The 144179-nt window shown below is 39.5% G+C and overlaps 4 protein-coding genes across 16 annotated transcripts in view; 3 read left to right on the plus strand and 1 right to left on the minus strand.

Moving 5' to 3' along the window:
- The first annotated feature begins 11431 nt into the window (after positions 1–11431).
- SYTL2 (synaptotagmin like 2) lies at positions 11432–113725 on the plus strand. 9 transcript variants are annotated; one of them, XM_045557208.1, is made up of 20 exons: positions 11432–11581; positions 56751–57249; positions 65314–65465; positions 67314–67449; positions 74988–75069; positions 76462–76576; positions 78857–79660; positions 82789–86697; positions 89494–89595; positions 91606–91659; positions 92875–92922; positions 95939–96033; positions 99136–99255; positions 100575–100744; positions 101868–101970; positions 103929–104099; positions 108004–108082; positions 110113–110212; positions 111612–111817; positions 112657–113725. In XM_045557208.1, the coding sequence occupies exons 2-20, from the start codon at positions 57149–57151 to the stop codon at positions 112800–112802; spliced, it is 6693 nt and encodes a 2230-aa protein (XP_045413164.1). In that variant the 5' UTR covers positions 11432–11581; positions 56751–57148; the 3' UTR covers positions 112803–113725. The 9 variants fall into 9 exon arrangements, with proteins under 9 accessions (XP_045413164.1, XP_045413169.1, XP_045413166.1 ...); XM_045557213.1 differs by having other exon boundaries at positions 82789–82860; XM_045557210.1 differs by having other exon boundaries at positions 67395–67449.
- A 4817-nt stretch (positions 113726–118542) lies between these two features.
- On the plus strand, positions 118543–120042 carry CCDC89 (coiled-coil domain containing 89). Its single transcript, XM_045557217.1, has one exon. The coding sequence runs from the start codon at positions 118739–118741 to the stop codon at positions 119849–119851; it is 1113 nt and encodes a 370-aa protein (XP_045413173.1). The 5' UTR covers positions 118543–118738; the 3' UTR covers positions 119852–120042.
- A 13408-nt stretch (positions 120043–133450) lies between these two features.
- Positions 133451–138911, plus strand: CREBZF (CREB/ATF bZIP transcription factor). 5 transcript variants are annotated; one of them, XM_045557219.1, is made up of 4 exons: positions 133451–134729; positions 134941–135018; positions 136103–136171; positions 137955–138911. In XM_045557219.1, exons 1-2 carry the CDS (start codon positions 133675–133677, stop codon positions 134954–134956), a joined length of 1071 nt encoding a protein of 356 aa, XP_045413175.1. In that variant the 5' UTR covers positions 133451–133674; the 3' UTR covers positions 134957–135018; positions 136103–136171; positions 137955–138911. The 5 variants fall into 5 exon arrangements, with proteins under 5 accessions (XP_045413175.1, XP_045413176.1, XP_045413178.1 ...); XM_045557220.1 differs by lacking the exon at positions 137955–138911 and adding an exon at positions 135241–135355 and having other exon boundaries at positions 136103–137496; XM_045557222.1 differs by lacking the exon at positions 137955–138911 and having other exon boundaries at positions 133451–134843; positions 136103–137496.
- Positions 138912–141996: 3085 nt separating this feature from the next.
- TMEM126A (transmembrane protein 126A) overlaps positions 141997–144179 on the minus strand; it is a 9116-nt gene continuing 6933 nt past the window's right edge. Inside the window, exons 3-5 of the mRNA XM_045557223.1 lie at positions 143949–144142; positions 142833–142947; positions 141997–142237 (exon numbers count right to left, since the gene is read on the minus strand). Of these exons, the coding sequence (XP_045413179.1) occupies positions 142054–142237; positions 142833–142947; positions 143949–144142 (493 nt within the window). The 3' untranslated portion in view covers positions 141997–142053. The remainder of the gene's footprint in view (positions 142238–142832; positions 142948–143948; positions 144143–144179) is intronic.

Below are 144179 nucleotides of genomic sequence, written 5' to 3' on the forward strand. Positions count from 1 at the left end.
GACCCCAGCACGTCTCGCTCAGCAGACCACTGGACAAATTACACTATTAGGCTGTTTTAACCACATCATGAACAAGAGCTCTATAAGTCACTGAACCTCCTTTTGCGCTCACTCCCACTCAGACAAAATGTAAACATGTTCATGGTCCGCAGTGTGGTGGCGTGTGGTTTCCTTTAATTCAAAGTTAAAGTCCCCTTTAGGGTTTCCCATGGCTTCTTTGCAAGTCCCAGAATTGTTATTTGTTTACTCTTAACATGAAGGTGGCTGATGGAGCACCAGCCTGCCTAGCCACAGCATCCTGTAGTCAGAGCATCGATGACTGGGGACTTACATAGAGTTTACATGAATCTTGAAAACTTTTGAGTATTATTTGAGCTGGTGTCCTAAGAAGTAACCTGGAGTAAAATTTCAAAGCTTTGCATCAATATTGTCTTTTGGGGACTTCAGTCAGGTCTAAAACATTTTGTGGTCAAACTCTATGACCAAGAAAGTTGACTGTAAAATTTTGCAATTTCCAGGCATTTTTTTTTTTGTTGCAAATTCTTTTGAACCCAGTAACAAATGCTTAGTAGAATTGATAGCTTCGACCACAAGTTAAAAAAAAAAAAAAATAGAAAAACTAAAAAACCAAAACAAAACCCTAAAAAAAGGAAACTAAAAAGGAAAAATAAATTAGTACATTTTCAATGTTCTAAAAACTTATTAAAACATATAAAGGGTATTTTTACTTGCTCTCAAGTGCACATGCTATTTCTTGACTTAGAAAATTTTAAATAATCTTAATGTAGGAAGTGTCTGACTTTATAAGCTGACAGCTGCTAGCCTATTCAATTCTCTAATTTTATTGTTGGTGAATATCAGCAGACAATATGTGCTTGATACAATGGCTGTTGTCACAACTCAGATGACAATGTAAGACTCAGCACCCTTTCCAAACACTCAGCAATTATTCTTTCATTTTAGTAATATATATGCAGTGCCTACTGTGTGTCAGATAATTGCTCTAGGTTTTAAGCCTTAAAATGATGAAAAAGACAGACAATGTTTCTGTCTTCCTGGAGCTTATATTCTAGTGGAGGCTCTAATGTTTGTTAATTGAGTAAGTGAGTGAATGAAAGGGTGGTGAGAGGGAGGAGGCTAGGATTGCGCTGGATCATGGTCAAAGCATGACAGCGATATCATCATGGGTCCATAATAGTGCCTGAGGGCTTAGCCAGAGCCACAGGGAGGTCAGGTCCAGGTGTCTGAGCCAGTTTAGCAACCTTACCCATTTTCTCCACATGCATAGACCCTTAAGAAGGCTCTGTCTCCACATTCAAGTGGTTGGAGAGTTATTGCGATTTCACATTCATCCTTCCTTTTGCATCCTCTTGCTCCTTAATGTTGGCTCTGCTTATAGTCCTATTCCCTCTTGGCTGGTTCCTCTTCTCTGCCAGGCCAAGCTCCTTTGGGATTGATACTTCTTTGGCCTGGCTATGGTTTTTCCTCCTTGCCCTCATCCCCAGATACCCTCCTTGGGACTCCTTTTTTTTTTTTTTTTTTTTCAGAGACAGGGCCTTGCTCTGCTGCCCAGGCCAGAGTACAGTGGGGTTTTTTTGTTGTTGTTTGTTTTGTTTTTAACCAGAGTGCAGTGTTATGATCATGGCTCACTGCAACCTTGAACTCTTGGGCTCAAGCAATCCTTCTGCCTCAGCCTCCGGAGTAGCTGGGACTACAGGTGGAGTATTTGGGATAACTATTTTATTTTTTTGTAGAGATGGGGTTCTATGTTACCCAGGCTGGTCCAGAACTCTTGGCTGCAAGTGATTCTCCAGCCTTGGCCTCTGGGATTACAGGTGTAAAAGCACAGACTATGAGAGGGGACAGACTAGGGTGTGAATCCCAACCCTGCTACTTACTAGTTCTGTACTTTTGGAAAATCACTTCACCTCTCTGGTCCTTAGTCTCCTCATCTGTAAAATGGGGAGGGTAACACCCACCTTACAGGGATGTGGTAAGAATTCAATGAATTTGATATGACTTTGAGACCTCTTCAAAAAGAAGGCAGATAAACAAGTCTCTAAGCCTCTTCCAGGGCTTCCTGTAAGGCCTGAGGCATGAGGGGAGAGGGGATGGCCCGCAGCTCAACACTAGCATGGATGGCTCTAGTGCCAATGGCAGGGCCTATGGTGAACCTTCAGGTATGGCTGCTCAAGAGCAATAACACCCAGTGGGTGCGCTCCCCCCTGGTTCCTGGGGAGTGGTTGGGTACTGGCTCATTTATCTTTGCCACATGCTCATGTGTATACAGTCTTCTTGTGTTTGCATTGGCTCTACTGTGAGTGTATAACCTCTCTGGGTACTGAATCTACTTCCTTTAATCTCAAAAAATGTTGACCAAAAATTAAAAATACACATGTACATAGATTCTGTCCCTGAATCCATTCCACTTACCAAAGCTGGACTTAAACTTTCATTTGTCTACTTAGAAATCTTCAGTTGATCCTTATTTGTAACTGCTGGTCTTTCTAGGCCTTTTGTAATCTGATTTCCACGTATCTAGCCATTTAGCTTCCTTTGCTTCCTAACCTTCCCTTCCCTGTCCCACTCAATCCTGTGTCTGTCCATCGCAGCTTGCTCCTTCCCCTCCTCTGCCTTCACCTCCTGTTGTCCCTGTTTGTCCTCTTTTTAAAATCCTACTCTTTCTTCAGCTTGGCTCAAATCTCCCCTTTCCCTTTTTGACTCCTGGAATCCTTATTGAACTGCTTCTCTCCGAACTCCTGTGATACTTAATATTTTAGAATTTATAAGATGCTATTGGCTGAAGATGCACCATTATTTTACGTACCATCAGAAAAACCTTCTAGGCTGGGATGGTGGTTCATGCCTGTAGTCCCAGCACTTTGGGAGGCTGAGGCAGAAGGATCACTTGAGCCCAGGAGTTCAAGACCAGCCTGGGCAAACACAGTGAGACCCCATCTCTACAAAAAGTAAACAAAAATTAGCCAGGTATGGTGTCATATGCCTTTAGTCTCAGCTACTTGGAAGGATGAAGCAGGAGGATCCCTTGAGCCGAGGAGTTTAAGGCTGCAGTGAGCTCTGATTACACCACTGCAGTCCAGCCTTAGCAACAGAGCAAGACCCTTGTCTCAAAAAAGAAAAGGAAAAAAAGAAAAGAAAAAGAAAAAAGGAAAACTCTTCTAAATAAAATAGCAATCATAGAGTATAAAACAGAACCTTATTTCAGAAATGTTAAGCTGTAAAAAATGTGCATCTTAGAATCAATGAAATATGGTAATTATTTAGAGTGCATATTATTCATAATTATATAATGGACATTATCACTGTTTTGTAATTGCATGCTTAATTCTCCAGCTCTCCCACTAGAATGTATACTTTATGAGGACAGACTTCATATCTGGCTCATTCGTGGTTGTATCCCCACCTAGCACCCTGCCTGGTGCTTAATAAATGATTGACTAAGTGGACTTCTAAAGTGAATGAAAAGTTTCTTGAAGGCAGAGATTATGTATTGCACTCTTATATGTCTCCTACAGTATACTTATTTTTAAAATTGAGATATAACACTCATGTAGTAAAGTGCATAAATCTTACATATAGAGCCTGAAGTCTTTTTTTATATGTATACATCTGCTTTATCATCACTCAAATTAAGATTAAGAACATTTTTCTATGGTTCTTTTCCCAGGGCTGAGGAAATAGGAGATACCTGTCAATGTTTATCCATATTTATTAATTGATTAAATGGTCTTTAGCAACCCCTGAATACCTCAGTTTCAATTTACTACAGTTTTTTTCTAGTTTAATCATTCTTAAGCTCTAGCATGTGCAATAATCACCTGGAAGGCTTATAGAAACAGATTGCTTGACCTCACCCCCAGAGTTTCTGATTTAGAACATCTGTGGTAGAGCCGAATAATTAACTTTTCTAACAAAGTGATGCTGCTGCTGCTCCAGTGGAGTGGGGTGTGGGGGCTTCCCTCGCTTATTAAATGTCTCTCAAATCAGGTGCTCACTCCAAGCAGGGGTTCCTTACTTTTACTTTGCCATGGACAGTCTGGGAAGTTTGGTGAAACCCACGTACTGCTCAAAATAATGTTTCTAAATGACCTAAAATAAAATATCTAGGATGACAAAGAAAACCAATTGTATTAAAATTGATTATTCAAATTATTTAACAATTATAATATTTTATGGTATCTACAAGTCAACTGTAATGTGATATGAAAATTTGGGGATTTCTATTGGTGATAAAACCACATCCACTGATAATACTACTGTGTCTTGTTGCTTACATTTATAATTGAAGGAAATGCTAAATATCAAATATAGGTTAGAAAAAATAAAGAACCTAGGTTAGGAATTCTTTCCCTGCTGCAGTGTAAAATGAAATGATCTACCTTTGTATTTGGTGATGTTCCAAATAATTCAATTCAGTGTGGTTCAGTGTTATTAACTAAATATCTTCTATGCATAGACACTGCTGGATGCTGGACATTCAGAGGAAAATAAGACATTGTCCCTTACCCATGAAACTCCCATTTTGGTGAATGAAGGCTGAAATATAAACTGATGATTAAAGTGGAGTGTGACCACATACAGAAATAGAAGAATGCACAAAGCATAGAAGTAAAGAATGGAATGATTTATGCTGGAGCATGAAAGAGAGGGCTAAGATCTCAGCTAACTGTAACTCAAGTTGAATGAAAGTTGTGGTGGTAGACAGTCGCATTGGTGGTCCCTGTTGAAACATGCTTCCAGATATTCAGGCCCCCCACATTGATACTGAACATGGCCACCAAACCTGCTTTGGTCAAACGAACATTAGCAAGCATGACACAAACACTTGCACATTGGGCTTGACTTGTAATGCTTGGGATCCAGCCACCATGTGAAAAGCTTAGGCTAGACTACTTAATGAGGAGAGGCCACATGGAGGGAGGCCCAGGAGAAGGAGAGGCCATCGTTGGCGTTCCAGCTTCAGCTGAGCTCTCAGTTGAATGCAGCTGTATAAAAAAATTCCAAGTAGTAAGAGCAGTAGCAGAACCACTCAACCCACAGAAATGTGAGAAATAATAAATTATCATTTTAACCATTGTGTTTTGGAGTGGTTTGCTACACACCAATAGATAACTAAAACAGTTGTTTTTAATTTCTTTAATATTTTTCCTCTTCCATTTGGCTTTTAAAGATGCAGAGGGCAAAACACCGTAAAATAATCTGAAGCAGAGATTTTTCTGCCAGTAAGTAAGCACAATTTTCAGGGAAACTTCTAGTATTTCATATGTTTAAATCCTATAAGATCTATGACTAGAGAATTGATAAGATAATTATGACTCTGGTAAATTTAAATGCTGATCTTCAGAGAACGATTACCTTAAAATGATGAACTTCTTAAAATTTGGTATTTTGAGCTGGAAGAGATCTTGGAATCTATGCAGCCTAACCTCTTAATTTTAGAGATAAGGACACTGAGGCATGAGAGGTTAAATGACTTACCCATTTGTTGTTAGCAGGGTCCAGAAGAGAAGCCAAATATCCTGACTTCAAATTCTGTGTCTTTTAATAAGTAAGAAATAGTAATTTGTCAATTACTATTTCCATTATCTCATTTTATTCTCATAATGGGCTAAATGAATATTTTTATCCTTTCCAATTTTATAGATGAAAAAAATCTGAGATTGGGAGTTGAAGAGATATGCTTATTTTTACATAAAACCACACTAGATTCTGAGCCTTATAACACTTGGTCTAGGGTTTTTTTATTATATCATGTTGCCTGTGATGTTCATTATGGAAAGCAAGGAAATAAACTAATGTATTTTTGAAAGAGAATCAACACTAGACACTAATCTGGTTCATCTCTGAATTCTTCACAATGATATACCCTGTACATAATGGTCATTCAATAAATATTTATAATATGACATGAATACATGAATGAATGAATAATTGAATAAACAAGGCATGGAACAAAATTATGTTTCATCTGTACCTGTCACTCTATTCTTGAGAAGTATGGTTAATCAAGGTTCCTCTGTATTTGAAAAGGAACAGGGATTAAAAACCCTAGTCAGTAACAATGACAACACTTTATTATTGTGCTTTGAATTCTAAAGCAGAGTAACTAACACAGAGGTTAGCTCTTTTAATATGCCTCTCCTGTCCTTCATATAATAACTCAAAAGTCCCTCTCTGGACATGGCACAATGGTAGGAAGGAGGTGATGAAAGAACTTGCCACTGAGCCAATGGGAAACAGGTTACTGCTCCTTCTCTCAAGTGGGAAAACTGAGGTAGAGTTATCCAGTTGGCCTTAAGCAGCCCTGTCCAAAATAAATGTAATGTAAGCCACATATTTAATTGAAAATACTCCTGTAGCTACACTAAGAAGTAAAAAAAAAAAAAAAAAGATGAAATTAATTTTGAGAATATATTTAATTTAATTTGTTCAAAATATCATTTCAACATGTAATCAATGCAGAAATTATTGATGAGATAATTGTTTGTGTGTTTTACACTTACAGTATATCTCAGTCTAGAGTAGTAACATTTCTAATGATCAATAGCCACTTGAAGCTAGTTGCTACCATTTTGGACAGACAGCAAAGGGTGTGTAGCCTTGAGCAAATAACTTAACCTTCATATAAACCAGTTTCTCATCTGTAACCACTTAGTGCTACTCAGATGATTACATAAAATAATGGGTATAAAAGAATTTAGTCAAGTACCTGGCAGGTAGGAAGCACTCAAGTACCTGGCAGGTAGTGGCTATAATAATCTACCAGGATCCCACTTTATTACACAAACTTCAATCCCATTTCGGATTTTTAAAACAGGTTAGTAGGATTCCCTAAAGATCACTGCTTTCTCTTCTGCGGTAAGCATGGAGGGCTCTTAAGTAAGATGAATTTCAGAAAATAAATAAATAAAACAAAAAAGGTCATGAGTTCTGACATTATAACTAGCCTTCTTCTACCAGAGAGACTCTAATATTAATAAAACAAGATGGTCTTCTATGTTTTAAATTGTGGTAAAATATATATAACATAAAGTTTACCATTTTAACAATTTCTAAATGTACAGTCCTGTGGCATTAAGTACATTCACATTGTTCTGCAAACATCACCATCATTCATGGTCCCACACTGAAACTCTACGTCCATTAAACAATAACTACTTATTCCTCACTCCCCACCCCCGCCCTTGGTAACCACTATTCCACTTTCTGTCTCTTTATATTTGTCTGTTCTAGGTACCTCACATAAGTAAAGATATTCTATCTTTTGAAGTAATATTTGATTTTTCATTGACCATTAAAGAATATCTGTTCTAAGACACTGATAGAGTAAATCTGGAGGTTTCTAAAAAAGTTTAATGTTGGCATACACAAATGACAGGCACTGAAGTAATAAATAATTATGATTATACATACATATCTGAGAGAGGTGATCATTACAAAGGTTTTTCTTTGCTTTTTAAAGGAACTCTGTATGAAGGTACATAGACATGAATATAAATTAAGACACATGTCTGCATAAGACCATTGCTCATAAAGGTTATAAATAATGATGCCACTATCCTCAGTGAATATCAGAAATGTCTCTGGTATAGTAGATCCCTGGGTTCCAACCTTGACTTTGTCATTAGTTTGCCATTTGGCCTGGATTTAAGGGCCTGATCCTCTCAAGTCTGTGCTATCTTCCTCTGTAAAATGCAGATACTAATAGTAATAGCCACCCTTCCTAGATCATAGGGTTCAGTGAAGATCAAACAAGATAATCATAGTGAAAGGCCTTTGAAAGATACAAAGCCCTGTAGAAATGTAAGGCATTATTAAAGACTGTGGAGAGATTGCTAACACAATTTGATTCAAGGCCAAAGTTGAATCAAAAGTTGCTTTCAAAAGTTAAAAAGATATTTAGTATTTACAAATTATTTGAAAAACCAAATTCTTGCTTTGGTGACCTAGTACCATGACTAAATTGTGTTCTAAATGCTGTACATTTGATATCTGCTGCTATAAGTCATCTAACCACATTACCACACAAGATGTAATTATACAGCATTTTAGCAATATCTACAACTCTTGGTGGGTAAGAAGTTATAAATTCACATAGCTTAAACACAAAGTCATGTCTTTAAAAGGAAGGTTCTTTTACTTTTCCATGTGGCAAAAGTGCTGCTCTCTTTAACATGCCTACTATGGGAGACCTGCCTGCCAATGCAAATTAATAAGCATTTATTGAGTGCCATGGTGTACAAGTCATTTGGAGTAGAGATGGGATGGGAAGAGGGATGGAGGTGGTAAGAATACAAGAGAAAGAAGGGGTCTCTGAAGTGGGTGAGCTTTAAAACTAGTGGGGAGTAGCAGATCCTGTGAAAAGTAACTATGAAGACAGAATGAAATCAATGCCAAGGAAACATTCGAGGAATACGCCATGGGAGTTGGAGAGGTTGTAAGGCTTAATTTTTTCAATCGAGGAAGGCAGAATTGGGTGACATTTGTCCCAGGCCTTGATGCATGAGGATTCCTTGGGTCAGAAATAGAGGGGAGGCCATTTTAAGCCTGAAGGAACCACACCTAGCCTATCCCACCAGTTAATATTTACCTACTAACCAACTGATAAAACCAAACAACTTAGCAATGGGCCTGTGATTCTATAAGGTTACAGCTGGCTGGTGTTAGTGGTTAAATTCCAGATTCTCATTTAAAAGCACCAGACTTATGGCATTCCACCATTCCAACAGGGCAACTCAGACAGCAGTCATACACAGTCCTGCAAACAATACCTCATTTTATTTTAGTTCCATAGAACTGCAAGAATTTCATCCTTGCTCAGCCAGGAGTTCTGAATTTAAATAACCCATGCTCAACTAAAACACTCCTTCTCCTGCAGGTTTCTAAGCTCACTTCTGTTCCTGTCCCAGTTAATTTTCACAGATCCAACACCAACCTCTACATTTAGGTTTAGTTTTTTTATAGGATTACACTTCCCTCTTCCAAATACATTACTGTTAGATTACTCGTCCCTTTCCACAAAACTGTAATATGTTCTTATCTGTGGTTTTGATTTAAAAGAAGCCAAAAATTAAAAAAAACCCAGAAACTATATTAGCCCTCTTCTAACCATTATCACACTATTAGCTAACATTTATTGAGATCTTACCTTGGACCAGGCAATGTGCTATATGTGTTATGCATTATTGTCTTTGCATGGGGCAGGTAATATTACTATTTCTATGTTATAGAAGAAGAATGGTCACTAACAGAGCTTAAGTGACTTGTCAAAAGTCACCCAGCTAGTTCAGTGATAGAGCCAGGACATGCACCAAAGTCTGTACATTTAACCCTGGACTGCACTATCCCTACCCCTTGCCTTTCCCTTTAATATCAACATAGAATTCTGTGAAAGATAAATATTGCTTATATGCAAACTATTTTGAAGGGTGGCAATGTCCTATACATTAAATGGGACAGGCCACTGCTGACTTGATATGATCATGTTAACCACAGCTTATTCAGCACTTTCAATCTTCAGGGCATTGTGATAAACACGAACATTTTCCCATTGTAACCTTCACAGTAGGCTGCAGAGAGGAGTGTAATTATCGTTTCTTTAACAAATGAGCAAACTGAGGCACAGAGAGGTTGAGTAATCTAATAGGCCTAAGGTCCTATTAGAAATGATAAGGACAGTATTTGGATGTTGGCCATTCGACAGCAGAGCTCTGGCTTTTAGTTTCTGAACCATGCAAGATTTGGATGAGTTCAGGACCCCAACAACATCCTGCCTCAAAATTTCTCCCCCACCTGCCTGCCCCAAAGCCTGAAGTGAGAATCCTGAGACCCTCCCTAGCAGTTAGGCATTGTGTTTGTTACCAGGGGAGGAGTGACGCTGGGAATAGTGAGTGTTTAGTTCTTTCAAAGCTCTGTGCCAGGTGATGTACAGGCACCCAGATGTGAGCAAGACTCAAAGGCTGCCCTCCAGGGCTAGAGAAGGGCAGGAAGAAGATAACCAAGTCATGTGCAATCAACAATGAAAGTGAGCTAGCAAAAACATCTGAGGTCATGCCACGCCCCTGCTTCCAATCATTCACTAGTGGCCATCACCAACAGGCCATCACCTGCCTGCTTTCCTCAGCAAGGCAGGTACAGCTACTCCTCCAGCACCTGTCTACCCACCTCCTTAGCTTCATCTCTGCCTCACTGTCACACACCCTATGTGACAGCCATGACATATGACAGGCATCTTCATGTCTTCACCCAGTGTTCTCCCACCCCTCTGTCTGACCGGACTTGTAGCCCTTCTTTAAGACTTACCTTGGTCATATTCGTGTTTAAGATTTTATTGTCCACCTCCCCCAGTGTGTGTGACTTGACAACACTTTGTACACCTGTTAGAGCACTTACCCTAAATTGAAATTACTTATTGTCTCTTCAAAAGCAAGGTGAGTGGCTTATTTCTCTTTTGCACCCCGAGTGCTCACCCAGCACAGGGACACACTAGACTCTCAAAAGTTGAGTGAAAAGCAGAATAGACATCTTAACACAGTGCAAGGACTTTTAGGCCAGGTTAGCAGCTCTGCACCTGGCATTGAAAGAGGCCCTTGGGGATAAGCATTTGTAAATCTGGGAGAAGAAAGACTTTCGGAAGAACCAAAGGCAGACCTGGACCACTCTCAATCAGACGGACAACAGTAATCCAGGAGGTGATGAGGAAAAAGGCCTTAAGGTTCACCTCTTTCAGAAGTTTGCCTGCGCTGGCCCCGTCATGGTTAACCTTTTAAAATTGGCTATGACACAATGTTGTATTTATAGGTGTGCCTGCATCCCCACCAGCCAGGAGCGTACCAGTCCCCTTTGCACACCCACTGGGTGGCTGGGGCAGTACACACCGCGCTCACCATTTTTCCAGGTATTATCCTATTAGATACTTTTAAAGCATCACTTCATTTAATCCTCTCAGCAAACTTGTGAGGCATTCATTGCATTTTTTTTTTTTTTTTCTATTTCACACACAAGGAAACTGGTCCCGAGGATTAAAGCAACTTGCTCCCATCTCTGGTCTCGATACCATCCGCTCCCCTTTCCCCGCGCGGCTCTGTCCCCACACTGGGTGTGGGGGCTCTCGAGCTCCAGGGTCTTCTAACGCGCAGGGAGCAAAAAGTAACAGTGCTGCTTTATTTGCACAGAAAATGAGTTGTTTCAGGGCAAGGTACTCTTGAGAAAGAGCTGAGGATGCGGAGAGAAGAGGAGGGGGCGGAGGGCGAAAGAAGCGAAGGCGAGAGGGCTGGGGCGGGCGCGGGCGGGGCGGCCGGGGCGGGCGGGCGCCATTGGCCTGCGCTCCCGGGAACGGCCCCCGCGCGCCCGCCCGCCGCCCGCCGCCCGCCGCCCGCGGGGGGAGCCCGCACACGCCGCGCGGCGCTGACAGCGGCCGGGCAACACCTGGGCCGCCCGGCGAGCGAGCGAGCGAGCGGGGCAGAGTCGCCAGCGCCCGGCCTGGAAGGAGGGAACGCGCCGCGCCCGGCGCTGCCGGGTTGGGAACACCGGGCAGAGGGCTGGGGGGAGAGAAGACCAGGTAGGCGGCGAGATGCGCCCCCTGCCCGGCCGCGACTCAAAGGAGCGCACCTGGGTTCTAGTCCCGACTTTTTTGGCCACTCGCAGTGTCACTTCGGGCAACTTAATTTCTCTCTCTGAGTCTCTGTTTCCTCCTGTGTTAAATGAGGGAGTTGGCGTAGAATGATGTCATTTGAACGTATTGAGTTCTAAAACGTGAACTGCGTTTTGGCACCCAGCAAGCTCCCTTCCTCAGTTTCCCACCTGCTCAAGAGCCCCTTACGCTGCCCAGGCGGCCGAGTCTCCAGGAGGCTGGGATGCCCGGGTAGGCAGGGGCTGCGCTGGGCTGTCGCGCTTTCGGAGGCTTTCGAGGACTGGCCGGGGTGGGCTCGGGGCTGGCCGCTGGCAGGACCTGGCTGCAGAGTCCTGACTGCTCAGGTGCAGAAAGGTAAGGCGTTAGGACTTACTTACAGGTGGGGTGTTGGGAAGGGCGGGGAAGGGCTGTTGATTTCTCCTTTGAAAATAAGCGGAATGTTTTGTAATTCTCTTCTTACACCCAGACCTCGTCCCGCGGCGAGCTATAAATCACACTGGTGGGATTTACTTTTCAAAGTGGAAAACCGACTGCTTCAGCGTCTCTAAGACATTAGGGCTCCACCAACATGTAGGAAGTGGGTCTCTCTCTCTGTACCCTTCCTGCCGCCTCCTCTTCCCTTTCCTTTGTCCTCCCTTTATAAATCCCCTTTGACTTTGAGGGGCTCCACTTCCTGCCTTAATGAAAAGTCCTTATTTTCATTTAGTGCTGGTTTGTGACCAGCAGACTTCTGGGCTCTGGGTTGAGATGGAAGCCGAGATAAGAACACACTGTGAATCACACTGTCAGTCTGCTGACCCGCACAGCCTGCAGGGGTGTGCAGAGGAAGCCCAGCGGGGCTTCAGACAGACACCGGAAGATGGCATGGATGCAAACTGTTATCCAGGTTCCTGTCCCCTTCACGATAGTCATTCCCAGCTAGGATGGTGGCCCCTGCTGTCAGCTGGATGGAGCAGCCAGACAGAGTAGGGTGGTTGAAAGGAGCTGAGGACTTTGATGGGTTTCTGTGGAAGATCACCGGCAGTTCCCTCCTCTCACCTTCCCCACTTCCCTGTAGTTCTTCTGTCTCATCTCACCCCTAGTCTGGTATCCAGGTGAAATCAGATTCCGGGGCCCTTGATGAGCAGCCAGGAAGGAGAAGAGAAGGTGTGGGGAAGGTGGCAGGGCAATGTTGACTGTCTTATTGGGCAAGTACTATGGGCCAGGCAGTCATCTTTACATATAATAGGTCTGTCATTCTCACAAGCTGCTTGAGGGGTGGTATACTATGCCCCATTTCACAAATGAGAAACTGAGGATCAGAAAGATTATTTCCCGTGATCATATAACTAGTAAGTAGCATAGGTGAGATCCAAATTTAGTCCAGTTCTAAAACCTGTGTTCTTTTCACTTGCTTTGTGCACCTTGAGTAAGAGCAAGCTGGAATAAGAAGAGCAAAAACAACTAACGTTATTGCGCTCTCATTTGGTGTCAGACACTACGCAAAGCATCTTAGAGCTATTATGTCACTTATGGTGCAGGAGTTTTGGTTATTCTGGCAGGAATCTGACTGCCTTAGCCTCTTTCAGCAGCAGTCCTGTTCTAGAAGGCCTGCCTGATCCTGCCCAGCTGCTAGTGCGTGGGTGGGGCAGGGGCCCTGTTTGCTTTATCCTAGAGGTGGTGTGGGGTCTAATGAAAGATCGATTGTCCACATCTGATCCGTTAGACTTGACCGTTGGCTTGTGAATGATCCCACTGTCTCCTAAGAGGCCTTTTTTCAGACTTCACTCAATAAACATTTGTGGAATGAATGAATTAGCACCTTGTGCACAGTGGTCTGCTGCCCTGTGGAAATGTGAGGCTGCCCAGGGCCAGCACGGGCTTCACCATCCTCAAAACCCAGGATGTCAGGCCAGGTGGTTCTCCCCTGGGCACGGGAGGTAGGGTAAACTGTGCCCTGTAGGCTTCTAGAGTTCCCTGGCAATATGTTTGCTACCACCTGTTTCAAAAAGAAAATTTAAAGATATAGTAGATGAAGGAAAATTTAGCACTGTTTTTTCCAAAAGGAAAAGTGATTTGGTTTAATGTGGTTGTCACTCTCTCAAAAGGGGGGAGGGGGAGAATCAGATGATACTGTTTGCTGTAGTGTAGGGCTTCCTAAACTTCTCCAAAGACCCTCCAAGGGAAAGAAGACCAATAAGTGCTCCTGGGGTTCAGAGTATAATTCAAATTGGCCCCAGCAAGCTTGAAAATTGTTTTAAGGACTTATGCAGTTTTTTCATTTGATTTCATGATATGTGGACTTTGGCTTAACTATATAAAAAAGTTTTTTTCCTTAAAATATTTGGGTAAAATTGGTGTCCTGGCAGATTATTATATATTCTTGGGGGCTGGGAGTAGCCAGAGGGAGGAGCAGGGCCGAGGTTCTGTGGGAGCTGAGAATACTGTTTACATTTTCCATTTTCTGGTTCACAGTAATAGAGCTTTTCAACTGGCTGGGGAGACAACCCCTTTTCCCATTTTTCAGAATGAAGAATATGTTTTAAAATTAAAGCTATCCTTTATAATTTTCTTATTACCAAAACTATACATATTCATTGCAGAAAAAAGATATAATGCAGATTAGCATTTGTAATAATAAAATCAATACATCTATACTCAGAAATACCTCATGCAAAACTTGGGATATAGCCTTCCAGATCTTCTCTGCATCTATATGAGTAAATTAAAAAAAAACACACAAATGAATATACAGTCCTTTTTTTAAATAAACATCTCACTGGTAGACAGTTTTTTTTTCTTTTTTTTAGTAGACATCACCTCCAAAAGGTAGACAGTTTTTAAAAATTATTTACTTATTTATTTTTAGAGACAGAGTCTTGCTCTGATACCCCAGGATAGAGTGCAGTGGTGCCATCATAGCTCACTGTAATCTCAGACTCCTGGCACAAGTCTTCTTCCTGCCTCAGCCTCCCAATTAGCTGGGACTATGGGCATGCACCACCATGCCAGGCTAATTAAAAGAATTTTTTTTTTTGTAGAGATAAGGGTCTCACTATTGCCCAGGCTGGTCTTGAACTCTTGGCATCAAGTGATCCTCCTGCCTTGGCCTCCTAAAGCGCTAGGATTATAGGCATGAGCCACTGTGCTCCAGCTCTTACTTTTGATTAAATAATAGAGCTAAGAACTATCTCAAGGTGTTTTTAAAAGAATGTGGAGAATAAATTATGAATAATTAAAAGCATCATAAAGGTTAATCCTGTTTGTGAGCCCCAAAGCCAACCCCCCCCACTCCGTAATTTCCCTGTATTATTTAGTTTCCAGCAGAGAGGAGTACTGTTGCTAAAGTCACAGGGTCAAGCTGTGTTCCTTGCTAAATATCTCAAATATAACAACAAATGTAGTTCTTCAGTGTTGTTGTGCAAAATTTGAGTATAGCATTCAAAAGCTACTTTGCTCAGTGAGGAGGAGAGGGCCCTAGACAAGGTCATTGCTCTAGCATTGCATTTTATTACTTGTGTGGCCTTGGGCAAGACGGGTAGGTTCTCTGAGCCAGTTTCCTCCTCTGTAAATTGGGGATAATGAACCTACTCTAGCCTCCACTACCAGAGTCACTGCAAGGCTCCAGTGTCAGGCGTTATTGTTTGTTACTTGAATTGCATACAAGTGCATATGCTATTTAAAAAGTTTAAATGTAGAAAGATTCAAAAGCATTGTCAGTCTTTATAAAATGCTGGACTCCAACTCTTGGCTTAACATTAGTAGGACTTAATTATGATGTAAATGCTCTATCAGGACCTTACTGTAAGTTTTCTTTAAAAAATGTAGGATTTCTTGGTGGCTAGTATCTCGATCTTCATCACAATCCTGAATAGAAGAGAAAGAAGATAATCCCATTTTACAGAATAAAAGCAGACTTACCATCCAAGGGAGCTATTCATTTGCACAGGGAATCCCAGAGCTCCTGAGAGTGTCTCTAGTTGCCCCAGGCAAGGCAGAGGCGCGCTAGGAGGAAGCAATAAGAGCAACTGGAAAGGCAGTGTACCCAGCGTGGGTGTGGTGAGTGCCAGTGGCCACTGCTTCAAGGGCTGCTGTCAGGCATGCATCCTGCTCCTGGCAGCTCTGAGGAGATAAGGTGTCCTGCACTGGGAAGCTGGTGGCTTGGTGTCTGCATCTGCCACCAAAGACAATCTGTGTAATCTGGGTTTAGTCATATCCTCTCCCCAAGCCGTTATAGTTTCTTTATCTATAAAGTTAGAGAGTTGGACCAGATGAGGTTCCTTCCAGTTTTAAAAATCTGTTTCTGGGTTATTTTCCATTCATGTCTGCCCAGATAGAAATCTGGTAGAGAATTTCCACATCCAGGTCAATCGGGTGTCAGAAAATGGATTTATTAAAAGGATTTGTTCTGTAAAATTTGGATTCAGTCAGAAGGTTGCAGGTTCCCCACCCCTTGATGCCCCCTCATGATTTGTTAAGGGTCTCCCCAGCTGGAGGCCCTCATGCAGAACACATGATCCACAGATCATGGAGAGGAGAGTTGTTTTCACTCACTTATTTGTTACTATTAATCTAGAACCTCTTGAGATTGTTAGGAGGAGAGACTGCTTTCAGGCAAGTTTTGAGAAGGGGTGTTGACAGGAGTAGAATATAATGAAAGCAAGTTTTTTATGGTAATGAAGCCATGTGTTTCACTAAGGTCTCTAAGTACAGTATTTTTCCTTAGTGCCCTCTGGGCACTTGGCCCTGTGCTAGGACTTTTGCAGAATGTGGGAGAAGCATATGACCTCACTCTTGAGTGGCTCAGAACAGGAGCGGGGGGAGGGAGGGAGGGCAGGAGGAAGAGAGGATACAGAAGAAAGGACAGAGAGCGTGCACCTGTGGTTGGAATAGGTTGGAGATGAAAAGACCAATTTGGGGAAAGATTGAGTTCTCACGGGCTTAATTCTGCATGCACATAGCCTGGCACAGTTGCTGGCACTCAATGAGAACTTAGTAAGGTATTTTAAATTAATAAATGAACAAGTAAATGAATGAATCACTCTCCAGAAATGAAGTCTTTGCTGAAATGTGGTGCAGTGTCCTCAGATGTTTGCAGGTACTTAACAACCTACAAAAACACTTTTCTATGCATTATCACTTGTATTGATAATTGAGATAAAAGAAGGCCAAAATAAAAGCATTATCTAATGTCACACTTTCTAGATACTTTGTAGCTACTGATAGAAATAGATTTGGTTTATTATTCCTAGGTAAGTTGTCTTGTTTGTATAAATGCATCAAGAATTATTTGGGGGTGGGTGGGTGGATATAAGACCTAGCAAGCAATTCCACAAATTTGTATTCTGAGTTAGAGCGAGAAAGGCAGGCATTACTTGACTTCTGGGTGAATATATGGCTTTTTTCCCCCTTGCAAAAGCATTGTTTTACTGTAAGTCTTGACAGAACTGACGCCATCGCCATCAGCTTCTGATTAGACAGATGTGTTTTGTGCTGCCATTACTCACGGCCACAGGCGCCTGGGCTCTCCTGCCACTGGCTGAGTCATTTGATTAAAACACAGGGTTGTGAGGCTGAGGGCACGGGCTGGATCCCAGGCCATGCTAACTTGCTCAGTCAGATCTGTGCCCTGACGGCTCCTACCTCCTCCGCTGTTGATCTGTGTTGGGAGGAAGACTGAGCTGCACCATGTTAGATTCCTTAGGGCAGATTCTTCACCACTGTTGGTTTTAGACTAGTCATTTGAGTTTTAGAAGTAAAGGGTCTGGGTTTCAGTTTTATTTTTATTTCTTTTAAAGAATGTATTCCAGGATTGTTTTAGTTCTGCCATCTTGGGACGTGTTCAGGGTTGCATCCTGAGACCTTTGCCATCCCCACCTCTGTAACTATCATAGCATATGATTTCCTCGATGTGTCTGTAAATGGAAATGATCATACCTGTCTCACACAAGATAATACTTGAAAATGGGCTTGTTGCAAAACTTTAAAAATTTTTGTTATTTAGAGTTAGTAATAGTTAATGTTTAAGTATTTTAGGAAATATCTAGGGGTGACACTAGAATACAAAGTGATGAGTTAGCAGCTTAGTAGCCTATTTAAGAATCCACACTGCCCTGGAATGTAGTAACTGAAGTGTTGCCCTTAGGAAGTTAAGTATTAGTTCTATTTACATTAGGTAAATCACATCATTTATGGTCCTTAGGAAGAGAAAAGATGTTATCTTTCTTTTCCATTCCTTTTAAGGATGCTACAAATAATAAGAATGTGATCAACATAAAGTGTACTATCTAGTGAGTGGATACTGACACATAGGTGTCAGTCCCTTGCCAGGTCCTTGCTCATCTAATTGGCAGGACTACTTTCTAAAGTAGATGATAATTATCCATTTTACTGATAGAAAATGAAGCACAGAGAAGTTAAGTACCTTGCCCAAGGTCACACAGTAAATGGCAAAACAAACATTTGAACTCAGGTTACTTACTTGGACTCAAAACCCTGTGTTCTTTCCATTACCCACTACTGCCTCTTTTGGGGAAGTTCTTTAGAGGAAAGATGTTATGACCATGCTTACTGAATCCTGTGTCAAGACATACTGTTTGGTATGAGTCTCATAGCAGAATATAATATTTGAAACTGAAGACTTGGGCTATTTCTGTTACCATAGAGATAAATGATGGACTTGACATACTCTTCCAAGGAAAAGAAAACGAGTTCTCCCAGCACACTACAGCCTGAAGTGTAAGCTGCTTACCGCTGCAGTTACAAAGTAGCAATGCCTGGAACTAAAGCAACTTAAATATGACTCTGGAGAACTGCCAAGAAGACCCCACTTACATTTTTATCTGGGGGCATCACAACTTGATAAATGCGAGGGAATATACTGAAGAACTTGACTAAAAATGAAGTTGATCTTTATACTGTAGATGATATGGGGATTTATTAAAATTCAAGAATTTTTTATACTAGTTTCCATAGTCAGATCACTCATACATGACACTCTTTTATTCTGTTTTATAATGTGCACCCTTGAATCTTTTTGAAATAGCATCGTACCACCTTTCTGCAAATGTAATCACTGTGTTCTCACTAGAATCCTAGGGACACTTTGCCATCTGATGGTTAATAACATGATTTTGAGGTGCAATCATAGGTGGAAGGTCAGAAGCCAGAATTATGAAGCACAATGGCTGGCAAGGTGATAGGAGAGGAGTTATAGTAAAGTAGGTGTTTCTGGCTAGTGTCCACGGGCAAGTGTGAGTCTGGAAGCTCATGTTTCCCATAGAGGCCACTTTGTAGTGGAATGAACTTGGCTTTAGAGTCAGATAAGCTCAAGTGTAAACTTTGGACTCACTTACTACTTGTGTAATTGAGCATGTAACTTAAACTTTCTGAATCTCAGTTTCCTTTTCCGAAAAAATTGCATTCATAGAGTCACTGTGCCTTGCATAGAGTCACTGTTGAATAAATGTCAGTTTCCTTCTTTTCCTTTCCTTTTTCTTCTCTCCCCTTCCCTTCCTCTTGGCTTCTTCTCTTGGCTATTGAGGGTAATAATGGTAAAGTAATACTTAGAGTACAACATGGTAAATGCTCTAGTATAAACAATATAGCTTATGGTGAGATTGCCAAGAAAGCAACTGGGAAAGTAGGAAGTGACAAATGAGCTCGACCCATAGCTGAGTAGGAGTTTGCTAGGTTGAGAAGGGGTAAAGTGGAGAGGAAAGGTTGAAGGACATTTCACATGCAAAGGAATGGAGGCAGGAAGGGCATGGGACACTGAGGGAACAGGGAGAGACCACTGAGTTGGCACGTAGGGCAAATAAATTATGGCTGGAGGTGCTGCTAATGTGGTAAGCTGAAGACAAAAGGTGAAATCAGGCTAAAAACTTTATGATGGAGGCTGCAAGGAACTAATGGATATTTCTCAGTATTGTGAGTGAACCAACTAAATTTCTTTTTAGGGACAGTAACACTGCCCAGAGTATGGAAGATGGATTTGAGGTCGATTGGCATACATGTTTGAACTGGTGGGTACAGATGAGATAACATATTTTAAAGCTTTTTTGGTAAAAGGTAATGGTATTTGTAAAGATGGTACTCCTGTTTAATTCAAGACTTCTGCAGGAAGGTATACAATGTGTTGGAAAATGGTGACTCCATATACTAATTTATGGACTGTATTACAACTGGAGCCAAATTATTACAAAAAGATAAATTGTCTTGCTTTGGAGTTAAGCATATTTACCATTTTTTTCCATAACGGACCCATAAGGTGTGCTTTTGGCAAAATGATTGAGGCTTGAACCGAGAAAGAATGTTTAAGGCCTCTTTTTATATCTCCAGAATTGACTTTAAGATTCTAGGAATAGTTGACACCCAATGCATGCTGATTTTGGTTAGTGCTTTGTAGTAGCATGTGCTACTGTGGTTAGCAGTTTCTGAGTTTCCTGGGGGGAGGAGCAGGGAGACTGGGGTGGTAAAACTATTATCTATAGAAAATTGCAAGAAGCTGGGTGGCCCTTCTGCCCAAGCAGTCAGGACCAGACACAAGTACACACAAGTGTGTGTGTGTGTGTGTGTGTGTGTGTGTTTCTAGGCCTGTGTTTATGTTTTTCTGATAGTTGTGTGCTTTATCCAGACCAGAGGGAAAACCTGACATATTAATATTATCTGGGTTCCTTGGGGAGAGCCACTGGGGAGATTAGCCTTGGTTACTAGAGGTGCCTAAGTGTAAAGACGATCACCTGCTTCTCCATAGGAACCAAGGTGTGGCTGGGAGCCAAGGGTGTGGAGGAGGTACAGCTCCACCTGTCAGATTCTGTGGGGGACAGATGGGACCCTACTGTAGAGCTGAGCACAGGTGTTTGCTTGGTGTGTGAGGAAATGAGGAGGGGGTGGATATGTTTGGTTTTTCCCTTCTCTGGCAGACTTTCCCCAGGATCACTCTCTGAGCAGCCAGGAACTAAAAACAAGTCTTGGGCTGACGTTCAGTGCACAGGGAGCAAGATATATGTTTTAAAATCGTGGAGGCCTCCCACACTGGGCTTTTGGAATACTAGGTCTCTGAACCTGTACTCCTCCATGTGCCAAGCCCCAACTCCTTCTCGCTGTGTTAATCAAGTCTCGGACTAGTCCTGTGATGGTTTCTGGTTTGGTCTCTTTCCTTTGAGACCAAAGCACCAAGACTGATGAACTATGGGTGGGAATGGTCAGGTCCTTGAGGGTGTGTTTTTGTGTGCTTCACTAGCTGTAGGTGTGTTGACCAAGTGTGTAAGTTTAGTTTAATATTTAAGTATGGTATGATCGGTTGGTCTTTACTGAAAATTTGTTGCTATTCTTTTTAAACCATTATGAATCAGTGAACATTTGTTGATAAAAGGGGCAGCATGCTCTAGTGGGAAGAACATCAGATTGGAGATTAGTTAATTTATTCAACAAATGCTTACTGTTTACTATGTTTATTATGTGCCAGATATTGTTTTAGGCTCAGAGTTCAGTGGGGAAGATAGATGTCAATAATTACACAGTGTAATGTCAACAGTCAGATGTGAGCACAGAGGAGGGAAATCAAATGCCAAGGTAGGGCTTCCTGGAAGAGTGATACTTGAGAGGAGACATGGATTAATAGGAATCAGAAAGTCAAGAAAAATGGAAAATAGTGTGGTGGGCACAGTTTCATGTTCAAGGCAAGGCTGGCGGGTGCTGAGGCCAGAGAGATAGGCAATAGGCTGATCATGGACAGCGTTGTACATTTCATTAAGGAGACTGGATGTTTTTATTTTTTTAAAGATGGGGTCTTGCTGTGTCTCCCAGGCTGGAGTGCAGTGATACCATCCTAGCTCACTACAGCCTCAGGCTCCTGGGCCCAAGCCATCCTCCTGCCTCTGTCTCCTGCATAGCTGGGACTACAGGCATGTGCCAGCACTCCCGGCTATGGATGTTTTTTATGGACTTTTATTCCCCTTTGTCAAGCTCTTCCTGATCCTGTCACTTACTCTCAAATCCTGCCTGTCCTTAAAACTGCAGCGCTATGGTAATTATTCCCCAAATCTTCTGGCTCATTGCAGCAGGAATTTTTCTTTCCCTTCTCTAACTGGTTTAGTGTTTGGCTTATACCTCTTTTATGACCATCATCATGTACCACTGTGTGTTATCATTTTTTATATATTCATCTTATCTTCCCTGCTGGTCTGAAAGTTATTGGAGGGCAGAGACGGAAGGGACTTATTATTTCCTTAATGATCAAAGGCCATGACACAGTACAAGTGTGTTGAATGAATATATTTTGAAGCGCCGAGTTATGTTCACTGTCTTTTTAAGGATTTCAATACATAGATTGGCTATTCTCATATTCTTTAGTGGTCAATGGGCAGTTAATTAGATATCTGGGATTTTTATTTCCATGTGTACAGAAAAGAATTAACATAGCAGGCCTGAAACAGCTTATCCTTAGAAAGGCATGTTTGCAAATTTGGCCTTTTGCTGGTGGCTGGGAACTTGGATTTCAGGAGGGTTTCCACCAATCTAAATGTTAAGAGTAGCTCACTGTGCCTAAACTGTTTGTGCAAACAACATGGTTTATGCTGAACACCTGCTTTCCTTCTGGAAGTCTGGAATTTGGGTATGTGTCAGGTGGGAGATGCTTATGTGACCAGCCCCTAATAAAAACACTAGGCACTGAATCTCTAATGAACTCGGATTGGTAACATTTTGCACATGTTGTCACAACTTGTGTATCCTGTGTAACTACACTGGGAGAGGACTTTTGGAAGCTCCCACCTGGTTTTCCCCAGACTTCACCCCATGTACCTTTTTCCTTTGTTGATTTTGCTTCATATCTTCTCACTGTAATAAGTTATAGTTGTGAGTATGACTGTATGCTGTCTTGTTGGATCATCCTAGTGAATCATCACACTTGGGACTAGACTTGGGGATCCCTTCAACACACGATGATATGCCCCAAATGTAAAGCCAATCATTTTTTTTGGGGGGGGGCACTAAGACTTTGGAGATGTTACAGACTGAGAAGTTATTGGTCTTTACATAAGAGAGGGGCCCATTTCTTAAGACTATATCTATATGGGCACTTAAAGGTGGTACTTAAGAAAGTTACGTGGTTTTTTGTCATTCTACAAGCCAAATCAGATTTCACCTTTTGGAAATGAATGTCAGGCTTTGAAATTCCAAACTGAAAGTGTCAGAAGCTGTGATGATCCTTTTGTCTGAAAGAGGACTGGGAATGGGAGCGCTCACAGAAAAACTGAACTTGGGCTCAGTGGGTGTAAACTAAGGTGTGGTGGGAGATAGAAAAGTGTCCAGGTAGGCTAGGGCCAGCTGGGGAGAGCTATGTATAAATATAGACTTCTAATATTTTATTGTAGCACACAGGTTGTAGCTGACAAAAGGGACAATAATAAAAAAGATTAAAATTTTATAATGTAACATTTGTATAGAACTTTATGGTTTTTAAAACTTCCACATGTGATATCATTTAATGCTAAAATAACTCTATTAGGTAAGTAATATTATCAGTTCACAGATGAGGAAACTAAAATTCAGAAAAATTGAATAGCTTTCCCAGAGTAATATGGTCAGTTTGAGATGGAGCCAGAGCTTAAATTCAGCCCTTCTGATTTTAAATCTAGACCCAGTGAAACTTTAGGAACTGTAAAGTCTCCCAGCTTTCTGATATATTTAGGTTTTAGGTTTATTTTAAAGTATGTATTAGTCAAGCTTTGTACCTGACAGATATTATTACTGAGTAAGTGAAAAGAACTTAAGGCAAGTTGCCTACCCTCACTCTACATGCCATCCTATGTATAGATTACTTGTGCGGAGAGAAACAGTTATCGTTCTTTTTAGCAGCTGCATTGGGGATTGGGATAGAAAGAGACTGGAGCAGAGGAGCCAGGAAGATATGGGCTCCAGTTCCAGAGCTCATGGTGCTCTGCAGGACCAAGCTGAAGCCTTCTTTGTTGCCCACTATATAATCTGGGTGAGAAAGAGCTTATTGGAGAAGGTTTGGTTGCATTTTTCATAATATTTCAGGTACTGACAGAGCCCTAAAAATATTAGTTATCAGAATTAGGCTTTTAGAAAAATTAAGGGTAATATTTGCCTTGGTTTCCCTTTCATTATTCCTCTAAATCAAGGGAAGAGTTCCTTGGGACATTTTTCCTGCCTTAAAATGAGAGGTGGACAGGGCATTTACCACGTTGAGTTTCTACTGTGTGTGAGACAGCAGGTAGGCACTTAACATGAATCATTTCTTTAATCCTCACAAAGATCCTCAAATTTGAAGCTGTATAACATAGATAAGGAAAATGAGACTTAAAGAAGTTAAATATTTACCCAGGGTCACATAGCTATTAAGTGGTATCCCTGGAATTCAAGCTCAGGCTGGACTCCTAAGTCAGTGCTCTTTTCCTTCCCTGTGCTGCCTGAACACAATGATGCAACTTCATAAAATAATCATCATTACATCGGCTGTTTTTACAAGTGGCTACATCTTACCTGGGCCTCAGTCAATGTTATGGCCCTTCTATTGAGCAGTTTAAGCTTCTGGTGCCTAGCTGCAAGTTTTAGAGAGGATTTCCTTGGTGATGATAGCTTATGTGCATGCTCTGTGCTTGTGTGTTACCTCTCCCGGGTCCCATGGGACTCCCAGAGTTGGCAGCCTTCCCAGCTCTATTCACAGGGGGGGTAGATGTGAGGGAGGGGGCATTGATGGTCTGCCATCAGTTTGTTGATTTCAGAGCCACCTTGCCTGAAGTCATCCTTTCTGGCAGATACTTCAAAAACTCATCATCTGGGAATAATCTGCCTTATCAAATTTAAAAAGTAGGTGAGGATTTTCATATTATAGAACTATAAGAAAAAAATAGAAGTGGACAGTTTGGGGTACCCTCTATTATTCTTGTTGGTTTCATCCTGGGAGATATTTCTTATGTAATATTTGTTTTACATAAGCAGCACTTTGCAGTAAGGAAACAAGGCCTTGGCTTTAGAGAATGCAGAGAAACTGCTAACCACAAGCAAATAAATTCAGCACCTGGTATGGTGCTCAGCACAGTCTAGAGACACAATTAACATTGATTAATGAATGCAACTGAAACTGCTGGGTTTAAGTATCTGGCCCCTTCTGCCTAAAGAACAGAGCAGCTCAGGCCTCGGCTCCCGTTAGTGTGCTCTGGCTGTGGAAGAGAGGGTTCAGTCCTTTTAGATCAGATGGTGAACCTGAGGCCAGGCCACCATCATTTTAGAGAATGAAATACATCTTTTTCCTTGGTAGGATGTGATTTGATTTGGGATGCTGAGAAGAGATTTAGTGGTGGTAGAAGTGATGATAACAGCTAATACTTAACATTGTTCACTACCGACCCGTGATAGACTAAGTCATATACACAAATTCATATAATCGTCACACTACAATTTTAAGTAGATATTTTACCAGTGAGGAAGCTAACTAAGTAACCTGCCCATGGTCACACAGTAAGTGGTAGATGTAAATGTGGAGACCAAAGCGTAGCCACTTAACCTCTCCTTAGTGTTACTGTAAGGGAATAGGAACCCAGACATTTTAAAAGGCCATCTATATATTGGTTTTATTTATTAGAAGGAAAGTGCCAATGAATTGTTCCACTTTCCATGAATTCCTGGGGAAACTCCCAGAAATTCTGCTTTTCTTTTACTTCTATGTAAACCTCAACTAATTATTTAAACTTTTTTTTTTTCAGAAAGAAATAAGAATTCATGTTTGAGTCTTACTTCCTATATTCTCCACCAAAATAATGATTTTTTTCTCCCCTCAAATACCAGGCAAACAGTAGAAATCAAGCTCAAACAAGGAGAAAAGACTTTGTAAATGCAAGTTCCCTCATAGAGGGACCAGCTCATGAAGAGACAGGATGCCCATTTGGGAATTTGGATTCTTTTGAGTTCAGTGATATGAGAGTCTATTCTGTGACCTTGAGAAAGTGGGAAACTTTATTATTTGTTGTGTTATCCTTTAAAATTCAAATTTGCTCTTTGGAGTCATTGGAGGATGGGAATTGAGGAACTGTGAGTTCTTTTCTCTAATGAGTTACATAACATCGTTAAAGATGGCAAAGCATTAACTTCTAATTTTGACATGTTTGCAGTCAAATAGTTATTTTTAATTAAATATTTTGCAGGCTTCATGTTTGCATTGAGGAAGGGTACTAACTAAAACAATGTGGAAGTGCAATTGCTTGCCAAATTCCAACCACAGATTCTCTAACCTTTTTTGGGTAATAGGATTTTTCATTTGTGCGGAACTAAATAATGTGACAGCTGTGAGGCCTTAACTGTGGAAATGCCTATTTCTGTGTCTGTTGGAACAATTTCCGTGATAGGAAGTGTTGAGAGCATGCCATTGATTTTTAAGGACAGGTTTATAAAACATTGGTTATGAGATATATCAGTTTAAATTTCATGGGTGTTATCAAAATTTGAAGTGGCTGTAACTTTTTTCCATGCCTGTCTCTTTGACAAATTTTGTAATTCAAAGTCCCTGAAGAGGAAAAAGAAAACTGCTCATCTTTAAAACATAAAATTTTATAATAACAGTTCTCAAATTACTTTCTTCCTTGTGGGTATTTGTATTTGGAATAAAGGCGACATGACAAAAAGCTCTGAAATGAAGAATTTTGTGTAGGAGGTTGTTTATTAAGAATTTACTTCTATGATTTCTCTGATAAAATCATTCTTACTTTTTAATTTGTTGTTTCCAAACGGTACTTGTTGGAAGAAGAAAAATGTCTTCCTGGAGACTTCAAATTGACACATGTCATAGGAGCCCCATTCAGAGATGTCCATTAAATGGACTAGAAAGTTAAGCTACAGGTCAAGAGAGAAATGAACAGCCCTGACTTAGAACAGAGAAGACAAAGTGACATTTGGCTCTCATTTGCCTCCAATATGCTGAATAGTCTATTCTGAGACACCCTAGAAGGGTGGGTTTGAGAGAGGTCTGTTGGTAGAGCCCAGGGTCACCCCTAATTTGAAAATTACCCCCCACTAGAGGCTGGGTTGGTGTCATGGTTTCCCTGGTGATTTATGTCCTCGTCAATGACCTGGAGTGTAACCTCCTACAGAGCAACAAGCTTTCCCTGGAGCAGACTATACTCATCTAGCCTTTTTTGTCCGACTCTTACTGGGTGAATTTCCAAATTTGACACATAATAATAATATGTCCTATAGAATTAATCAATTATATATTGTGTGTAAGTTTGATCTCAGCACATCAAAGTTATTAATCCCTTTCTCTTGCAGCTTTTGTATTTCTATAGCCGCTGGTAGAATTCCCAGGGAACGAAGTTGGGAGTTATGGGTCTTTCTCAGTTACAAGAAGTTGAGAAAGTAAACAGCTATTTGCTGCGTATTCTTCCTTATGAGCTCAAAGTTTAGACACGTGACCCCCCACTCCCAACATCTTGCTAATCACATGACTCCAACTGGGACTTTGACTTAGGTTAGAGGAGAGGAAGTCAAGTGAGCACGCATAACAATCTTCAAGAATGTATTTGAAGAGCTGTTGCAGGCATGTTGGAAAACAGCTGTTTTCTATGTCCACAATGGACAGTGCAAAAGGGAACAGATGGCAGATTAGATGGTAATAACTTACATAAGGGACTGGTTGACATTTAGAATGGGAAAGATGTTTAGAAAGTCATCTATCCCAGTCTTCATTTCATGAATGAGAAAACTGAGGCAGAGGCAGGTTGAATAATAAGTCCAGGCTCACAAAGCTAGTAAGTAGCATAGCCAGTTACTGAATCATTGTCTTCAGAGTAGCAGTTTGGTGTTTTCCTGTAAGCCTCTACTCCCAACTTTTAATCACTGCAAAGGTTGTGACTAGATGCTTAAGTGCTCTACCCAGCAAAGCTGAGGGCTTTTCTGAGGGGAATTTTTTTTTTTTTTAAGTTAAAAGGCTAGATGGTCATCTCTAAATGAAATCTAGAGGTGCAAGTAAAGTGGAATGTTTTTCTGGAGGTCTCTGTGAGCCAGAATATTTACTGAGAGTTCTTTTTTTGGAAGACACACGTTTGTTCACATGAACATTTCTTCTGCCACACTTCATCTCTTCACACTAACGTGGGTTCCAGGTCCTTTGGTTCTCTCTTCTGTGAAACTGTGATCTGAGGGAAGCTGCCAGCACTATAGGGCATATCCCAGTTACCCCCATAGGCAAGCAAGAATCCTCAAACTTATTCTTTTTCTCTAACATGTATGAGCCCAGGATGACAGGAAATTCCTGGATGGCTGTCCTTGAAATGCAGATGAATTTAGAATGGTACTTAATAAATAATTATTGAACAGATGAATTGTGGTTCTCCTCACTTCTCCCCCTGTAATCATAAAGCTGGAAGGAACCTAAATAAAAATTCAGCTCAATCTCTGTATTTTAGGGGGTGATGCAAGTGAAGTCTAGAAATGTTCGATGACTGCTGAAAGTCATACAGCCAGCTGGTCAGGGGCTGTGCTGTGGCTAGGCACATGTCATTCTGTCTCTTGATATTATATTAGATTGAACCAAGTGAAATTGGCACCTCTGTAGGTCAAAACAGTTGTATATAGGTTGAGCATCCCTAATCCAAAATGCTTCAAAATTAAAATTTTTTTAGCCCTGACATGACACCTTTGTTTTCTGATGGTTCAATGTAAAAACTTTGTTTTATGCACAAAATTATTGAAAATATTATATAAAAATTACCTCAGGCTGTATGTATAAAGTATATGTGAAACATAAATGAATTTCATATTTAGACTTGGGTCCCATTCTCCCAATATCTCATTATATGTGTATATGTACACAAATATTGCAAAATCTGAAACACTTCTGATCCCAAACATTTCAGATAAGGGGTACTTAACCTGTATTAGCAATTTTACAATAGTTCAATCTAATATGTTTTGAAGGATCTATACAGTATACATTCTTCAGTAATAGCAATGATTACCTTTTTTTTCCTCTCTAAACCAAGTGGGCTTATAATGGTGTAGCTTTGTGTAGAACATCAGTTCTGAATCAGCTGATCCTGGGTTTACATCCCTTAGTTTTTCTAAGCTGAAGTTTCCTTATCTATAAAATAAGAATAATAATGTGCACCACTATAAGATTAAATGAGATGATTCTTTGAAGGGTGTTAGTATAGTGCCTGGCACATAGTAAGTACTTAATAAGCATATGCTATTGTTAATTACAATAATAAGAGAATAAAACTTATAAGGCTTTAAAAATGTAAAATGTATAATTCTGCTAGAAAGCACATCCATCTTCTTGAGATTTGCAAAATATGCCTTTATAGTCTAATATGGACATATCTTCGTATTCTTTGTATTTTATATTCTTCTGCTTGTTATAGGGAATGTGCTTGGAATGACATTCTATTTGAGACCTTTTATTTGCCACCTGTGGTGCTGTGTGCCACACAAGATCATTATGATAGAAGTAAAGCAAACAAATGTGAGTGTGCAGAATTAGACCACAAGCTCCATAAAGGGAGGGGCCCTGCTGTGTCTCAGTCATGGATGATTCCTCCTCAGTTTTAAGCAGAGGCCAGGTGTGCAGTTAGGACTCAAAATGCAATTGACTGACCAACTGACTGAGATAAGTATATTCTTTGAAAACTGGACCCTGAAACCAGATCCAGTGATTGCCTATCCCTGCTTCGTGGGTCAGCAAATATCTCCACTGCCTGGGCTCATAGACACCCATGTGTAAAGTATTTCTCAGAGAACTCCTCATGACCCAGTGACACATCAAGAGCAAATATATTTTCAGACAGCTGCACACTTGGGGGAAAATTACCACCCTTGGGTAAGAATGGACTGAGGCACTCCCAGCCCTGAGAAGGAAGCAGCAGATTTACCCTGAAAACAAATAGCTTCCCTAGCAGAGAAAATAAACAGAGGGCCCCCTCTTCCTCCTTTCAGTTTTTTTCAGGCTACTGTTCTTAGAGGTCAGTAGGCTTCCTTACTCTAGTGTCTGTGTTGCCTATGGACAGAACCACTGCGCGAAACCATGGGGGAGGAGAGCAAGCCCAAGACAAGCCATCTTCTGAGGTGACCTGGGGACAGAGGGACTTGCAGTACACTATCCTAACAGCTACCCATAAATCCCCTTACCATCTGCCACTTGAACTTACCTCTTCCCATTTATTTCATCCTCTGTCTACATTTACTTTGACCTCGTTGCTTTGTCATTGTAAATGTAAGCAAACTTTGATCTTTAGGTGAGGATGCTAAGTGAATAAAACAGTGGTTATTTATGGAAAAGACATAAACTTACTAAGAATTGGCTGCCATTTTGAGCTATGAAGTGAGCATTAGTGCCTGGAAGTATACGTGGAAAGGTGGACATGTTTATTGAAAATCTAGTGAATTTGGCATCAAGTGAGGCCTTTTATGAGCACCATGTGTTCTTCACATAGCAACCTTGTAAAAATATTATCCCCCATTTTACAGTGGGAAGTCTGAGGTTCAGAGAAAGTAACTGGCAAGAACGCACAATAATTATGGAAGCTCTCTAAAGCTATGCATGCACTTGCTGCTACAGCAGGCTCAGGTGGAGATCTGATCTTTAACCTCTCTGCAGACCCACCACCTCCTGCCTCCCCTACCCTCATCCTTAACCCCTGGCAACCACTAATCTGTTCTTCATTTCTATAATTTTGCCATTTCAAGAATGTCATATAAATGGTACCATGCAGTATGTAATCTTTGGGAACTGGTTTTTTTACATTCAGCACAATTCCCTTGACATTCATCCAAGTTGTTGTATATATCAATAGTTTGTTCCTTTTTATTGCTTAATAGTGTCCCATGGTATGAATGTATCAGAGCTTGTTTAACCATTCACCTGTTTTAGAGCATTGAGGTTATTTCTAATTTTTGGCTGTTATAAATAAAGCTGGTATGAATAAGATTTTTAAATAGTATTTGTGTAACATAGTCAAGTCTAGATTTAGGCTGAATGTGACGTAGGAGTCACTCCTTCGTTGGGGATATTTCATTCTTTCATTTAGTACTCATTCAACAAGTATTTTTTGAGCTAGGCATTGTGCCACTTCCATTCTACTGAAAAATAGGTGCATGAAAATTTCCTTTGTTGACTTGGGCTTCAGTGACCTACAGCTCTCACTAGCTCTCAATATGTAATTTCTCTGGAGAAAAACAAACTATAAGTCCGGGCCATAGGCCTCATTTAAGTTCCCTGTAGACACTGCTTAACCTCAAGAATTAAAATTTGGGAGATTTACCTTTTTAATTTTCCTGGACCTATTCACACTTTCTATAAATTTTCATGATGATTAAAATTCTCATTAAAAATTCTAAATATTAGTCCTTTGAATTATTTTAGAAACAGAAATGGAAAAAGTTTCTGCAAAAATTGTTTCAAGATCTGCTTTTCTAATAAGGATTTTGACTTTTAGGAAGATAGTCAACAGTTGCCAGATAATGGTTAAGGGAAAAGGCAAAATCCCACTTTCCCTTCTGTTTTTTGTCTCTGAAGGGAGTTCATTTCTGGCTGCCCTTGAACAAGCTGTGGTGTTTTCTTGAGCCTGTCCTGAAACTCTGTCCTATCCACTCTGGTATTTAGTTAAATGTCTTTTCCAGTTAGTTTTGTTTATAATTACAAAAAACTTTATCCTCAGGTGAGACTGAATTCCACAGAGTAGACCTCATTGGTGTTTTGCCCTCCAGCTTTTAGGGGGGCACTCAAGTCCTTTTCATTTCAGCAACCATACATGGTTGTGATTTCAATGTGGACGGATGTGGAGTTTCTCTTGGCTTAAATTGCCCTTTTCTCACCTCCCACTTCTTCCCTTCCTACCTTGGAGCCTCTTCTGATTGGTTCAAATTAGCAGTAATACCCAAATAAGATGATACCGCATTAATTACATGCAAATGCTGATGATGCGTTGCAACAGGCAGCCACCTGCTGTGGTGTGGGTAACTAGTGATTCCCAAGACTGATAGAAACTAGTTTATAAATCTGGATGGTAGGAACATTTTTTTCCTTTATGAGCTCTGTGGAGTTGTGGAAAGAAATTAAAAACTAAGATTCAAGATGATGTATTTTTTGTATGATTCTTTTCATGTGTGTGTGTGAATGTTATGGGCTTGCAATTTTCTATGCTTCTAATGGGCATAAATTTAATAAAATGAACATGTAATACAGTTAAGCCCCATGATGATATCATTTATTTCCCCTGTATCTCAGCCTAAATAGTAGTAGCAATCTGAAAGCCATTATTTTAGGGAATAATATAATTATGGATCCTGCATTTGAAGTGAAAAAGCATTGCAGCCTTACTAGCTCTCTTTGCTCTCCTTTGGTGTTTTCTTCTACATTTTTTTCTTCTTATATCCAAGGTGAAAAAAATCAGTGAAGCAGAGAATATCATATCTTTAGGTAATATTTTTTTTCCCTTTATATATGTTAATTATTCTTTATTTGCAAGATATTAATGGGGGTTCACCACACTCTTTTTCCTTCTTGGCGGCTTTGGCTTCCTAGTGGGAGAATAAGGTAGAAGGAATCTGGAGTGTTAGTGGTTCACAGCCCTGAAAACTCCATTTTCAGACCATTGCATTGCACCAGTTCTACCATTAAACTTTTGCAAAGCATAGTCTCATTTATCTCAGTTCATTGAATGCCTTTCCTGGGGAAATGCTTCTTGTCTCCTCTGACTGAGACTCTTGTCAAAGGTGAGTTTTCCCGGTTTTAAGAAAGATGAATTTCCAGTTATCTTATGAAGGTTGATTTTAGGACACTGACTGGGGCCATGCTAGGAAGACTGCCATGAGGCATGTGGCACGTGGCTGTTGTGGCCGAGTAGTGCCCGTCAGAAAGCTGGAGGCCTCCTGGGGCCTCCACTCCTCTGGCTGTCTGGGGAAATCCAATCTGAGGAAATCTGTGGGCAGAACTTGAGCCAGAGATCAGAAAATGAGCCAAGCCAGAGAATACGTGGGGGTCAGAGAGAAAGGGGCAAGAAGAGCCAAAGACCAGGCCATCTGCAGGATGGCTCTGTGTTTTGTGACACTTCTGCCCAAGAGGGCAGCGAGGGGTGGAGGCCCCGAGGGGCGGACACTGGAGCAGTTAACTAAGTAACTAGCCCTCTCTAAGCCTGTTTCTTTATCTAGAATCTTACCTTATGTTGTGTACATTAACTCAATGTAAGGTGTTTAGTACAGCGCCTGGCATATACTAAGTGCTATGTAAGCCTTTGATAGTCTTATTATTGGTAACTAATATTAACTAATTTTGCCTAGTTTGCTATTTATCGTCAAGGATATAGGAAGAACCAAAGTGTGTTTTTCCTATTCTCTGCTCGCCACAACACAGGATGCTTCTGTGACCCCAGATGTGTGGGGGTTTCCCCCACCATACCAAGCAATCAATTCTGCAGTGAACACCAGCTGGGTGTCCTCTAATTCAGTTCAATTCTGACACTATGTACCTGGAGATACAGTCAGATCCCAAAGGCTAAGGGCTCAGTCCCACAAGTCCGCTCCCACTTCAGGCACCAATTGCAAGTACCAGGTTGTCACCTATACTTCTGACTGATCAGCTGTAAATTGGAGTTCCTGTTACCCCCTCCTCAGGTTCCACTAATTTGGTAGAGGGGCTCACAGAACTCAGAGAAAAACTTTACTTATATTTACCAGTTTATTATAAAGGGTACTACAAAGGATACAGATGAACAGCCAGATGGAATAGACGAACAGAAGGAGGTAGAGAGAAGGGGCTTGTAGTTTCCATGCCCTCTCCAGGTGCACCACCATCCAGGAACCTCCATGTGTTCAGTTGTCTGGAAGGTGTTTGAACCCAGTCCTTTTTGGTTTTTTATGCAGGCTTCATTATGCGAACATCATTGATTAAATTATTGGCCATTGGTGATCTGTGTAACCATTGGGCCCCTCTTCTCTCCCCAGAGGTTGGGAGCTGGGACTGAAAAGTCCCAACCAACCCTCTAATCATGCCTTGGTCTTTCCTGTGACCACCCCCCATCCGGAAGCTACCTAGGGGCTGCCAGCCACCAGTCATCTCATTAGCATACAAAAGGCACTCTTATCACTCCAGAGATTCTGAGGGTTTTAGGAGCTTTGTGCTAGGAAATGGGGACAAAGACCAAATATATATTAATATTTCACAGTATAGCAGAGGGACATTAAATTTGGTTGAAAGTTATCACATTCTTTAGAGGAGCCTAAGCACTACTGAAAGAATGACTATGTTAACTTGCTGCGGAAAACTTTGAGATGATTTTACTCGGACTTCGAAATGAAATGAGAGGTATACTCATAAGTTATGGGACCATGGTTCATTGTAGCCAAATTCTGCTGTGGCCTGAATTGTTCTCTTTCACCAGGCTGAGTCAGAACATTTTATTGATAGAAGGGGTCTATGAGGGAGATCATCTTTTTCAGTGCCCTTGTTTCATAAATGAAGAGATAGAAGCTTCAGGTTAAGTGACTTGCCCAGCATCCCATAGCAAGGGAATGACTGAGCTGGAAGCAAAATTGACCTTGCCTAATCACTGGACAGTGTTCTTTCTCCAAAACACACCAGTTGTCTTCAGTCATGGTGTAAGATGTACCTAATGAGTCTTTCTCACAAGTATGTCCTTAGGAAATATTTATTAATTAACCTTTGATGATTAAAAATTTATAAAATGTCTGTTTTTCTTCTTCCTCTGGAGTCAAAGTTATGAAATAAGATTGTTTTACCTAAATATTTCCGCTTTTCCATTATAGCTTGACCTTTTCTTTTAAGATCTACCTCCATTACGAAAAAAGATTTTATGAGTATTACCTGACCAATATGTTTGTAGTTTTTGAAATGAAAGGTTTTCAAATTCCATTATGTCAGTTTATAGATAGTAACATATCTATAATATATACACATATACAAATATCTGTATATGACTATAATAATTAAGAGGACATATAGAGGTGAAGTTACTCCACTTCTCTGAGCCCAGTTTCTCTTCTGTAAAATGGGAATGATAATGGCACTTTCCTTTTTTTTTTTTTTTTTTTTTATTTCAGCTCATCATGGGGGTACATAAGTTCAGGTTATATACATTGTCCATGTCCCGCCCATCCCCCTGAGTCAGAGCCTCAAGCGTGTCCATTCTCCAGACAGTGCACCTGGCACTCACCATGTAGTCATACCTCCATCCCCTCCCCCCACCCACCTCCCCGAGTCAGCACCTTCAAGCATGACCATTCCCCAGAGGGTGTGCAATGCACTCATCATGTAGGCATACACTCATCCCCTCCCCCCACCCCCTATCTCAGTCTGATATCCAATTGGTATCCTTCCCCGATGTGCATTTAGGTGATGATCAGGGAAACCAGTTTTCTGGTGAGTACATGTGATGCTTGGTTTTCCATTCTTTGGATACTTCACTTAATATAATGGGTTCCAGCTCTCTCCAGGAGAACCAAAGAGATGTCGTATCATCGTTATTTCTTATAGCTGAGTAGTACTCCATGGTATACATATACCACAGTTTACTAATCCATTCGTGGATTGATGGGCACTTGGGTTGTTTCCACATCTTTGCAATTGTGAATTGTGCTGCTATAAACATTCGGGTACAGGTGTCTTTGTTAAAGAATGACTTTTGTTCTTCTGGGTATATGCCCAATAATGGGATTGCTGGATCAAATGGTAGGTCTACTTGAATCTGTTTAAGGTATCTCCATATTGCTTTCCATAGGGGTTGCACTAGTTTGCATTCCCACCAGCAGTGTATGAGTGTTCCTGTCTCTCCGCATCCACGCCAGCATGTGTTGTTTTGGGATTTTTTGATAAAGGCCATTCTCACTGGAGCTAAGTGGTATCTCATTGTGGTTTTGATTTGCATTTCCCTGATGATTAGGGATGTTGAGCATTTTTTCATACGTTTTTTAGCCATTCTCATATCTTCTTTTGAAAAATTTCTATTCATGTCATTTGCCCATTTTTTGATAGGATTGTTTGATTTTTTCTTGCTGATTTTCCTGAGTTCTAAATAGATTCTTGTTATCAGTCTTTTATCTGATGTGTAGTATGTGAAAATTTTTTCCCATTCTGTAGGCTGTTTATTTTCGTGACTGTTTCTTTGGCTGTGCAGAAGCTTTTTTAATTTAATCAGGTCCCATTCATTTATTTTTGTTGTTGCTGTGATTGCCTTAGGGGTTTTCTTCATAAATTCTTTGCCTAGACCAATGTCTGTAAGAGTCTTTCCTACATTTTCTTCTAGAATTCTAATCGTTTCCCATTTAAGGTTTAAATCTGTTATCCACCGTGATTTGATTTTTGTGAGAGGTGAAATCTGTGGGTCCTGTTTCAGTCTTCTACATGTGGCTATCCAGTTTTCCCAGCACCATTTATTGAATAGGGATTCTTGTCCCCAGAGTATGTTTTTGTCCATTTTGTCAAAGATTAGATGGCTATATGAGGATGGTTTTATATTTGGGTTTTCTGTTCTGTTCCACTGGTCTGTGTCCCTGCCCTTGTGCCAATACCAAGCAGTTTTAAGAACCACAGCTTTGTAGTATAGTTTGAAGTCTGGCAAATCAATACCTCCCATTTTGTTTTTATTGCTTAAAATTGCTTTTGCTATACGGGGTCTTCTCTGATTCCATACAAAGTGTATAATTATTTTTTCTAAATCTGTGAAAAATGATGTTGGTAATTTAATAGGAATTGCATTGAATCTATAGATTACTTTGGGTAGTATAGACAGTTTAACAATGTTAATTCTTCCAATCCATGAGCATGGTATGGATTTCCACCTATTTACGTGTTCTGCAATTTCCTTCCTTAGTGTTTCATAGTTCTCTTTATAGAGGTCCTTTACCTCTTTAGTTAAATATATTCCTAGATATTTTATTTTCTTTGTTGCTATTTTGAAAGGTATTGAGTCCTTAATTTGGTTCTCCGATTGAATGTTATTGGCATATATGAATGCTTCTGATTTGTGTGTATTGATTTTGTAACCTGAGACTTTACTGAATTCATTAATCAATTCCAGGAGTCTCTTGGTTGAGTCCTTGGGGTTTTCCAGATACAACATCATATCATCAGCGAAGAGTGAGAGTTTGATCTCTTCTGTCCCTATTTGGACACCCTTGATTCTGCTCTCTTGGATAATGGCACTTTCCTTACAGTGTTGGACTGAGGATTTGGTGAGATAGCTTGTGTGTTCCAGCATGGTGGATCTTCATAGAAACAGTAGCAACAGCAATAACTTTACATATAATCCTGCTACCCCCTACGAATAAACAACTACGTTTAAACCAAAATAAGCCTTGTTAGAACATTCTTCCATGGGGGAGAGTTGCCTGATTTAACTCACTACTTGGGCACTAGGATCCTGGTTTTATAGTCATTTGGCAACCACTCAGCCCAGGTTTCTCTATATAATAATAGGATGAGGAGTTCTCAGGATTTTGTAAATTGGTTGTAAATGACTCAGAACTAAATGTAATAGTGTTTACATGTATAGTTGTATATACTACTTATAGTATAGTATATGCATATCGGCAGGGTGCAGTGGCTCATGCCTGTAAGCCTAGCACTCTGGGAGGCTGAGGCAGGAGGATTGCCTAAGCTCAGGAGTTTGAGACCAGCCAGAGCAAGAATGAGACCCCAATCTCTACTAAAAATAGAAAAAAAAATTAGCCGGGCAACTAAAAATAGAAAAATTACCTGGGCATGGTGGTGTGTACCTGTAGTCCCTACTACTTGGGAAGTTGAGGCAGGAGGATCACTTGAGCCCAGGAGTTTGAGGTGGTTGTGAGCTAAGCTGATGCCACAGCACTCCAACCCTGGGCAATAGAGAGAGACTCTGTCTCAAAAAAAAAAAAAAAGAAAGAACAAAAAAATAGTATATGCATATAGATTCTGTTCTATATTTTAGATAGTGCGCGTGCACGCATGAGTATGCATGTGTCTATACTGTTCCTCCTCGCTAAACTTAAACGTTATTAGGCATTTGTTCAAACCTAAGTCTTCATTGGTGGATGTCTACAGAAGGTGTTGCTGCCTTCTGATGAGCTGCTCAAGATGCCAGAATGTTTGAAAAGATGCTGGGTTCTGCTTTCCAACTTGGGAGTTCTGTTTTTCTTTGGTCATTGCATTTGCTCTGCAATTAATACTGGGTACTGATGTGATGGAAGAGAAGGTTTAAATTCCCTTTGGTAGAAAGTATCACTTTTGGCTTCAGATCCAAACTCCAAAAGCACTTCCTGGGTAACACCGTCAAATAGTCCTTGCCTCTACCCTATCCCTGCTGCTTGCAAGTTGCTTGGGAGATGGGGGTGAGGGAAAATTGTTTAATCTTATCATTATCCCATATTGTGTGATTTATATTTGTAAATTTTTTTTTTTTTTTGAGACAGTCTTGCTCTGTTGCCTGGACTAGAGTGCCGTGGTGTCAGCCTAGCTCACAGCAACCTCAAACTCCTGGGCTTAAACAATCCTTCTACCTCAGCCTCCTGAGTAGCTGGGACTACAGGCATGCACCACCGTGCCCAGCTAATTTTTTCTATATATATATTTTTTAGTTGGCCAGATAATTTCTTTCTATTTTTAGTAGAGACGGGGTCTCACTCTTGCTCAGGCTGGTCTCGAACTTCTGACCTCGAGCCATCCTCCTGCCTTGGCCTCCCAGAGTGCTAGGATTACAGGCATGAGCCACCGCGCTCAGCCTCCTAGAAATTTTTTTAAAGCATGAAACAAAGTTTATTGAGAAAGGACAAGATAGGTTTGCAGAGCAAGAGCAAGACAGGTTTACAGAGTAACAGCAAAATACGTTTGCCACAGAATCTGTAATGCCTGTGTCGTAACAAAAGGACCTAAACCTGTAAATTTTATCTCAGAACACTTGATGAAATAGGTATTGTTTGAACTGTTACCTGATGAAATAAAATTGGACTCAGAATTCTGGAGGGTTGACTAAAATCTCACTAGTAAGAAGTAAGACCTGTAATTCTGCTAATAATAAACCTTGGGTTTCCTATCATGTAAGTTTTATGAAAAACAGGTCTGTGGTTTAACTTAATTTTCACTCCTCTTTGTGTCTGAAGGCTCCCTTCTTAAGGATCTCCACCTGATTCCACAGTCTCCCAATTCCTGTTTTTTTTTTTTCTTTGTGGCTTAAATCCCATTCTGTTTAGTATGTAGAGCCTGGGCCTGTTTCAAGAAGCCCTTCTGTAATTCTGATGCTCTGTCATCACCTTGAAGTCTTTCCCAGCATTCACCTCCTCTCCCTCCATCCCTCAGAAGCAGGTCCAGGTTGCTCATTAATTACATTCTTGAGCCTTTTTAGCAATGAATGCAGCCTGGAAAGGCAGGTTTGCTGTACAAGCATGTGATTAGTCACACTCACAGAGAGGAATACCTTGACTAGAAGGCCGCTTAGCTCAGATAGTTTCAGTAATGGCCAAGAATGCCAAGGTCAGGGGTTTTCACCTTAGCTCAGTGGTAGAGATCACGTACCCTTAACCCCATGTGAGCCCTCTCACTGATACCCACTGTAAGTGCCAAGGAAAAAGGAAGGCTGGGGGCCACCCATCTCTGCTCCTGGAAAAAAATAATCAGAGCACATACATGCTGATTACTGATGGTGGCTAAAGAATGTCCACTTCTTAAATGAAAGACAATGCACTTTTGTGTATGTATAAATATAGACATCCTTTTGTTTTTCTATGCTCCACCCTCCTCAAAGTAATACTATACTGTCTTCTGCATTGTATTCATGGCATGTGATCTGTTTAACACTTTCCCCTGTCCAGAGCTCAGCTCGTGTCTCACTTCTTCCTAGTTTTTGCCCTGATCTCTTTACTTCCTCTCTAATCACACAGCTGACACTTAAATACACCCCATTGTCTTAGTCCATTTTGTGTTACTATAAAGGAATTACTGAGGCTGGGTAACTTATAAAGAAAAAAGGTGTATTTGGCTCATGATTCTGATGACTGGAATGTTCAAGACTGGGCATCTGCATTCGGTGAGGGCCTCAGGCTGCTTCCATTCATGGTGGAAGGCAGATGCAGAGCTGGCTGTGCGGAGATTACATGGCAAGAGAGGAAGCAAGGTGGGGGGCGCCTGGCTCTTTTTAACAACCAGCTCTGGAGGGAACTAATAGAGTGAGAACTCACTCACTCCCTGAGGGAAGGAATCAATCTATTCATGAGGGATCTACCCTCATGACCCAAATACCTCCCATTAGATGCCACCTCCAACATTGGGAATTGAAGTTCATGAGGTTTGGAGGAGACAAATGTCCAAACCATAGCAGCCGTCCTCTTTAGTGCTTCTCCTCCTTTGCAAATGTGTCCTCTTCCCACCTCTGTTACTTAACACCTGTGTGACCTTGGATAAGCCACTTGACTTTGCTGAACCTAAGTTTTCATATCTGTAAAAGGGAGATTATGATGATACTTATTCCTACCTGCTCTGCCTACCTACCTCGTAAGGTTGTTGTGAAGAGTACAGTGTAAACCCTTAATGTTGTACAAATGGAAGCTCTTGTTGCTGTGAGCCAAAATCTTAACAGGAACCAGGTCTTACTAAATAGTTATATCCATTGTGCCCAGCCTATTCCCAAACAGAGGATACTCTTAGGAAGGAAGGAAGGACAGAAAGAATGCAAGGAAGACTTTTATCAGTCTTTATGTCCTATTTTCCTAATTATCCTCCTTCACTGTACCTATGTCTTATGAAAAATATTTAGTTTCTAAAAAGGGATTTTGCAATGGGCAGCAGGATGACATTTTTCTCTGATAGTCTGCCTCTACATCTCTTTCTCCCTCAGCTAGTTTGGTGGTGGCCTTCATTTTGTCATTCGAGTTTATGCCCATGAGGAAAAAAGCAACTGTAAGGTACCAGAGAGATCAGAGTCCAAATGCCTCATTTTACAGGCAAGGTCACCCAGAGAGGTGAGTGAAACCAAGGGTTTCAATTACTAGTGGCAGAGCAAGGACCAAAACCCAGATCTTCAACTGCTCCTCTAGGCAGGGCACAGGCTGACCCTGACTAATGAAGTGTCAATGATCATTTGTGTTTGACTTTAGAGGCATTTTAAAGTTGACTAATATCATAAAGCTCTTTGCCAGATCAGTGCAAGAATTTTTGTTGTTCCTGGGATTTAGGAAAAATAGATTTGCTGATGCTGCAAAGTCATTCTTCCTGCCTGCTCTCCACATGTTAAGAATTTATTTATATATGCTGCTAAACTGGGATCACATAAAGAATAAAAATCCTTTTGTAGCTGGTTGCATTACACGTCAAGTTTAACAACATTCTGTCTTGCAAAGCTCAGTATTTTGGGTGTGCAGGGGTTTGTGGGAGACCCCAGCTCCTCTTTGTATCTTAGAGTTCCTTCACAGGGTGCTGTGTACCTGGCCCTTTCTTCCACTTTTACTGCTGCTCTTCCTAGTGTGGGGGACAGAACTTTAATCTAGGTAGACCTGGGTTCAAATTCTGATTCTGTTGCTTAGAAACAATATGGGTTTAGGCGAGTCTCTTTAACCTCCATGAACCTCAGTTTCCTCATCTGTAAATTGCAGATGGTAGTGCCTACTTTGTTGGTTTGCCTTATGGTGTAGAGATAATGTGTGTGAAGATGGAAAAAGGTACTGGAGGAAGATTAAATGTCTGTTTCTTGTCTAACTCTTTGATCAAGTTGAAATACTACCAATTAATTGCATTAATTTAGTTTTTCATCTTCTATAATACATGTGCATATCTTTTAATGTTATTAGTAGTTAATAAGGCACTCTGATTTTCTGTACAAGATCACATACTTTTTTTTTTTTTTTTTTTTTTTTTTTTACCATAAATTCAACCAAATGGTATCTTTCTCGCTGCTTTTCATTTGATTTCCCAGGGCTTGGTCGAGAATTTTCAGAAAGCTTAGTGTATAATTTATCCCTTTTGGAGATTTTCCTTTCTCTTGGTAAAAGAACAAAAACCACCAAGTTGGACATCATTTCTAACTTTGAATTGCCATTTTAAGAACTGTGGTTCAGTTGGTTTAAAGAGATATTTCTCAGGGACAAATGTATATTTTTCATCTCTATAAAGATTATGTCATAAATCTGAACAGCTATATATTTGCCTAATAAGGCAAAGGCTTGGAGATAATTTTCTTTCTCATTTTTTGAATAGAGACAACATTTCTTGAAATAAATAAATAAATTTCCAGTCTTTTTGAATAACACTATAAAATGAATGTGGTGCTTTGGTGGAATTTGGTATGATATCACCAAACATTGAATGGCAGGCACAGGTCCGGTGCTGGGAGGACACAGGAGATAGATGTGGTATCTCTATCCTTAAGGAGAGCTCAGGCTGGTAAAGGAGACAGATAAGTAAACAGACAATTGCTAGATAATGCAGAGTCCTGTGAGACTCTAACCCCACTTGTGAGAAAGGGGCTAGACTCATCTTCCCAAAGAAGGTGACACCCGGACTGTGTCTCAAAATATGGCTAGGAGTTTAAGCAGCTGGGGAAGGGTCTAGCAGATGGAGGGAGCTCCATGTCCCAAAGGCACAGAGGTGTGAGAGGTGAGTTTACGAACTTCAAGGTACTGTATAGGGTGAAATAGAGAGGAATTCAGGTTGCAGATCTGGAGGGGCTAATATAGCACTGAGGGGGTTGACTTTTACCCTGAAGGCAGTGAGAAGCCATTGCCTGTATCTCCTGGGGAGTCCTACCCTGAGAGAAGACTTTAGAGCTCAGCCAAGCACTTTATGTGGAAACTGAGGCCAAGGAAGGGGAGATGAGCTACTCGTGGCCACACAGGGAATTAGTGGCTGATACCCTATGTCTTTATACAGTGGGGAGTAGGGTGGGGAGGGGAGAGATCCTTCATAAGGAAGTTTCAGTGTTGACCTTTTGAAGGCAGATTCTCATAGGAACATTTGGCCAAGGATTTATCATGGGGACTGCATGGTTTGGGCTAATTGACCCCTGCATGCCTTTTTGCATATTATTTCCTTTAAAGGAAAGGCCATCACTAGCTAGAAATGCTTTTTGGCTATTTTTAGGCCATGTGGTAGGGGGAATTAGTGGAATTCCTAAGGTTAGCTCCAGCTGTTTTTCTCCAAATGATCAGCTGAATGTTTTATGAAATTTATTCATTAGGGCTTTTATCTTTCTGTGAAGCATTGTACTGAGTCCGAGTCAGGCTGGCATGGGAAATAAATAAGGGTACTGGAGTTTGGAGAAACTGGGGCTGGGATGGTTGCTGCTTGTTTTGATACTTAATATTAATGTTAAATGCAGTTTTAGATATGACTGGTCATTCTCCTACCTTCTCAGACATAGCGAAGGTCCTTCTGGAGTATGACAACTACCTTGAAGAATGATTAGATTTTGAAGGTTCAGAGACTTCTTGTATCTAAAGAGTCTAGCATGATACCTGGGCAGAGGTGATGCTAACTAATTATATGGTAGTTACCCTACCATGTAATGGCATCTTTTACTCAGGAATATCACCTCCTAGGACTTTATACATATCAAGTCAGATATTCCTTAAGACTCTTTCAAGGGGAGCATGCCTGTGGTTATTTGGCATCTACAAGTAGAAAACTACTCCCCGTTGTGTCTCAGGAATTATATGGTGGCAGGTGAAGTGAAAGCATTCTTCATTTCTTCTGGAGTGCCCTGTGAATGCTTCCTCTTATCCAAACTTCTGGGTGTCTGCTTGGAGATAGTGCTGTGTTAGAAGGTGAATGGATAAAAATCATTGTATAATGTAGTACACTTTACAAAATATCTTCCTATACATGGACTCATTGGTTCCTTGTAGTGACTACTCACTGGTAGGCAGTGGTTAGTTCCAAGTTTAGAGATGAGCAAACTGACTCCTAGGTAAGTGCTACGTTCATGGTCACTGAATTAGTAAGTGGGTGACCAGATTTCAAACCAGATCTTGTGACTTTCAATCTTATGTTCTTTCTCTTTCATGGAACTGCCAACTAGATGGAGGAAAAAAAAGGCCAAGTTTCTCCTATAGCATAAAAGTGGTTTAAAGAATGCCTTTAAAGGAAGCTAATTCTGTTGCATACACAACCGAGGAATGAAGGAGGATCCACAGCATAGAATAAAGGTGAACTTTGCCCCCTCAGCTCTGGAACAATAGTTGTCTGAGCCAGAACTCAATGACATTAAAATAACAATGTATAACTTATGCTAATGAAAATAATACTTGTTTGTTACTTTATTACTGTGAGTTGGGATACATAGTAGTTAAGAGGCATTAACCAAAGAGAGTGGGTCTTGCGAAGTTTCCATCTTAAGAATTCTGTCTAGCGCTGATGATCAGAGAGAGATCCAGTGTGCTTCTCCCCTGCTCTCTGAGATGTCTAAAGATGAACCATCCTTAGTCTACACAGGGCAGGAAGCCTAAAGAGATGCTCCCAACACTTCAGTAACTTATTTAGTATTTAAAAGGATTTTTTTTCTGGCTAAGTGAGATGGCTCATGCCTGTAATCCTAGCACTCTGGGAGGCCAAGGCGGGAAGATCCCTTGAGGTCAGGAGTTTGAGACCAGCCTGAGCAAGAGTGAGACCCTGTCTCTACTAAAAATAGAAAAAATTAGCTGGGTGTGGTGGCACACACCTGTAGTCCCAGCTACTTGGAAGGCTGAGGCAGGAGGATCGCTTGAGCCCAGGAGTTCAAAGTTGCTGTGAGCTAGGCTGATGCTACAGCACTCTACCCAGGGTGACAGAGTGAGACTCTGTCTCAAAAAAAAAAAAAAAAAAAAGTTTTTTGGTTTTTTTTTTTCACTACTATGTGGCTAAAAAATAAAGTGGACATTTCCTTTTTCTTTAAGGGGAATCCTTCCCTTAAAGAGTCTAGAAGTGGGAATTTAATGTATATATAAGTTACAGTAATATTAATGTATTAATTATTGTATAGTTACTGTGTTAGGTACCTATATATAAGCTTTCATCTTCTCAACAACCTAGTAAGATATGTATGGTGCTCTTTTACAGATGAGAAGCCTGAGGCTCAGAAAAGTTAAGTAACTTATACAAGGGTCACATTGTATCCAAGTCTATGTGACTTTAGAGACTGGGCTCTTTCCTACTTCAGATGAGAGATGTACAGGTAAGTGTTATGAGAGCTCAGTGAAAGAGGTAATACTGTAAGCTTGTGGTAGTGGTATTTGTTGAGGGCAAATGGGCTGCAGGAGCTTCACAGAAGAGGGGTCATTTAAGCCAGGACTTGAGTGATAGGTAAGGTTTCATGTGTGCAAATATAAGGGGAAGACTTTCCATGTGGAGAGAACAGCATGAACAAATGTCTGGTGATGATACTGTAGAGGTGAAATATGAGGGGTGGTTTGGCTGTAGTCCAAGGGAAAGGAAGGGGCCCGTGGGAAAGAAGATTGGATAGGGAGCTTGGATGAGAAGGATGTCAGTACTAGGGTAAGGAATTTGGACTTACTCTGCCCTCAGAGAAGTGCCAGGGAGGGTTTTTAAGTCAAGGTATGGCATAATCAAAGTGATACTTTGGAATACAAATCTGGCTGGATTGTATATGGTAGACAGAAGGGAGAGAGACCCAGGAATGAAAGAAGCCATATTCAGAGACAATTACAATCCCCTACATGACTCATAGAAAAGAAGAGAGAGTGGAATTGGAGTGAGAGTGCAGAGGTTCAGTCAATTGAACCTGGCAATGATTGGCTTATAGGGTGGGGAGAACAAAGCATCAAAGGTACCACCTCAGAGTTACTTATGGTTGTAGTTAGTCTCCTGGGTTCCAAGAAGCAAGAAGGGGATTCAGAGATCAATAAGAAACTTTATCTGTCCTCAGACTGTGTAATAGTTTCCTATTACTGCTGTAACAAATTTAGTGGCTTAAAACAACACAAATTTATTATCTTATAGTTCTAGAAATGAGAAGTCTGAAATGGATCTTACAGGCTGGACATCAAGGGGTCAGCAGAGCTGAGTTCTTTCTAAAGGCTCTAGAGAAGAGTCTGTTTCCTTGCCTTTTCCAGCTACTTGAGGCTGCCTGCATTCTTCGTCTTTAAGACACATCACTCCAACATTTTCATCCTCACATTTCCTCTCTCTTTATGATTGTCCTGCTTCCTTCTTATAAGGACCCTTGTGATTTCATTGGATAGGATTACATCCTATCTTTATAATCTAGGATAATCTCCCATCACCAGATCCTTAACTTAATGACATCTACAAAGTTGTTTTTTTTTTAAACCATGTAAAGTAACACATCCACAGGTCCAAGGATTAGGATGTAAACATCTTTGGAGGACCATTATTTTGCTTATCACAGAATTAACAAATACATTTATGAAAGATAATTTGTCAAACTTTTTTTTGTACCACCCTGATAACCTTCCTTGGCTTTGCTCTATTCTGTTGAATTGCCTTGCTTGTCCCTCTTAATCCCCTTTAATCCCCTTTTTCTCTCCATTTATCTATAAATGAGGCACCTGCTATGTGCCAGGCACCCTGCTAGATGCTAGAGACACAGGCTGTCAAAGCCTCTTTGCCCACTACTGGAGGAAGCAGAATTAGAGGAAGGCTGTTAATGCAGAACCCGAGACCAAGACATCAGACCTGTGGCTTTTGATTTTCTGAAGCTGGGGTGCAAGGCTAAGATGGGAAGATTTAAGAGAATTCTTGGTAACTTAAGAATGAGATCCTCCTACCTGACCTCTGTACTACCAATCCCCCATCTCAAATTTAGAAGATTTTTTATCTTCTCAGAGGCCTCTGCAGTGTGCGTGGGAGTATGTGTGCTTTCAAAAACTAAGAATTTGACTCCTCCTTAAAACGATGTCAGAGGTTCAAGGATAGGAGACAGCCTAGTGAGGTAAATAGGAGAGGCAGCAGCAGCAATACTCCAATTTCAAGGAGGTGTGGAAAGGTGATTGAGTTAATGAAATGTTGGAGATTTATTGCCAACAGGTATTTATGGAGCACTTACTATGTCCTAGACTGTTTCACTTAACCAGCCTAACGTCATCCTCACAGTAACCCTATAAGGCAGATTTGCTGCCCACATGGTACAGATGAGGAAACAAACCAGAGCCCTTAGGGGAACTGCCAAAGAGCACAGAAAAGATAAATCCCCTTTCAATTATCTTTTGACTCCAAAACCAGAGTGTTCTACTACATCACAGCAACCTTGTATGTCAGAGGTATAGAAAATGGATGCGGTAGACATTACTAACCTGTATCAGGTTCAAAACAAGTGTCTCGTTAGAGGATGGAGAGGATCAAGGAAAATCTTGCTCACAATAGGAACTTGATGTACCTTTGGGGCAATTGATGGCCTGACCAGAGGTATTTGAGCAGGGCTAGGATTAGGGTGGGGCAGGCGAGGTGCCTAGTGCACAAAATCTTTGGAAATGAGGTCATGCAAGTGCTGATGCTATACTTGTGGCACCCTGCGAGCCAGTGTCTCCTTAAATTATGTGCCCCAGGTGCCTCACTCTTAAGGAGGCACCCCCTTTCAGGGGTTGCAGATGCAGGGTGCTGAGCTTACATGACCTTGCCTCCTTATATTTTGTGCTCTGGGTACATTGCTTGCTTTACCCCTGGGTCCTGGATTTGAGCAGGGGCCAGGGTTGAGGGGGAGAGGAAAAGTTAGTTCAGTGATCTTAATTCTGGCTGCACATTATAATCACTGGGCCCCTTTAAAAAAAATCCTAGATGGGGTCTCACCCCAGACCAGTTAAATCAGAATCACTGGGGAGAGGAGAGGATGAAGAGACCTGGGCATTGGTATTTTTTTTAAAAAGCTTTTCAGGTAATGCTAATGTACAGCCAGTTTGGAGAACTCCCAGGTTAGTGCACTGGGGAGAGTCCTTCACCCTCAGGCTGGGTAGGAATGTACATGGTTGTTCCAAAAGTGAGGATTTCTGTAGTTCTTTTAAAGTCTGAGATGGTGATGGCTACAGTTCAGTTAACTTTACAATTCTGGATTTAATTCCAGCCTAGTTAATAAATCAGCTTGTTCCTCCACTCCCTTCCTTTGAATCTGAAACCTAGAAAATAATTAAATCTAGAATTCATCAGTAATTCCTGCTGTTATCAGTGTGCTGATTTCAAGGTTGCTGGGAAATGCAGCCCAAAGTATTTATTAGCCCATTCACCAATCCTTATTATATTGAAATTGTATGTGTCCTGGAAGATAAAGGAGATCTCCCCTGGGTGTCCTACCTCTAACATTAGGCAGTTGTGTGAACTTGAGCAATTGGACTAATCCATCTCTGTCTCAGATTCCTCATCCACACAAAGAACTAGTCATGACTCTATGATTCGGCTGTTATTTCATTTCTTGTGTTTGCTCTTGTCATAGCTGAAAAACAATTGATATACAGATGAATGTGTTTAACTTCGACTAAGTGCTGTGCTCTTTAGCCAGTCATCAGCCATTTCTGACCTATTGGGAATCCTTTATAACTGTGATTCCCAAAGTTGGCCAAATATCCACATCATGTGGGAACATTTCAGAAAATGCAGATTACTGGACGTCAGCCCTGAAGACTTTGGTTCAGTAGGTCTTGAGCAATGTCTGGGAATCTGCTGCTGATCAGCCAGATTTTGAATACTGCTGTTTTACTGAAGCAATCCTGAATATAATTGAAATGTTAGCAGTGCCAACTGAGATGTCACTGTAGAGTGTGCAGCTGACAGAGATTGTATTTCCTCAAGGAAGGCTTCCCTGGCCCCTCAAGACTACATTTGCTCCACCCTCAGTTAAAAGTTTTAGAGCCCTCTGCTCTACTGCTTTGTAGGACTTCTTGGGCTTGTTGCATGTCTGTCCTCCTCTGCAGAACGTGAACTCTCTGAGGGCAGGGCCTGCATACCCTCTCAGAACTTTGGGGGCATGCAACTTACCCTGTTCTAGGCATGAGATCTGGGTTTGTGGTGGATGCTGCCATTCCAAGGAGAGAGAAAGTTTCTCTCTGGCATTTGGAACTTAGGCAAAACTCCTAGTGCTTCCCAAGCTATATAATCAATAAGAGCCCATGAATGTGGTGGCTTTTATAGCAGCTCCATGCAATGGCAGATGAGCCCTGTCCTACCGTATCTTTTTTTCTTTTTCTTTTGCAACAGAATCTCACTTTGTTGCCTGGGCTAGAGTGCCGTGGCATCAGCTTAGCTCACAGCAACCCTTCTGCCTCAGCCTCCTGAGTAGCTGGGACTACAGGCATGCGCCACCATGCCTGGCTAATATTTTCTATATAGTTTTAGTTGTCCAGCTAATTTCTTTCTATTTTTTTTTGGTAGAGATAGGGTCTCGCTCTTGCTCAGGCTGGTCTCGAACTCTTGAGCTCAAATGATCCTCCCGCCTTGGCCTCCCAGAGTGCTAGGATTACAGGAGCGAGCCACCTCTCCCGGCTGCTACTGTATCTTAAAAGCTCTTTCTTGATATGTTGCCAAAGTTAAGTCATCCCTTTTGTAGACTGCCATCTCTTTTCTAGAGGTGAATTTTCAGCCCAGGTGTGAAGTTTTAAATGAACTTTCAGCTGCCCATTTCCCTAGCTCCTTTCTTTCTTCACTGTTTTTGTCTCTTGGAATCCTGATATATCAAAAACATACAGATTAAAGTGTTGGTTCTAGCATGTTTATCAAGAGTGAAAGACATGAAAAATTCAGGTTCAAATTTCTTCCCTTGACATTTCAGGCTTCTTGGGGTCAGACCCCAGTCACTTTCCCCATTTATACCCTGCACTCCAGTTACCAGTCTTCCTTTGAACTTCTTATGGTTTCACAGCCCAGTGCTCTTGCCCACCTCCTTCTCCAACTCAGCCTTCAAGGCTCACCTCATTTTATCTCCTTCGAATCCCTGCAGCCTACCTGACACTCAGTTTGTGCCTCCTTTATTGCCAGTTGACATAGTACTTGTATGAGGGTTAGTTGTGTGTGATGCTGTCTCCTCACATGGCCCATTATCTTGCCCTTGGTTGGGGCTTAGTCAAAATGTTTGATTTTTATGAGTACCATAAGTTTAAACTTGAGGCCAAGGAATTGTGGAAGGTGAACTTTTCCAGAAACCCAGAGACATTATCCTTGGGTTTGAATATGAGATTAAGGGGTAGGGAAAATTGTCACACATAAGTAGTATTTCTTACCCTCATCCCCCCTCATTCTTAGTTTGAGACCACCAAGCCAGTTTCCTAAAGACATAAGCTGTCTGCTATGTCAGCTTCAACCTGCAGAAAATGAATAAAGCAGAAAAATGGCTTCCACCTTTACAATAATCCTCACAAAAATGAAGGCTTTGTATCTTGAGTTACCTGTCAATTTTGAATTTTCAGTTCTTCCTCTATAAAAAAGAAAACAGAAATCTATTACTGGATAACTAACTTATTCTTTCTTATTCCATCTATATTCTTTAATTTGTTCACTTCTTCATAGGTTCATTTAATATTTTTGGAGGAGGCTACCTTGAGCCACTCACAAGACAATTATTTCCTTTCAAGAAGCCCAATTTAGGCAACACATTAGGTCAAGCAATTTACATGTTTTTTTTAATAGAGTGCTGAAAGTCCTGAGACACAGAAACAAGAAAATATTCATGTAGCATTGTTCTCAACACTGAGTGGGCAAAGTTTGCTTTTCATATAAATACATTTCTATGTATGCATATAACAAAAGATTATGATTGAGTTTAAATTTATGAAGTAGGGTATTTTAGTAATAGTTTCTGGTTCCAAGGATCTATACCATTCTAAGAAGCTAGTGGGCACGTATAAACACCTGCATGTTGACACAGGTGCCTTTTCCCCTCTGTCCCATGCTAGTCTTCTTTTCCATGTCTATCCATAAAACAAACCCAAATGTCCTCCTAGTTTTCCAGTTCCTAACAATTTATGCAGAGAAGATCATGCCATGCTTTGAGAACCATTGCATGTTGCCCATGGGAAATGACAATAAAGAAAGTAGAATTTAGGGAACTTGGGTTCTAGTCTCATTTTTGCCCCTACTCAGCTGTGTGGTCTCTCTGAGAAGTCAAGGGAGAGATGATGCAGTGAAAGAGTAAAAATAGTCGCTTTAGAATCTTAAGCCTTGGGTTCAAATCATGTTCTGGTTGAGCGACCTTAGGCAAGTTATTTAACTTCTTGAGCCCCAATTTTCTCATCTACACTATGTGGAGAATACCTACCTTCCTGGTGGTCAGAGTGATTAAGCACATACGGGTAAAGCACTTAGCACCACCCGTTCATTTTTCAGTCCAGAGAAAAATGATCAAGATCATGGGAGGCTTAGAAAACATCATGTGAGGAACAGTTGAGGGAAGGAGGAAGTTTATCTTCCCCTCAACAGAGATGACTTGGAGGAAGCATGAGATCTGTCTTCCTTGTAAGTTGTTATGTGAAAGGGAGAGTACATTACCTGTGATTTCGAAGGGCAGGGTGAAATGGCGCCAACAGGTGGGTCTAGGGGGCAAGTCCAACCATAGTGCAAAGTTGAGCCTGAGAAGTGAAGCAGCATGGCAGAACAGTTAGCAGCTTTGGGCATCGGTGCCCTGGCAGTGTGGTCTGATGACCCCCAGTCTGTATACTGGGTGGAGATCTTTCTGCTGGGAGGGAGGTAAACAAAGGTTCTCTGATTGTCACACTCAACTTGCTCCATCCTTGACTTCTGAACCATATGTGGATCATTCCATTCATCCTCCAATGCTACTATGATCTAGGGTGTTTATAAAGCATTTATTTTTATGCATGATGGTTTTTGTAAGCGTTACTATTGCGGATGGGCCTTTTCATCAACCAGGACTTTTGTTGTCCAGCATCATTCTCCCCAACTCAAGTATATTTGTTACTGCCTGCCTTCTGCTGCCCAGATTTTTCTTTCAAACCTTCATTCTTGATGTCTTCGGACTGTCAGAACAGTTTGCTTCTCTTCTGAAATCCTCATCATGTGAGAGTCACTACTTATGTAAGTTTTCTCCCCACCTTGGGGTCAGTAGGCTTTGGCAAAACAATAGTTCTCTGGGAAAGGAGAAGATGCTCTCTGGGCCCCTCCTTGCAGCAGAGCCTACTGGGAAAGAAATCCTTTTGTTAACTAGGCTTTGACCTGGGTTTGGTCAGGCAAGATGATTAGGAGTAGGGCTGCAAGCCCAGTTCTTTTTGCTGCCATCAAAGGCAAGCACCAACTGTTTGGGGACTTGGTTTCTCTCTCCAGCTTAACTTTTGGACAATTGACAAGAAAAAGAGCATTGGCATTTATAGATGTGGCATAGCAGGGCCAACACATGGAAAATATGAATTAAGCACACTCTATAGACATTTGGAGCCCTCAAATTTCCCTTTGGTGCTGCTGTCCTACTGCTGCTCATTATTCTTATTTGTTCTCTACAGCGTCCTCCATTCTCACCAGAGCCACACAGTTGTCTTCATGAGGAAGAGAATATATTCATTCATCATACTCATGAGATAACAGAGACTTAGAGAAGTCATGTGACTTATTCAGACCTTATTGAAGGTGATGTGAAAGACGGAGCTGGAAGCCAATGAGAGACATGGACCTGGTTTTTCAATTATGGGCCCTAGAGCCAGGTTCATGTTTAGGGGGAAGGGGAAATGCAACCCCCTTCCACCTCTGTTTGTTTATTTATGTATTTATTTCCATGATTCTTGAGTGCTTAGTATGTGCAAGGCACAGTGGCAGGTACTGGGAATACAAAGCACTCAGAGAGCCAGGACTTTCTCAGAAACTGGTGTGGAACAAACATGAGTAAATAGGGATTTGAGACAGTGATGAGTACTGAGACTGAGGAAGTCAGGTGCTAATGGAGCACGCAGGAGGGGTACCTAACCTGGCCTGGAGGTGTCAGGGGAGACTTTTATGCAGTAAGTGACCTAAAACTTCAAGTCTAAGAGGTATTAACCTGGGAAAGGGTGTTCTAAGAGGAAGGGGAAGGAGCAGCATATGCAAAAGCCTAAAAGCAGAAAGTACTAGAAAAGTTCAGAATGGCTGGAACCTAAGGAAAAGAGGTTAGAGAGGAAAGCAGGTCCTAGTTCATGGAGAGTCCTACAGGCTATGCTAAGAATTTTGACCTTTAGCCAATGGTAGGGGGGCGGGAGTTGGTGAAGGGTTTTGCACCTAGGAATGTGGCTTGGTCAGATCAGAGTTTTGAAGAAATCACCTGCAGCATGTGGAGGTTGGGGGTGGGGGGCTGAACGCAGAGCAAACTTTTTGCTTTCTCCAGGAATGGCTCCTTTCGTGAACACATCAGTAATTCCTGGGAATTATCGGTATATTCTCTCCTACCCTCCCTCTTGGAGATTACTGTGTAGCTCTGGTGAGAATATGAGATTCTGTGGGACAAAATTCATTCCTCACAGTTTATGCTTCAGCAGAGAATGAGGGTTCACAGGCAGGCAAGAGTTTTGTTCTCCCTCACTGGTTTGAGGAATCTGCATGGCAGGAAAAATTAAATAAGATGTCAGCATCAGGTTGGCTTATTCTGGCCAATGGCAAATGCCAGTCCCGCCACACATAAGTTTGGTGGCAAACAGCTGCCTGCGCCTCACTCTCCTCATTTGAAAAACACAGATAATAAAACCTACCTTAGAGTGTCTTTGTGAAGTTTCTATCAATATGTATGAGATGATATAGCAAAGTCCAGGCATGTAGGAGGTACACAGTATCTATTCCCTTCTCTTTTTGTCTGTCCTTCCTTAACACTGCTCTATCTCAGAGAAGAAGCCAGAAATCTTCCAGTCCTTACAAAGCCAACAGAGTCTGGCCCATTTCCTTTCTGACCTCCTGTCTTCCTGTTTTTCTGGGGTACTCTGGTGTACCAGCACTGGCCTCCTTGTTCTTGAATATGCCAGACAACTCCCACCTCAGGACCGTCACATATCTACATGGCTTATTTCTTCATCTCTGTCACGTTTGTGTTCAGATGTCACCTTCTCGATGAGACCTACCCTAACCACTCTGCTTAAAACTCCAACTCCCTCCACATTATTCCCCTCCTCCCTCCCCTACTTTGTTTTCTTCCATAGCTCTTATCACCTCCTAACATGTTATATAATTTAATCATTTAGTATTTAAAAAATGTATTTTATTTTTTATTGTTTAGTTTGATCATTATCTTCTCCCACTGGCATGCAAGCTCCACAAAGAGAGGTAGTTTCCCTGTCTCATTCATTGCTGCATTTCCAGTGTTTAGAATAGTGCTAGGCTCTCAGTCAGTCTTTGTCAAATGAATGAATGAAGCATTGCTAGACATCATCTGGGATATTGGGAGTTGGACTGCAGAGTCTTGGTGCCCTCTGAGGGTTCCCCTGCAAGCTGGTTGGGTACTCCTGGCTCAATTAGAAGGAAAGGCTTCCAGACCTTCATTCTTTTGTCTGTGAAGTGAGAATACTGCCCTCTGCCTAACAGCCTATTTTTAGGGAGAACTTTTAACCCTTAGAAGTTTTTACATAGAAGCTCTGGTTAGCTTGTAATTCTACTTGAAGGTGTGAAAACCAACATTTCCTCCTTCAGCAACCCCGCCAGTTACCACTGCTGGACAACTTAAGTTGTTTTCTTCTTTGTTTTCTTCCTGTCCCTCACTCCTTGAGCTCAGAAACAATCTCCCATTAAACCAGATGGCAGTGTAAGACCTCTTTGGGAACACGGGCCCCAGAATGAGGCTTAAATCCATTTTTCTGCCAGTCTTTGAGATCTAAGGAAGTTACTGGTAATAAAACAAAGGGAAGAATTGAGATAGGCATCTCCTGGTGATGCTGTATATTTGCATTAGGTCCATTCATTCATTTACTCATTTATTCACATTCAGAGACTCACAGTCAAGTTAGAGAGACTGACAGCAGACAATTACAGCAGCAGAGGGGTGTTATAGAGGAGAAAGCTTTCATATCAGTCAAGTTCCTGCTGAGGAAGTGTATAACAACCCTCAAACCTCAGTGGTTCCAACAACCAAATATTTATTTCTTGCTTTCCTATCTATAGGTCAGCTGGGGTGCCCTGCTTCAGGTGGGTCAAGTTCAGGTCTGTCCTTGTGTCTCTGTTTCTGGGACCCAGATTGCAGAGGCAGTGGATAACTGGGACCAGCTCTTCTCATGGCACATGGCAGGAACACGAGAAGCAAAGTCAAACCACACAGGCACATTTACAGCCTATGCTTGCATTACGTTTGCTGACATTTCGTTGGCCAAAGCAAGTCACAGGCCAAGCCCAACATCAGGAGGGTAGGGATGAATACTCTGTTTACTTCAGGGGGAACATGGTAGTATGTTCTGTTACAGGGAGAAAGTAAAGAATTAGGAACAATTGGGAACAATTGCAGCTTTAACTCTGGCCAGGGAAGTTAGGGAAAGCTTCATGTAGGTGGTAACTTTGATCTGTATTGAAGGATGAGGAGTTTTCAGGATAAATAAGTAGTAATGTATCCACATTTAAAAAAGAAAATGGGCCAGCACAGTGGCTCACGCCTGTAATCCTAGCACTCTGGGAGGCCGAGGCAGGCGGATGGTTTGAGCTCAGGCTGAGCAAGAGCGAGACCCCGTCTCTACTAAAAATAGAAAGAAATCATATGGACAGCTAAAAATATATATAGAAAAATGAGCTGGGCATGGAGGAGCATGCCTGTAGTCCCAGCTACTCGGGAGGCTGATGTAGTAGGATTGCTTGAGCCCAGGAGTTTGAGGTTGCTGTGAGCTAAGCTGACACCACGGCACTCTAGCACAGGTGACAGAGCGAGACTCTGTCTCAAAAAAAAAAAAGAAAACGAAATAACATCTTAGTATATATTTTAGTAGTCACTATGAGCAATATGCAAACAGCTACAGGAAATTAAAACAAAGGTCATCAGTTACCTGTTAATGAAGTTCAAACTTCATGGGGACATCAGAAAGAGACATAACACAAAAAAGAAATATATAAGTAAGTATGGTCTTATTCAGCTGGGTGGGACAAAAGTGTGAACCCAGAAAGGAAGATAGAATATATTTTTAGTAGCTATTTTTTGTACAGGATGCAAGAGATGTGCTATTTTATATTCACCATTTCATTTAATCCTTATAATTTGTGAGGGACATCCTAATGTCAAATTAGTACAAATGAGAAAACTGAGCCTCAGAGTGGTGGGTAACTTGCCTAATGGCTTAGAGACAGCAAGTGGTAGATAAAACACTTCCCAGTAGTATTACTTTGCAAGGAATTTATTCATAAAATTTGCTCACTAGTGTACACACTCTATTCTTAAATGGGGCTGCTTTAAAATTTACCAAACACATGGCTTTTAGTATCTACTGCATGTGCAGCACCACACTTATTAAAAGTGCCCCAACCATGAGTAGATAATCTCTGAAGTCCCATCTGGCTGTGGCATTCTTCACGTCTCAGCCCCTTCCCATTACATATGTGTTGAAGATGCTTCAAAGAAAATAGAATTCTTGCCCATGGTGCTACTCAAAATGCTTGCTTTGGATGGTGGAGTGTTTTGAAATTCTGCCTTTTCCTTTCCTCCAGTTTATATACACATACAAGTAAGTGTTCTTTCCCCTCAGAAATGAAGGGAGACAGGCTTGGTAGGTTCCTCCAGACCCAGCAAAAGTGAGCAGTGGGACTGGATGAAAAATAATAATTGCCATTATTCTGCAAACTACTTCTATCTGATACTAGTTCTCCTGTTATTATGGTGCAATATATAGCACAGAGGAATGGTCTTACTTGTGAAGAGGTAAGCATTTAAAATTTCTAGTGTCTAGCCCATAATTACTTGACAACTAGAATGGTATCTCCCTGGTCTTACTAACCTTTAGCATGACTTTTTAGCCCAGTGTCTCAGGAGTTTGCAGAGAGAGAACCAGTTCCTTTTTGTAATCATCCTTTTTTTCAGGTGAATCGTTAAACATTGACAGGCATTTTTGTGTGCTCTCCATCTTGGCAATCTGGAATTGGGTTGAAGCACGTTGCATGAACCATTTACCATTTGCTCAGGAAGCCGGCTGAACTGGTTTCCCTGATCTCAAAGACCATCTCACACGGTCATTTAAAAATCTCACACGGTCATTGAAAAATGCTTGTAGGACCTGCCTCTCACCGTGTGGTGTTTGCTGTCTCATGATTCCCCAGGTGAGTGATGCTCTGATGCTGCCGCTTCTCATCAAGTTGACGACAAGGGCAGAGGGAGAATAAACTGAGTCTAAGACTGATCCAGAGAGGGAGCGTGCTGGTAATGCCACAGGAGGAACAAGAGACCTGTCTGATGAGGAATACAGCGTCCTTCTGAGAGCCTCTTCTCAATATCATCCCACGGACCACTACTTCCTCATGGCAAAGGGCACTTAAGATTCTGCTATCGGTTACCCAAAACTTTTGCTGAGCCAAAATAATAAGACTTTTGCTGCAGAACTGAACACGATATTATGTCAGTTCATTTTTGCATCTTTTAATCTTCCTGGTTGCAGTCTTAGTTGTTTAGCCCTGAAAATTTTAAGCCACATTTGTTATTTTTGCATGCCCTTTTCAAAATGATCGACTTAAGCTTCCTGACTGAGGAGGAACAAGAGACCATCATGAAGGTTTTGCAGCGGGATGCTGTCCTGAAGAGGGTTGAAGAGGAGAGAGTCAGGTAAGGCACCAGCGAAGTCCTTGGGCTTGAGGGAAGGAAGAGACAGTTCGTAAGAAAAGGGATGCTTTGTTTTTTCAACCATAAGTGGTAGTTCTGACATGGAGCCTAAAGTTATGGGTTTCAATTTTAGATTTACTTCCTGGACAGAACTTTTTCCTCCTTGGTATCTTAATTTATCCCCTTGAACTCCTGCCAGAAATGGGGTCTTGATTAAAAACCTAACTAAATTCCTTTAACTTATTAAACACTGAGTTAAAAATGAAATATATACAAACCCATACATCTACATTCTTGCATGTGTGCATTTATCTCCACTTTTTTTTTACTGAGTCATGAACCAAATTAGAATTTCTTTTAATTTCTGAAATTTTTAAAAGAAAATAAATTGAGAAGTAGCTCACATTTCTGCATTGTTTCATACATGTTGGAATTGGTTTTAATAGCAAAATTAAAAGTACTCTCTGAGCCAATTTTGCATTTGATTTGAGTCCCATAAAGAGGATTGGCAATTGACACACTATCCTTGTTGGGTGGAGCCCAAATGCTCCATGTCAACATTCCTACCACTTTTTCACCTTTGTGGTAGAAAAAGCACTGGACCAGGATCCTGCAAAACTGGGCTTAGTCCAGGCCCTGCCATTTACTGCCTGTGTAATCTTGGGCTTTGAAGGCAATGAAAGTCTTCCTGAATGTAAGTTAGTAGTGTTAATTTTATGATTTCCACCCCAGGAGTTATCCCAAGGAGGCATAAGCCATATTCTTACTTCCTGGAACACAGGGCCATAAATAATGGATTTATTTGTGCCATTTCCTGTATTTTGACCCTAATTGAACATGGATGCTTTATTTAAAAAAAAAATGCTGAACTTCATTTCAAGCACTACAGAATGTCTGATTATGGCTACCAATAATACCTTGTATATAGGCAATGTTTAACAAGTTGCAAAGGGCTTAACGTGCCCATAATTTCTTATGAAATAAGAAATATGTACAATTGGGGGGGGCAGAGTGGGATATAATTACCCCATTTGATGTGTGTGGAAGTTGACTTTGAGACAAGTCAGGTCACTTGTCCAAGATCACACAACCAGTAGGTGTCAGAAATGAGAATCAAATCCCTGTCTTCAGGTCCTCGTTCACTAACTCCACCTCCTCTCCCTGAGAAAACAATAGCAGACAGGCCCTTCTGGGACCCGGCAATGGAGAAGGGGTCGGCTGCTGTGGTGTGAGGTAGGACACTGAGCTGGGATGATGACAAGGGATGCCTGTAGGTGGTGGGGATCATGCTCTTCCCCACAAGTCACTTGCAGGGCTCCATGCACCTCGGTGGGGCTCTGCTGCCCCTTCTCGCAAGTGATGTGCCTTGAGCAGTTCCCCAGGAGGGGTGGAGGACTGACACTACCTCAGCCATCAGAGCCTCTTGGTAGCATTGCTCCTTTACTCACTCACAGTTTATAAAGCCCTTTCATGAATGTTATCCTCTTAAGTTCCTCACAGCAACCCTGAGACTTGGCAAGGTAGGGACTGTTACACCCATTTAGGAATGGGCGAGGGGGCAGCGTACAGAAAATACTGATTCTTCCAGAATAATGGGAAGTGGGAATTCCTTTATCTTCTCCAAAGGCAAGATAGAGGGACATGGAAAGAAAGCAGTAGAACTGGGAGTACCGAGTCCCTCTTTCTACCTCAGGATGTGGGCCTGTGCGTACCGGAGAGGTGTGAGTACCTTTTATTTCTCTGCTCACTGAAGAGTTACTTTTGCCCTGCAGTTCTAGCCCTCTTGCTAGTCAGGTTACAAGGAGAAAGCCTCCCTTCATCCCTCCCTCCCTCCTCTCTATATTTTCTTGGCCCCTGGGATTTCACGCTGTTGAGTCTTCCCTGTCGTCTGTGATTCTGTCTGAGTAAAGTGAAGGTGTTTCTTGGGCACTTGTATTGGTTCTTGAAAATATCCTCAGAAATGCAAAGTTCTGCCTGGACCTGGGCCTTGTAAGAGGTGTGAGTGGGTACGCTCGGGCACCAGCCCATCTACAGCTGCAGCAAAAATGCCACGAGTCCCTTCATAGTGTTGGTTTTGCAGATTCTCCTGTCTGCTGTTTCTGAGGGTGCCCCAGCAGCTGCCAATGGAGCTGCCCCTGTTTTTTTGCTTTTATGAATAAATGATAAGAGGAAGGCTTGGGGTGGTGAAAAATCCAGTGTAGTCAAGCCAATCTATTAATACCACCACTTTTTCTGGAGGACTTTCTAATTAGGCACCAAACACCTCATGTGGACTTGTCCATGGGCAGTTCCAGGACCGAGGGCTGAGGAGGCGTGATTGTGTGCATAGATGGGCTTGAGACCCGTGGCTTGTGGATGCTGAAAGAAGCCCAACCCATCTCCTGCTCCACATAAGAAGAGTCTTGCTCTGACCCCCTCTTCCCTTTAGGTCTGAAGGGACTTGTGGGGATAGTTCTGAGACTGTTCCCTCCTGGGAGAGTGGAACCAGAAGTGGGTCTCTGGTCTTTGAATATGCTATTCTGTGGCCTTTTGCTTATCGGCCCCTTCACCATCCCTCAGCTGTTTGTCTTTGGTCTTCCATCAGAGTTACAGCCTGACAGCTCTAGGAAAGAGATTTTTTTGGTTCGTATCAGTCATTTTACAGATATAACTCTCCTATAGCTATGAGGGCATCACTAATGGGTTATAGCACTGCTGCACACAAGACTAGACACTGCTTTAGAATCTTTTTAATGTGGCATTCAAATGAAAATCTGTTTGCCATTCTCGATATGTCCAGTGCTTCGAATTCTTCACATCCAAGCCCAAGACACTTGGGAGGTGATTTAGTTTATATATTGTTCCCTCCCATCCTGATTTCATGGATGAGAAAAATGAGTGTCATATAGGAGAAGCATCCAGTTCCTAAATCACTCAAACTGTTAATGGTAGAACATGGACTTGAACTCAAGGGAATATCCACTGTGCTGTTTCTGGGGTATAGTTGGGAAGATGACAGTTCCAGGTCACTGCTGCCACCACAACTGTCCTTTATACTGCCTCTCTGTCTGCAGCCACAAATGCTGGACCCAGTTATTACCATGTATCTCTACCCAGCTTGCTTCCCTAACTCCCAGGCAGAGACATTTCACAGGCCAGCAGGGAAGCAGACATCAGGGTGGATTCTTTTTCTCTCTCCCACCCCTGCCCTCTGTCTTTCTCTGTATCTCCCCTGCCCCCGCCCTGTCTTCCCCCTCCTTTAAGGAAACACCACCATACATACACATATGTAATTTTAGTCTTTTATGGTTTGAAAATGACACACTCAGGAGTTGGCATTTCCTGTGCTTTGCGTCACACTGCCAGCAGGAAATTGCCGTGCAAGTCTGTCTGTGCACCACCACCAGCACCACGTCCCCCACTCCCATATGCACACAACCACATCCATGGTGACGGTCATTTTTGTAGTAGATACCATCTCAACCGCCACTACTCTTATGATTCTCAGCTGCCTCCTTAAGACTGGTTTCTTTTAAATGAAGGCAGTTGTCATTGAGGAACTGATTTCCAGGACCTCTCTTGGTGTTTTCTGTCAAAACAAAGGGGGAAAGGAACCAATGTTTGTCAAGGAACTGCATTGTGCATGGCACTGCATATACATTTTTCCATTTCATCCTCAGAAGAGGGTAGCTGAACCCACTCAAAAAATGGGGAAATGGGGTTGAAGAGGGACATGCCCTGCAGGATTGGAGCCTTGCTGACCCAACTTCAAGGCCTGTGCACTTTCCACACACCGTGCTGACTCTCAGCAGTTTGTGGGAATCTATGAGGCACACGTTTCTTCCATTGTAAGGAACGTTTGTACTTTACTTTGTTTTTGCATGTGTTGGTTTTCAGATTCTCCATCAGAGATTGAGTTCTTTGGTAGAAAGAGTGAAGTGTGACAGCTGTCTGAGACACTGAATCATGTCTGGCTCTCTGAGGCAGGTTGCGGTAGCGGAAAGAGTTTGGCTGAGAGACTGGCTGGCTTCGGGTTCTAGCTCTGTGTGACCCTGGGCAAGCCTCTTCATTTCCCTGGGCCTCCATCATTTCATCTAGAAAGTGAGACTGTAACTATCTAAGATCCCTCTCAGCTCTCACATTCAAAACAAACATCTAAGAGTACCTCCAAATCACACAATCTAAACTTATTGCCCAGAATATACTGAGGGACTAAAAAAAAACAAAGAAACGCTGGAGAATGGACCAATCAACCCCTCTGGCCAGCCTGTTGATTCTTGCTAGCCAGAGTTGACTGGATATTATCAACCAGGTCCTGCTTATGATGTTAGGCCTTTGCCTGATCATGTTGAGTAGCTGGAAGCTGAGGTATGCATGTGTGAGCACAAAAAGGGATAGGCTGAGGGGAAGGTGTTGAAGCCAGCCTGGAGGGCCCACTGCTCTTCTGGCTTTCCTCTGTAAGTGCTCACACTCCCTCTGCACCAAAAGGAGTTGACATTGCAGGGCTGTAGATTGAATTTTTTTATGTACAATTCTGAGCTCATGCCCGGTATGTAATAGGGAATGAATGAATGAGTGAAAAATAACGAGACAGGGTTTAGGTATGACCTTTAACATACAGAGGAGGCAAAATGACCATCTTTTGCAATGGACTAAGTTCTTTATACATCATGGTGAGATTGTAAGGATTATATGATATGATGCATGTTAAGTGCCAAGTGTGTGGTTCAGTGCAAAACAGATACCATGTAAGTGTTAGCAGAAGCAATGAAGGAACGGATGGGAGAATGACCAGGACATTCTGCCTGGAAGGCAGGCAGGACAGTGTCCTCTCTGGGCTGAGTGCTTTTCTTCCACCTGGGCTCCTGCCCACCAGCCCCCTGATGCTAATTGAGCATCTTCTCTGTGCTCCGCGCTCTACTAAATACAATGCGCATGTGTGGAGAGGATGATAAAGGATAAAAAGTGTCAGTCCCAAGAAATTTAGCTTTTCCCTACTTCAACTAGATGGTACAGTGATTACAGAATCAAATGCTAATTTGGTGGGTGTAATTAGAGTTCAGGAAAAATGAGAGATTAACATAGTCTGATAGAAGAGGAGATTTCAATGGCACAAGTAGATAGTGGAATTTTTAAAATGGTCTACATCTTTACAAACTTGGACTTGGATGTCACATATACAGATTTATCTAAAAAACAATACAAGTGACTAGGATAGAAAAAGAAGTTGATTATTAAACCTAGTGGTGATTGTCATGTTAGGAAATATGTAAGTAGCATTTATTAAATTTGAAAGAATATTCGTTTTCTTTTGCGACTTTAAAACAAATGAGCCGGAAACCTTTTCCTTACTGTAATAGCTACTGGCCTTTTTAGGGGGTCATGTGTTTCAGTGAATCTGACATACAGCCTGTGCTCATTGTGCGTTGATCGGGGGCTTGCAGAAAGTCATTTTGGCAGGAACAGATCAAGAGTTGCACAAGAAGCCCTACAAAGTGCCTTTTAGTTGAACAACAAAAATAATCTCATGAAGAAAATCTGGGAGTTGTTATGCTATGAGGGTTTGTAGTCCTCTTCAACAAGAATGCTGACTGACACCATATTTCATGGTGTTTTTTCCTGTCCTGATGAGAGATGAGCATGTCCTGCCTCGTCAGAAGACACTACCATTGGGATGGGGTGCGGTTCACTTAACCTCAGCAGTGACAGGAACTTCTTTTATCTCTTGACTGACTCAGACTAGGGTGGCTGCTGAGCATTTATTTGTTCATTGATTTATTCACTCAACAAACAGTTCTTGGGTATCAGTTCTGTGCCAGGCTTGCTGCTGGGTGCTGGTGTTACAAAGGTGACTAAGATGTAGTCCTTGCCTTCAAGGAGTTTGCAGAGCCTACAGATTAGTGGGTGAAACAGATGTGCAAATAGATCATTGGAACGTGGTGTGGTGAGTACTGAAGTGGAGGTGCTGTGGGAGCATGGAAAAGGGCAGACTAACTCTGCCCTCGTGAGTCAGGGAAGGCTTCACTGGCAAGGTGAGGCTTGGGCTGGATTTGAAGAATGAGGGCCAATGTGTTGGACAGAGAAGTGAGGGAAAGATACCCTGAGAGGCTTTACATTTATTGGCTTCTTACCAAGATCCAGGCACTGTTAAGTACTTTCAGGTAAACATCTCAATTAATCATCTCAGAAGTCCTCCAGGGTAGGTCTTATGTTCCCCTATCATTGCAAACGAGGAGACTAAAGCTTATAGGAGTTCAGTAACCTGTTCAGAGTCACATCTAGAAAGAATCAGAACTGAGACTTGGACATAATTTTGGCAGCTTCCAAAGCCTGGAGCCTTTTTGCCATACCTTCCTGCCTCTAATAGCAACAGAGGTCATAAAAGAGCAGTTTGGAGAACAGTGAGGAGCCAAGTGGGCTGGCAAGTGGGGGATAGGAGTACGTGCTGGAAAAGGAACCTGAAAATGTAACCTGAATCCAGGTCATCAGGGGCTTCATGTGATAGTCCTCCACTCCGCAAGCACTGAATAAATACCCGCTATTTTCCAGACACTAAGCAAAGAGGTATTACATGAAGGCCTGCCCCCAGGAGCTCACTATCTGACCAGGGAGAGGTGGAAGGACTCTCCCTTCTGGAATTGACTCACACTTGGTCTTTTTGGGAGGAGAAAGCAAAAGCTCTACCAGCAGCCCAGCAGGGATTATTTGCTCTGTAGAACGCCTTAGGCAGTGAGAAACTGTAAGAAGTGATGAAACCATGAAGTGATGACACTGTCCCTGTCAGGATTTGGAGATGGGCTGTCCTGACAATGCGTGGCCAAGCATTGTGATTGGACATGTTTGGGATAGGGTCACTTCTTCCTAGGTAATTGGGAGAAGAGAGGAAGTTCTAGCACAGTTTACTCTGGGTGGAAGGACTCTCTCTGGGCACAAGTGGGAGAGAGGAGACATCCTTGCTAGACCTGGGATAACTGCCCCCACTCCCAGGTATGCCTTTGTGCAACCCTCACACATAGCCCTGCTACCACCTTGGCCCATTCACATTCTCTGCCTAAAACACTTAGATTTGCTACTTTAGGAAGTGTGCACATTAGCTTGAATGACAATTATGAAACCCTCTTGGATTTATGTAGCACATTATCTTCCAAGAGTTCAAAGTTTCCTTAAGACTTTTATTCCACTTTATTTCCACTAAGTACATCTCTATGAGTAAGAAAAGATAGATTTTTGTGATTTTCATTTTATTGCGATGGATGGAGAGATGCAGACTTAGCAATTAGAACAATATTTTTCCAGGCAGTATAAATTAGGAAAGTTTCAGGAGGGCAGTACTGCATTCTGTTTGTCTTTAGGTTTTAGCTTTTCAGTGAGCATAAATGATAATGGAACTCTTAAAAGCAGAATGCACAAATGGAACTTGCTGCACAACTGTCTGCTCAGATTTGATCTCCCTGATTCCAGCCTGCTTTTTCTGTGTTCATTTCCGTAACATTAAGTGCCAGCGACATCATGCCCCTCCACCCACAGCCTTCCAGGGAAGTTTCTCATAAACCCATCTCACCAAAATGGAAAGGACTGAGAAGCTGATAACTACCCCCCAGTTATTCCTGGAGTGTTTATTAAGCACCAGGCATGAGCAGAGGGCTGTTTACAGGCCTTAGCTTATTTAGTCCTCATGGCAACCCCAATGAGGTAGATTTCCATTATTAACCCCCTTTTACAGATGAGGAAACCAAGGCCTAGGGCACCTTACTATATTATCCTTCACTGGGGTATTTACATTTAAACAGTAGACACAGAAGACTATAGCCAAAAAGTGAGTCTGCTTTTGAGAAATTTCAGGTGTCATTTGGGGATCATAGATTAAACCTTTGATTTGAAAAACAAAAATGTTGTCCTTAGCTTCTCTGACTCTTCAGCTAAAGGAGAACATACATTTGTTAGTCATCTGGAAGGTTTGTGGGATCATCTAAAATATCAAAAGCTTCATTTTGGCTGTCTGTTTACGAATTTCTTGGTGCATTTTCACAATGAGCTCATTTATTTACTGTGGGTTCTCAGTGAAGTAAAGCGCTTTTCCTTTTGTAGACATTTGCCTGAAAAAATTAAGGATGACCAGCAGCTGAAGAATATGAGTGGCCAATGGTTTTATGAAGCCAAGGCAAAAAGGCACAAAGACAAAATCCATGGTGCAGATATCATCAGAGCATCTATGAGGAAGAAGAGGCTCCAGGTAGCAGGTGAGTTGGTTTGGCTAGCATACTTACAGCCAGCATTTGTTGGGAAGGAGGAGTTGGGAGAAGGGAAGGGTGTCAGAATCATCACTGAAATCTGCTGAGGGAAATCACTTGGAGGTATGCTTTTCATAACGTGTGGCCCTCTACTTAAAATCTTCTTGCGCTAGATTCAGATAGATGGGGGAAGGGCCAAATGACTGGGTGTGATATAGAGGAACATAGGAAGCCTTTTAGGTGCATGTAGAATTGTAGTAGCATAGGTAATTGTGTTTATAAAGGATTTACCACCTTTTCTTTGGCTTTTAACTCTGAAGATTCAAAACCTTCTGAGTAAGGTAAAGGTTTAGACAAAAAGAGATCAACCTTCCCGTTCGATGATCTTGACATCTGGTCAACCTTTCTTTAATCAACCTAGTATATTATTTAAGGGACTGTAAAGGTAATATTTTGAGGGCTTGTTTAGAGTTCTGTTAGTTCAATAAATATGTACTATATGCCTTCTCTTTAATTAATTCCGGATTAGTCAGTGTAAACCTCTGTCTAGGTCTGGCTTATGCTCAATGAGGAAAATAGCTATCACTCTTTGAGCATCTAATATATGTTAGGCATTTAATTTCTATTATTTCTAATTGTAGCAGCAATATTGTAAGGTAGGCATTATTTTTCCCCATTCTGTATATGGGGTATATCTTAACACTGATGAAAGTATTCTTGGCACTTACTGGCTGTGTGGACTTAGGCAAGTTTCTTGATCTCTTTGCTCCTCAATTTCCAAATCTGTAAACTTGGACGATAGCTCCAACCTCATAGGATAATGCATGCAAGGAACTCAGCATAGTGCCTGATAGTCATCATTCAGTTGATGCTAATTTTCAGAGAAGTTCAGGTAAAGAAAGAGCCCTGGGCTGGGCACAGTGGCTCACACCTGTAATCCTAGCACTTTGGGAGGCCGAAGCGGGTGGATCGTTTGAACTCAGGAGTTCAAGACCGGCCTGAGCAAGAGCCAGACCCCGTCTCTACTAAAAAAAATAGAAAGAAATTAGTTGGATAACTAAAAATATGTAGAAAAAATTAGCCAGGCATGGTGGTGCATGCCTGTAGTCCCAGCTACTCAGGAGGCTGAGGCTGAGGATTGCTTGAGCCCAGGAGTTTGAAGTTGCTGTGAGCTAGGCTGACACCATGGCACTCTAGCCTGGGCATCAGAGTGAGACTCTGTCTCCAAAAAAAAAAAAAAAAGTCCTGGATGTTCAGTGGCAAAAGAGGTTATTTCCTGGAGCACAGAGATTTTATGGAGGCTCAGACATATGAGCTGGGATTGAGGAATATTTAGAATTTGGATGTGTAGAAACTGGGATGTGGAGGAGGAAACAGTGGAGAGGGACATTCTAGGCTAGAATCATTTGTTCCCCTTTGTGTCTTAGAGCCAAGCATTGTGTTGGGCCTGTTGTAGCTGTTCACTAAATGCTTGGTAATGATGTTGCTTCTGTTCCACTGAGGACTCCCTGCTCTGAGCATCCCCTGGCCATGCACATTTGGTCCTGACCCCAATTCAAGTCAGATTAGCCTAGAGGCAGTATGAATTTTGCTTTAGTGGTCTCTGGAGTCACCTGCACATTTAAAGGGATGCCTGAACTCTCAGGAGACTCTGCTTGTGGGGAGCTAAGATCATGGGAATCTACTGACTGCTCTCACAGATGTAATCTAATCCCAGGTACTTAGACTCAGTGATTGCCTTGGCACTAGGAAGGCCTGAGGTTCAGGTTCAAGCCTTCAGTGATAAGAGCCAATGAGAGAGTTGTGGGTCATAGAGGTGAGAGATAACACTCCTGTCTTTATCATTTCCTGTTTCAGCTGAGCAGAGTAAGGACAGAGCAAATGGGGCAAAGGAAAGCTGGGTGAATAATATCAACAAAGATGCTTTCCTTCCCTCAGAGCTAGCTGGCGTTGTGGAAGAGCCAGAAGAAGATGCAGCACCAACAAGCCTGAGGTAAGATAGAGCTTGAGGGGAGAGCTGCTGCATGTGGGTCTCATGGCTTGGTGTGCTGTACAGGCAAAATGGCGGGCTATGAGTACAAATGCCAGACTGGCATTATGGGCATGGGGAATGGGGCAGTGTATGAGGGAATTCTGGGCCCTGTTGGGGACAAATCCTGAGTAGTACTCTTCCCCAGCTCCTAGAATTTCTAATAAATCTGAATCTGAAATAAAATTAAAATGTTAAGTGTTAAATAGTGATTTCTTCTGGCACCAGAAATAGTGTTTTTTTTTTTTATTTGTACTGAGAATTTCTCCTTAGAGTAGAATGAAGAGGTTCTCTAAAATGAATATAGGAGAATAAATCATTTCAGGGAAGCAATGCATTATCATTGCATTGTAAAAGCCTGGTACAATGGAAGAAGCTCAAGCACAGGAACCAGACAGACATGAAATCAAATTCTAAATCTGCCATTTGTTAGCCATTTGACTGTGTCTGAATTATTTAACCTTTCTATGTTCTTAACAATAGCTAAGAATGATAGTGTATAGCCAAAAGGCTATGATGAGAATGAGTGATAATATATGTAGAATATCTGGCACATTGCACATACTCAATTAATGCCTCTTCAAGATATAGATTTTCCTCAATATTTCAGTCTTAATTTTTTTGGTGTTTTCCATCCATGTTATTATCTGACCAATCAAAATGTACCTTTGTATATCCTTCCTAAGAAATAGCCAGTTGTGGGGTGACATTGCCACACACCTTTTAGACCATAATGATTTGCTTTTAGGTATTTAAGGATCTTCCCATTGGTGTCTGTCCCTTGATGGTATAGTTGTTACCCTTTGGTGGGAGGGGCAGTTAGTTGCATTTTATCTCTAGCTCCTCAGTGATGATAGTTTCATTCAGAGCCTCCAACGGGATGAGATCGATGAATTTGCTGGTGGGACAGTCACTGAGTCAGGGCAAGGCCGAGGCACGTGGGGAACAGGAATATTTCCAGTGTAGTTTATAGGTGAAGGGGAGGGTGTATCATATAGGTTCCAGTAGGGATTTCAAAGTCAAATATGAGTAAAGTTATGTCTCATGGATAATGGAATACTAACTCTATTAATACATCCATTATCCATTTCCCAGTTGGAGAGGGGATCATTTTGTTTCCCCTGAATTGTAGGCTGTACTGTTTCCACTCTGGAACTATTTGTAATGTTCTTTATATCTGTAGAGGCCACATTGGCTAGAGGTTAAAACACCTCAACAGTAGTTACTAATCGATACTGTGACCTTGTAGTGGTATTGACTTAACTTCTTGGGCCTTTATTTCTTCAGCTTTAAAATGGGAATAATAATAGTTTGCTAGCAGAATTATTGAGCACTTAATTGGCTAGTGAATATAAAATTCTTAAGACAGTCCATAGCATATAGAATGGAACCATGGGCTCTTGTATACCCACAGATATTTTAGGAAGCCTAGGAAAGGGTGTGAGGAATACCTTACTTCCTTCCCCTTGGTTATTCCCTACTCACCAGCTGCCTACTGTGGTCCCCAACCCCCCCGGGCTGTGGCTAAGTACTGGTCTGTGGCCTGTTAGGAAATGAGCCGCGTCTCACTGCCTGAGCTCCACACCACCTCTCCCCAACCCACGACACTCCACCCCGCCACCCTTGGTCCATGGAAAAATTGTCTTCCATGAAACCAGTCCCTGGTACCAAAAAGGTTGAGGACCACTGTAGGATGAAGGCCTTTCTTCCATAAAGAAAGATGAGACCTCAAGTATTAGAAACCCTAGGAGAAAGAACACAGAGATTGAGATTCACCACCAAGGGAATGAGAGCAGCTCTTAAGAGCTGGGATGATGGGGACTAGGGAGTGTCATGGCACTGACCAGCAGAGGGGAGTGGGAAAAGGTGCTACAGAATGGGAAAGGAGAAGGTTTGTCGGGGACAAATAGCTCATTGCCCACTTTTATCTGGGTCAGACTTCCCATTCTTCTTCTAGTAACTCATCTCAAAGGACCTGAGAAACAGAGGTACCGCTGCCCTCATAGCCAGACTTATTTTCCTCATGACCCCATGGGGCTGGTGGGTATCCTCTCACTCTTCCTCTATTTGAGGCTCATAACATAACATTCATGATTCGCATCTCCACTGTTTTCTACGTTCCTTGTGTGAGTGACCCCAGACACGTCTTCCTGGTCTCATCTGTAAATCAGAACAGAATTGCCTCACCAGGATGTTGTGAGATTAAATAAAAGAGTTCTGGGAATCACTTGGCACGTCTCAGGAAAAAAGAAAATTGTCCATTTCCAGCTGGCATTGTAATTATTATTTCACGGATGAAGTATGGTCGAGAAGGCAGGAATAAAGATATTAGATGTACCCAGCAGGCTTTGCTCATTGAAGGCCAACCCTATAATACATGGCATGGATACTAATCATGCAGAACTGTAGGAGGAGCTATTTTTCACTTCCTTCTTTCCATGTCAGAAACTACTACTTTACTTGGTATCAGGTTCCTGCAGTGTTTCTCACCTATACTTTAACCTTTGTAAACTGGGTGTGTTAAGTGTATTTTGGGGCCTGTACTTTTAGACTAAGTGAACTTCAAAAGAATGACTCAATACCTGTCAATATTTTCTTAGCCAGCAGTCAGAGAGTATGAGGCAACAGTGACTAATTATAGTTTCTGAAGAAATTTTTCTAGTAAGTTCTGCAGCAAGAATCTTCTTTCTATTGTGGGCACAATTCTGTGGGGTCCTACCCATGAAGAATTAAAACGCTATGGGTACCCAGCATGTAGTCAAGCACTGTAAGCCACCTGCATTCTTTCTGGACTCACCTTTGTTTGCACCTGTAGCACAAGGAAGTAGAGAAAGGTTTACGAGCAGAGGAGCAGAAAAATAAGGTTTCCTCTGCAGTGGCAAAGGGAAAATTCTGAATGGTCACAGTTCTAATTCTGGTTATCAACTTTGAGGTGGGCAGTGTGAGAGAAGCATTCAAGTTGGGGAACTAGAAGGCATGGAGGTAGGAGGGGGCTCGGTTGCTGTAGAGGTTTGTATGTCCATTAATCAAAAACATCTCTAGAGAATGTCTCCAAAATGAGTTCAGGGAGAACAAGAAAAAAACCTTCACTGTGATATTTTATTCCATGGCATTGGCAGTTTTTCCTCTGGGCATTTACCTATGAAATGGCAAGAAAATAATGAGTTTCCTTGCAAGCAAAACTGTGCATCCCCATCTAACTTCGTTTTTGGTAGAATTAAAACACTATTTTTTAAGTCAGTGTTGTGAACCAAAAATGCTAGTCTTTGAGCTTCATTGCCTGTGCTTTAGTGATACTTCTGACACCAGTCTCCCTCCGTCTTACCCTCTGTGGAATATCAAACAATCCATTTAAACGAGATCTTTAACTCTGGAATAGTTTTTTCCCACTCATTTCTTTTTCCTGGAAGGCTTTTGTATATATCCATCTTCCTCTTCCAGAAGGATTAACTACTTGCCTTTACCTCCAGTAATGAGGTCAGTGTAAGGTAACTAGCTTACTCTCAAAGGCAGGGTAGAGATGAGCTGATCTACAGGACAATGCATTTTATATTTTTTTCTAGGATTGATAGCAAAATCAGTAATGTGTATATTTAATTTCTTGAAGACCTGGCCTACAAAATCATTTATATTGAGCTCTTAAAAGAATCCTTCTTAAGCCAATAAGATCTTGGATTTATTCAAATCGGTTGTAGCAGAAATAGTTTCACTGTGACATCAAAATGCCTCATGCTTGGATGGGAATATTCATGTTCAACAAATCTGTAGCATGAACTGTGGCAGCGCTGGAGGACTATGCATGCCCCCAATTAATATTTTACTTAAAAAAATACTGACTTGAAGGGCTTGGCATACCATATTTTCTAATTTGCTTCCCTCCATCCCGGAGGCATTTCTTCATTTGTTTATTTGTTCAGGCTTCACTGAGTGCCAACACGTGCCAACACATGCCAGCGCGGTGCTGGGTGCCGGGGATGAGACACAGCATGAGCCCCCAAGGAACTCACAGTCCAAAGGGAGAGATCAAAACAGCAAAAAACATGTAAAAAACAGCACTTGCAGAATTTGTTTCTGGTTGTATAAACTGTTAATATTTAAGCTAAAAATATACCACAGAAGAAGGTATATCTGCTGTTATTTTTAACTGTTTTAGAGAGAATGGCTGGTAAAGGTTCAAAAATTTTTCAGATTTACTGCATGTGCGTGGGAGCACTTTATGGCTGGATATAGAAGGCAGATGGGTGTCCAGCTGCCTAGTGGTGTGATTTTAAGAGTGCTGTAAAGTTCTACCTCTTCCCCCAGTGGCACTTCCACAGTAGCTAACATTATTTATTCTTTTTAGTTAAGGCTTCAAAGACTTGTATTAAAATGCAGACTTTTTTTAGGAGGGGAACCCTAATGCCAAAATCATAGTCTCACATTTTAATAATCTTCTTAATAAAGTAAACTAATTTTTTCTAAATGCTGCTTCTAATATCACAGGTCTATTTTGAAGAGTGCCCGAGGGAAGAAAGTTACAGAGTGCAGGATTTGGAATTTGGCTTGCTTCACAGTTTAAAAATCTCATCATGTGGAATGTATTGAGATCTTTGATATTCAGGACACAGTCTGCTACCCTCTGAAAGGAATTCTAAGAAACAAAAGACACAGTATCTGGCTATAAAGAGACCATATTCTCTTAGGAAAAATAATGCATCTATATATGAAGATCTGACCACATGACAATAAATAGTGCCAGGCAGGGAGCAAATTCCTAATCCAAAGTACCAGTAAAATGTGCTGTACTAATTGAGACAAGGGAGATTCACTCCTAGCCAGGCTGATAAAGGAAGGGAGATTTGGACTGGACTTGAAGATGACAGGGAAAATTAGGACAAAGAGAGCAGAGAAAACACAGGGAGGGGCTGGGGGATAGTTGAATAGAAATGGCAGTCAGGTGAGTTTCTGGGACTGTAAGTAGATTGACCACTTGGCAGGAATGGTCAACAGAAAGGAGGACTCGGAAGGTATATTGGGGCAGATAGTGGATGGTCTCAAGTGCCTTGCCAAGGAGTTCAGACTTCATTCCATGAGCCTCGAGGATCCAGGCAATGGTAATGAACAGAACAGGGACATGATCAAAATTGTGTTTTGGACCATTTGGACTAGCTTAGTGGTAGAACGCCAAATGGATTAGTAGAGTGGAACTTAGGAGTCAGGAGGCCAGATGTGAAGCTAATACAGTTGGCAGAAATAAAGGAGGTATCAGTAGAGGTGGAAAAGAAGAGACAGCTGTGTGAGTCACTAGGAAGGAAAAATCACCCAGACTTGCCTCTGGTCCTCTTGCCACAAACCCTGTTTTAATAGTGCAAGAAATCGGAGACAGTATAGCCTAGCCATTATCATAATTGTCTTTGGAGTCAGACATATCTGGGTTCAAATCCCCAGCTCTTTCACTAATTTTGTGACCTTGATCAGGTTACTTAACCTCTTTAAGCCTCAGTTTTCTCACATGTAAGATGGGGAGAATGAAGTACCTCACAGAGATGTTGCAAGGACCAGTTGAGAATAAGATGGTTGCCTTACTGATGATTGCCCAATAAAAGACAGGTGAGCAAAACATTGTAGTATTCCTTGAGAGAAGCAGAGCTACTAGGAAGTAGCTGTATTTTTGGACAAAGTTTGAGGCATAAGACTCTTGTTCTCATTTTTTCCTATTAAACAGATTGTGAACTGTAGCTAACCAAGTATCACACCCTTATCCCATTTTCCCCCATCCCGACTACAGTGTAACCCAACGAATACTGTGTGTTTCTGGCATTTTAGTGCCTGACCATGTGTTCTGACTGCTTTGTTTCTTCCTCTCTTTTGCTTGTTGAATAGCAGAAACAAAGACATTTTGTTTAATACCTAAATAATCTACCTCATTGTAGTTTGGAAAACAACATGGATTTAAAAAAAAAAAACCCAGCCTCCTGTCTGCTGCTGCCTCTCCTGGCACTGGCTCAGTTGGCCTTTATTTAGTCATGTACCAGGCACTGTGCAAGGCACTGCAGGGGATATAAAGATGATCAAGATACTCTTGAGGGATCTCCCAGTTTACTGTGAGAAATGAGAAGTGTATATACAGAAGGAGATTGAATAGTAGACACGAAACACATAGCTGGATAGAGTTCTGTGAGGGAGAGACTGACGTCATCTCTAGGAAAGAGGAACAACATATTGTGCAATATGGACAGTTGAGGCTGGGGTCCTGGAAGCACAGGAACTGGAATTCCAGGGAGCAGAGGGAGAAGAATGCAGAGACTTTGCTTATCCTTTGGACTTGGTAAGTGGGAAGGGAGAAGGAAGAAGATGGTAGGAGAAGATGGGTGATCAATGGACAACCATCAGCAGTTGGCTCAGGTCCTTTGATTATGTGACTGCTTTATTTACTCAAGGAAGACCATACAAAACACTCTGAGAAAATGACCATAGTATCTGCTGTAAGGATGTTTTTCCTCATATCACCCAATGGCTTCTTAAAATGACACTCAAAAGAAATTGCTTTCTAGTTCTGAGCTATGGGTCATTTTTATTGTATAGTATAGACACTGAATTCTATCAGCGACCAGGTTTCTTTTTTTTTTTTTTTACCTTTGCTGCAGATAACTTGACTCAAGTTTGTGCACACCTATTTGCAAGAATAGAGGACTCCTATCATGTGTCTATTAGCCTTAATTCTGGCTCCATTATAATTTCCTATTCTGTTCCCCCCTACCCGTCCCTTTTTCCCCATTTTCTTGCCTCCATGTGATCAAACTATATTTTTATATACATCTGCCTCATCTGCTGTAATTCCTTTCTGGAACAGTGAGGAGGGTAATGAAGGAATGGCTTCCTCAAGAGTTCAGGCTTTTCCTGGAACTAACTTTGTACAGAAATAGCAATTGAAGTACAGAGGTGAGGTAAGGAAATGAAACTGCAGGAACATCTAGCCCATGATTTTAGTGACAATAATCTTGGCAAGGTTCTATGGCACTGGGGCAAATTGCTCCACATCCCAGGGCTTTGGTTCCTTTGCTGTGTGAGGAAAAGCCAGCTCTTCCTCAGATACTTTCTAAGCTCTTAACTCTGTGATGCTGCTAAGAACTGGCGGTGTTTAATAGGGTACAGTGGTTTCAGCCAATAGTGACTTCACCATCTACACCTGAGGCAAGGCCACTGGAGCAGAAAGTCTGAACAGGTTGTTCCCTACCCCGCTTCCAGGGCCTCCATGACCCTCTTTTGTCCTTCTTACTCAATAGCAGAGGGAGAAGATGTTCAGGAGGGGGTCTGCTCAACTCGCCTGTCTCCATTCACTCTTACCTTACTCCACCCTGGGGCTGTCCTGTTCCCGGGACAGGGAATCCTCCTTTAGAGAATCTTCATGCCTTTAAGCCAGCTTCGTCCTCCAGCCTGCCTTAAGAACTTTCAGCATCAGAGGCATGATTTATGCTTCCTCAAAGGGTGATGTTTTATTCTCTGAATTGTTTCTTTTGCAGTTCCAGTGTGGTAAACCCAGCTTCCACTGTGATTGATATGTCCCAGGAAAACACAAGGAAACCAGCTGTGTCTCCGGCTAAGGTAGATTGAGCCCAGACTTTAAAAATCTCATTTTTGGCAAGAATGCTATTTTTCTCATTTTATCAAAAGCACCACGAAATAAAGAGAACTTTTTAGTACTCTTTTTGTTATAAAATATCAATAATTTTTAGTATTTTTCTTGTGGTAGGAAAAGTTGATGAATACCATATTAATCCATTGCTGAAGACCCAGATTTCTTGCCTAAGGCAGTGGTCCCCAACATTTTTGGCACCAGGGACCGGTTTCATGGAAGACAATTTTTCCATGGAGCGGGGCGGGGGATGGTTTCGGGATGATTCAAGTGCATTACATTTATTGTGCAGTCAAACCCCTCTGCTAATGATAATCTGTATTTGCAACCTCTCCCCAGCACCACCGCCTCAGCTCCACCTCAGATCATCAGGCATTAGATTCTCCTAAGGAGTGCGCAACCTAGATCCCTCACACACACAGTTTACAGTAGGGTTCTGCGCTCCTATGAGAATCTAATGCTGCCGCTGATCTGACAGGAGGCAGAGCTCAGGCAGTGATGTGAATGATGGGGAGCAGCTGTAAATGCAGATGAAGCTTCCCTCCCTCACCACTCACCTCCTACTGTGCGGCCCAGTTCCTAACAGGTCACAGAGGAAGGTACCAGTCCCGCAGCCTGGGAAGCCTGAGGGTTGGGGACTGCAGCCCTAGAGAGTAAAACGTCTGAAACTATATGGTACTGCTTCTTGTAAGCGTATGGAATGTGGCTTGTTAGTTCCATGTCAGTCCTTATTCCTACTCATAGCTTCCTGAATCTCTGTTAGAGGTCTGCTTCTGGAATGGAATTGCCAATTTATGAAAGTATAGACAGTAAACATTGGTATTCAGTCTTATATTAATTAAAAATCCCTATTAATTGATACTCTTTTTGTCATTAGAATTGATGAGCATAATTATGACAATGAGGCACTTCAAGATACCTAAAGTGTCTTCCAAATCCTTAGGAAAGGTCAATTACAATTGTATTCAATGCAGGTGTAATCTAGCACAATGAGAGTCTGGTGTGGTAGAAAAAGCACTGGTGGGAATATAACCAGATGAGAGACCCAAGTTTGCCTTGACCTTGACCAAGTCTTTGTTCTATCCAGAGAGCCAAGTTTTCTTACCTATAAAATGGAATTTTGATTTAAATGCTTGTTTCTGACCTAACTTTTTAGGACTCTGGCTTTAAGTATATTTTTACAATTTTTTTTTTGTATGGCATATGTGATAATTCTGTGCTAACCAGATTAATCAGGACCACTATTTTTCAAACATGCCAGAGTTTACTGGATCAAACTATCAAAATTGGAGATAATAAACATTTGCTAACACTGAATTGCTACATGATATTTAAGTTTAATAAACAATATTTTTCCCCAGCAAAGGAAGAATCCATTTAATAGCTCCAAGTTGCCAGAAGATCACTCATCGCAACAAACCAAAAATGAACAGTCAAAAAATGGAAGAGCTGGTTTATTTCATACTTCAAAAGAGGGTAAATATTATTTTTATGGACTAGATAGTTTTATCTTTGTTATCTGTGGACTAAGGGAAATTCTCAGAGTTCCTTTCACTAAAATAACTTCCAAGAGAAAGTGAAAAGTTGTGAAGACTTTCTTATTCTACTATGCCCATTGGTTTCTTCCTTGAGAAAGAGAAAGCATAAATTTTAGAAACTGGAAGTTCATGCATTCTAATCTTGGAGCTGCTGCTTGTCATGTGACCTCCATGCCTTGGGTTCCCTCATCAGTGAAATGAGAAATTCATTTGCCAGAAGCATTCGGTGTTTCACTTAACAGTATTAATTGGATACCTACCATGTACCCACACATTTCTGTTCAAAATTAAAAGAGGTTGCCTCAAGAAGAAAAGGTCTCTTGACAATGTTATGATCCTCTAATCTGTAATTATCAGCCCAGTTGCCCAGAAGCATTTGATCAGGTTTGTGGCTTAATTGACATAAGTCTGTCTTTATGGAATTTTATCATTCTTACATACTGTTAAGAGGAAATACTAGACAGTTCAATCTCTTCAAAAGCAACCATAAGAAGATTCCACAAACATTAAAAAGATTGGTCAAGGGGTAGAAAATTAACAATTGAACAGTGGAGCTAGGGCTCTCAGTTGCCTGTTTTTTTTTTTGTTTGTTTTTGTTTTTTTTTTTTTTGAGACAGAGTCTCACTTTGTTGCCCGGGCTAGAGTGAGTGCCGTGGCGTCAGCCTAGCTCACAGCAACCTCAAACTCCTGGGCTTAAGCGATCCTACTGCCTCAGCCTCCCGAGTAGCTGGGACTACAGGCATGTGCCACCATGCCCGGCTAATTTTTTCTATATATATTTTTAGTTGTCCAGATAATTTCTTTCCATTTTTAGTAGAGACGGGGTCTCGCTCAGGCGGGTCTCGAACTCTTGACCTCGAGCGATCCACCCGCTTCGACCTCCCAGAGGGCTAGGATTACAGGCGTGAGCCACCACGCCCGGCCAGTTGCCTGTTTTAATAGTATATTTTCCACTGGGTGCATTTTATGTTACATAAAATATTTTGTAGAAAAAAAATCACTGGAACATGTTACCTGTTTGTTTTTAACTTTTTGAAAAAAACAAATTTTTGTTTTAGGTATTGGGATTTTATTTTTTAAAAATTGAGTTCTCTTTTCTGATTTCCATACATGAATTTTTTAAGCAACTTCTATGTTTTTTTTAAGCCTCCTTTGAGCAATTTTCTTTTCTTTTTTAAAAAACTTTCTGTATTGAGTGTAAAATATCTCAAAGTATGTAAAGCACAGTAATCTTAAATGTACTGTGCAATGAAGTTCATGCATGAATTTTTTAATAGACATTTTTAGAGCAGTTTTAGGTTCACAGCAATATTGAGCAAAAGATACAGTCATTTCCCATATCTGCCCTATCCCCACACAGGCTCAGCCTCCCCCGTTACCAGCAACATGCACCAGAGTGGTATGTTTGTTACAATTGGACTGCATTGAGATATCATTATCACCCAAACTCCATAGTTTACATCAGGGTTCACTCTTGGTATTGCACCCTCTATACATAATACTCAAATGTATAATGGCATGTGTCCTATAGGTCCACCCTTGTAGTATTGTATGGAGTAGTTTCACTGCCCTAAAAATCTTCTCTGCTCCAATACATGATTTTTTTTTTATTTTTCCTGGCCCTTGATTTATTTTTTAGCATTTTTTATTTTTAATTCTTATGGGTACATAATAGTTGTATATATTTATAGGGTACATGTGATGTTTTGATACAGGCATACAATGTGTGTTAATCAAATCAGGGTAACTGAAGTTCAATCATTTATCGTTTCTTTGTATTGAGAACATTCCAATTCCACTCTTTTAGTTATTTTAAAGTATACTATAACTTATTGTTGACTGTAGTCACTTTGTTGTGCTATCAAATATTGTTCATTCTATCTAACTATCTAACTATATTTTTGTACTCACTAACCATCCCCAATTTATCCCCTGTTCCCTGCTACCCTTCCCAGCCTTGGGTAACCATCATTCTACTCTCTGTCTACATGGGATCAATTGTTTTAATATTTAGCCCTCACATATGGGTGAGAACACAATGCATGAATTTTTAAAGGCTTTTCACATTAGGTCTGCACTTATGCTACCTAGTTTACTGTCCTTAGTATGCTCAATACTTTTACTAACTATAGGTTAAATTTATGATAGGTATTTTAAGTTGCAGCATTATTCTCCATATGATATATGTATATGTCACCTAATGTGTTTTAATTTTCAGGTGAATTGTCAGAGTCAAAAGGAAAGTCACCTATCCTAGATATTTCAACTCAAACATTAGAGAAGTCAAAGCAGACTTTGCCAGGCCCTCCAAATGGATCTGAAATCAAGGCTCCAATCCCCAAAGCCAGGAAAATGATCTACAAATCAAATGATTTAAACCAACAGGATAGTCAATCTTTTCCTAGACAGAGGACAGACTCCCTGAGCACAAGAGGGGCTCCCAAAGGGATCCTCAAGCGCAACTCCAGTTCCAGTAGCACAGACTCAGAAACTCTTCTTTGTTTTAATCACAACTTAGAACCCAAAAGCAAAATTGTGTCGCCCGGCCTAACCATCCATGAGAGAATTTCTGAAAAGGAGCATTCTTTAGAAGATGACTCTTCCTCAAACTCACTGGAGCAATTAAAGCATGTGAGATTCTCTGCAGTGAGGGATGAACTTCCACAGAGTCCTGGGCTAGTCCATGGCCGGGAAGTAGGAGAATTTAGTGTTTTAGAATCTGATAGGTTGAAGAATGGAACAGAAGATGCAGGGGACATAGATGAGTTTCAGAGTGATCCTAAGTCTTCCCAGTACAGAAAACCTTTGCCTTTTCATCAGTCAGCCTCAAGCCCAAATGTGTCAAAAGATGAAACACATCAGCCAGTGACTTCAGGTTCTTTTCCAATTAATGGACTCCATTCTCATTCAGAAATTGCAACTGCAAGACCACAGTCCATTGAGAATTCACCCACCATCAGTGAACACAAAGATAAATCAGGATTAACAAGGCTTGAATCAGAATTGCCCAAAAGCCCTGCTGGTAAGAAAGTTGTTACTACCAGGTTATAAAAACTGACCAAGTGTTCTTGGAATGACCAGGCCAGCCAGCCCTGTAGAAACCTGTTTTTTTGCCTTTTAGGCATTCCAGCTAGAATTCAGACAGATGTCCCTGGGAAATGCTTAAACCTCTTAATAGGTTTGGAGGTTTTCCTCGATCATCAATAAGGAAAAGAAACAGGATAGCACAGTTTCTGGACCATTATGCTTTACCCTAAAAAACAAACAAACAAAAAAAACCTCCATATCAATTATTTAAACAAATGGTATTGTTTTTTAGTTAAATTAAGGTATACATAGAGTAAGAATTAAAGAAATGCTAATATCTTTGTACAGAGTAAATATATTACTACTGATCTAATGCAAATTTATTAATTACCATTTTACCAAACTTTGGTTTCTCTTGTAATCTCAAGACAATGTTCACTTTCTTAGCCTCAAAGGATGGGAACTAGACTTTAGTACTTATTATGAAAAAGCCTCAGACTTTGGCCTGCCCAGAGCCTCCAGCCATTTGTTTTTAGATTTTCAAAGCTCCAAAGGAACTTTTTCCTTTAAGTGGTGTGAACTGAGAGGCAATGAACGACTACTTTTTCCTGCTAACTACCCTTGTCTTGGAGGCCTCACCACTCTCAGGGAATGCCTCAAACTACTTTCTGATACCTTTAGGATTATGAAGTAATCATAATGCCCCATAATCATAATTTCTTAGATTTTAAAAAACAGAAGCAATGGGAAAAATTATGCTGTATACTCTCTCTCATCTTCAGTAAACCTGCGTTCAACTCTGTGATGATTTCTTTACAGTTAAGAAAATTTACAACAGCAACAGTCAAGTCTCTAACTCTCCTGCTCTCCTTTTCCCTTATTAGTCAGTATTAGGTTAACTCTGAGTCACTTTTGCTCAGCCCTGCAGCTTTTTCCATTTTACAGTCAATCCATTTCTTAAAAGACACTTAAAATCATTTGAACTTGACAACTTTTTTAAAAAAAAAATTAAAAATTGGCGAATGTTTTCCTAAAAAATAACAGAACTCATATTAAAGGAAATTATTGTTTGACCAAATGTTAACAAATAATTGCATGATGTTTACCTGGATGTTTATTCAAAAGACACCAAAAATTTCTTTGATAATATTTACCTTTATTATAACAGATAGAAAAATTTGGTAAGCCTTTGTTGTTTTGGAAACTGTACCTGTTTTCTCACAGATTGCCTGTGTAATTTTGGATTTATTTATTTGTGCTTTCTGATTTTTAAATCCCAACTGACCATTAAATTTGGGAGCAAAACATCAGCTAAACCCATTTTGATTGACTGGTAGCCTATCTAGTCTCACAGAGTGCTTATAAATAAAACATTGCTTACTTGGTAATGCCATGCTTTTTCCCCTTTTTGCTCATCACAAAAATATATACAAGTAATACTGGAGCATAAAAAGAAAACCAGGACCAAAAAATAGTAAGCGTGTGAATCATAAGGGTTTGACTTGAACTTCAGGGCAGTCAATGTCTCATTATCATACCAGAAAAAAAAAAATCCTCAGAGGAAACAAACCATTCCTGGCACAGAATTTTTAAAACAACTGTTCTTATTTTTAAACCAGTAACTTTAACTGTAAAATATTCAAGAAGCAGAAATGCACACAGAATTTTTAAAAATCTTGTCTGTGATGCCATCACCCAGCACTAACTATAGCTAACATTTAGTTGGAGTTCCAATTCTTAGGCATGAGTGTAATTTGTAAATTGTGTTTGTACTGCCCCAACTTCTTTTTTCACTAACAGTTTATCACAAACATTTTTTTCATCACCGTTAAATAGTCTATAAACAGACTAAGAATTCTTAAAGGTCTCTCAGAGGAAAGTCATACTTATTGACATATATTTAGTAATACAATATATACTTAAGAAACGAAACCAATATCTACTATGTGCCAATTATTGTACAAACTCTTTGTTGTTTTCATACTTAGCCAGAGTTGATGATTAAAATCAAAGATAGAGATGTATTAACTGGCATGTCCTCTAGTGCATTTGAAATGTGGCTAACTTCCTAAAAATTTAGCTCACACAATTTTTAGGATCATCCCTTTACATATATAGCATTTTAGGAAAAGTAGAAATACTAAAACATCTGAGCCTTAAGTAAAGGGTCTTAACTAAATGCCTAATGAGTCGTAAGGAAATGCCCGAGTTCCCTGATCCAAATGTACTGTGTGCACTGTGATTAAGGCTCAGAAAAGACTCTCTCTGCTTTCTTGATAGCTTAGAAAAAATTTAAATATCCTTCTGTAGCTTCCCAGCCATCAGTAAGTCCAAATCAGCGAACAGGTAGAGATCACATTCTCCATCAATCTTCATCTTAGTTTATTTAGTTTATAGAAATAATTTCTAACTTACAAATGGCAGAAAAGAAATGGGGCATAGTGGAAGGGTCTGTTGAGATCATGATTCTTAAAACTTCAGTGTGCAAAATGATTACTAGGATAGCTGTTAGTAAAGATTCCTAGGCCCCATCTTCAGAGAGTCTGGCTTAGTATGTCAGGAGTAAGGCCCAGGAATGCAAATATCCTCATTGTCCCATTCAAATGTTGTGGAAGGAATTCCCTGTTTCGTCTTACTTGAAAGTTGTTTTTCTAACTCCTGAAATCACTTAAGTCTGTGCTCCTCAAACTTGGGTATAAACCCCATCGAGGGTTCACGACATTATGCCAGGGGATGGGTGAAGTCATAAAATCAGTATGGTGTACCTTCCTGGAGTGTCAGTTTTGTGCAAAGATTTGAGAGTAGGAGAAAATTAATATTTAAAATGTAACATGGAGCAGAATGCAAAATTCACATGAATTTTTAAAATAAACAAGGGACTTTGAGGAAATTTCCCAATTAGGTCTATACCCCATACTACATTTACCTTCCATTACTGTCATAGGGCAGCTTTGGTAGGACACCTTAATTGAGACAATTATAACCCCTGAAAAATGCTGGTACAATTAGTGGTATAAAAAGTGCAAATAAAAAGTGCCTTTTTAAAAAGATGTTGTGAATGATTGAATAATAGTTCCTTAAACATGCTTTTTTCTTATTTAGCAAAGCATTTCTATATTGCAGGTGAACTGTCTCATTGTGTTGAGCCTGAGCCATTTCAGGTGCCAGGTCGCAGTTCTAGAGACCATCAGCAAGGTAAGCCCCCTCCTCTCCCGGCTCTAAAAGCTAAGACATTCTCACGCTCTGGTCCACATGCCACTGAGATAAGGAAGACAACTGATGATTCCATATCTAAAGTCCTAGACTGGTTTAACCGAAGTTCTCATTTAGATGACAATGAGCTATCCCTCCAACATCTGCAAGGAATAGAGCCTGAAGAAAAAATGGGCTCAAAATCACAGGTTGCTATTGCCTTGGTGACAGATAACAACAGTCTAAAAGGAAATGGCCCAAAGGCCCTACCATCTACCAAAGTTGAATTGAAGCCAATGAGATCTGACTCAGCATCTCAGGTAGAAGGAGATACACTGCTTTCTGGAAATGGCCAAGATAATGATGTGGATATCAAATCCAAACCTATGAATTTGTCCCAACAAAGCACCCCAAAAGAAGGCCTTGGTATACTGCAACCAGGTGAAAGCTATGGTATTCCAAGTCAAAGGAGTGAAAATACGGACTATAGCCAAGACTCAAAAAGCTTAGGAAATGGGGTACCTACTCCAGCCAATAACTATTCCTTCAGTGTTCTCAAGGGATCTGATGCAGAAGACCAAGTTCCATGCAACACTAAGAATATTGGCAGCTCTGGTGAAGAAGAACCCAAGCTTCATGTTCATGAAAAAAATAGAGGAGACTCAGAAGTGAATTTTGACTCTTCAACAATTTTCAAAGAACCAAATTTGAAAGACAACATGAAAGCAGAGAGAAAGAGCAAAGGAGGAAATACTCACATCCTGATGGCTTCCTTAGAGCCAGAGAATATTGAGTTACCACCTGGGGTTGCCAACAATGGATCTCCTTGGAAGAAGCCTGAGGTCCAGCTGCAACAAGAAGCTGGTGAGGTTCCCAAGAATCAAGGGCAAAGAGAGAAATACAAAAGAGTGAGTGAGAGAATAGCCTTTTGGGAAGGAGAGAAAACTACTAAGTTAACTCATAAAGAACCCATATCTTCAGGCATCCAGGAACAACCTTCTGCTAAAGCATGTCAGCCTGTGAAGTCACAGAGTATGGCCACAGACAGCTTATCTACAGGCCAGAGTGAATATAACTGGGTCACTGCCAAACAAGTGGTCCTAGATGGGGATGATCAAGCACCCCCACTCTCCAGTTTTGATTCCTCAAATAAACCTAAAGACACCAGGCCCCAAATATCAGGTCCATCCAAAAACCCTCCTTCAGCTGACCAATCAAGTAAAGTGTCTCTGTTTCAGAATAAGACAAATGAGCCCATAAAAAGAAGGCCAGTGGCAGACAGTTTGCATTCTAGAAGAGACATTACTTTACCAGCATTGCAACATCCCTCAAATGTTGGAAATGAAATACACAATCCTTTGGAGAAAGACAGACCTTTAGTTGGTGAATCAAATACCAACTTTAGAGTTATGTCTCTAAAAGAAAGAATGGATGGATCCAATGCAGAACAGATCTATAATCACTCTCAGTTTGAGAATTTGAGAAAGTTTTGGGACTTAGAAGCTAATCCAAACAGTAAGAATAGTGGTGTGAAGAATACTACCACAACAAGTCAAAAAAATTCTGTGCCTTTTAAGAGCCAGAAACACAAAGAATTCAGTGACATTAAATTATCAGGAAAAAATACCGATGAGGTAGAGGCACTTATAAGCCAACAAAAAGTTACAGCAAGAGAGGAAATGGAGAAATTAAACTTAAAGTCCATGCTCCAGGTGCTACCAGATGAAACCACATTTCCATTGAGACCACCCAGAGACTCCACTCATCAGTTGCCAGGCAATGAGTCATCAATGGAAAATGTGGAAAAGAATACGGAATGGCTTGTTACTCCAGTGTTCGAGGAAGAAAAGCATTACTCAGGCCCAGAGATTCAAGAATCCATAGTGAAAACAAGCGTTTTGTCTAAAGACTACAAAGACACTTTTAATGCCAGCTTACAGAAGCTACTTTCAGAAGCTTCATCACCAGCAATTCAACCTTCTGGTGGAAAAGTTCATGGAAAACTCGTGCTCACACCAAGTGTTTCTGAAAATAGGACATGGCCTCAACAGACAGATTTTGCTGATACTGAGGAAGAAGCCAAAGGACCCAAGAAGGTCACCGATGAGCATGGAGACAAAGCAGTAGCTCCTCCAAAGGTTAAACAGAACACTTTCAGTGCTAGTCTGAAGGAAGCAACTGGAACATCACCCTCTCCTTTGCAAACTGAGTTGGAACCCATTACCACTAGAACCAACTCTGAGCCTGAAGAGGGTAGATTTTTTGAAAAAGGGGTAGAACAGAGTCACAACACTTTAGCAGATCAGGGAGAGATCGTAGCTACTTCTCCAGAGGGAGATACAACTTTGGGAAATATAGGTCTCCCTCAGAAAGCTGAAAGTGGTGAGTGCCAGCTAACCACGGAGAACTTGCTTCAGATGGCTGCAGAAGATTCTCACCCATTGGATCAGCCTTCTCATCTTTACAGAAAGGGTTCTTTTGGGGATATGGCCAACTCTCCCCAAGATATGTTTTTGTCCCAGGATGCTCATCTTGTTCCCCATGATAGGGCACTGCCTTCTCAAAGGGAAATTTCAGAGACTATAGAGAAAGTTATTCTTCCACCCAAACCTACATTGAATGATATAAATGCTGCATTACAGAAGCTACATAGAGAAGCTTGGTTGAGTTACCCAGCTAGGAGGGAAGTCGGTCCTGGAGAAGGGAAACCAGAATTTCCTGAAGGAGCACAGGCAACAGGTAGCCCCACAAATCCTCTGGAAGTGATCCCACCATGGGTTACAATGGACGCCATAGTTCCACACAGGAAGGATTTTTATTCCTTCAGTGTAGTTCCTGATAAAACTCATGAAGTTGGATCTTATTTAGGTGCCCAAATGTCTCCATCAGAACAGACTCTTAGCTCGTCTGGTTTCGCTGTTGTGCAGTATGGCAAAGAGCTACCTCAGGAAGTGGCAGAAATTGTGAGGGCAACAGTTATTCAACCCAAATCGGAGTTCCTCGAATTCAATGCTGCCTTAGAAAAACTGCTGAAGGAAACAATTGAAACCTCCACCTCAAAATATGAAAGCGATACAGGGACTCTTTCTCCATCAAAGTTAATAGGTATTACAGAGGAGCCCAGGAAAGCTGCTTATGAATTCCATCCTGAGGAAATAAAAGAAACAGTAGAAAAGACTGAGGGTCCATCAATAACTGAGAGTGCTTTTGATATTGGTTTTGAGAAACTTCTTAAAGAAATATCTGAAGCTCCTCCTTATCGGTTCCAGGTGTCAGTGAAGGAAGAAACTCCTGAGAAAGAACCCTCACAGTCAGAGCAGGCCAGGTTCTTGGGGGAAGTGCCCCATTTTTACTGGGCAGACTCAGCGGCTTCTGAAATGAAAGTTAAAAGTAATGGTTTGGAATCTCAAGTCAACCAATGTCATAAAGTATTGAGAGGAGATGAAACTGTGACTGATTTATCAGTGGATGTTTGTGGTTCTCAAAGTAGGGTTGAGATCTCTGGAAGTCCACTACTTTATGTGGATCATGACATAGAGACCATTAAAACTATAAAACCCCCAGAGGACAGGGACAGTAAAAATGAGGTTGCAGGGAGACAAGGGGCTTTGCAGGAACCTGGCTTTGAAGAGGCTCCTGAAGCAATTAGTCTGTCCAGAAATAGGCAACCCGTTCCTCACCTGACGAACAAAGAAAATCCTACAAAAACAAGTAAAATTGAATTGATTCTGGCATCACCATATAAGAGACAAGTGAAAGAGGAAGAAAAAGGTTTCTCTAACTCTGATTTTTCAGATGAAAACACCAGTTCTAACATGGAAAGCTGGAGAAATACTTCCAGTGAGCATTTTAAAATTTTTAACTCATGATTCATGAGTGTGCTTTATGGAATGCTGATGTAAAGGATGATATTAATTTAGTTGAGATAAATTTAATATTCCCAAATGGTGCTAAATTCTCCCTTCAGTTCTCTTGGACCTTTCTTCATAAAAAATATTTATATTCTTGAATCAAATGAGTTACATAGAAACAGCATTACTGCAAAGCTGTTTCATAGTCTGACTTCTCATTAATCTACCTATAGAATTTTTAGGTTTCAGAAATATTTTTAAATTAACTTTTTGAGTTTCGGAACCACCTTTAAAACATTTAAGCCAGTTTTTCTCCTGGAAGTAATTAGAGTTTCTTGGTTAATTGGCAGTACTCACAGAAGACTCTAGTAAGATTTGTGATAAGCAAGTGCCACAAATGGGCACAAATTTCCCATTTAGGAGCAATATTGTACCAGAGTGGTAGCTAAATACCGGGGACAAAGTATAAGGCTGGAAACGTCCTTCTCTCAGATTCTTGTGCTGTGATGTTTTTGTTGCCACTCTCTCCCTCTCATTTTCAATTATCTCCAGCATCTTCCTGTTTTAGAGTATGACTTTGGTCAGATGACTTCACCTGATTCCACCTAAAGACATTGCCTGGCCTGCTGCATTTCTTTGGTTTCAGCCTTGGCTAAGTCGATGAAGATCTTAATCAATCTCCACATTCATCTAAGTGGACTTGGGGGTGCTGGTTTCAGCCAGGCTGTAAAACATAGGACTTGTTTCAGTTCGCTATTCAATCAAACATGGGCATTTTAGCAGAGAAACCTCAGAGCAGATAGGAATGAGAAGTTACCTGGTTAGAATGGTGAAATGGTAGAGGATGTTTTCTGGCTGGGACATTTTAACCAAAGTTGCACAACTGGTATTGATCACCTTTCTTGTAGTTTAATAGAATTTGTCATTTTCTAGCTCCCTTCAGTGTCAATGAAAATAGATAAGCTTTTCTGAGTGGCTTACTTGAGAGGTTTGGGTTCCTCTGTAAGTAGCTGTAGGGTCTCTTCTTGAACACTGACCAAAGAATCCACTTTTAATCCTGTATACTCAACTTGAAGACTCTTTAACATTGCTGATAAAAATTGGAAATTGAAATACTAGTCTCTGAAACCAGATGTATACAAAAATAAAGCCAGCATGTAAAACTTGCTGTGGTAGATTCTTACTAAACTGCCCCGTGAGTTACTAGGGTAAACCAACCCACAGGAGGAGGAGGGCTTGCAAATTTGCACGCACTTTAGGGACTATCACCTAATGTGAACAGCCATGCTAATAGTATACCAGCATAACTGATTGAACATAAAAAAGCCTATCTAAAAAAGAATAATGTTAAATAATCATATAGATTTAACTTGATTACCTCTGTGAAGAAAAAAATTTTAAATAAAAGATAATCACCTAGACAGAGCCCAAAGAAGATATTTTAAAATTATAAGACTATGGAGAGGTATAAAATGGTCCAGTTGTGGTTTTATATACTTTAATCTAAATTATTATTTTACAACAAACTGTAGTGAGGATAGGGTAGAGTTGGAAAAGAACCTAACTACAAGGGTACCATAATCTTGGGGAGCAACCTAACACATTTGACTTGTGGCTGATATTTTAACCAACCAATACCCCAATTTACTCCTTTAGGAGAAAACAAAAAGAGGTTCCATGGTCAAACACTTTTGGAAATGCAGGGAGACTATGCTCATTATTAGCATATTAAAGTCTTTGAGAAGGTCTGCAGTAAGAAACCTTTTAAATTTGAACAAAGAACATCCCAAATCTGATTCATTTTAGAATCCATTTGCTGTGGAATGCATATTAACATTGGGCAGAACTGGTATGCATTTCAGAAAATTGTTGTCTAGAGAAGTGTTTCTTATTAATACATTTATTGATTCATTAATTGAATCATTCATTGATTCAGCAAATATTTTTGAATTGCTCATTGCCAGCCCCCGTTGTAAGCACTGAGAACACAACAGTGATAAATGTCAGTACTCAGGCCTGAGTTTATCCATGAAAGGGTTGTCAAAATGGAAAAATTAAGAACTGTCTAGAGTTTTTTGTCTTTTTTTTTGTAAAGTTAGATGTGTTAAAGAACTGTTCTTATTCTGAGGTTATGTCCTTTTTCTTTCTTTTGGTTCTAAAATGCCTTTCCTTTTATAAAATAAAGGCGTTAGTAAATGATACCCCCTTGCCCCGCACCAAACACACGATCTTTAAAATGTCTTACTAAAATAAAAAGTTGACTATCTCATGTTATTTCCCAACATTTCATTGGAAATTTTACTAGATCATGAAACCCGGAAAGCCCAGTTATACCACTCATCTGTGTACCCAATTATACACATATGTTAAACATCTGAATCCTGTCTTCCATGGTTTTCAATGAGGTTTTTTTTTTTTTTTATTTTAATATGCTTCTAAAACCATTTCATGGCTGTCTTCAAAAGCTAGAATGTTAAGTGGGAAGATTCAAAGTCTGGCACAAAACAAATGTGCCTAAAATAGAGGTGTAGACAACTAAGATCATATTGCTATTAATGTGGTAATCTTATTTCTATATTGTTTATGTTTACAAATATTAGTTTTAAAAGGGCATATTAATAGTGGTGCAATATTTTTCTGTGAAGTAAGTGCTTCTTAGAGTAAATAAAAATCGGAAGGCTTATGGCACAGTATCTCCTTTCAACCTACCATTTCAATGTCCATTTGCTAGAGGGTTTTTTTCTTTTTGTATCGTGCAGTGTTCATCGATTTTGTCTTATAACAGGTTCAGAAGAAGAACCCAGTCCTGTTTTGAAAACTCTGGAAAGGAGTGCTGCTAGGAAAATGCCTTCCAAAAGTCTAGAAGACATTTCATCAGATTCATCAAGTGAGAATAAAGTTTGCTCCACTGTTCATGCCCCGTCTAAGTTTAAAAATGCGTATGTGCTCTCCTGTGGCCTCGCTGCATGCTATTGTGCATTGAAACCCCTAATGGGGGATTAATAGATGAGAATAACCTTTCTGAAGTGTGCTGAAGAGGCTCAGCATAAAGTGGTTGAAACTTTTAAAATAATTCATGAAGTTTGGTTACTAGAACACTAGGTTTCCTTGAATTGAAGACTACCAGTTTGAGTGTTTACTCAAGTGCAGTGAGTTTTAAAGGATTGTAGTAACTAGTAATACTAGTGAACATATTTGTAATAGCTAACATTTACTGAGTATTACTTACCAAAATGTGGCTAAGAATTTTACATGTATTATCTCATTTAACTGGCATAAGCAATCCTGTGAAAGATGAATTATTGTTATCCCTATTTTATAGATGAAGAAAATGTGGCTCACAGTGGTGAAATAACTTGTTTAGTTTCACACAGCAGATCCAAGACTCAAAATTAACAGACTACAATCCAGAGCATTTATGAAGGGACCATGTTATATATGACAGTGTTGGGTGTCTGATGAATTTCACTTGATAATGGAGTTGAATTAGGACTTGCCTTTTTCTTTTATCCCTTGTTTTCTATTCACACATTTCTTTTGAATACTGGAACTGCAAGCCCAAAGACAACCTAACATGCAAGACTTTAGGCACATTATTCCCACTGGCTGCTGCTTTAATTGGTGAAGGACTTCTTGAGCACCAACAGAAAGCATCATGTATAAAGGGACTTGTGTGCCAGACAAATGGACTTAGAAACTATGACTTCTAGGGGTTTTGTTCTTACTGTTTTTAAGCTAAGATACATCCCTGGGCTTGCAGATGGTAATGAGAAAAATTATCAAGTGAAAATTAACCACTGCCAAACTCATATGATTGATCATAATTGACTATTGTTGTGTTTAGAATATGTTTTATGCATCTGTAATTGAGACTAAGAAGTCAGAGTTTTGGAAGGAAAAGAAAAAGCCACTCCATCAAACAATTTCTAAAATTCAAGAGATTCCCGGGGCTCTGAAGACAGTAATCCCAATTTAGAATGTAGACTTAACCCTCCCGAGGATCTTGGAATCTTAGAGTTGGAAGGGACCTTGAAAGTCACCCATTTCAGCCTCCCCCCAATGCAGGAATTCCCTTTAAAGCCTCCCCAACAGGTGGCCAACCCCCACAGCCCCCTGAATGCTTCTAGAGAAGGCGAGTCCAATCCTTTGTTGAGCAGCCCCAATTATTCTTCCTTATGTTGGTGATGGACCCTGACGGGGAAAAAAAACCTCAGCAACAATTGTTCAATTTAGCAAACCTCTTGCCTGTGAAGCGTGGGGCTATTTCCATGGTGCAGCTTTAAAGTACTCAGGAATGTGTAGGGTTAAAAAAAAAAAAAAAGAAAGAAAGAAATCACCATCAGCTGACCGGTATTCCTGCACGCTCCTTTCTAAATACCGATACCCACTCTCACACTAGCCTGCCAAGATTCCACTTAGCAGCTGGTCCCCAGTTACATCTCTTCAGTTGACTTCCCAAGCAAGCCTCCCAGAGGCATACGCAAATGACGATGATGCACACACACAAATATTTGTTAATGACCATGGGTTTGGGAAGGTGTTAGTCATGGCTAGCATCTTATCCTTTACAGAAGAATAGAGAGACTGTTGCAGCTACGTGCTTTCTCCTGCTGCTGGCCGATTGCTTGCTCTGAGCTAACCCTCCAACCCTTGGGAGTCAGTGTGCAGCAGTGTGCTGATGTGAGCTGCATCGGGGCTGAAATGGGAGCTCTCGCCATGGCACTGGCTCAAGTAGCTAATCTAAAGAGAAAGTATTTTGGGGAAGACATCTTGGTTGCACCCCTCACTGCATCTTGACTAATTGCTTCCAACTCCGGGGGCTTCCAGGGACAACCTCATTGTTCTTTTCTCTTTAAGGGTCAGCCATGTTAACTATTTGTTAATTTCTCCTGAACAGATCAAGCAAAAGTAGATAATCTGCCAGAAGAATTAGTACGTAGTGCTGAAGATGGTAAATATCTTTATGTATTTGCATGTCTGTCTGTGTATTAAGTTCTGGGGTGATTTGGGCAGTCTCCGGGATGCAGCTGTTGGATAAATAAAAGAACGTCATTTGCCACTGTATGTGCTGAATAGTGCCTAAGTTGTTATAAAACGATTCTGACTTGGTGCATTTAATACTGTTTATATTCTTAAGGCTTCTGCTGGTGATACTGTTGTGAGGATCTCATCAGAGATCCTTAGGAAGCAAGGGTTTCTATAAATAGGAAATTGTATTTCTATGGGTATGAGCTGATTTTTGCTGCTCTGACTTGCAGAACTCATTGTGAGTGAGTGGAATGGGTTCCTGGGTTAAGTTATTCCTGTGTTTGATTCTCAAGTCTCAGCATTATTTAGATCTCTCTGGGCACAACTGATAAAGCCTTAAGTTCAAAGGAAAGGGTCCCAGAACAAGGGCAGAGAACCCTGCCTCTGCTTATGTAAATAAGTATAGACTGAGGAATATTATGGAGTCAGAAGATCTTGAAGCTTGTCAGTGGATCAGGTATTACTTGGTTCAGTCATAAAATGAACAGGATAATAGTTCCTTGGGAGGGGGAGGAATGGAAATGAGTGTGAATTTTATAATTCAGAATTTATGGAAATATATAATTTATATTTGTATGCTAGATTCTTTTTTTTTCTGAATTACCTTCTCTATAAAAATTGTACTCACTGAGCTTTCCCGTATAATGCAGCAACAGAGGTCCTCAAAGGTCATTCTTTTATGTAATGGTTTTGTCTTTCTCATTTTATATTTACAGTGACCTCATTGAAGTTGATGGGACAGGGATTTTTATCTTCATTTTGCAGATAAAAGCTCAGAGAAATTAGACAGATTTTCTAAGATTCTGTAGCTAGTCTGTTAGTGGGAGGGCAGGGAGTAGAAGCTCAGCTTCATTACTCCTAGTCCAGTGCTCCTTCCCATTTTCCATGCTGTGGTTTAGTGAATTAAACGAAAGATGCCACATACCTCCTTTGTTGGATCTTAGATTTTTAGTTGAACAGGAGACCTTAAAGAGGGTAATGAAGAGTCACATGGGGGAATGGACGAAAGCAAGCTGAAAACCTGGACAAATATATTCTGCTCTTTCAGTTGTGAAACTGACATTTGAGCTTTACTTTCATGTCTCTTTAATCCTTCTGTTAAAATGGTATTTATTCTCAATGTTGCCCTCCTGAGTAGATCAAAAAGCAGATCAGGAACCAGATACAAATGAATGCGTACCAGGAAGTGAGTAGCAGGATCTTTCTCACAAATGACTAAATGTTCTGCTCTACATAGTGTTTGTTAAATATACTGAAATAACTAACCCCATTAATAATGCAGCATTTATTATTGCTACTAAACTCCTGCAGCCTGCAAAACTATTTCATTATGATAAGGGTTTTATTAAAAACATTTTACTATTGTCTGTGTTGAAAGAATAATTTATGGTTTCACTGCAGGAGAGTTATATGTTAAATATATATAACATATATATTTAATATATAAATGTTACTGGTGAGTATTGTACTTTTGTCAGTTTCTCTGCTTTTTAAGTCTTAAAATCAAGTTAGCACCTTCTGATTTCATTTGGCTTTTATGTTATAGTATGGTCTTGAGTATTAGATCTCTTGTGACCTCTATACAAAAGTGTAGATATGAAGCAATTTATAACTTATTTGAACCTAAGAAAGAACTGTACAGTATGTAATATGGTTGTATATGCTTCTCGAGATTTCGATAAAAGCAAATTTTATTAAGTCCAGGGTTTAAATTCTGAGATTCCAAACTGGATTCGAATAGTAAATATTCATGTCTAAAGTCTAAAGCAAGTGAACATCTGAATCTAAGATGTAAAATGTACACTTGTGGTAACTAATGTCCATCAACTAATTAATATCCATTACCAAGCAAAGATAATGTTTACTGTTTTCAATCTTAAGATTGTGCTACTTAGCTCTGACTACTATCTTAAGGACAAATAATGGATTAAAAAGGTGCTTATAGGGCCTAGCAAAGCATGCAGGAATCTGTGTGTGTGTGTGTGTGTGTGTGTGATTTCTTAGGTTTAGATTCCTGGTTTCATAAACCTAGGCACTAGAGCTATGAAGATAATGTTACATATGTCTACCCTCTGGTCCACAATATTTGTAATAATAATTTCCCATTAGTCTTTGGATGTGCTCATAGGCCTTAGTGAGGAGAGTGGCTAAATGAAGGAGCCATTAGAGAAAAAAGGTGCTGATGATGCTACCAGTCGGTGACATGTAGAATGAAATCTGAAACTTGTTCATGAGGTCCTCCTGCTGGCAGGAAAGGTGCTGAGCTTTGGCACATGACTTGACAAATTTTTAAGAACTGCCTAGGAAAGAAGACAGTCCAGGCTCCGGCCTTGAGAATATGTGCTGTCTGCTGCAGAGGAAACAAGACTTCTGCCACTGAGGGGTGTTAGAGGCTTTTCCAGTTGCTTTTGAACTAGTATATACTTGTTTCGGCATCTTATTTTACCTTGCTATATTTTCTTCAAAATTTAGCCTGAGGAGTGAAAGCAGAACATACATAGACATACATGTCTCTATAATCTGTATCTTCATTCATGACCTTCTAACTGGCTTAGTTATTGGTCAAGGCAAATGGGCTGAACTCTGGGTAATTAATTTCTCTCTTTTTAGTGATATTTTCCAGAATGACTTTTAGTGCTTTTTCACTAATGAAGAGTATATTCTTACCACAAAAATCAAATACATGATCATAAAATATAAATAAAGCCCATAAATCTAAAATTGACTATATTCGAATAGAGGGTATGATTTTGACCCTCATAAGATCATCTAGCAATAAACTTTGAAAATAACAGGCACTAATGTTATAACAAAAAAATGTTTGCGTTATTATTAGACCATATTGTGGGACCTAATATTACGCTGCTACCAATATAACTTGCACCGATACATATTGATACACACACACACACACACATACAAAATTGTTTAATGGGAAGTGATTAAAGTGGGTATCATTCTAGTGAGACACCATAAGGATATTCGGATGTACATTACCTTTGTGAGCCTAAGGCTATGTGAACAAGGATATATTTTATATGTGTAGCTGAATTTTCAGTGTTTGTTTCACTAGATTTCTTTTGACTAAAGATAATTTAGCTAATGTTTAGGACTGAATTTGGATGTTTTGAGTCATACATAGAAATATGATTTGATTTTTATGTATTTTCCTAATACCTCTTTTAATGATAAAGCCAAGTTAATATATTTATATTGTGTTCATAGTATAATTTAAAGATTCTCTCAAATATTTATTTGATTTGAAAATACATATACAGAGCTTACTATGTGCCAGGCACTGTTCTAACTGCCTTGAAACATTAACTCATTTGTTGTAAGAGCTATGATTCACCATAAGAAAAGCTTAGACATCATAATTCTTAGACAAAGGAAACAGTTTTCTAACTAGAGATATGCAAATTAGGATTAGAATTTATCCTCTTATTGTGCCTTCCACACATACTTTTTTTTTTCACACATACTTTCTATATCAGAAAGAAGACTTTCTACATTATAAAGGAGACATATGCTCCATTTTCATATTAAATTCTTAGAATACCCTAACTTACACCATTCTAAATTGGCCTGGGTATATAAAAAATTCTGAGTCAACAGGTATCTAATTTCTATTTTCAAAAAATAAATTTTAAAGTATAGTCTTTCATAATTTGGAATAAGAAACACTATTAGAAAAGTAATCCCCATGATCGCTAAACAAACAAACCTACTCTTAGACACTCAATGACTGGGACACCTTTATTACTAAGTTGTGTGCAAAAATCTTTACCATCCAGATGAAATAGTTTTCAGCCTGCAGCATGTTAGTAATATATCTCAAGGAGATGAACCAATAAATTACCTTGTGGTTTGAAACTCTGATGTGAAAAAATAAGTTAAACCAATTCACACTGACAGTATATTTTAATTCAAGTCCAGCTCCAGTTCAATACAAACTAGTGTTGTTAAAATTAATATTCATTTAAATTTTGTGTTTGGTTCAACTCCTTGCTAGTTCTCTTTATATATAATTTCTAAAAACTGCATGTCATTTACCCCCTGATCCTGTGCATGTGAACTACTGTACCTTTAACCTTTTTACAAAATATATCTGTTCATAGATGAAAGAAAAGTGTTTTCAACTTGTGCCTAATGTTGTCTGACAATTGTAAGAATAATTTTGAAATGGAAATGCTGCTGTTTAGTTTCCACAGTGCCTGCACAACGTGATAATCAGTTTTCCCACCCTGACAAACTCAAAAGGATGAGCAAGTCTGTTCCAGCATTTCTCCAAGATGAGGCAAGTTTGTCTTTTGTACCTTCAGAAAAATGGTGCCAGATAGGTGGATTTGCTATGCCATGCTTGGTATGTTTGTATTCTGCTCTGGCAGAGACCAAAGAGGTCAGCAGGACTGACCCTTGGCTTCCAAGTCAATAGAGGTAGTATTGTTGATCCTGGAACAAGGCAAGGCAGGTCTCATTTGACTCAAACAGTAACTCTTTTTGATCAGTGAAGTGAAATAGCATAGATTTGGGAATATGATTTTTGTTTCAAAGCAAGTACAAAATAAGAAATCTAGGCAGAAATATGTTGGCATGAACTAATTACACCTCTGCAGTTTAGAGGAGAGTCCATTTGTGAAAGCTTAGTCTAGGTTGCATGACTGGCTTGACAGCATTTGTTAAAATAGTAACATAACAATGACACAGCACACTTTGAGTATCTACTGGGTGCCAGGCACTTGACATGTATTACCTCATTTAATCCTTCAACAACCCTGGGAGGTAGGCACCATCACTATGGTCATATTTACAGGTGAAGAAACTGAAACTAAGAGGTAAACTAACCTCACTTAGCTAGAAAGGGGTTGAACCAGAACTGAAGCCCAGATCTGACTCCCATGCTGTTAGCCACTATACTATAGTGTGTCAAGTAAGAACATGACTGTTATCTAGGTACTATTCATTGAGTACCTAGTATGTGCCAGACACTTAATCATTCTGATATCCAACTCTCACTAACTATGCGTGGTAGGTACTATTTCTCCATTTTATAAAATAAGAAAGAGCCTCAGAGAGGTTAAGTAACTCTCCCAGAGTGCAACAGCTACTAAAAATTAGATCTAAGACTTTAACTGATGTCCTTGGACTTAATTAAGATCCCATGTTCTTGCAGTCAGGTATTTAGGAGCCTGAGCTTTGGAGCCAGACATTCCCAGTCCTGGCTATATGCTAATTTTCTCTGTGATTGTGGACAAAGTCTTTACCTTCCCTGAGTCTGGTTTCCTAGAACCTACCACATTTGGTTTCAAGGAATCAGTGGGGTAATGCAGAAAAAGCACACAGCACAGTGTCTGGTGCATAGCGGTACCTGGTAAGTGTTAGCTGCTACTATTTGTGCTTTTGGTCTGATTTCTGACGGTGCAATAAAAGGTTTCATTCTCAAGCATTCTTTTAGCAGGTGGAATGTCAAGGAAAGCTTTGGGCTTTTAATATTAAGCCCAATATTAAACATAAATTACATTTCCCCACCCACACACACTGTCCTGGGCACCCTTCTATCTATTCTTGGCCCTTTAATGAACCATATCTGCAAATTTTCAGCCCTTGCATATGTTTAAGAACCCACATTACAATTTCCTTTGGTAAGAATCACTCATTCTTTGGAACTAACTCATTAACTGGAAGCCAAGGGTAGGCATCCCATGGAGTTCCTGTGGTTTTATACCTTTGTAGATCTGCTTTGGTCTTAGATGATGATATGAATGAACCTTATAATAGTTTGAGAGCAAATTATGTCAGTTTCTAGTTTTTTATCTTTCTCCTCCCTTCAGTTTTAACTTGCTGTCTCATAGCTCTGCACAGAAGAGTTCAAATCATTTGGGTTTGTGTACCAAAGTTGTCAGAATTCAGTTGTGTCATTTTCATGGAGTGCCTAATGTTGAACTGGGTACTAAAGGAAGTGGAAATGAAATCAGGCCTTGCTCATTTGTCCACTGTCCCTTTGAGGCTGATCATCAGTCACATTTGTTGAAAGCCAGTTACATGAAAAACACTGTTCCAGATCAACAAGACAGGGTCCCATCCTTCTAGTGATTCCCTAATGATCTGATATACTGGGTAGAACATAGTATGTACTATAACAAAGGGAAATGAATTGTAAGTATGTGTGGAGAGAGTGTGACAACAGAGATATTTAAAAGGTATGTATTTTTTTTAATCCTTTTCTCATCCATGTGAGTCATTTATTTTGTTTTTCTTTAACTCCTTTATTAATCTGCATTACAATTGTCATCCATTATATTGATGCATAATTGCATGGTGCTGGAATATGCTGGCATGAACTAACTACTCCTCCATAAAGGTGTTCCCTAACCCCTGGAGCCATGGAACTGCTCCATAAGCTCTCTAAGCCCAAAAGGAGCTCATTCTGAATCATGAATTTTTAAAGCTACTATCTAATAAACTTTAGATCTAAATATAATAAAATTTGCCACCTTTCTTGTCCCAGCTAAATATTTCCTGGGACATATTTAAAATAAGTACCTGTATCTTGTAGCTACTTTTTAAAGAAATGTGTTAAGATCTAATGTGAGGGCCAGGTGCATTGGCTCAAGCCTGTAATCCTAGTACTCTGGGAGGCCGAGGAGGGAGGATCACTTGAGCCCAGGACTTTGAGGTTGCTGTGAGCTAGGCTGATGCCACAGCACTCTAGCCTGAGCAACAGAGTGAGACTCTGCCTCGAAAAAGAAAAAAAATCTAATGTGAGTAGAACATATAATTTAATATAATTCCCTATAGCAACAAAAAGATAAGCACAATAACGCTATAGAAATAAGTAAGAGGTGGTTTAACATTTTAAATATGTATATATAAAAACAACCTTTAGTTGAAACAGATCAGATTAGCATTTCTTTTTCCTCGTTTAACAGCATCTCAACTAAAAGATTTGATTTTTAGAGAAGCAAAGGCTATGTTACTAATAAGAGGAATTAAGTATGACATTTTATGTTTTGACAGATCTTAGACTTTTATTGTCTGAGTAATTTCTCATATGTATCAATAAAGTTCTCCAGGTGACAAAAATATGTAATACTAAAAGAGTGACAGAAAGCTCACAATAGTGCTGTTTTCTGTAGCACCGTGGGGGAAAATTTGTATGTCAAAAAAATCACTTTGTTATTTTGGTAGCTAAGCCAGCCCTCCTCCTTAGATGAGGTCCAATGCAGATCTCTCACTCTATCCGGAATCTGATTCCCTGGCAATTAGCACTAGTGTCCTTTGACCCAGGGAAATGTCATAGATCAGTGGGATACCAAAATACTATCTTTGTCTAGACATTGTTTCTGACTGTAACTCATTCTGAATTTAAATACTATGCATATTATATGATGTTTTGTAGAGTGATGACAGAGAAACAGATACAGCATCAGAAAGCAGTTACCAGCTCAGCAGACACAAGAAGAGCCCGAGCTCTTTAACCAATCTTAGCAGCTGCTCTGGCATGACGTCCTTGTCTTCTGTATGTAAACAAAGGCTCCACGTTAATATCTCTCCACATCTCTGAACCTCTCTCTGACATGCTTATGCTCATTGTAAAACAGCCTCCTGTTGTATTTCTCAGATTCCAAGTGCACAAGCATTTTCTCTAATCCACAATTAGCTTCCGGCTAGCTAAATCCTCCTTTTTTCCTTTCATTCTTTTTGTTTTTAAGAATATAATGATTCATATCGATTATGAATGTTTGTGGGTTTTTTGGATGTAAGTACTTCAGAAATAAATCTAAATTGCCAACAAGATGAACCACTACCTTTTTATGTGCAAAAATTGAGTTAACTATTGTTAAGATCTGCTTATATTAGATATGCTTTTGTATACTGCTTGCAGGCATAGAATTGTATCTCTCTTTTAGTAAGCCTGATCAATAAATATACTGATTCACATAAAAGAATGAGAGGTAATTCTGTGCTTTATAGAAGAATTCAGAACAGGGTTTTAAAAGGAAAACTCTCCAAATCTGTTACTCAGATTTGATTTAAGAGAATTTAACAAATTTGACTTCACATAGAAGTTCTTGCATAAAATGAGGTAGTTGTGTGTGCATGTATAATAGTATGTGTGTAGAAATATATATGTAAATATATCCACATATACTTATCCAAATATTTCTCTGATACACATACATTATCTCACCAGGTATGCTAAACAAAGTATAAAGCTGTGCTTAAATTCTTACCAGCCTTGCATTTCTGAAAACTTTTAAAAAAAAAAGATCTATTTACATTGAGTTTCTGCTGACAACAATCTAATGTCTGCCCTTGGGGAGGCTTTAAATTCCCTTTATCAGTCATCCATTTTCTACCCTTCCTGATCTCTAAAAGCTTCTGGCTTGGTAAGCATTTTCTTAGATTCAGTGGATAGGTAACATGGTAAAATTCCTTTTTAGTGCCTTGGAAATTTGATAGAGCAATGTGTCACTGTGATTTGAGTGTCTGGGTTCTCACATCCTCTTTCTTTAGGATTCTAAATCCTAAGCATGACTAAAAATGGAAATTTGAATGCCATCTAGCATAAAATCACCCTGCTTTGAAATGAACCAGCTTCTAAATAACTTTGCATTTCACTTTTCATCTATGGGGGAAATTAAAAAAAAAAACAAAAAACCTCTAGTCATGTATATCATGACAGGTTGTCTGTGTTGACATGTCTTTATGCTGTATTAAATTAACTGCTTTTATATGCAAGCTAGAGAAATAATGCCAAGCAAGGATTATATCAATGATCCTTTTGCTGGGCTCAACAATGAGATAGAGACAAACGTGTATTTCTGATGATTCCAGGTGAGTGGCAGTGTGATGAGTGTTTATAGTGGAGACTTTGGCAATCTGGAAGTTAAAGGAAATATTCAGTTTGCAATCGAATACGTGGAGTCACTGAAGGAGTTGCATGTTTTTGTGGCCCAGTGTAAGGACTTAGCAGCAGCAGATGTTAAAAAACAACGTTCAGACCCGTAAGTACATTTTGGAGTCACCTACTTTCTTTTAGTTCTCAAACTGTTGATCTTGTAGGAATTGGGAAGGAAAGAAAGTAAACAAAGGAGGAGGGTATGGGTATGACTGTGTTAAAAGGAATGTTTGAAAAGTTGGGGGAAAATGCTATTTTATTTACTTTATTTACTTAAATTCATATGCAAAACATTAAATTATAAAAATCAGTGAAACACAGAATGTTTCAACTTGGAAAGGACATTTGGGGTCATCTAGTTTCAGTTCCTTCATTTTATATATAAGGAAACAAGGGCCAGAGAAGGTAAGTAACCCATATATATAAATTTAGATAGTCTCAAAATGAAGAATAAGGGCTTGAACCCCTGTATCTTTCTATCATACTCAAACTTTTTCTAAAATTAGGGACATGTGGGCATATCATAATGTTCAGTGGTATAAAAATAGTTAAGATTTTAGAATGAGGCAGTTTCCATTTTAAAATCTTATAGAAGAACTTTAGGGGAAATTACTAATTTATTTTTTAAATCACAGGTTTGATTGCATTTTAGTTTATTTCCAAAAATTGAGTGGTATTTCCCACTTATCCCTATGCAGAAGTCTCACTGTTAATTATTTTCTGAGACAAGCCCAATTCTTTTTTCTTTTATTCTTATTATAAAAACAGCTGAGGTCAAAATCCTTTATTTTTTAACATTAAATCTGGCTTAAATAGGGGTATACTAAGATTAATTTTTTCCAAAAGATAGTAACAAAAACTTTTTAAAAATACTTAAAAATACTTTAGGCACCAAAGCCTTTTCTCAATAGGAAACAAATCAACAGAATTAGCTCTATCTTGGAGATCTGTTTTCTGCCCCTCCCCATCCTCTACATATTAGTTAAGGCCAAAGGAAAAAAGGAATTCAGGAAATTCCCCTTAAAAATCTTCAGAATATTAAATGATCAATTTCACTAAAATCCCTCTAAGTATTTAAGTATAAAGGTGTTGATGGGAACATTTGTTACTGCTTTTCTCAGCATCATGAAATAATTATTTCTGCTGTCAGTTTTCAGTGAATTTTTAATAGAGGTGGAAACATTACTTTTATCTTCTGAATTTCTTTTCTGTTCAATTCTCTTTTTTAGATATGTGAAGACCTATTTGTTATCAGACAAGGGCAAAATGGGCAAGAAGAAAACACTTATAGTGAAGAAAACCTTGAATCCTGTGTATAACGAAATACTGCGGGTACCTATGGGCTCTCTATATAGGAAAATCCTAAATGGTGACCTATGCATTTGAATAGCCATGTTGTCTTGGGAAGTATCTCTATGGGATAAAGTCAGTCACCAAGACTGGAGAAGGAAAGGAATAAAATGTTCTGAGACTCTATTTTGTATGAGGCAATACACCATGAATATTATATACATTACCTCATTCCCTCCCCATACATACCCTGCCAAGCCAGCATTATCTGCCACCCTCACAGATGAGGCAAATGAAGTTGAGAGAAATAAAGTAACTTGCTCAAGAATACACTGCTGATAAAGTTGACCATTGCAACCAGAATGATCTAAAAGCACAATTCTGATCTTGTTGTTTCTCTGCTTAAAATCTTTTAGAATTCCCATTACTTTTGGGGGTCAAGTCCATCTTTTTTAACATGCACATTAGTTCCTTCACAACACTTGGGGGTAAAGATTGTCCTTTGCCCCTAAGTGTTCCTGCTGTCTGCTGCCTCAATAACCTTGCTTTATAATAGGCTATATTTAACACTGAGCACTTTAGTGGTTTAATTGTCTTCCTTGTCACTAAATTGTAAAGTTCCATGAGGGCAGGGACCAACTCTGTGTTGTTTTTATACCGTGTGCCTTTGGGCAAATGACTTAACATGTCTGCACGTCAGATCTGCAAAAGAGGGATAGTGGTAGTTTTTGGATCTGCAAAAGGGAGATGATAATAGTACTTGTTTACCTACCTCAGTAGTTGTGAACATTAAAAGGGTTAATATGGATGAATAAGAATTAGCACACATTAAACATTTAATAAATCTTGATTCTTAGTCTAGGGTAGGCACTCAAAAGATGTTTACTGGAAGGATAAATGTATGGACAAATGAATGGAATGTATACCTGGCTCATATTCCATTTCTTCCCCCAAACTGCATCATGCTGTCTTAGTCATGACTAACATCATTTAAAACTAAAAATATAAGAAGTGTTGTTCATCCTCTTTTTCTGCAAACTCTGTCCCAAGTATTTGATCATCCTCTGGAAAAAGAAGAAGCAATTAAATCAACTCTCAGTCATCCATGGGTAAATTCACTGCCTGTGGATTTTCTGCAGCAAGTTTTAAATTACTGTTTGACTATGATAGACCCTAGAACCATAGCTATTTCTGTGTCACCTACTTCAACCCTATACTCAGGAAGAGCCAACTAATTTAAATGGTAAACTCAGAGAAAGGCAAGTCTGCTACAACCAAAATGGACATTCAAGTAGTACATCATAAAGCCAAATGGAGATTATTTTTAGATTAGAAGTACTATTATCCCTTTCACGAATACATATAATCAAGGATTGACTACATTTGAGATGAAAAACTGTTAGAATGCCAAATCTTTTCTACTTGACCATATGAAGCAGGGAAAACGAAGTTTATCTTTTTTCTTGTTTTTTTTTTTTTTGAAAAATACCCTGTCCTTGTAGAATGTAGATAGGGAGGGAGGTGTGCATATGTGGGGCAGATGATGTGTGGGAACTCTCTACTTTCTGTTCAATTTTGCTGTGAACCTAAAACTGCTTTAAAAAATAAATATTCTATTTTAAAAAATACCTTGTTCTTAGGTAGAAAACAGAGAACTTTATTTTTAGAATGAGTTTGATTCATGTTATATCTAGACTAAAAATATCCAGCAAAAATTGAATACTTGGCTTTTGTTTTTAGAGAGCTATTACCAGCTATGATATTTGAGCTTTGGTTTGCTTTTCCAGAGGGGGGAAGAAAATCAGCTTTGTAAAAAATGGATTTGAGCTCTTTGAAATTAGACACTTGGAATAAGATGACTTTGCAATATTTTCGAGACTTGAAACCTAACAGATAAGAAAATCTGATCTACACAAATGACTTTTCTCTTCGTCTCTATGTCATAACTTTGGCATAAAGTAATGTTATTTATCATTCTAATTTTCTTCTTTGAACTTCAGTATAAAATCGAAAAGCAAATCTTAAAGACACAGAAGCTGAACCTGTCTGTTTGGCATCGGGATACATTTAAACGCAATAGTTTCCTAGGGGAAGTAGAACTTGATTTGGAAACATGGGACTGGGACAACAAACAGAATAAACAATTGAAGTGGTACCCTTTGAAGCAGAAAGTAAGTTCAGAGTTTTTTGTTTGTTCATTTGGTTGGTTTGGGGCCTGGTGTATAGGAAAAAGCTTAATTGCATTTAGTGCTGATCTGTAGTTTGGGATCATTTTAAACTAGAGTTGGACTTATTTAACTTGTACATTCAGTGAAGAAAGGGTAAATATTATAGGGAGAATGTTTAAACCATTTAACACAAACGTTTCAGAGACTTCAGGAAGGTCATTTAAATAATTCACTGCTTTGAAATTTGGGACTGACTTTTACTGTAGTATATTGCCAAATTTTGATGAGTGTTCCATGTGTGTCACTTTTTTTTTTTTGAGACAGAGTTTTGCTCTGTCACCTTGGCTAGAGTTCTGTGGTGTCAGCCTAGCTCACGGCAACCTCAGACTCCTGGGCTCAAGCGATCCTCCTGCCTCAGTCTCCCAAGTAGCTGGGACTACAGGCATGTCCCACCACGCCCAGTTGATTTTTTCTATTTTTTAGTAGAGACGAGGTCTTACTCTTGCTCAGGCTGGCATGTGTGTCACTTGAAAAGAATGTGTATTCTATGGTTGTAGGATATAATGTTCTATATATTTACCAATTAAGTAAAACAAATGGTAGCTCAAGTCTTTTATATCCTTACTGATTTTATGTCTGTGTACTATGAATTAGTAAGAGAGATACAATTGTGGATTTGTCTTTTTCTCCTTTTAGTTTTGTTATCTTTGATTCACTATAATTTATTTTGAGGCTGTCTTATTACATATATTTACATTGAGAATTGTTATACTTTCCTGATGAATTGACCATTTTTATCATTTTGAAATTTCCTTTTTTATCTCTAGTAATGCTTCTTGCCTTAAAATCTGTTAGTATAAGGCCGGGCGCGGTGGCTCACGCCTGTAATCCTAGCACTCTGGGAGGCCGAGGCAGGTGGATCGCTCAAGGTCAGGAGTTTGAGACCAGCCTGAGCAAGAGCGAGACCCTGTCTCTACTAAAAATAGAAAGAAATTATCTGGCCAACTAAAATATACATAGAAAAAAAAAAAATTAGCCGGGCATGGTGGCACATGCCTGTAGTCCCAGCTACTCAGGAGGCTGAGGCAATAGGATTGCTTAAGCCCAGGAGTGTGAGGTTGCTGTGAGCTAGGCTGACGCCACGGCACTCACTCTAGCCAGGGCAACAAAGTGACACTCTGTCCCAAAAAAAAAAAAAAAATCTGTTAGTATAGCTGTCAGCTTCCTTTTGGTTAGAAGTTTGTTTCTATCCTTTGATTTATAACATTTCTAAATGTTTATAGTTAAGGTATGTTTCTTATAAGCAATAGTTTTGATTTTTTCCCAGCCCAAAAATATGTCCTTTAATTGGATTATTTAGTTCGTTTTCACTTAATTTAATTATTGACATATTTGGGTCCAAATCTAATATCTTAATATTTGTCCTGTTATTATTTTTATAATTGCCTTCTTTAGTATTAATTGTTATATTATTCCATTCCATTTTTCTCTTCTATTAATATGTCAGTTATGGTTTCTTTTCATTTTTCCTTATTGTTTACTGTACAGACTACACTATGTATCCTTGAATTAAAAGTGTTTAACATAAATTAGGACTTTTACCACTTCCAGGACAATGAAAACAACCAAGAACATTTTAACTCCATTTACTCATTCTCCCATCTTTTGGGAGATATTTAGTCATGTTTTAATTATATATGTATTTTAAGTCCCATAATATGGTATTGTTGTATACAGTGTATTCATTTAGATTTAACCACATATTTACCTATTATTCTTTATCTCTTCCTGTATCTCCATATGGAGTTATTTCTTCTGCTCAAAGATTTCCCTTTAGTTTTACTTTTAGTGCATATCTATTGGCAACAGATCCTTTCAGGTTTTCTTTGTGTCATAACATCTTTTTTACCTTAATCTTCAAAGAATATTTTTACTCTATTACTGTGTTGAAAATTATTTCTTTCAGCACTTTGAAGATGTCATTTCATTGTATTCATTTCAATTGCAAAGTCAGCTATTAATCTTGCTTTGCTCTTTTGAAAGTTATGTGTTTTCTTTTGTTTCCCAGATTTTAGCATGTTTTTCTTTGTCTTTGATTTTTAACACGTTTACTATAATGAGGCTAGGTGTAGTTTCCTTTGTGTTTACCCTGTTTTGGATTCACTGAACTTTTTGAATCTGTGCCTTGATATCTTTCATCACTTTGAAAATTTCTCAGAAATTATTTCTTCAAATATTGCTTTTGGCCTACTATTTTCTCCTCTTCTGGAAATTCCAATTACACATACGTTGTATCTTTTTACTCTGTCCCATATGCCCCTTATGCTTTCTTCTGTTATATTCTTTTTTGCTTTATGCTTCAGGCTACTTTGTGCTAATTTATCTTTTGGTTCAATAATTTTATCTGGTATGTCAATTCCTCTGTTAAAACCATTTACAGTTTAAACCTATCTACAATATAAAAATTATATTTTTAAAATTTAGATTTTCAACTGAGCATGGTGGCTCATGCCTATTATCCCAACACTTTGGGAGGCCAAGGCAGGAAGATCACTTAAGGCCAGGAATTCGAGATCAGCCTGAGCACAATAGGGAGACCCTGTCTCTACAAAGAACAAACAAAATTAGCCGAGCATGGTGGCACATGCCTGGTAGTCCCAGCTACTTGGGAGGGTAAGGCAGGAGGCTTGCTTGAGCCCAGGAGTTTGAGGTTACAGTGAGCTATGATAATGCCACTGCACTGTAGCCCAAGCAACAGGGTAAGACCCTGTCTCAATAAAAAAATTAAATACGTTTTCATTTGACTCTTTTGATTCCATTTCTTTCCTGAAATTCTGTATCTTTACCTTTATAAATATAGCAATCAGATTTTTTTAGAGTCTGTATCTGAAAATTCAAGTATCTTAAACATTTGTGAGTCTCTCATCTATTTTTTAAATCTTAATTTGGTCACTTAATCCTTCGTCTTGGTATGCCTGTTTATTTTTTATCACATGTGGGACATTGCATGTGAAAACATTCTAGGGATAATTTGGGAGGATTTACTTTTGCTTCTGACAGATGGAATTAGGGTCAGACTATCTTAATTTAGGCTGGGAATGAACTAAATTAAAGCTTAGGTTCAGTTTTCATGTGGTCTAGTCTAGTTTTTGTTTGCCCATATTCCTAGGCTGTGGCCCGTCAAGGGGTTCTAACTGAAAGCCTAGGGAAGCAGTTCTCAAATTTTAGCATGTATCTGATTCACCTGAAGGACTTCTTAAAACACAGTTTCTGGGCTCTATTCCCAAGGTTTCTGATTCAGTAAGATCTGGTCCCAAGAATATACATTTTTAACAGGTTGCCAGGCAAGAAACCCTATCTCTACAAAAAATTTTTTAAAAAATTAGCTGGGTGTGGTGGCATACATGTATAGCCCCAGCTACTCGGGAGGCAGAGGTGGGAGAATTGCTTGAGCCCAGGAGTTTGAAGTTGCAGTGAACTATAATGAAACCACTGCTCTCTACGCTAGCCTGGGCAACAGAGCAAGAGCCTGTCTTAAAAAAAAAAAACAAACCAAAAAAATAAACCACACACACACAAAAAACTGCGTGATCAAAATTAAAGCTGCCCAGGATACCTCTGCCATCTCCAAAAAAGCCAGTTTGATTTCTCCACCATTTTTGAGACTAACAGCCTTGACATGTTTTCTGGGTAACCTGCAAGGTTTTTTTAAGAGAGACAGCCTAGCTTCCCCAGATATAAAAGCAATAGTCTAGTTCTGATGTAGAGGGAAATTTTAAATCAGGGCACTCATGAGTTTTACGTAGTCCCAGAAATGGGACAGATGTGGTCCTGTAATAGGACCTGTACAAACAAAAAGAGTAAAAAGTCTGTGTCTCACACCTGCTGACATTCCTTCATTTTTCAGACAGCACCAGTTGCCCTTGAAGCAGAAAACAGAGGTGAAATGAAGCTAGCTCTCCAGTATGTCCCAGAGCCAATCCCTGGTATGTAATGATTTTCTATCTAGATCCATGCCCTTTCCTTATGCCTCTCCTCTCCAAAGATTTATTTGGGTTCCAATTATATTTTCTAAACAAATTTATTGTTAGTGATTGTATAGACCAAATGAGTCAATTCGCAGTTGTAAATTAGGAAATTCATATTTTTTATTGTGGTAAAAAACACATAATATAAAATTTACCGTCTTAACCATTTTTAAGTATACATCTCAGTAGCGTTAAGTATACTCAACATTGTTGGGAAACAGATCTCCAGAATTTTTTTATCTTCCAAATCTGAAACTCTATAACCATTAACCAACAACTTCCCTTTCCCCTGCCCCCAGCCCCTGGTAACTACCACTCTACTTTCTGTTTCTATGAGAGAATTCTCATGTTTTAAGCCTAGTTTACAGTCCTTATTTTAACTTTCACCACACTTTCCAAAAAGTTTGTATTTGTACAATGTGAATGACCTTTCCTATATTCAGAATTTGGACCTATTGATAGTGCTATGATAAGAATGGAACTTGAATGTTCTTTTTCATGGGTGGGAATTAGAATTCACATGAAGTTCCCAAGAACTTAAAGTTTATTGGTCTTCTGCTCTCAGTGTCTCAGTTGGAGATAAAGCTTTTTCCTCAAGATTATTAATTGCATCTTTGTCATCAGGGCCTTTAAGCTTCAGCTCAGTAAAAGGAGCAAGAGACCAGCAGGAAATGAATGCCAGGTAGCCACTTGCCCCCAGTTCCCAAGCAAGTTCCTCAAGTTGTTTTCCTTAAGAATCTGTATGAAGTTATGGCTGAAATCAAGGGTTGCAAATCCAAGTACTTTCAGTAACCAGGCAGCACAGCTAGTGAAATGGGAGAAATGACGGTGAGAGCAGTGACTGAACTAGAGAAAGGCTTTCTAATTTGGTTAAAAACAAAAAAATCGAGGACAAGCAAATCATAGCTTTAGGCCACATTGGTGCCAGACCACAATCTTGTGACTTCTGGATCTTTCTGAAAGGCAGATTCTTTTGCATATAATCTGTATCCTGTCATTTATAGTCAACATACATAGAAATTCTGCCAACCTCTTTTCCCATTTTCTCTCTATCACTTGGTGGTGGGGGCTGAGGGGATTGTGTGCCGTGATGGGCTCCATCTTGTCTGAGTTTTTGGTCATGTAATTTTTCTTCCCTGGAATGGCTTCCTCTTCTCCTCAACCTATCAAAGTGTTAGATGAAGTCCCATCTCATCCATTAAGCTTTTCCTGACTATGTCAGCCTTCACCAATCACATCATCTTCCAAAATATTCCAGTAGCAACTTGGCATTTCATTGTTTTACATTCTTACAGTTTTTATTTAAATTATTCTTTCCAGCTTAACTAAAAACATTTTCTAAGGGCATAGATTATTTTTTTTTGTACCCCTTGTATATATAATGACATTCCTAGCATAGGGATGAACACATAATAGATGCTCATTAAATACTGTTTGGTTGACTAATTGGGCTAACCCATCCAGAAAAATCTGGTATTCCCTGTCCATAATATTAACTATTATGTGTATATATACAATACCTGGATAAAATGTATAACCACTCTTAATAAGAAGAATGGCTATACCTTAGCAAGTATCTCTTTTGGTTACTTTACACTCAGATATGTTTAAAGTGCCTTCCACCAGCACCAACTGATATTGGTTTTAATGTTTGAAAGGTATATGCATTTCATTGAGATGTTTTGAATATAACTATAAATGGATGATTCACATCCCTGATATCTGATTTTGCTGAACCAAGCAAAACCCAAAAAGAATGATGTCATACTCTGTACTTGAAATCAATATGCATTATATTTATAGAGCTGAGTTCAGTATAGCCAGACTATGAAATATATAGTTAAGAATGTATAGATTTAATCAGTTAGGATAATAACATCAAGTGCTAGCTAGTATCCTCGTGCTAGAAGATTTTTAGGCTGAATCCTTGGATGCAGTATTGCCAAGAAAATTGGCAGTAAAAATTTTGTCTCCTTTTTTTATTGTAGGTAAAAAACTTCCTACAACTGGAGAAGTGCACATCTGGGTGAAAGAATGCCTTGATCTACCACTGCTAAGGGGAAGCCATCTAAATTCTTTTGTTAAATGGTAATAACATTGATGACTCTGCCTTCTTCAGTTCTGCTATAGCCTGGCCTCTGCTGGTTGGTTTCGGTTCTCTGTATCTGTGATGGTGACTTATCATTCGTAATTTAAATGAATTTACTGGGAACAATGGAGACAAGAACTAGAGGAATGTGTATCATGAACTCCCAAGGCTTCGCTTAGTTTTACCATCATAAAGCTAAGAGGTCATGTATACAAATGAAAGTAGAGGCCTCATACTTAGTTATATAATGTCTTCTAGGGAGAACATCTGTTGGTGAGGGCAATAATCAGTACAGAAGAGTTTATTACATTTCTAATGGTAGGATGTCACACCCCTTGGCTTCTTTATGGAGCAGGGAGAATTCCTCTTCTCCTTTGTTCCACCTATTTTGTGGCCCAGTTGCAAAGGGCCTTTGCAGCAGATTGCAGATATTTGGGAATGATTTACTCAACAAACCCCTACTAAGAGCACCTAAGAGCTTAAGACAGTTTGGGTTTTTAAATAGCAAACTATTTCTCTGTTACACATATAAACTGACGGGCATCTAGTAAATAATAACTAAACAGATATTGTTATGTTCTCTTAGCTCCCTCTGACTAATTTTATCTATTAGTATATAGATTCTACCAGAAGAACAGTTGTAGCTATTTAATTAATTGACATATGTGACATATATCTAAGTAGCATATATAATATGATTTATGATTTTCCTTTCACATACTCTTCATAGATGTCAGCTGGTAAGATTTTTCAGCTCAGGTCAGTCTCCCATTCTGACCCCACTCTCAAACCTTCTTGCCTTTACAAGAAGCATGGTAGGTTAAAGTTCATTCAATTATTATCATAAATGAAATGTAAATGATTGCAAAAAATCATATAATTTCCAAAGTCCAATCTAGCAAATTGGAGAGGTTTCTCTTTCAGTTCTGTATAACACTAATTCCTTAGGCTATCACAGATAATCAGGAAAAGAACATGCTTTCAAGTTTTAAAGGAATCCTTAATCAAGTGCTACCATATTAAGCACTTACTAAATGCAAACATTGAACTAAGTGTTTTGCATATGTTATTTAATTCTAATTTCAAACTTTTGAAGTCAGCATCACCATTCCCATTTTATAGATGAGGAAACACGTGTCTGAGAGGGTAAGTAGCTTTCCCTAGAATGCACAGACAATAAATGACAGAAGTAGGATTTAAACCAAGGCTAGCCAACTAACTCTGTGTCCATCGTGATGCACCCTCCATTCCCGTACCCCGTCAAACCACCAGCACCGCTCTCTCTCCACACTTTCTCCTCTAGTGCCAATATTTAGTAGCTGTGCTGAAGTGTATTGAAAGCACAAATGTTCACTATCTTACTAAAATGTTCTCACAATAATGCCTTTTTTTTTGTAGTACTATCCTTCCAGATACAAGTAGGAAAAGTCGCCAGAAGACAAGAGCTGTAGGGAAAACTACCAACCCTATCTTCAACCATACCATGGTATATGATGGATTCAGGCCTGAAGATCTGATGGAAGCCTGTGTAGAGCTTACTGTCTGGGACCATTACAAATTAACCAACCAGTTTTTGGGAGGTCTTCGGATTGGCTTTGGAACAGGTACTATTTGTTACATTTTTAATTTTCCATGAGCCCATTCTTCTGGAGAAACTAGAGGTTTGTTTATTGCTTTGCTTCTTCCTAATGAAAATAGATATCCTATCTCTGTTAAGTATAATGAAATGAATGAGTGAAGGAATGTCAGGCTCTGTGTGCCAAGGGCTCTAGATATGAGGATTAACAGGGTATAGTGTCTGTCCATATAGAGTGTAAGTTATTGTGGTGGCAGGGACAGAAAAGCCTTTATCACTACTGTCCCTCCCCTGCCCTCCAAAAAAGCATAGATCATCCTTCAAAGCTAAATATGTGATTTGAATAATAACTAACATTTATGGAGCACTACTCATTGTATGAAATGCTTTATTTGCATTATTTCATTTAATCCTTCCAACAATTCTACAAGGTTGTTACTAATGTTATCCCCAAAGGAACTGATATTCCAAGAAATGAAGTAACAGAGCTACTAAGTGGCAGAGACAAGATTCAAATTGAGTCTGTTACACATTAAAGCCTAACTACACTTCCTTAGAGATCGTCTAGTGTCATTCCACCCCAGTATAGGAATCTTCCCAACTCCCGTATTCCCCTGATGAATTGTCACCTAGCTTTTACATTATTGTGAAGAGAAATCGTAACTCTAGAAATTATGGGAATGATCCCATTAATGGAGTCACTCAGATGGCTGAACAGCCATTGCATGTGATGAGTCCCATATCTGTCCTCCTGGTGATGTTAAAACTCTTCCTAGCTTTCTTTCATTGTGATTATAATCAGGGAATGACCTCCCCCCACCATGAGCTATTTCTTTATAAGTGCAAAACTTTCTTTTTTTTTTTCAGGTAAAAGCTATGGGACTGAAGTGGACTGGATGGACTCTACATCAGAGGAAGTTGCTCTCTGGGAGAAGATGGTAAATTCTCCCAACACTTGGATTGAATCGACACTGCCTCTCAGAATGTTTTTGATTGCTAAGATTTCCAAATGAGGCCACAGTCCACTGTCTCCTCCACTGAAAAATACTAAACAAGTGAAAACTGATCTTGAAAATCTGACTACATGGACAAAGATCCTCACTTTATCTATTGCCACTAAGGAATACTACACAGCATGTAAAATTCAATCTGCATGTGCTTTTTGAGTACAAGCCCAAAGGAGTTAATGGCAAAATATATAACTTACTGTGACTCCAACATTAAAGAAGATATTTGAGCAAGCTAGGAAAATTGCACTGCTGCTACTGCTTCAAAGAAAAAGCTGCCAAAAATTATTAAATGTGGGGTATTGTTAACAAATAAAATGTTCTAGTTTGCTACCATGTGTTTCACACCACAGTCTCGTGCAACAGTTAAGAGAGTCTGCCACTTGACCATTGAAAATCCTTGTGGGACATGTAAATATGTAGGTTGTGGAAAAAAGTAACAGGAAATGAGAGGCAGAGTATCAGTGATAAAGAATTGGACCATAAGAAAACCATTTACTCTTTAATTTCTAATAAAATATGGAATTCCATGTTAGGGAAATGAGACTGAATTTACTGCATATATTTCTGCCTTGAGAAACTCCTTTTTCCCCCAAATGTCAAAACAGAAGTTTCAAATGCACTTTGGTGCCACCCACTGGCCATAGGTGGTATTCAGTTCTTGGCTTATTTTGTCTTAATTCTATTTTAAAATAGGTCTCTAGCCTTTGTTTTGTAAGAATTATGTTTTTTTAAAAAAAACCTGCATATATGATTGTTTTTATTATAACTTTACTATATAAAAGCAGCATTAGAGTAGTTACAAGTTTTGCGACAAAGTTTTAATTAGAATGTGAGTTGTTCTACTATACTGTACTTACTCTGTATGTAAAATTTTCATAAAATATTTTGTAAAAACCCTTAGAATAAAGTATCATATGATTTAAATTATATTGGAAAATTATCCTGACTTATTTTAAATAAAATACTTTATATTAGGAATCCTAAAATCTAAATTCCTTAGCAAGACTAATGAACTGCTGGGTTAATATTTCTCTGAAGTCTTTATTGAAACTCTAGGCATCATTTCTCCTAAGTAGACAGCTTTGGCTATTATTAAGAGTAGAATTTTCATTTTTAAAGAAGGTAGTTGAGGCTGGGCGTGGTGGCTCACGCCTGTAATCCTAGCACTCTGGGAGGCCAAGGCAGGTGGATTGTTTGAGCTTAGGAGTTCGAGACCAGCCTGAGCAAGAGCGAGACCCCGTCTCTACTAAAAATAGAAAGAAATTATCTGGCCAAGTAAGTATATATATATATATAAAAAAAAAATTAGCTGGGCATGGTGGCGCATGCCTGTAGTCCCAGCTACTCGGGAGGCTGAGGCAGTAGGATTGCTTAAGCCCAGGAGTTTGAGGTTGCTGTGAGCTAGGCTTGATGCCACGGCACTCACTCTAGCCCGGGCAACAAAGCGAGACTCTGTCTCAAAAAAACAAAAAAAAAAGGTGTTTACTAAACTGTAAGTTCTGCAACAGGAACAAAACTGGAGGCATCGCGTTACCAGTATTTAAGCTCAAAACAGCATGGTACTGGCACAAAAATAGAGACATAGACCAATGGAACAGATATAGAACCATCCACATATTGCCATCTGATCTTTGACAAAACAAAAAAACACACTGGAGAAAGAAGCCTTATTCAATAAATGGTGCTGGGAAAATTGGATAGCCACATGAAGAAGAATGAGACAGGACCCCTACCACTCACCATTCACAAAAATTAATTCAAGATGGATAAAAGACAAACCTAAGACATTAAACCAAAGAATTCTAGAAGAAAATGTTGGAAAAACTCTTCTAGATATTGCTCTAGGCAAAGGATTTATGAAAAAGACCCTAATGGCAATCACAGCAACAACAAAAATTAATAAATGGGATTTGATTAAATTAAAAGGCTTCTGCACAATCAAGGAAAAAACCAACAGAGCAAATAAATAACCTACAGAGGGGGAGAAAATATTTGCAAGCTATATATTCGATAAAGGGCTAATAAGCATAATCTACAAAGAACTCAACCAAATCAGCAAGAAAAAAATCAAACAATCCCACTAAAATTGGGTAAAAGATGTGAATGAAAGTTTCAAAAGAAGATAGATTAATGGTCAATAAACATATGAAAAATGCTCCATGTCACTAATCATCAGGGAACTGCAAATCAAAACCACAATGAGATATTACCTAACTCCAGTGAGAATGGCTTTTATCAAAAAAATCCCAAAACAACAGATGTTGGTGTGGATGCAGAGAGAAAGGAACACTTATACACTTGGTCAGACAGCAAACTAGTATAACCTCTATGGAAAATAGTATGGAGATTCCTCAAAGAACTAAAAGTAAACCTATCACTCAATCCAGCAATGCCACTACTGACCCAAAGGAAAAAAAGTCATTTTATCAAACAGACACTTGCACTGGAATGTGTATTGCAGCACAATTCACAATCGCAAAGGTGTGGAATCAACCCAAACGCCCATCAATTCATGAGTGGATTAATAAAATCTGGTATATGTGTACCATGGAGTGCTACTCAGCCATAAAAAAGGAATTAATACCTTTTGTAATAATCTGGATGGAACTGGAGACCATCTCCTCAGTGAAGTATTGCAAGAATGGAAAAACAAACACCGCATCTACTCACTATTAAATTGGAACTAACTGATCAGCATTCATGTGCACAGATGGAAGTAAAACTCAACAGAAATCAAGCAGGGGGGAGGGCGGAGGAGGGAATGGGTGAATTCACACCTAATAGGTACAATGTACACTATCTGGGTGATGGGCACACTTATAACTTTGACTCAAGCACTACAAAAACAATCCATGTAACCAAAACATTTGTACCCCCATAATATTCTGAAACAAAAAATAAATAAAAATAAACACAGTTCTTTGAAGAGAATGATGGTATCTATTTTATTAATATGTACTTAGCATCTAGCACTATACTTTGCAAATGTCTATTGAATAATGAATGAATATTGATTAGGAACTTGTTAGATTCTAAGTCTTGATAAGAAATGTATGGATGTAATATTTAAAATAATATTAACATAAATTTAATATAAATTTAAATATTCAAATATCTTTTAATATAAAAGAAATATAAACTTTTTTAAAATGTGGAAAATCAATTCATTTAATCAACAAATATCATTGAGTATCCACTGTGTGCAAGAAACTTAGAAGATAGAAGGGGAAGCATACGTAATCTCATCCTCAAGAAACAACTATTAATATTTTGAGTATTTTTCCTGTCTTCTTTTCTTTTCTTAGGAAATGTATTTTGTGAATTCACTTTACTACATCAGACAACCATATAAGGTAATCAACAAATAAAAATTTCAATATATGTATGATCCTTTTATTTAAGTGAAGAGGACCTTCCAAATTTCCTTTTCAGTTGCCTTGATTTTACAAGTCGCATTTATGCATTTGAAGCTTGAAATTTAAGGAAAAGTGAAGAAGAGAAATGTGGAAAAATTACAAAGAAGTTTAATTCACATTTTTTAAGCCTTTGGAACCCCCTGTCACAAAACTTCAACATACTGTCATTTTAAATAATTGTTAAAATTTCAGTTTAGGAAATTTCCCTAGTCTTCAACCTTGCTTTCCTTGAATAAACAAGAGATTCAGGATTTGGGACATGAGACCCTGATCTTCACAGCGAAGGGAAAATGTAAAACTCTTCTTTCAGATTAGACCTGTTTTGCTCCCAATGGAATTTGAAGCATTTAAAAATCCATCCAATATTTATAATGACACCCAGGCTTTTTCCTTTTCACCATGATGGGAGGTATTAAGTCTGACCACCAGAAACAGTGATCACAGGAGTAGTCACCTCTTTACCCTTAATTTTCACAGCATTAAAATAATCTGAATTTTAAGTTTTGTATCTTGCTGCTTTCAGTTGTCTAACAAGCATTTTCCATGCCACTAAAAATTACCTATAAAAGTGATTAATATTTAATGGCTACATAATCTGTTGCATGAATATATCAAAATTTTCTTAACATTTTTCTTTTTTGGATATTTATTTTTGTTTTCCAACTTATTTATTATCAAACACACTACCATGAAAAGCTTTGAGCAAAATGTTTTATTTTAGATTATTTCCCCAGCAAAGGTCTTCCCAGAAGGGCAATTACTAGTTCAAAAGGCACAAAAGTGTTTTGAGTTCTCAATACATTCTGTCAACTGACTTTCACTAACAGCATAAGAGAGTGCCTATCTCACTACACCCTTACCTGGGTAAACTTACAATAAGGGGAAAATGTTTTGACTAATTTGATAGATAAAATGCTATCTAATTTTACCATATTTTTTGGATCACTATTGAGGTTTAATTCTTGGGATTTTGGTTCTTTTGTTTATGAATTTAATTGTTCATTTTTCTTTTAAGATGTTAATATTTTATTGATATATGTAAACTCCGTAGAAATACAAACCTAGTGTCTCTCATATTTATTTTGGATATTTTTCTCAGTTTGATTTTTGCCTTCAACATTCACTCAACACATATTTATCTGAGTCTCCTCAATGTGTCAGGCACTGGTCTAGTCACAAGGATGAAACAGATATTCTCTGCCCTTCATGATCTCATAGTCTAATAGGGGAAGCAGGCAGGTAAACAATGATTGCAATAAAGCTTTCGCATGGTCCACTAAAAGTACAAATAGGCTATAGTGGATGCACTAATTGGAGTGGTCAACTCTACATGTTGCAGCCAAGAAAAGGCTTCACAGACGAGATAATTTCTAACTAAGCATAAAAAGCTGACAATATTACTAGAATGAAAAGGAAAAAGGTGGAAAAAAGCACTCCAGGCAGAGGAACATCTAAAAACAGGGCCACAGAGTGGGCTGGTTAGGGAAACTTCAGTAGCTGAGTAAAGTGTCAGGCAAGTCCAGAGGAAGAAGAGGCTGGAGAGATCTCAGAAGTCACATAATTTTTAAAACTATGCATAACTTTAGATTTTCAATGAAGTCTGATTAAGTTTTTCCTTTCTGATCTCTTACATAGTGTTTAAGCTAAGAAAGTCCTTCCTGGCCCAGAGATTTGATGCTTAGCTTCATTTTCTTCTAGTTTCTGTTTTTAATACTTTGATTTTATTTCATTTTACATTTAACTGTTTAATCCATTAGGAGTTGACTTTGGTGTATGATGATAAGCCTCATTTGGATTTTTTGCTTGTTGTAATGTTTATCACATATACATGGTTCACTTTAGTTGCTTTCTGTAACCTTATTTGGCTAATGGGTAAAAAAATAGGGAGTGCTGAATATCTAATAAAGAGTACTATTCCCAGGTGGTGACAATGCTAGGGAAAACAAAAGAAATTTCATTGGGGTTTGCTGTTTTAATACTTAAATATCAAAACTGAGCTGTGCCAAACACTACAGGTGCAGACTTGTAGCCGTTTAGGGTCCTGGTTTTCAGAGTAGCACTGCTACTTTGTATTTACAGACTGCAAATTTTTGAGGAGCCAACTGCCTTTCCACAGACAGCGATTTATTCTCATGACAACTGAAGACGGAAGAGGGAGAGGGAATATGTCACTGCTGGCTTGTTTACTCCTACAGGAAATCAGGTGGAGTCAGGTTTCCTCTCCTGATGCTGGCTGGAAATCGACTAGCATCTCGGTGCTATACAGGCCAGATACTGGGCTGTGAGCCGAAATCTGTGATTGATTAATAAGGCAAGAGTAACCTGGCTAGAGTCGCTCTGGACTCCCCCAGATTCCCCTGTTGTTACTTCACAGGATTCTGAAGACCTGTCCACCAATTACAGGGCTCCTTACTGGAAAACCAACTACTGGAGAGTGCCAAGAGTCCCTAGCAACGCCCTGCGGCTTTTGAAAGCCGAGGGGGAAAGACTGGTCGGCAGGGCAGTTAGTGGAGGAGAGCTCCTATGCCTCAGGAACAGCAGGCTCTCAGAATGGACACCCCACCCCCTGAAGAACCCTTAGATAAGGAAAATGAAAAACTGAACAACGAGGAAGAGAAGATGGAGTTTAAGGAACTGGATGGTCTGAGGGAAGCCCTGGCAAACCTCCGGGGACTGTCCGAGGAGGAGAAGAGCGAGAAGGCGATGCTTCGCTCCCGCATCCAAGAGCAGTCCCAGCTCATCTGCATCCTGAAGCGGAGGTCGGATGACGCCCTGGAGCGCTGCCAGATCCTGGAGCTGCTCAACACAGAGCTGGAGGAGAAGAGGATGCAGGAGGTGGAGAAGCTCAAGGCCTCTGGTGAGCATGCCCGGAAGCTCGAGGAGCGCTTTATGACCCTGGCAGCCAACCACGAGTTGATGATCCGCTTCAAGGATGAACACAAGAGTCAGAACATCCAGCTAAGGGAGGAGAATGAGAAGCTGAGGCTGGAAAACAGCAGCCTCTTCAGCCAGGCTCTGAAGGATGAGGAGGCCAAAGTATTGCAGCTCACTGCCCGGAGCGAGGCCCTCACTAAGGAGCTAGAGACTCTGAAACATAGGTGTGCTGAGGATGCCTGCCAGGCGCAGGCCCGTGAGAAGGAGCTGCTGGAGCTACAGAGCCAGCAGGCCTGCACCCACGCGGAGGAAACAGAGCAGCTGCACAGCCAGCTGCAGAGCCTCAAGCAGCAGCACCAGCAAGCCATGGAGCAGATGGCGAAGGCAGAGGAGATGCACAACAGCCTGAGCCAGGAGCTGGAGGCCAGGCTGCAGACCGTCACCCGGGAGAAAGAGGAGCTGCTGCAGCTGTCCATGGAAAGGGGCAAGGTGCTTCAGAACAAACAAGCAGAGATCCGCCAACTTGAGGAGAAGTTGGAGACAGCAGATATGGCCAGGAGGCATGCACTAGAGAGGTTTGAGCAAGAGGCAGTGGCCGTAGACAGCAACTTAAGAGTCCGGGAGCTTCAGCGCAGAGTGGATGGGATCCAGAAGGCCTATGATGAACTCAGACTGCAATCAGAAGCCTTCAAAAAGCACAGCCTGGATCTTTTAAGCAAGGAGCGAGAACTCAATGCCAAACTCCGCCATCTCTTCCCATAAGGAAGCTTCTGCTTCTTCTGGCCTCCAATTTAGAATTCAAATATTTGTGCCTTAGCATTATGACAAGAGTAAAGATGATATCCCATTTATTATACTTTTAAGCACAAAAGGCAACTCAAAGAAAAGCTACTTTATTGCTGTTACTATTGTAAAACTAACATTAATTTTCAGAATACACAAGATTTACCAGATTTTCTTCTGTGTCTTTGAAATCTTCCTGTATTTACTAGCAATATCTCCCCCTACTTCATACTTTATTTATTCTTGGCCACAGGTATCTTCATATATCTTAAGATTTCAAATTAGCAGCTTGTATGATTTAAGTGAATTTAAAATGAGTCACTGTGGGAAAAAAATTAACACAATTAACCATTGTAGATAGGTAGGTGTATAGTATAGTCTACCATAGTTGAGACTGTAAGCAAGTGAATATCAGCATTATAATAGCATGGATACTTTGCAGGAAAAAAGTGTCTGATTTTATTTTATTTTACACTAGCTTGGGAAATGAAAATTGAGATCATTAAGTTCTTTACCTAAGTGGCCAACTTTATTACACTCATTCTATATGAGAAAGAAGATTCAAATAAGTTAAATCAACATTATTTTTATTTTTCTTGCAAGTGTAGGTCACATTCCATTTTCTCAGTTTTCTCCTTAATAAAGACAGGGTTTATATGTATAATAATCCAAATATCAATCACTTCATTTAATATTGCACAATATGCTATAGGAAAAAAGCCCCACTTTGAGATAACAAGTCATAGCAGACTGGGTATGATCTACATAGTGACTCATAGCAATTGTTTTTTGCTTATATTAGCATTTTTTATAATTAACTTTTTCCATTTTTAAAAAATATTAAGCTGAACGTGTATGTGTATACTTACAGCATTTTGGTAGTAATATCCAAATTTTGTAGGAATAGTTATAACAACAGATAACAGTTATATATATTTATGTGAAGTTCTTAATAACTTAAAGTTCTTAAAAGTAGTTATAAAAATATTTTATATTCCTTATTTCCCTGTATTTAGTTGATATATAAACATGAATATATCTAAAAATAGATTGTAATGTAGTATTTTTCTCACTCATTTGGAGTACCAAGAGTTACATAACAAATTGGATTTACTAAAAAGTATTACTTGGTGACTTTTTAATAAACCATTTCCAACCAAGTGTTACTTTACCTCAGGTAATTTTTAAAACCCATTTTCTCACACTTCTATTAAGATTATACTATTAAAAACAAATTTTTCTCATCAAAATAAAAACCAGCTTGCTGGCTTCAAAGGACTATTTACTTCCTCTTACAGGTTACCAAGAATCAGAACATAGGAAATAACTTAATCATGATTATCTTTTATTGGGTTCATACTGTTTATCATTGTTCTGAAGCAATTTGGATGAATTGTTTTATTTAATCCTTAGGATTATTCAAGAACATAATTATGTTTATTTCTATGTCAAAAAGAGGAAATGTGTTTCAGTAATTTGCATAAGGTCACTTGGTCACTGGGGGAACTGAGATTTTGATGACTACACCACACTGAAAGATACGGACTACGGCCAGGTGCTGGGATAGGCATTGAGAATAAGCATAAAGAAAGAAGCACACTGAAAGATATGGACTACGGCCAGGTGCTGGGATAGGCATTGAGAATAAGCATAAAGAAAGAAGCATGAAAGAGCCGCACCCCTCGCCCCCGCCAGTCTAGTCTAGGGGAAAAAAAAGTACATACAAGATAATGTATTTTCCCAGGCAGTGTTATGAGGTCACGGGGGTGAGGGAAGCGGGACGTGCAGCATCTAACCCTGCCTGGGGTTAAGGATTGGGATGGTTGGGAGGACTCCCAGGGATGAGTCACAAAGGAGTTGACCCATAAGCTGGTTCTTAAAGAACTAGTAGAATTCCTTCAAGTGGAGAAAAAGGAGAAGGGTTTGAGGCAGCGTTGTGCAGAAGGCATAGAAGTATTTTAAAATGCCCAGAACACTTCGGGAAATCATAAGCAGTTAAGAGGAGGTGCGGAGCATTGTCTCTACACAAAAACTGGAAGAGTAGGTTGAGCCCAGAATACAAGGGCCTTGCCAGTCAGGCTGACCCGTTATATGGGCCGGGTGGGCGTGGGGGAGGGAGTTGGCGGAGAGGGTGACGAGAATGGAGGGCGACGGAGGGGAGGGGCAAAAGTACAAATGGAAGCCACAGACTGAGCCCTCCTCCTCCTCCTCCCACCCAGGTTCAGGCCGCTCTGCTAGGTGCGTGGTGCGCATGCGTGCGGTCACCGGCCCGCCTCCGTCTTGCGCAACGAGCACGTCCGAGCTCTGCCTACGCGCCCCCGCTGCAGCGTGTGCGTGGCGGTCGTTGGCGCCTGTTTGGTGCCCAGCCTGCGGGAAGGAGGTCCCTGAGCAGCGAGCGGGATTCGGGAAGCGGGCTGAGGGCCATTTGGGTAGGAATCCCGGAGTCCCGATTACTGGAGTGTCGTCCCTCTTAGGTTCCACGGACTCCTTGTTAGGTGAGGTAGGGGACGTCTGGAGGCTCGCGGGGGTGGGCAGAGTAGAGGCGCGTGTCCCCTAATGCGCAGGCACAAAGGAAGAGACCCAGTTGCCAGGGTCTAAGGACCGTACTGTTCCGAGCCATCCTAAGGAGTGTGCATTATATTGATCCATATAAAATTGCCTTTTAGTATATCCTCAGTGTTGGATATGGGCCACTTGTAAAGTTCACTCTAATACCCTTTTGAAAGATTTTAAAAGGAAATCAGGAAATGAAAATAGAAGGCCAAATCTGGGTGCCTAGAAAACAACTGAGGAAGAGCCACGACATAGGCTAAGAAACAGGAATGTGCACCTACCATGTGTCGAGTGCTTTTCCTCTCACCCTCATACGAAATTTTCAAGGGAGGTTCAGTAATCACTATTTTACTGATGAAAAAATTGACAAAATGGCCCGGCGCGGTGGCTCACGGCCTAGCACTCTGGGAGGCCCAGGCGGGCGGATGGTTTGAGCTCAGGAGTTCGAGACCCGCCTGAGCAAGACGAGATGCTGTCTCTACTAAAAAATAGAAAGAAATTATATGGACAAGTAAAAATATATAGAGAAAAATTAGCCGGGCATGGTGGCACATGCCTGTAGTCCCGGCTACTCAGGAGGCTGAGGCAGGAGGATCGCTTGAGCCCAGGAGTGTGAGGTTGCTGTGAGCTAGGCTGACGCCACTGCACTCTAGCCTGGGCAACAGAGTGAGATTCTGTCTCAAAAAAAAAAAAAAAGAAAGAAAAACTTGACAAAAATGTAAATTCACCCCCTCCAAACTACTGCCTTTGAGGGGAATTTTAAAAAGGAAACGACAAAATGCTTTTCTAAAGCAGACCTATAATCCCTGGTGAATTTTTCTGCAACATCCACAAGCAGTAGCCCTAAAATGAAAGTCAGCAAAGCACAGATTCTAAAACCAAATAATGTGTGAGCAGTGCTGTGTAGCTGCTAAGTGTGATCTTTTGTGTTACCTAAACTGTATGCCCTTCAGTGTGCCTCTGAGGAACTTGTCTGGTTCCAAAAAATTATGAACAAGAGCTTGAAAAGAGAAGAGCTACAGGAAAAGTGAACTGTGAACTGATATTTTCAGAATACTGGCTCTTGCTTCAGTTAGTGAGAATGAGTTCAAGTTAATCTGTTTCTACCAAGCAAAGTATTGATAGAAAATCTATGTCTCCCTAACTGTACTATATAAAACGGTTATTGAAAGAACATTGTTTGAAGTAGCACCTGCCTAGGTTCCTGCTGTTCTACTCAGCCCTGTTGACCCAGATACCTGTCCGTGGATCAGGGCAGGGATGATTCTGCTCCCCACTATGGCAAGACCAAAAGAACTGGGCAGACTTTTGCGATACCACTGGCACTCAAATAAAGAGAAGAGGACCGTGACTCTAACTGCTCTCCCAAAAGCCTATCTTGCCCTTCCAGACAGCTTGTCTTTCAGTGTCACTGGCCAAAATTGGTCCTATGCAAATACCTCAGCCAAGAATCTTCATAAGGTTTCTTGCCACCATGATCTATTTAGACCAGTCAGGATCCACCCTTGAGATGGGAATGAGGCCAGTCTGTGCCACATAGTGGGAGAGGCTACCTGACAAAGGCAGGGCTCTGCCAACAGGGTTGCAGGGGGTGGATGTTGGGTGGACCCTCAACAATGTCTGCTGTGCTACATCTAGATTGCCAGAGCCTTATCAGGCAGGGAGTCTTTTTTATCTTTAATCATAAGTCTTGGCCTCTATAAAAAGTTGTTGGAATTTGGGGAAGTGGCCAAGAATAGGCTTTTCTGATCATTGTCTATCTTCCTAAGGAGAAACTGGATGATATTTTCCAAACTCTAGGAACATTTTGTTAAACAGAGGGCCTTGGGCTGTAAAGACGATCTCCCTATTTGATGGTGTTCTCTCCCAATCCTACTATTTATTACACTTGGAAAAAAACTAGTCCCAGAAAAACTTTTTCTTGTACAGATCTTCCTGGTTGTTCATTACACATTCAACTGACCACAGTGCCTTCACAACCCCCTCACTTCTCAGTCCCACAGAGGGATGCCTGCCTTTGCTACTTGTCAGACAGGCTCCATTTAATGCTATAATCCACTCCTATTTGTACCAATCTAAAGTAATCTTCTCGTTTATGTTTAAGGTTATTTATTACATCATTGTAGTAGCAAAAGATTGGAAATAGCTTACATACCATCAACAAGGAACAGGTTAAACTATGGGTGACCCAATGCAACTGTAGAAAAAAGAAAAAGGAATCTCTTTATGTACTAATATAGAAATATCTCCAGGATATATGTATACTAATATCTGTAGTATACTATCTTTTGTGTAAGGGGAAGATGATGAGAGGGAAATAAGAATATGAACATATTTACTTCCATCTGCATAAGTAAATATTGGAAAAATGCTAATAAAAATGGTTATTAGTGGCATGGAGGGGTAATGGGAATGAGGTTGTCAGGGATAGGAGTGGGAAGGAAACTTCTCAATGTATTCCATTTTATATCATTTGACTTTTGAACCATGTGAATATATTACCTATTCAAAACATAGTAAAATTTAAAACAAAAATAAGACTCTTCCACATACCCATTTAACTTCTCAGTAAACCCTATTTCTATGTAGGTGATTCAAAGGCCTGCAGCTATTCCTTTCTCCAAGAACTGGGTAGGCAAGACATATTTTAGATAAAGCCAAATATGGCCTGACAGATCTGGGTCAGGCCATTCAGTCGAAAGCTGCTGCTCTCACAAATGTTTGACAACATATGGCTAATGACAATATCTTTTTCTCCCTCAAAGAGTGCCTCCCAATGATTAGTACTTCTCTCCTAAATTTAAAGATTGGGATGTGTTAGCTTCTGTCGTGGATTTTCACATGACTGTATAAATTTTAGATTTTAGAGAGCCTATTTGCTTATATATTTAAGCTTTTAGACTTTTGGTGTTTGTTTTTGGTTTTGTACTAACAGACAAAAAATGGTAGAAGTAGGGCAGGCCAAGCCATTCTCATCTCTCAATCTTAATTATTAACTCATTCATTTAATACATAGGATTAATTTAATAAATTTTTATTGAGAGTCTGTTATTAGTCAGGCGCTATGCTAAGTGCTGGGATAAAATAAGAGCAAGACAGACACCTTATCTCCATTGAATTTGCATCCTGGTAGATGAGAAAAATGCTGATGAATAGGATGGCATGGGTGTGCATAGCAGGGTCCTCCAACCTAATGTAGGAGAGGTTAGAGAAAGCTTTTCTTAGAAGTAAATTAAAGCTGTCTGTAGAATGGGTAAGAATTGTCCAAGGGAAGAGGAAACATGAGAGTACAGTAGCTTGAAAGCCTTCACAGCACCTCCTGTTCCTGGTAAAGAAAATTACCTTTCCCAACAGCCGCATCATCCAGGGCTACAGAATAAGCAGCTCCAAATAGACTCAAGTAAGAGATTCCCTGGTCAGATTAATCCCATTATGGTCACATCCACATTACTTTAGTCCCTGTCAGAAGTCTGAGTCTTCATAATCTGACTCAATCTTTCCCCTCCTCCACCCACTATCCCCATGCAAATTCTTTCACTGGGCCCTATGGAAACCCCCAGATCTATGACCAGCAAATCAGCAAACTAGCCAAAGTATTAGTGCGGTAAGAGAAAGGGTGTGTTGCCATCAGACTGCCTGGATCCAAATCCTGACTGTCACTTATTGGGTGACCTTAAATAAGGTCTTACTGAGGAGAAAGGAAACCAGAAAGTTAAAATCTTCAGTGAGGGATATGTGGAGGACACGGCATGATTTCACATTGGTGTAACTATGCAAAAAAAAGAATTGTCCAAATAGGTTTAGAAAACAGTGTTTTTAATGAATATCATTAATGGAATATATTCCAAGGATAAATAGGACTGCAAAGAGATCTTAGTGAATTTCATTCATTAGTCTTATTGTTAGTTGTAATATTGGCATTATGTTAAAACTATTTTATATATATATTGAGGCTAGAGCAAAAATAATTATGTCCAAGAGGAAACATGAGTATAGTAGGTTGGAAGTCTTCACAGCACTGATCATCATTAGATGCAACCATTAGGAGAAAGGTTAATGGAGAATTTTACAATGGAGGAATTAGATTGTCACCATTTGAAAACATTGATCAATCTTAGCATTACTAAAAACAGGATAGCTAAATATTATGTACTTCCTGAAGTGATGCAGTATTCAGAGCAGCACCTCCTAGGAGGTATTCTTGCCAAAAATGTTGAACCTTAAGATAACTAAGCCCTAAGAACTAACTTCCTGTTTACAGGAAATATGAGGACTAGTGGTAAAAGTAAAATGACACCACAAAAAAGCAAACAGATAAATCTAGAATATGGGACATTCAATAGGACAGTTGACCTGGTTTCAAACAAATGGCATTGGAGAAAGGTGGCTAGGGAGGGGAGGGTTACTGTCCCAGATTAAAAGAAATTTAGGAGACATAACAACCATCTGAAATGCATAGAATTAGCTAGATCCTGATTCAGTTAGGTCATCTGTAGATAGACGTGTTTGAGACAATTGAATATGGACTGGGTTTAAATGATATCAAGAAATCCATAATCATTTTATTAGTTGTCATCATGGCATTGTGGTTGTAGGGAAAAAATGACCTTATAGTTCATGATGTACCCTGACATGTGTAGGGATAAAATGACATGATATCTAGGATTTACTTTAAAGTATGTCTGCAAGAAAAAAAAGGAAGGGGGATGAAACAAGTATGGCAAAATCTTGATAACTGTTAAGTCTGACTGATGGGCGTATAAGGATTCTGTGTATGCACAGAATTCTCTGCACTTTTGTGTATGAGTAAAAATTTTCAATATATAAAAACTTAAAATGAAAAAAGAGCTTGGGTTTCTGGTCTTGAACTCCTGACCTCGAACGATCCTCCCGCCTCAGCCTCCCAGAGTGCTAGAATTTCGGGCGTGAGATGCTGCACCCAGACTATCTTGGGTTTCTGACGGAGAGAGGAGAAATGATTTGGAATTGCCAATGAGATGTAAGAGTAACACAGACAAGTTCTGGCTCTGAGGTGCCCACTGGGGTGAGAGATGAAACAACTTCCACTTAAGAAGTGCACTCCTTGCTATCTGAATATGAAAAGCTCTGCTCCTACTCTGCTAAATCTCTCACGTGCAAATTTCTTCTACACTTGCCCTTCCTTCCCCCACCGAAGCAGCAATTCTCAATTTCAGTGGCAGCAACTGGGGGGTTTGATTAGTTGAGAAGTATACCTGTGATTTGCCACTATTTTAATTGTTTATAAATGCTAGTCATTTTAAAATAAAACAAAACAGATTCCAGATTAGTCCACAATGGTTTAACTCTCATTCAATTGCATTCAAAAGTGCTTTCCTGAGACAGAGATAAAGACATGGAAATGCAGCTAGCATACTGGGAATTGCAAATATGTATGCAGTGCTTGTAAACATAATACAGCAGTGCCCTAGACAGTGTCAATTACCTGATTCTTCAATTTTTGTCCAGTCATACCATCCACTGATGGTCTCAGTGCCCCTTACAAATCATACTTCATGAGTAAACAGGCAAACTATATTAAAGTGAACAGACTGGTCTCTGTACTACAGGCATACCTGGTTTTATTGCATTTCATGTTATTGTGCTTCACAGATAGGGCCTTTTTGTATAATTTAAAGGTTTATGGCAACCCTGCATTGAGGAAGTGTATAGATACCATTTTTTCCAACAGCATGTGCTCACCTTGTGTCTCTGTGCTTTGGTAATTCTTGAAGCATTTCAAATTTTTTCATTATTATTATATCTGTTATGATGATCTGTGATCAGTAATCTTCGATGTTACTATCATAATTGTTTGGGGGTGCCATGAACCACACCCATATAAGATGGCAAACTTCATTGATAAGTGTGGTGTTGTTCAGACTGCTCCGTGGACTGGATGTTTCCCTGTCTCTCTCCCTCTCCTCAGGCTTCCCTATTCCGTGAGACACACAATAGTGAAAGTAGGCCAATTAGCAACCCTACAATGGCCCCTAAGTATTCAAGTTAAAGGAAGAGTCACTTGTCTCTCCCTTTAAATCAAAAGCTAGAAATGACTAAGCTTAGTAAGTAAGTTATGTAGAAAGCCAAGACAGGCCTAAAGCTAGGCTGCTTATGCCAGTTAGCCAACTTGTGAATGAAGGAAAAGCTCTTAAAGAAAATTAAAAGGGCTACTCCAGTGATAAGATAAGAAGCAAAATAGCTTATTGCTGATATAGAGAAAGTTTTCATGATCTGAATAGATGATCAAACCAGCCACCACATTCCCGTAAGCCAAAGCCTAATCCAGAACAAGGCCCTTAACTCTTCAATTCTATAAAGACTGAGAGGTAAGGACATCACAGAAGAAAAGTTAGAAGCTAGCAGAAGTTGGTTCATGAAGTTTAAGGAAAGAAGCCATCTCCATAACATAAAAGTGCAAGGTGAAGCACCAAGTACTGATGTAGGAAATGCAGCAAGTTACCCAGAAGATTTAGCTAAGATAATTGATGATGGTGACTACATTAAACAACAGATTTTCAATTTAGGCAGGATTATATTAGAAGAAGATGCCATCTAGAACTTTCATAGCTAGAGAGGAGACGTCAATGCCTGGCTTCAAAGCTTCAAAGGACAGGCTGACTCTCTTCTTAGGGGCTAAGGCTGGTGCTTTTAAGTGGAAGCCAGTGCTCACTTACCATTACAAAAATCCTAGAGTCCCTAAGAATTATGCTAAAAGGAGTGAAACTGGATCTATATCTCTCACCATACACAGAAATTAACTCAAGATGGATTAAAGACTTAACTGTAAGACTTGAAACAATTGTTAATATCTTAAGCTAGTGAAGCTCACAGAATTCTTACCTGGCTCTATTAGCTCCTTCCCTCCAAGGACTTAGAGTGTTGTCAAATCGTGACTCATACTATAAGTCATTTAATAAAATAAATAACCATTCATGTTGTTAAAACCTATGTGTAAAATGTAAATAGGAGCATATTTCTTAATCCAATAAAAATATCTATCTCAAATCAACAGCTAGACACTACAGGCATTCCTATTAAAGTTGGGAATAAGACAAGGAAGTTTATTACTGGTCAAGATAATAAAATAAATGTTGCAAAGGAAGAGGAAAAATTATGGTTATATATTAATACAATATGGTTATATAATTGTCTACCAAAAATTATAAATAAGCTGAAAATAAAAAACTATTAAGAAAGTTCAGTGAGGTAGTCAGTTAAAAACTTAACAACAAAAATCAATATCTTTCCTATATAGGAACAATAACCATTTAGAAATGGAAAGGAAGAGGTAATTTATTCCAGTAACAAAATTTGCATAAAAACTGGGAAAAAGAAATGAATAAATTTAATGCAATTTCCATGAAAGTTCTAGCTTTTTTTGACTTGGAAAGTTTGCTAAAGTTATGTAGAGAAATAAATGTTTAAGTATAGCTAGAAAATGCTGAGAAAGTATAAGTAACAAAGAGAGACTTGCCACGTGAGATATTAAAATGTATTGTAAAACTCCAATAAAAAATTTAGTGATTTTGCTTCCAAAATTGCTAGACTGATCAATGAATTAGAAGAAAAAGACCAAAAATAGATCCAAATGTGTGTAAGAATTTAATGTATGGCATACATGTTGGGAAATCAGTGGAGCAAATACAGATTATTCAATGAATGGTATTATTGCAGGTAATTTTTTGAAAAGTTGTATTTCTGCCTCAAATTTTATACTGGATAAATTTCATTTGGATCTAAATGAAATAAATAACCACTCATTGTATTAAAAATCCTTAGTAAAATACAAATAGAAACAACTAAAGAAGTGCTAAAGATATAGGTAAATGTCAGTATTACTCAGGCTAATAATGCCTTGTTTAAAGTTAACATCAAAGCCAGAAACCATGAAGACAAACAAGCAACTTTACCACCCTACCTAAATAAGGAAAATGATGAAAAAAGTTATGTGGAAAGATGTTTCCCTTATAGTGCAAAGCATTCGCGTAAATCCAAAGGAAAAAAGACAAACATTTCTGAATAACATTTTTTCCCGTCTTTCTTTTTCAAAGAAAAATGGGTTAAGAAAGCAAAAATCCCATTCATATTAGAAGTCAATTGGTCATATGAAAAGCATTCAGCCTTCCAATAATTAAAGAAATGCAAATTCACACAAAAATAACATTTTTATTTTTGGATTGACATATATTAAAAAGAATAAATTCACTGTCATTGAGTGGGTTGGGAACTAAAATTGTGCCCAGAAATTCTACTTCTAAGATTTTATCCTAGGTAAGTTATAGAAAAAGTGAACAAAGATAGTTGCACAAAATTACAGTGTGGTTTATAACAGTGAAAAATTCAATGCAACCTAAGTGCTATGAATGAGAAACTTATTGAATAAAAGTTGGAAAGTTCATGAATTGGAATTCTAGACAGACATTACAAATACACATGTGGATCTATATTTAGTTGTATGAACAATATTCCCAATATATTCATGCCAGAACAGTAGAGTTCAATGAGATAAAATGAAACAATGTGTATCTGTACATAAAAAAATTCTGACAGTATACACTCAAATTTCAATAACAGTTATTTCAGGGCAGGTTGTGGGTAATATCTTTCCAATTATTCATTTCTATATTATCTGCATCTTTTGCAACGATCATTATAATCAGAAAAAGGAAAACAAGACAGTTATGAAGGAGAGCATGAGAATAATGAGAAGAAAAGAGAGAAAGGGTGAAGAGGAGAAAACCATTTTCTGGAAGTTTTACTCTTGCTTCAGGTACTTTTTTCTCTTTGGAGGCTACATTTTAAAAACTTCCCTTTCAATTTTCTCCTTTTCTCTTACTCCAACTGGAGAGGCTCTTAAACCATATATATTTAAGCCAAAATTTTATAGTTTACAGAAAAAAATACAATAAATCAATCCATGATGTTGAATTTTGCCTAAGGAGAAAATGCAGTTGAATGGGATTGCCAGCCACACAATACACCTGTACTCAAGGCAGGCCGGAGTGTATACATCACCTTGAACTGTGTGTTGTTCTATACTTTAGCAAAACCTTTCCAAATGGGAAGGTTAAGAAGGACACAGAATCCTTTTATTTATTCTTTTAGATACCATAGGTCATACATTTTTTTGCCTCTTGCAGAATGGTTTTCACTCAGTTGAACTTTAGTGTTATGCCTCCAGCCAAAAGTGCAGACCTTTTTCATTCAACAAATATTTGTTGAAGCCTACATTGTGCCAGGCACATTTCTCGATATTTGGGAAACTATCAGTGTCCAGCTTTCCTGCAACTTGTTTTCTATTCCTCTAAGAAATAGCCATATAAAAGCAGCTATTGTTGAGGCTGTTATATGATTCGGTTTCCCATAGAGAAGTTCCTTTAAGACTTAAGAACTAGAAAAGTAGTTAAAGAATTCACATGTACTTTACTCATGAACAAACAAAGGAAAATTTATTTCTCTTTTTTGTTTGTGCTGCCAGGAAGCTTAATCTATTTTTAGCCCAACTTGAATAACTGTGCAAGATATTGCATCCATCCAATTCCAATACTAACCTTTCCCCGCTTTCAGGATTCCTTATCTTCCTATTTCATCTATATTTTCGTTGGCCTTGCTTTTTAAAAATTCAAATTGTCTTATTTTATTGCAGTCTAATGTATTTGTGAACTGCTTCAAATCTCAAATCCCTTGTGGTGTGTCTAAATAACCTAAATAATAAACAGAGAGATAAAGTCTCTAAAAGAAAAGATATTTGGGGGGAATGAAGCATTGCCAGGGAATGCCATAGCAAGCTATCTGTGTATTCAAGGAGGGAAAGGAAGACAAAGATCTTTAAAGGAAAAAATGGAAATTACATAATCGTTTTGAAATAATTATCCTTGGCTACACAGATCAATAACAAGGGTGATGCCTGTTCAGGGTTGAACAGGCAGTTGCTGGGCAGATGTCCTTGCAGAAATATTTTTTGTGTAAGGTTGTGATGGCCTTTGTGCAAGGTTGTGGTTTTTGCAGTCTTTTTGATAGCTTTTGTTATCAGGCATACAAGCTTGAGAATCTTCTCTTCATGGCCTTCCCTGGCTTTATGTGTCAGGGTTGGTTTTGTTTGTTTTGTTTTTAACATTAGTGACTCCATTTTGATCCTGACAACTTTCACAGGAACTAGGGGAACTAGATAAACAACATTAGGAAGAAACAGACAAATCCAAAATGTGGTGCATTCTTCAGGACAACTAACATGGTCTCTTCTAAAAGCCAAAATTAAGAAAACCTAAAAAGTGGAGGGAACTGTTCTAGTTTGAGAAATTAAAACAAACAAACAAAAAACCAAACTCTATACCAACCTAATGTAGTGACTCCTGATTGGATCCTGGCTCAAAAGAAAATATCTGCTTATAAAAGAAAGATTGAGAATAACTGAGGACTTTTTTTTTGGTAAGCAATGCCATACTACATTTTGTTTTTTTATTTTTAACTTTCAATTGACAAATAATAATTGTACATATTTATATGATAGTGATTTTCCATACGTAACAATGTATAGTGATCGGATCAGGGTAATTAGCATATCCATCATCCAACTGAGGACATCTTAATATGGCCCAGATATTAGATATTAGTAAATGATTGTTAATTTTCTCAGGACTTGGTAATGGTATTATGATTACGAAAGAGAACGTCCTTATTTTTAGAGATGCATACTGAAATATGTAGGGACGTGGTGTCTTGTTTGCAACTTTGGGATGATTTAGCAAAAAACAGTGCTTACAAATACCTACATAAAGCAAATATGGCAAAATGTTAAGTATCTAAGTGTTGAGTCTGGGTATTGGGCAGTATTATTGAATTGGGGAAAAATTTTGGAGCTTGTTATTATTTTAGCCACGGTTACTATGATATCACTAGAAAGCTGCAATTACTCCTACTCCGAAGCACCCGTAACTCTCGCGATACTACAGGCAGGTGGCGCGCGAAACGCGGTGGGAGGGGCTGGAAGGAAAGAGACTGACTTCCGGCCAGGCCGTCGTCTGGGTGGCGCGGTCGAGTCATCGCTGGGCCTCGCCGCTTCGGTCTCTCATCCCTCCCCGCGCTCAGGCGCGGGGGGTCGACCAGCCAAGTGAGGTGGGAGGCGACTCAGACCTTTCCCTCCACTTCGTTTTGGCCAGCGCCCCGGCTACTCGCCCTGGGGCCCAGTCTGAGGGGCCGGGGCCTACATCGGCCCGCCGCTGGGCCTCATGAGGCATAGCCTGACCAAGCTGCTGGCAGCCTCAGGCAGCGACTCCCCAACCCGCAGCGAGAGCCCGGCGCCAGCCGCGACCTGCTCGCTGTCCGCGGACCTGATCCGGGCTGCGGCGGGGGAGAAAGAGACGGCGGCGGCCGGATCTCTTGGCCGCAAGCAGCCGCACGGCGACGTGGGCGAGTGGGAGGCCGGGACGGGGAGCCGCGGCGGCGTGGCCGTGCGCGCGCCCTCGCCCGAGGAGATGGAGGAGGAGGCGGTCGCCGGCGTCCCTGGGGAAGAGACCGAGGATATGGACTTTTTGTCCGGGCTGGAACTCGCGGATCTTTTGGACCCTCGGCAACCGGACTGGCACCTGGAGCCCGGACTTAGCTCGCCTGGGCCTCTCTCCTCGTCCGGCGGGGGCTCGGATAGCGGCGGCCTGTGGAGAGCGGACGACGACGACGAGGCCGCGGCTGCTGAGATGCAGCGCTTTTCCGACCTGCTGCAGAGGCTGTTAAACGGTATCGGAGGCTGCAGTAGCAGCAGTGACAATGGCAGCGGCGAAAAGAGGCGGAGAAAGTCCCCGGGAGGAGGTGGCGGCAGCGGCAACGATAACAACCAGGCGGCGACAAAGAGTCCCCGGAAGGCGGCGGCGGCCGCTGCCCGTCTTAATCGGCTGAAGAAGAAGGAGTACGTGATGGGGCTGGAGAGTCGAGTCCGAGGTCTGGCAGCCGAGAACCAGGAGCTGCGGGCCGAGAATCGGGAGCTGGGCAAACGCGTACAAGCACTGCAGGAGGAGAGTCGCTACCTACGGGCGGTCTTAGCCAACGAGACTGGACTGGCTCGCTTGCTGAGCCGGCTGAGCGGCGTGGGACTGCGGCTGACCACCTCGCTCTTCAGAGACTCGCCCGCCGGTGACCACGACTACGCGCTGCCGGTGGGAAAGCAGCAGCAGGACCTGCTAGAAGAGGACGACTCAGCGGGAGGAGTGTGTCTTCATGTGGACAAGGATAAGGTGTCGGTGGAGTTCTGCTCGGCGTGCGCCCGGAAGGCGTCGTCTTCTCTTAAAATGTAGGGTCAAGTAATCTGCTCTTTATCCGCGTTTACCCCTTTCAACTCCCTTACACCATGTAAAACACCTTAGTGGGACATCTTCACTGGACACATTTCAGAGGAGGAAAAAAAGTAATATTGAATCTTTAAGTGTTTTAGCTAAAAGCATGAATGTGACACAGTAACCAACTCCTAATGATAACATGTGACTATTAAATCTCTCTGACAGTTTCTTTTTTAGGTGATTTCCTTCCTGCCAGGCTCCGTTGTAGGGGTTACAGAACAGTCGTTCCCGCCTCACAACCTGGTAAGGATCCATCTCTTCACGTAACGCTCATGCTCTGCTGCTTAGTCTACTTTAATGGGCAACATCTCAATTTGTGTGTGTGTGATTTTTTTTTTTTTTTTGGAAGGTGGGAGGGGAATCTAATTGGGCCCTGTCCACCCTGGAAACAGACTTGTGCTGGTCATAATGTTTTTAAGATGTTTCTTCTGATTGAAATAGCTGTTAATGTGTCCCCTTATTCAGACTTATGTGTACCTAGCTCTTCTGTCCCCAGTGTGGACATGGCCTTGGATGACATCGGTTCCAACTGTACACTGAAACCTGCTTATAGAGATACAGTTTGGAGACAGTGAAACAGGTGAAGTTGAATGGAAGTTCCGAGTTGTACAAGGTGCAAATTGGAATTCCAGTTTTAGAGCAACTTTTCAGAGGTTGACATTAAGTATTTGGGGCATGCACAAATGTGATAGTTATTTTGCTGGTGATGACAGATAATCTTAAATATTCAAGAATACCTTTTAGTTTTCAGTAGAAGATACAGAAATACAAACTATCCAGAGTAACAAATTTTAATATCTCACCATTAGAGAAGTTGGAAATTAACACACACATATCAGACTTCTGTGTTTTAGTTAATTGGAGGAAGAATAAGAATGGTTAATGAAATGTTTCTTTGAGGACCAGCCCAGTGATTACCCCATCACTGAGTATGAATAAATTGTCAAACACCTTTATTTTTGTTGTATTAAAATTTTAGGTTAAATTTATGTATGTATGATTAGATATTGAAGGTTGTGAAATGTGAATGAAAACATGTAAAGTGAGGTTTCACAAAGAATCTTACTCTGTATTTCAAAAGTATTTGTCCTATTTAAAAGTAATTCTTAAAATTGAGTGGCTCTGGCCACTTAAATGACATTGATTGACACTATTTTTCCAAAGATGGGATGTATTCTTCCCTTGAAGTACTCTGTTAACTGTTGTCCAGTTATATAAATTGAGTTGTGGTGTCCTTCAGGGTAAGAGGCATTAAATTCTTTGTGAAACATCACTGTTTGATAAAGTATATACGTATTTAGCATCCTTGTTTTTCTTTGTGCTAAAGTGGATACAGCTGTTGGGGCAGAAGAGACGGGACCAGCTGCTGGCCACATTTCCTGCTTTATTTTAAAAGGTAGTATAAGAAATGAGGAAAAAGAGGTAATATCAGGGCTTCTGCTGTCTTTTATTTTTAAAATGTTCATAATTAAAAAGTTTTCCAGCAGTCCAAAGATGTAAGTTATCTTACACATAAAATGTTTTATTTTGTTGTTATTTGGTATGAAAATGGAATCCTTGTTCTTGCACAACTGTAAACGTTTTGTTGCTAGATAATACGATTTGAGACCTAAGTTGGTCTCTGGTTTCCAGTGCATCACAGCATATTTTGTAAAATCATCTACTGCACTTAAGCATGAATGGGTAGTAGCCAAACTCACAACTTGGAGTAATGAACCTGCTTATACCTAAGGGCAGGAGCAAGCCCCTCACAATGCAGCTGCATGGATTTTTAGTGCCTACTGAATTATATATATATACATATATATATATATTAAAAAAAAACCAAAAGTAGTTGGAAAGATTATTTGAAATGACTAATTTGTGCTATCTTTATGAAATATGTTAAATGTAGCTTTTTGAAACAGAAGCCTTGAATTGAAATTTAACTAATACTTGAACATTTTGTATATATTTCTTTGTATATAATTTTGTGCAGTACCAATGACAAAAATATGGTGTCGTACGTAATAAAACCAGGTTTGTTGATCTTTCAGTTATGGGCTCAAAGAATTTATTCATCTCTAACATGAAATTGAAAAATAATGGATGAAAATAGGAAAAATTATTGTTGTTAATAATGACTGTGGGTCTTAATCAAAAGGTTCTGGAAGCAGTAAGTTTGTTTTTTTAAAAATTATACCATTCCCTTGGAATATTTTCTTCCTTATGTCAGTGCTTTTCCTGCATTATTGGAAGTTTGGGGCTGGGGAGAAAGTAGTCAAAGCTTTCTGAATTGGGATGCTTTGAAATTCCAAGTGTAGGTTTTTAGAATGTCATTTTATAAATGGCAGTTTTTTGGAATTACTTGATTAAGAAATTTTGAAAATGGAAAGATTAGTATGGCCTATTTTTAAAGCTGCTTTGTTAGGTTCCTTATGTTTTGATTGTCTTTTCTTAGTTTCCATTTCATTATTTTTTTTCTAGTTTTGGTGACTTAGTGATTTTGTCATTTTTTACATCAACTTCATGGTCTTGTTTTTACATGATAATTGCATGTATTTAGGACCTCTCTAACGGGCTTTAAATAAATTTGGTCATATTTATGTGTAAGCACATTTTACTGTAAATGTTTGGGTTTCTGAATTTAAACAGATCTGTTTATTTCAGTATGTAGTAAACAATATCTTACAGTGTCCTTTTCACTACTTGTTAATTAAAAAAGCTATGATTAATATGAAACTGTTGTCTTACTATTTTTAGAAAATTGTGTTCTGAATGATTAGTATTTGGATAAAGGAGATTTCTGGAATATAAAATGGATTGTTTTGAAATTTTCAGGTTTGGCTTTATTTACTCTAATGGTTGAAAACAATTTAGTATTGGGGGAATCCTTTTGGTTATTTTTGTGCCTCTAGGGTAAAATGAAACAGAACCAGACTAAAGATGTAGCTTTTTAATACTTGTTTTCTGATGATGGCAGGAATTCATACATTAATTGAACTAACACATCATATTGACCTATTTCTATCATATTGATTTACTGTTTCTGCACTTCTTTGACCAGACTTATCTAAAAAGTCCACGTTTGTTAAAATGTCACACCTCTGATATAATCCAACAAAAAGTATTCGAAGTATTTTAAATATTTGTGCATTTTATAATCACTGAATTAATCTCTCTTTCTTCTCTTCAAACAGCTTAGCAGTGTCTGCAAAAACGAATCTTTTCCTACAACCTGTTAACTGAATGGACTGATGGTAACAAAGTAATTGTGGGAGCCATGTCGGTCAAAAATTTGGCATCTGCTGAAAAAAATGAATGCCATTTTCAAGTTCCCAAATTACTTCTATACTGATTTCACTTTCCAGAAATGGAGATATGAAAAGATTCTCTGGAATCCTTGAAAGACTTAATAGAGATACATGAGACTAAGTTAATCTTGGAACAAAATTATACCTTTTTTTTTGTCTTTCATGGGAGTGATACTCAGTTCTTTGCATACCTTTTAAAAATTGTAACCATTGGAGAAGAGATTTATAGTATTTCATCAAGAAATATTAGAGTTTTTACATAATCAAGAGCACATTCTGTGGATTTACATTTAGTGTACTAGAATTACATAAACAGGCCATCAGTGATCACAAGGCATATCATGAGTTTGTGTTTATTTCCTGGAACATGAGAGCTAATTTGGAATACAGACAGACACCTTGCTGAGTAGATTATAAAAGTTAATGTAAAGTCCTTAATTATAAAGAGTAGTCTTTTTAAATAGATGCATTGATTTGTCTGTATATCTTTTAAAAAGTGATTATGATTAAATGTGTGGGTAGTTAATTGCAATTTAGGGTAACACCAGGATGTGTGGATTCTGAGGTTTTGGCTTCTTGAGCTTTCTCTTAGTACTTGACACTGTTTTTAATAATTTGAGGTTTCTAATGAATGGTATATTAGTTTCTACTGTTTTATATTAAAATTTCTCTAGTGTTATATATAAGGGCTTTCTTTAGTATTCTGGATGATGGGAGTGGCTTTTTTGTGGCAAATGGTTGTTTTACTTAATTGAAATATTTTTCCAGTTTATTACAAGTGTGAAAAAATACTCAAAACTCTTGATTGTTTTATTTCATTTCGTTGGACATTCCTTCACCTGGGGTAGACTGAGTTATTTTATTTACTCATTTGGGAAGTGTGCAGATGATAGAAGAGGGGAGGAGAGGGGGTAGGAGGTAGGCTTTAAGTGGCTGGCTGATGCTGCGACAGTACAGCTGGTTATCATTCTATAACCAAAGGCACCAACGTTATTTACCATAATATGACCATAACTACAACTTTGATAGAACAGAGTGGGTAATTCACTGATGATTAATTGCCCTTTTAATATGTGATTACCTAGTTTAGCATTTTGAAGGTATAGTTTAAGGTCTTGATAGTTTAGTCAAATTTGTAAGCTAAATAATCTGACAACTCTTGAAAGTTAAATATTTAATAAGATATATTTACAAATTTTTTTCCCCCAGATTCACTATCGATATAAAGTTTTGAGACCTTCCTAAATGTTTATATTTTTACTGTTTTTCTGAGCTGTGTTTTCATTTATTTGCCATCTAAGCCAGGGATCAAAAAGGTGAGGTCTCCCATTAGAAATGCAGTGTTGTGTGGCAAGCACAGTATTTTTCATATATTTGAATTTGAATACTTTTATGTATAGCTTCAATACTCTAAGCCAGTCATTCCCTGTTGCCTTATAATATACCCTGTAATTTTTGTTGACCAAAACTTGTTAAAAATATTTTGCTCAATTTTCACAATGAACTAATTTAAAAATGTAGTCACTAATTGTGTTTTCAACATTTGTGTAGTTAATACACTGATTTGAATTTTATTGGTAGCTCATCTTCCTTTAGAACGTGCCTCCAAATTCTATATGTTTTCTTGTACACCCACAGAAGTTAGCTTCCTGTACCCCTCTGGCTTTGTACTATAGTTTGGGGTTTACAAAATATATTAATGTCTTAATATAAACATAATGTGAACCCTCTTTTTTTAAGCCAAATAACTAAACAAAGTGAATTGTGACAGATTTAAATAGTTTATCTACCATGACTGGACTGAAATATTAAAACTATTTTCCTGACTAATTGAGAGCAGTGTTCTTTAGGTCTTAGCTACAAATGTCCTTAAATTGCAGTGCAGATCACTTCAGGTTTACTTGTCATGTATTTGCCCTCTGACCAAATATTTTGGTAATGTAAATTTGTAGCAATAGACTTAACATGCTTTGTTGCTTAAGTTGCCTGTTTCTACTAATTGGAAAGATGATTTAAGAAATATGTAGCAGAGGACAGGTATTAGAAATTCTTTTTGGTTACAGAAATACTTATTTATAAATGATACTATGCTAGGGAGTAAATACCATGGGAATGTTTAAGGACCCGTAAGAAAACATTTTAAATTATCAATCATCTTAAGTTATATTTAGTGGGTTTTGAGTTATCTGAGTTGATTATACCATTCTGTATATTCTTAAGGAGCAACTCGGTAATTTGGCTTCCTTATTTTTGAAATTACTTTTAATTCATTTTTCACCATGATAAGTAGAACTCTGCTTTAAATAAAAGTGACAGAATGCAGATAAAATGGATAATTTTGGGTCCGAGAACTTTTCATCTTGATATTTTAGCTTATAAGAATAAATAGGTAATTTTTTCCCCTTTAGATGTTTTATATATATGTATATATATTTTTTTCCTTATTTCTTGTAAAAGTGAAGTATATTCATTCTTGGAAAAAATCCAGAAACAGTCAAGAAAAATCACCCATAACTCTATAACCCAGAGAATATACCCAACAGTAAACATTTTGGCATGTTTCCTTTTAGTCTATTCTATGCCTCATAGATTCTTTTGCCTCATCATTGGAATCATTTCTTATATAAGTCTGGTAGAGAGTATATTTTATTTGTCAAAAGAACAAATCTGCTTTCTTTAAAACTGAAAAATGTATTTTATTAATTTCACTGGAGTTTTAAATCTTTGGCAGCACTGCTTTATATAATATTTTCCTTTAAACAAGCTGAAAGCCTATTTCACTGGGAAAGCTGCCTTTTGTACATTCTTTTTATATAATTTTAAGTAGCATAAGATCACTTAAGAATAGTTAAGTGCTCATGAATATGATCTAGGATGGGCACTTAAAATTTTGTTTGGTACTTTTCTGTGATGATAGGCTTGCTTCATAAAGTGTTGGTCTAGGCCTGTGCTGTCCAATAAGCATTAGCCACATGTGGCTAAAATTTTTAAATTAGTTAAAATTTAAAATTCTCTTATTCAGTTGTAGCTCCAGTTCAGATGCTCAACAGCCACATGACTAATGGCTAACATTGACAGTGCAGGTATAAAATATTTCCAGCATCACAGAAGATCTATTGGACACTGCTGATTTGGATGCTGTCACAAAAGAAAACAGTTTAGAGAACTAGGATAGAAATTTTAGGAAGGAGAACACAATAAGTCACTTTAAAAATTTAAATGATCTTTCCTACATATCATATGGGGCAGTAAAAAAAAATAATTAAGTGAACTATCTTAGAAATGAATTAACTAGGATATTTCACTGAGGGTCAGAGAGGTTAATTTGCTTAGCACTACACAGCTGAAAAAGCAGCTCAGGTCTGTGATTCTGAAGAATGACTCCTCAATAGATGGAAGCTTCAAAGATAGACACTGCCTAAATGTTAAAACTACAGCTGTCCAAGATATAAATAATGTGATTTTTGAAGTAGGTAGTGCTCTATCATAATAGCTCAAGCTGATCCTGATTGACTGTCAGTAAGTAAGATTGAGATTGATCCCATTGTGAAGAAGGTTAAATAAATATATTCTAAGATTCTATGGATTAGTAATACCTATGGAAACACTTTGCATTGAGAAAATGAAGTAAAAGAAACATTTGCTATAGAGTATTTATACATTTTTTTCATTTTCATTCCTCTTTGGCTTTATGAAATCTTCAGTTACAAGTGGCTGTATAATTACTCACTTTTTCCTCTTGTGTTACAGTCCAAACTCAATGCTTAACATAAAGAAATGGAATGAGCAAGGTGGAAGAGATAATATTTGGCAAACTAGTGAAGTCATGCTCTCAAGTGGGTAGCCTTTATGGGATTCAGCCTTTGTTGCCTAGTTGTACCTTGTGATAAATTACAAGTCTATGTTTATTCATAACATTAGACATAGGTTATTTTTACCATTTTATTTTTTTATGAGTACATATTTGCTTAAAATCAGTGAACTTTTAGGTGCCAGGTTCAGGTAACTGAAGGGCCTTTATAAGGAGTTTATATTGTCGAGATCCAAGGTATGCTGCAAACACAGTCTGGAGCAAAATGGGAAATAACATCTTTCTAAAGACAGGCTTAGAAATTCTAATCCAGTAAGTTAAGATGTTTCCTTTCTCTGGTAGGAGAATTGATTGATACCTGCAAGAAAATAAAAGACTGTTGTATCAAGTAGCAAACCTATGTACAATATATATATGTTAACCCTAGAAGTCTTTAAAGATTGAGGTCATGCTACACTCTTTAGCATCCATTAGTCCTAAAAACTGTCCTTCTGTTTTCTTTTACCCCTTTCTCCAGCTCACCTCTGGAGGCTCATATAGCATAGATTGCTAATGCAAGAGTGAAACAGAGAATAACCATTATAGCTAGACAATTTTTGGCATTTTCTTTTAGTGCAAGTGCTCAAACTTACCTAAGAAAACTATTCATATAATAAAGCTTTCATGTTAGGCATAGTACTGTGTGCAGCTTTGTAGTGAACATTCAGTACACAAATTAAGGTTAGTAGCATGACTACACAGTGTGAGAAAGTTCTAGAACTATTTCAAATTCTTGAGAAGTAAAATTTGATTATAAGAAAAAACAAGTCTTATTAACAACTCATCAAGAAGGTAATGTTGCCTTTGGTCTAAATGCCTTAAAAACAGAAAATATATTTGCTGTTTTAAGTTATGAGTTTTCTAGTTAACGACATTATAAAAGTTTTTAATTGATTATGAGAAAACAGTCCTACCTGGCTGCTAGGCCACCATTCACAGGGATAGCCAGGAAAACAGGATACAGACCACCCAAAACAAGACCAACCAGTCCACCCCGAGTTACTGTACAGGTTTCACAGTTCAAATCACCTAGGAAATAAATTCATTCTGGAATTGAAGGTCATAATAGTCAAGCAAACATAAATGATTTAAAGAATGCAAAATGCACTGTATCACAGATATTTTTAAGGTAGTAACACAGCAAATGCAATTCTACAAGGCATGTTAAAAGGATCAATTCCATGTATGGGTAACCTAAAATAGCTAGGAATAACTGATGGTTAAAACCATCTTAGGAAAAAATTTCTCTTACTTGTTTTGAACTTGCATATAATAATCTAAGGGTTTGGGCTATTTTTAGCTTTCTGTACTTGTTCTGTGTTAACAGACCTTGCCTAGTATTTTCACTCAATCTATTGGACAGTAGGTTTCCCTTAATTATAAAAATTCTTTCCACGTTGGTCATGGGAGTTCAAACAAAGTATCAATTTAAACAAATTTGGAGCAGCACTTAACATAAAGAAAATTTAGATGGACTAACTTTCCTAGCCCCCATGGTAATATTTTTATTTGAAATCATTAATCAAAAGATTTTTTGTGATTAGCTATACTCAAAGCACTAAGCACACATGGCAAATTTTCAAAAGGAAATCAAATCTCCATTTATTTAATAAATCTTGTATATGTATTTAGTGCTTTGAGAGATTTACTACATAAAGAGTCTTATTCCCATAAAAATATTTTTCCCTTTAAGGAACTCCTCTATAAAATATAAATTTAAAAATTCTAAGGTAGCCAGTACTTGAAAAAAAAAGTTTCCAAATATTTCTTACTCCAAATGATCACTGTGGGGAAGGTAAGTTAGACAAAGCAAAAGTATTTAGAACTGTGTATATCCATCTTAGCAGTAGACCATGCTAATATGAATTAGTGGCCCCACTACATAGGGAGGTTAGCATGATTCAATCTTATCCAAACACTCAACTACATTACAGCATATAGCTACTTGATATTAATGCTTAAGTATTAACTAAAGTTGCAAATAACATATACCAAAGCAAACTCTATCGTGATAGTGAAATAGAATTTACCTGTGGTCAAAGGTAAACTTACAAAACTTGTGTAAGCTACCTGTGTTGTGAAAAATGGGATCACTGCCATTGGTAAGCCAGCAGCAATACGAGCCTGTGTCACATTCAAGGTGCGTCGAAAAAGACTGTTTGCTATTAGGCCACAGAGAGCAGCATTAAGTCCAATATATGTTGATCCATGATCAAGTAAATTCCTGAGAGGGTAAGAAAAAATAACTTTTTCTTTGGTTC

This window comes from Lemur catta, chromosome 7 (assembly GCF_020740605.2).
Source record: "Lemur catta isolate mLemCat1 chromosome 7, mLemCat1.pri, whole genome shotgun sequence".
Classification (NCBI taxonomy): Eukaryota; Metazoa; Chordata; class Mammalia; order Primates; family Lemuridae; genus Lemur; species Lemur catta.

Bases quoted from the DNA above. Each gene is read 5' to 3' on its own strand.
- CREBZF (XM_045557219.1), top strand. From the start codon at position 133,675: ATGAGGCATAGCCTGACCAAGCTGCTGGCAGCCTCAGGCAGCGACTCC.
- CCDC89 (XM_045557217.1), top strand. From the start codon at position 118,739: ATGCCTCAGGAACAGCAGGCTCTCAGAATGGACACCCCACCCCCTGAA.
- SYTL2 (XM_045557208.1), top strand. From the start codon at position 57,149: ATGATCGACTTAAGCTTCCTGACTGAGGAGGAACAAGAGACCATCATG. The intron at 104,100-108,003 runs GTAAGTTCAGAG...TTCATTTTTCAG, and splicing joins GGTACCCTTTGAAGCAGAAA to ACAGCACCAGTTGCCCTTGA. The intron at 108,083-110,112 runs GTATGTAATGAT...TTTTTATTGTAG, and splicing joins TGTCCCAGAGCCAATCCCTG to GTAAAAAACTTCCTACAACT.